Source organism: Petromyzon marinus, chromosome 75, assembly GCF_048934315.1.
Source record: "Petromyzon marinus isolate PM22_M1 ecotype Great Lakes invasive population chromosome 75, UKy_Petmar_22M1.pri1.0, whole genome shotgun sequence".
NCBI classification, from domain to species: domain Eukaryota; kingdom Metazoa; phylum Chordata; class Hyperoartia; order Petromyzontiformes; family Petromyzontidae; genus Petromyzon; species Petromyzon marinus.
Genome location: NC_133741.1, coordinates 6,999,945 through 7,119,518, shown reverse-complemented (window position 1 = coordinate 7,119,518; position 119,574 = coordinate 6,999,945). Strand labels below are relative to the sequence as shown.

Below are 119,574 nucleotides of genomic sequence, written 5' to 3'. Positions count from 1 at the left end.
GTGGTGGTGAGTAGTGGTGAGTGCTGGTGAGTAGTAGTGGTGAGTAGTGAGTGGTGAGTAGTGGTGAGTAGTGGTGGTGAGTAGTGGTGAGTGGTGGTGAGTGGTGGTGAGTAGTGGTGAGTGTAGTGGTGAGTAGTGGTGAGTGGTGGTGGTGAGTAGTGGTGAGTGGTGGTGGTGAGTAGTGGTGAGTGGTGGTGGTGGTGAGTAGTGGTGAGTGGTGGTGGTGGTGAGTAGTGGTGAGTGGTGGTGAATAGTGGTGAGTGGTGGTGAGTAGTGGTGAGTAGTGGTGAGTAGTGGTGAGTAGTGGTGGTGAGTGGTGGTGGTGAGTAGTGGTGAGTAGTGAGTGGTGAGTAGTAGTGGTGAGTAGTGGTGAGTAGTGGTGAGTAGTGAGTGGTGGTGGTGAGTAGTGGTGAGTGCTGGTGAGTAGTAGTGGTGAGTAGTGAGTGGTGAGTAGTGGTGGTGAGTAGTGAGTGGTGAGTAGTGGTGAGTAGTGGTGAGTAGTGAGTGGTGAGTAGTAGTGGTGAGTAGTGGTGAGTAGTGGTGAGTAGTAGTGGTGAGTGGTCGTGGTGGTGAGTAGTGGTGAGGAGTGGTGAGTGGTAGTGGTGAGTGGTGGTGAGTAGTGGTGAGTAGTGGTGAGTAGTGATGGTGAGTAGTGGTGAGTAGTGGTGAGTAGTGGTGAGTAGTGGTGAGGAGTGGTGAGTGTAGTGGTGAGTAGTGGTGAGTAGTAGTGGTGAGTAGTGGTGAGTAGTAGTGGTGAGTAGTGGTGAGTAGTAGTGGTGAGTGGTCGTGGTGGTGAGTAGTGGTGAGGAGTGGTGAGTGGTAGTGGTGAGTGGTGGTGAGTAGTGGTGAGTAGTGGTGAGTATTGATGGTGAGTAGTGGTGAGTAGTGGTGAGTAGTGGTGAGTGGTGGTGAGTAGTGGTGAGGAGTGGTGAGTGGTGGTGAGTAGTGGTGAGGAGTGGTGAGTGGTAGTGGTGAGTGGTGGTGAGTAGTGGTGAGTAGCGGTGAGTAGTAGTGGTGAGTAGTGCTGAGTAGTGGTGAGTAGTGGTGAGTGGTGGTGAGTAGTGGTGAGTAGCGGTGAGTAGTAGTGGTGAGTAGTGGTGAGTAGTAGTGGTGAGTAGTGGTGAGTAGTAGTGAGTAGCGGTGAGTAGTAGTGGTGAGTAGTGGTGAGTAGTAGTGAGTAGCGGTGAGTAGTAGTGGTGAGTAGTGGTGAGTAGTGGTGAGTAGTGGTGAGTGGTGGTGAGTAGTGGTGAGTAGTGGTGGTGAGTAGTGGTGAGTAGTGGTGAGTAGCGGTGAGTAGTAGTGGTGAGTAGCGGTGAGTAGTAGTGGTGAGTAGTGGTGAGTAGTAGTGGTGAGTAGTGGTGAGTAGCGGTGAGTAGTAGTGGTGAGTAGTGGTGAGTAGTGGTGAGTGGTGGTGAGTAGTGGTGAGTAGTGGTGAGTAGTAGTGGTGAGTAGTGGTGAGTAGTGGTGAGTAGTAGTGGTGAGTAGTAGTGGTGAGTAGTAGTGGTGAGTAGTGGTGAGTAGTGGTGAGTAGCGGTGAGTGGTGGTGAGCGGTAGTGGTGAGTAGTGGTGAGTAGTGGTGGTGCGGAGTGGTGAGTAGTGGTGAGTAGTAGTGGTGAGTAGTGGTGAGTAGTAGTGGTGAGTAGTGGTGAGTAGTGGTGAGTAGTAGTGGTGAGTAGTGGTGAGTAGTAGTGGTGAGTAGTGGTGAGTAGTGGTGAGTAGAAGTGGTGAGTAGTGGTGAGTGGTGGTGAGTAGTGGTGAGTAGTGGTGAGTAGCGGTGAGTAGTGGTGAGTGGTGGTGAGCGGTAGTGGTGGTGGTGAGTAGTGGTGAGTGGTGGTGGTGAGTAGTGGTGAGTAGTGGTGAGTAGTGGTGAGTGGTGGTGAGTGTAGTGGTGAGTAGTGGTGAGTAGCGGTGAGTAGTGGTGAGTGGTGGTGAGCGGTAGTGGTGGTGGTGAGTAGTGGTGAGTGGTGGTGGTGAGTAGTGGTGAGTGGTGGTGGTGAGTAGTGGTGAGTGGTGGTGAGTGGTGAGGAGTGGTGGTGAGTGGTGAGGAGTGGTGGTGAGTAGTGGTGAGTAGTAGTGGTGGTGAGTGTAGTAGTGGTGAGTAGTGGTGAGTGTAGTAGTGGTGAGGAGTGGTGAGTAGTGGTGGTGAGTAGTGGTGAGTGTAGTAGTGGTGAGTAGTGGTGAGTAGTGGTGAGTAGTAGTGGTGAGTAGTGGTGAGTAGTGGTGAGTAGTAGTGGTGAGTGGTGGTGAGTGGTGAGTAGTGAGGAGTGGTGAGTAGTGAGGAGTGGTGAGTAGTGGTGAGTGGTGGTGAGTAGTAGTGGTGAGTGGTGGTGAGTAGTGGTGAGTGGTGGTGAGTAGTGGTGAGTGGTGGTGGTGAGTAGTGGTGAGTGGTGGTGAGTAGTGGTGAGTGGTGGTGAGTGTAGTGGTGAGTAGTGGTGAGTAGCGGTGAGTAGTGGTGAGTGGTGGTGAGCAGTAGTGGTGGTGGTGAGTAGTGGTGAGTGGTGGTGGTGAGTAGTGGTGAGTGGTGAGTGGTGGTGGTGAGTAGTGGTGAGTGGTGGTGAGTGGTGAGGAGTTGTGGTGAGTGGTGAGGAGTGGTGGTGAGTAGTGGTGAGTAGTAGTGGTGGTGAGTGTAGTAGTGGTGAGTAGTGGTGAGTGTAGTAGTGGTGAGGAGTGGTGAGTAGTGGTGGTGAGTAGTGGTGGTGAGTAGTGGTGAGTGTAGTAGTGGTGAGTAGTGGTGAGTAGTGGTGAGTAGTAGTGGTGAGTAGTGGTGAGTAGTAGTGGTGAGGAGTGGTGAGTAGTGGTGAGTAGTAGTGGTGAGTGGTGGTGAGTGGTGAGTAGTGAGGAGTGGTGAGTAGTGAGGAGTGGTGAGTAGTGGTGAGTGGTGGTGAGTAGTAGTGGTGAGTGGTGGTGAGTAGTGGTGAGTAGTGGTGGTGAGTAGTGGTGAGTGGTGGTGAGTAGTGGTGAGTGATGGTGGTGAGTAGCGGTGAGTGGTGGTGAGTAGTGGTGAGTGGTGGTGAGTGGTGAGGAGTGGTGAGTAGTGAGTGACGAGTAGTGGTGAGTGGTGAGGAGTGGTGAGTGGTGAGGAGTGGTGAGTAGTGGTGAGTGTAGTAGTGGTGAGTAGGAGTGGTGAGGAGTGGTGAGTAGTGGTGAGTAGTAGTGGTGAGTAGTAGTGGTGAGTAGTAGTAGTGGTGAGGAGTGGTGAGTAGTAGTGGTGAGTAGTGGTGAGTAGTGGTGGTGAGTAGTGGTGAGTAGTAGTGGTGAGTAGTAGTGGTGAGTAGTAGTAGTGGTGAGGAGTGGTGAGTAGTAGTGCGGAGTGGTGTGAGGAGTGTTACCCGTGTAAGTGTCGGTCGTAGGGTGCCAGCGAGTGACGTCTCCGCAGCATCATCACCGGGCAGCGGTGAGTGGTGTTGGTGGGGTTACCCGTGTAAGTGTCGGTCGTAGGGTGCCAGCGAGTGAAGTCTCCGCAGCATCATCACCGGGCAGCGGTGAGCGGTGAGTAGTGGTGAGGAGTGTTGGTGAGTAGTGGTGGTGAGGGTTACCCGTGTAAGTGTCGGTCGTAGGGTGCCAGCGAGTGACGTCTCCGCAGCATCATCACCGGGCAGCGGTGAGCGGTGAGTAGTGGTGAGGAGTGTTGGTGAGTGGTGTTGGTGAGGGTTACCCGTGTAAGTGTCGGTCGTAGGGTGCCAGCGAGTGACGTCTCCGCAGCATCATCACCGGGCAGCGGTGAGTGGTAGTGGTGAGGGTTACCCGTGTAAGTGTCGGTCGTAGGGTGCCAGCGAGTGACGTCTCCGCAGCATCATCACCGGGGCAGCGGTGAGTGGTGTTGGTGAGGGTTACCCGTGTAAGTGTCGGTCGTAGGGTGCCAGCGAGTGACGTCTCCGCAGCATCATCACCGGGCAGCGGTGAGTAGTGTTGGTGAGGGTTACCCGTGTAAGTGTCGGTCGTAGGGTGCCAGCGAGTGACGTCTCCGCAGCATCATCACCGGGCAGCGGTGAGTAGTGTTGGTGAGGGTTACCCGTGTAAGGGTCGTAGGGTGCCAGCGGAGTGACGTCTCCCGCAGCATCATCACCGGGGCAGCGGTGAGTGGTGTTGGTGAGGGTTACCCGTGTAAGTGTCGGTCGTAGGGTGCCAGCGAGTGACGTCTCCGCAGCATCATCACCGGGCAGCGGTGAGTGGTGTTGGTGAGGGTTACCCGTGTAAGTGTCGGTCGTAGGGTGCCAGCGAGTGACGTCTCCGCAGCATCATCACCGGGCAGCGGTGAGTAGTGTTGGTGAGGGTTACCCGTGTAAGTGTCGGTCGTAGGGTGCCAGCGAGTGACGTCTCCGCAGCATCATCCACCGGGCAGCGGTGAGTAGTAGTGGTGAGGGTTACCCGTGTAAGTGTCGGTCGTAGGGTGCCAGCGAGTGACGTCTCCGCAGCATCATCACCGGGCAGCGGTGAGTGGTGTTGGTGAGGGTTACCCGTGTAAGTGTCGGTCGTAGGGTGCCAGCGAGTGACGTCTCCGCAGCATCATCACCGGGCAGCGGTGAGTGGTGTTGGTGAGGGTTACCCGTGTAAGTGTCGGTCGTAGGGTGCCAGCGAGTGACGTCTCCGCAGCATCATCACCGGGCAGCGGTGAGTGGTGTTGGTGAGGGTTACCCGTGTAAGTGTCGGTCGTAGGGTGCCAGCGAGTGACGTCTCCGCAGCATCATCACCGGGCAGCGGTGAGTGGTGTTGGTGAGGGTTACCCGTGTAAGTGTCGGTCGTAGGGTGCCAGCGAGTGACGTCTCCGCAGCATCATCACCGGGCAGCGGTGAGTAGTGTGGTGAGGGTTACCCGTGTAAGTGTCGGTCGTAGGGTGCCAGCGAGTGACGTCTCCGCAGCATCATCACCGGGCAGCGGTGAGTGGTGTTGGTGAGGGTTACCCGTGTAAGTGTCGGTCGTAGGGTGCCAGCGAGTGACGTCTCCGCAGCATCATCACCGGGCAGCGGTGAGTAGTAGTGGTGAGGGTTACCCGTGTAAGTGTCGGTCGTAGGGTGCCAGCGAGTGACGTCTCCGCAGCATCATCACCGGGCAGCGGTGAGTGGTGTTGGTGAGGGGTTACCCGTGTAAGTGTCGGTCGTAGGGTGCCAGCGAGTGACGTCTCCGCAGCATCATCACCGGGCAGCGGTGAGTGGTGTTGGTGAGGGTTACCCGTGTAAGTGTCGGTCGTAGGGTGCCAGCGAGTGACGTCTCCGCAGCATCATCACCGGGCAGCGGTGAGTAGTGTTGGTGAGGGTTACCCGTGTAAGTGTCGGTCGTAGGGTGCCAGCGAGTGACGTCTCCGCAGCATCATCACCGGGCAGCGGTGAGTAGTAGTGGTGAGGGTTACCCGTGTAAGTGTCGGTCGTAGGGTGCCAGCGAGTGACGTCTCCGCAGCATCATCACCGGGCAGCGGTGAGTGGTGTTGGTGAGGGTTACCCGTGTAAGTGTCGGTCGTAGGGTGCCAGCGAGTGACGTCTCCGCAGCATCATCACCGGGCAGCGGTGAGTGGTGTTGGTGAGGGTTACCCGTGTAAGTGTCGGTCGTAGGGTGCCAGCGAGTGACGTCTCCGCAGCATCATCACCGGGCAGCGGTGAGTGGTGTTGGTGAGGGTTACCCGTGTAAGTGTCGGTCGTAGGGTGCCAGCGAGTGACGTCTCCGCAGCATCATCACCGGGCAGCGGTGAGTGGTGTTGGTGAGGGTTACCCGTGTAAGTGTCGGTCGTAGGGTGCCAGCGAGTGACGTCTCCGCAGCATCATCACCGGGCAGCGGTGAGTGGTGTTGGTGAGGGTTACCCGTGTAAGTGTCGGTCGTAGGGTGCCAGCGAGTGACGTCTCCGCAGCATCATCACTGGGCAGCGGTGAGTGGTGTTGGTGAGGGTTACCCGTGTAAGTGTCGGTCGTAGGGTGCCAGCGAGTGACGTCTCCGCAGCATCATCACCGGGCAGCGGTGAGTGGTGTTGGTGAGGGTTACCCGTGTAAGTGTCGGTCGTAGGGTGCCAGCGAGTGACGTCTCCGCAGCATCATCACCGGGCAGCGGTGAGTGGTGTTGGTGAGGGTTACCCGTGTAAGTGTCGGTCGTAGGGTGCCAGCGAGTGACGTCTCCGCAGCATCATCACCGGGCAGCCTGCCGCCAGGAATCTCTCGGCGCTCCCGCCCCACGCCGGCCGCTGCTGAAGTTGTCGAGGAAGCGGACGGCCTGGCCCTCGAGCGGGACCTGGGAGACACACGGGGAGAGAGAGAGACACGCGGGGGGAGAGAGAGAGACACGGGGGGAGAGAGAGACACGGGGAGAGAGAGACACGGGGAGAGAGAGACACGGGGAGAGAGAGACACGGGGAGAGAGAGACACGGGGAGAGAGAGACACGGGGAGAGAGAGAGACACGGGGAGAGAGAGACACGGGGAGAGAGAGACACGGGGAGAGAGAGACACGGGGAGAGAGAGACACGGGGAGACAGAGACACGGGGAGAGAGAGACACGGGGAGAGAGAGACACGGGGAGAGAGAGAGACACGGGGAGAGAGAGAGACACGGGGAGAGACACAGAGAGACACGGGGAGAGAGAGAGACACGGGGAGAGAGAGAGAGACACGGGGAGACAGAGACACGGGGAGAGAGAGACACGGGGAGACACGCGGGGAGACACGGGGAGACAGAGACACGGGGAGAGACACGGGGAGACAGAGAGAGAGACACGGGGAGACACGGGGAGACACACGGGGAGACACGGGGAGAGAGAGAGACACGGGGAGACAGAGACACGGGGAGAGAGAGACACGGGGAGAGAGAGACACGGGGAGACAGAGACACGGGGAGAGAGAGAGACACGGGGAGAGAGAGAGACACGGGGAGACAGAGACACGGGGAGAGAGAGACACGGGGAGACACGCGGGGAGACACGGGGAGACAGAGACACGGGGAGAGACACGGGGAGACAGAGAGAGAGACACGGGGAGACACGGGGAGACACACGGGGAGACACGGGGAGAGAGAGAGAGACACGGGGAGACAGAGACACGGGGAGACAGAGACACGGGGAGAGAGAGACACGGGGAGACAGAGACACGGGGAGAGACACGGGGAGACACGGGGAGACAGAGACACGGGGAGAGACACGGGGAGACAGAGAGAGAGACACGGGGAGACACGCAGGGAGACACGGGGAGAGAGAGACACGGGGAGAGAGACACGGGGAGACACGGGGAGAGAGAGACACGGGGAGACAGAGACACGGGGAGAGACACGGGGAGACACGGGGAGAGAGAGACACGGGGAGACACGGGGAGACAGAGACACGGGGCGACACGGGGGGAGAGAGACACGGGGAGACAGAGACACGGGGAGACACGGGGGGAGAGAGACACGGGGAGACACGGGGAGAGACACGGGGAGAGACACGGGGAGAGAGAGACACGGGGAGACACGGGGAGACAGAGAGAGAGACACAGAGAGAGACACGGGGAGACAGAGACACGGGGAGACACGGGGAGACACGGGGAGACACACGGGGAGACAGAGACACGGAGACACACGGGGAGACAGAGACACGGGGAGACAGAGACACAGAGAGAGACACGGGGAGACACGGGGAGACACACGGGGAGACAGAGACACGGGGAGACACGGGGAGACAGAGAGAGAGACACACAGAGAGAGACACGGGGAGACAGAGACACGGGGAGACAGAGACACAGAGAGAGACACGGGGAGACACGGGGAGACACACGGGGAGACAGAGACACGGGGAGACACACGGAGCAGAGAGAGAGACACACAGAGAGAGACACGGGGAGACAGAGACACGGGGAGACACGGGGAGACACGGGGAGACAGAGACACGGGGAGACAGAGAAACGGGGAGACACGCGGGGAGACAGAGAGAGACAGAGACACAGAGAGAGAGTGAGACACAGAGAGAGACAGAGAGAGAGAGAGACACACAGAGAGACAGAGAGAGAGTGAGACACAGAGAGAGAGAGAGACAGAGAGACAGAGAGAGACAGAGAGCGAGTGAGACACTGAGAGAGACAGAGAGACACAGAGAGACACAGAGAGAGACACAAAGACCACACAGAGAGAGATCACGACCCTGATGAGATGTTTACTACCTCGCCTGGTACGCAGGAGGTCGTGGGTTCAATGCCCCCCCCACCCGTGCCACCCCCCCCCCACCCGTCCCCCCCCCCCACCCGTGCCACCCCCCCCCCCACTCGTTCCCCTCCCCCCCCACTCGTTCCCTCCCCCCCCACCCGTGCCACCCCCCCACCCGTTCCCTCCCCCCCCACTCGTTCCCTCCCCCCCACCCCGTGCCACCCCCCACCCGTGCCACCCCCCCACCCGTGCCACCCCCCCCACCCGTGCCACCCCCCCCCCCCACCCGTGCCACCCCCCCACTCGTTCCCTCCCCCCAACTCGTTCCCTCCCCCCCACTCGTTCCCTCCCCCCCACCCCGTGCCACCCCCCCCCACCCGTGCCACCCCCCACTCGTTCCCTCCCCCCCACCCGTGCCACCCCCCCACTCGTTCCCTCCCCCCCAACTCGTTCCCTCCCCCCCACTCGTTCCCTCCCCCCCACCCATGCCACCCCCCCCCCCCACCCGTGCCACCCCCCACTCGTTCCCTCCCCCCCCACCCGTGCCACCCCCCCCCCACCTTGGTGCCCCCCGATGTGACGAGCACCAAGGGACGACCCCTCCCCCCGTGCCACCGCACGAATCTCCGCATCCTGAGGGTAGCCTGGACCAGGCTGGCGGGCGCTGGCCAAGCCGACAACTCCTCCACCTCCTCCTCGTCCTCCTCCTCCACCTCCTCCTCCTCCACCTCCTCCTCCTCCACCTCCTCCTCCACCTCCTCGTCGTGGTGGTGGTGGTGGTAGTCCACCTTCATCGTCCACCGGCACGCACGGACAAACGGGGGCTGTTGGGTCAGGGGCTACCAGCCACTCATAGATACACACACACAGATACACACATACACAGAGATACACACACAGAGATACACACACAGAGATACACACATAGATACACACACATAGATAGATACACACACATAGATATATAGATACACACACATAGATACACACACACACAGAGATACACACACAGAGATACACACATAGATACACACACACACTCATAGATACACACACACAGATATACACACACAGAGATACACATAGATACACACATAGATACACACACAGAGATACACACACATAGATACACACATAGATACACACACACACAGAAATACACACACACATAGAGATACACACACACACAGAGACACACACACACACACAGAGACACACACATAGATACACACACACACAGAGACACACACACACACAGAGACACACACACACACACAGAGACACACACATAGATACACACACACACAGAGACACACACACACACAGAGACACACACACACACAGAGATACACACATAGATACACACACACAGAGATACACACACACACAGAGACACACACACACACACACAGACACACACATAGATACACACACACACAGAGACACACACACACACACACACAGATAGATACACACACATAGATACACACATAGATACACACACACACAGAGATACACACACACACAGAGACACACACACACACAGAGATACACACATAGATACACACACAGAGAGATACATAGATACACACACACAGATACACACACACAGAGATACACACACATAGATACACACATAGATACACACACACATATAGATACACACATAGATACACACACACATATAGATACACACACACACTCATAGATACACACACACACAGAGACACACACACAGAGATACACACACATAGATACACACACACACACATAGATACACACACACTTATCGATACACACATATAGATACACACATATAGATACACACACACATAGATACACACACTCATAGATCCACACATATAGATACACACACACATAGATACACACACATATAGATACACACACTCTAGATAGACACACCCATAGATGCACACACACATAGATACACACACACATAGATACACACATAGATACACACACACATAGATACACACACACATAGATACACACACATATAGATACACACACTCATAGATACACACTCTCACCCACTCACACAGCTAAAGCTCCCCTAGGTAGCACACACACAGACACACACAGACACAGCTAAAGCTCCCCCAGGTGGCCCACACACACACAGACACAGCTAAAGCTCCCCCAGGTAGCCCACACACACACACAGACACAGCTAAAGCTCTCCCAGGTAGCCCACACACAGACACAGCTAAAGTTCCCCCAGGTAGCCCACACACACATACACAGCTAAAGCTCCCCCAGGTAGCCTACACACACAGACACACACACACACAGCTAAAGCTCCCCCAGGTAGCACACACACACAGCTAAAGCTCCCCCAGGTAGCGCACACACACACAGACACAGCTAAAGCTCCCCCAGGTGGCCCACACACACACACACAGCTAAAGCTCCCCCAGGTAGCCCACACACACAGACACAGCTAAAGCTGCCCCAGGTAGCCCACACACACACACAGACACAGCTAAAGCTCCCCCAGGTAGCCCACACACACAGACACAGCTAAAGCTCCCCCAGGTAGCCCACACACACACACAGACACAGCTAAAGCTCCCCCAGGTAGCGCACACACAGACACAGACACAGCTAAAGCTCCCCCAGGTAGCGCACACACACACAGACACAGCTAAAGCTCCCCCAGGTAGCCCACACACACACAGACACAGCTAAAGCTCCCCCAGGTAGCCCACACACACACAGACACAGCTAAAGCTCCCCCAGGTAGCCCACACACAGACACAGCTAAAGCTCCCCCAGGTAGCCCACACACACACAGACACAGCTAAAGCTCCCCCAGGTAGCCCACACACACACAGACACAGCTAAAGCTCCCCCAGGTAGCTCACACACACACAGACACAGCTAAAGCTCTCCCAGGTAGCCCACACACAGACACAGCTAAAGTTCCCCCAGGTAGCCCACACACACATACACAGCTAAAGCTCCCCCAGGTAGCCTACACACACAGACACACACACACACAGCTAAAGCTCCCCCAGGTAGCCCACACACACACACAGCTAAAGCTCCCCCAGGTAGCACACACACACAAACACAGCTAAAGCTCCCCCAGGTAGCACCACACACACAGACACAGCTAAAGCTGCCCCAGGTAGCCTACACACACACACAGACACAGCTAAAGCTCCCCAGGTAGCGCACACACACACAGACAAAGCTAAAGCTCCCCCAGGTAGCCCACACACACACAGACACAGCTAAAGCTGCCCCAGGTAGCCTACACACACACACAGACACAGCTAAAGCTCCCCAGGTAGCGCACACACACACAGACAAAGCTAAAGCTCCCCCAGGTAGCCCACACACACACAGACACAGCTAAAGCTCCCCCAGGTAGCACACACACACATACACAGCTAAAGCTCCCCCAGGTAGCCCACACACACACAGCTAAAGCTCCCCCAGGTAGCCCACACACACACAGACACAGCTAAAGCTGCCCCAGGTAGCCTACACACACACACACACAGACAAAGCTAAAGCTCCCCCAGGTAGCTCTCACACACACAGACACAGCTAAAGCTCCCCCAGGTAGCCCACTGACACACACACAGACACAGCTAAAGCTCCCCCAGGTAGCGCACACACACACAGACACAGCTAAAGCTCCCCAGGTAGCACACACACAGCTAAAGCTCCCCCCAGGTAGCACACACACACACACACACAGCTAAAGCTCCCCCAGGTAGCCCACACACACACACAGCTAAAGCTCCCCAGGTAGCCCACACACAGACACAGCTAAAGCTCCCCCAGGTAGCCCACACACACACAGACACAGCTAAAGGTCCCCCAGGTAGCCCACACACACACAGCTAAAGGTCCCCCAGGTAGCCCACACACACACAGACACAGCTAAAGCTCCCCCAGGTAGCCCACACACACACACAGCTAAAGCTCCCCCAGGTAGCACACACACACACAGACACAGCTAAAGCTCCCCCAGGTAGCCCACACACACACACATAGACACAGGGCTGTAGGGGCAAGTGCTGTTAGTAGCAGCAGCACTGCCTATGAAGGTTCCACTGTGACACACACAGAGGGGGTGAGTGGCAAGCACCACTCATTCACTCACTCACTCACCCACTCAACCACTCACCCACTCACTCAACCACTCACCCACTCACTCAACCATTCACCCACTCACTCAACCACTCACCCACCCACTCACTCAACCACTCACCCACTCACTCAACCACTCACCCACTCACTCAACCACTCACTCACCCACTCACTCAACCACTCACCCACTCACTCACACACTCACTCACCCACTCATTCACTCACTCACCCACTCACTCAACCACTCACCCACTCACTCAACCACTCACCCACTCACTCAACCACTCACCCACCCACTCACTCAACCACTCACCCACTCACTCAACCACTCACCCACCCACTCACTCAACCACTCACCCACTCACTCACACACTCACTCACCCACTCATTCACTCACTCACCCACTCACTCAACCACTCACCCACTCACTCAACCACTCACCCACTCACTCAACCATTCACCCACTCACTCAACCACTCACCCACCCACTCACTCAACCACTCACCCACTCACTCAACCACTCACCCACTCACTCAACCACTCACCCACTCACTCACCCACTCACTCAACCACTCACCCATTCACCCACTCACTCAACCACTCACCCACTCATTCACCCACTCACTCAACCACTCACCCACTCACTCATTCACTCACCCACTCACTCATTCACTCACTCACCCACTCAACCACTCACCCACTCACTCAACCACTCACCCACTCACTCACCCACTCACTCACTCAACCACTCACCCACTCACTCATTCAACCACTCACCCACTCACTCACCCACTCACTCACCCACTCACTCAACCACTCCCCCCCACCTCCCCCCACCTCCCCCCCCACCCCCCACCTCGCCGTCGTCTCGCGCCCCGAGTCTCTTCCGCGTCTTCTCCGCGACCTCCACTCCGTGCGCCGCCATCGCTGTTTGGGTTCGGCGATGACGTCACGTCTCCTCGTGACGTCACGTCGCCTCGACCCCTACAATTATCGTGACGTCACGTCTCCTCTAACCACAACACCGACCTCCCGACGTCACGTCCAAACCTCCTGCCGCAACCACACACCCGCAGCGAGCCGTGGTGCCGTTACGTCACCGCCGCCTACGCCCCGGTGACGTCACGTCACCCCAGAGTCGAGTTAAGTCACAGAATGATGTCACGCCCATAGTCCAAACACTGCCCATAGACTCAACATTACCCATAGACTCAACACTGCCCATAGACTCAACACTGCACCATAGACTCAACACTGCACCATAGACTCAACACTGCACCATAGACTCAACACTGCACCATAGACTCAACACTGCCCATAGACTCAACACTGCCCATAGACTCAACATTGCACCATAGACTCAACACTACCCATAGACTCAACACTGCCCATAGACTCAACACTGCACCATAGACTCAACACTGCCCATAGACTCAACACTGCATCATAGACTCAACACTGCCCATAGACTCAACACTGCACCATAGACTCAACACTGCACCATAGACTCAACACTGCACCATAGACTCAACACTGCACCATAGACTCAACACTGCACCATAGACTCAGCACTGCACCATAGACTCAACACTGCCCATAGACTCAACACTGCACCATAGACTCAACACTGCACCATAGACTCAACACTGCCCATAGACTCAACACTGCCCATGGACTCAACACTGCCCATAGACTCAACACTGCCCATAGACTCAACACTGCACCATAGACTCAACACTGCACCATAGACTCAACACTGCCCATAGACTCAACACTGCCCATAGACTCAACACTGCCCATAGACTCAGCACTGCACCATAGACTCAACACTGCACCATAGACTCAACACTGCCCAATAGATTCAACACTGCACCATAGACTCAACACTGCCCATAGACTCAACACTGCACCATAGACACAACACTGCCCATAGACTCAACACTGCCTATAGACTCAACACTGCCCATAGACTCAACACTGCCTATAGACTCAACACTGCCCATAGACTCAACACTGCCCATAGACTCAGCACTGCCTATAGACTCAACACTGCCCATAGACTCAACTCTGCACCATAGACTCAACACTGCCCATAGACACAACACTGCCCATAGACTCAGCACTGCCCATAGACTCAACACTGCCCATAGACTCAACACTGCCCATAGACTCAACACTGCCCATAGACTCAACACTGCCCATAGACTCAACACTGCCCATAGACTCAACACTGCCCATAGACTCAACACTGCACCATAGACTCAACACTGCCCATAGACTCAACACTGCACCATAGACTCAACACTGCACCATAGACTCAACACTGCCTATAGACTCAAACACTGCACCATAGACTCAACACTGCCCATAGACTCAACACTGCACCATAGACACAACACTGCCCATAGACTCAACACTGCCTATAGACTCAACACTGCCCATAGACTCAGCACTGCCTATAGACTCAACACTGCCCATAGACTCAACACTGCCCATAGACTCAACACTGCCCAATAGATTCAACTCTGCACCATAGACTCAACACTGCCCATAGACTCAACACTGCCCATGGACTCAACACTGCCCATGGACTCAACACTGCCCCATAGACTCAACACTGCACCATAGACTCAGCACTGCACCATAGACTCAACACTGCCCATAGACTCAACACTGCCCATAGACTCAACACTGCACCATAGACTCAACACTGCACCATAGACTCAACACTGCCCATAGACTCAACACTGCCCATGGACTCAACACTGCCCCATAGACTCAACACTGCACCATAGACTCAGCACTGCACCATAGACTCAACACTGCCCATAGACTCAACACTGCCCATAGACTCAACACTGCACCATAGACTCAACACTGCACCATAGACTCAACACTGCCCATAGACTCAACACTGCCCATAGACTCAACACTGTCCATAGACTCAACACTGCCCATAGACTCAACACTGCCCATAGACTCACTCACCCACTCACCCACCCACTCACCCACTCACCCACTCACTCACTCACCCACTCACTCACTACCTCACTGACCCACTCACTCACTCACCCACTCACCCACTCACTCACTCACCCACTCACTCACTCACCCACTCACCCACCCACTCACTCGCCCACTCACTCGCTCACACACTCACCCACTCACTCACTCACCCACTCACTCACCCACTCACCCACTCACTCACTCACCCACTCACCCACCCACTCACTCGCCCACTCACTCGCTCACCCACTCACCCACCCACTCACTCACCCACTCACCCACCCACTCGCTCACCCACTCACCCACCCACTCACTCACCCACTCACCCACTCACCCACCCATCCACTCACCCACTCACCCACCCACTCACTCACCTACTCACCCATCCACTCACTCACCCACTAACCCACCCACTCACCCACTCACCCACTCACCCACCCACTCACCCACCTACTCACCCACCCACTCACCCACCCACCGCTCCCGCTCTCTCCCTACGCCGTCACCCTTTGATCTCCCCTCCCCTCCTCTTCTCCGGCTTCCTCTCTCGCCCACGTCTCTCCCTCCCACTCTTTACTTTTTAGTTTTTATGTTTTACCATCAGAGAGGAAACGGGAAGATGCTCGCTGTAGCCGGCACTTTGCTTCGTTCATCATTTCGCGTTGTTTGGTTTTCATTTTTCAATGTTTTGCTTTGTGTGCTCCACCCACACACCCACCCACTCACCCACCCACCACACACACACCCACCCACACACCCACCCACACTCCCACCACCCATCCACCCACCCAGCACCCACCCACCCAGCACCCACCCACCCACACACCACCCACCAACCACCCACCCACCCACACACCAACCACCCAGCACCCACCCACCCAGCACCCACCCACCCACTCACCACCCACCCACTCACCACCCCCTCCTGTTAAAATGAAATATTTCACGCTCTGCTCTGCTCCTTCTTACCCCATCTCTCTCTACCCCCTCCCTCCCCCTGCCCCTCTCTCTCATCTCTCTCTCACTCTCTCCCCTCTCTCTCAACTATCTCTCACTCTCATCTCTCTCATCTCTCTCTCTCATCTCTCTCTCATCTCTCTCTCATCTCTCTCATCTCTCTCTCATCTCTCTCATCTCTCTCTCATCTCTCTCATCTCTCTCTCACTCTCTCCCCTCTCTCTCAACTATCTCTCACTCTCATCTCTCTCTCATCTCTCTCATCTCTCTCATCTCTCTCTCATCTCTCTCATCTCTCTCTCACTCTCTCCCCTCTCTCTCAACTATCTCTCACTCTCATCTCTCTCTCATCTCTCTCTCATCTCTCTCATCTCTCTCTCATCTCTCTCATCTCTCTCTCACTCTCTCCCCTCTCTCTCAACTATCTCTCACTCTCATCTCTCTCTCTCTCACTCTCATCTCTCTCTCTCTCACTCTCATCTCTCTCATCTCTCTCTCCCTCTACCCCCTCCCTCCCCCCTGCCCCTCTCTCTCATCCCTCTCTCTCACTCTCATCTCTCTCTCATCTTTCTCTGCCTCTGTCTCTCTCTCATCTCTCTCATCTCTCTCTTATCTCTCTCATCTCTCTCATCTCTCTCTCATCTCTCTCTCTCGTATCTCTCTCATCTCTCTCTCATCTCTCTCTTATCTCTGTCATCTCTCTCTTATCTCTGTCATCTCTCTCTCTTATCTCTCTCTCATCTTACTCTTATCTCTCTCCTCTCTCTCTCCCCTCTCTCTCTCATCTCTCTCATCTCACTCTTATCTCTCTCTTATCTCTCTCTTATCTCTCTCCTCTCTCTCTCATCTCTCTCATTTATCTCTCTCATCTATCTCTCTTATCTCTCTCATCTCTCTCTCTCATCTCTCTCTCTCTCTCTCTCTCCCCTCTCTCTCATCTCTCTCATCTCTCTCTTATCTCTCTCCCCTCTCTCATCTCTCTTTCTCATCTCTCTCATCTCTCCCCTCTCTCTCATCTCTCTCCCCTTTCTCTCTCATATCTCTCTCTCATCTCTCTCTCATCTCTCTCTCATCTCTCTCTCACCCCTCTCATCTCTCTTTCTCCCCTCTCTCTCCCCTCTCTCTCTCATCTCTCTCTCATCTCTCTCATCTCTCTCTTATCTCTCTCTTATCTCTCTCCTCTCTCTCTCTTATCTCTCTCCCCCCCCCTCTCTCTCTCTCTCTTATCTCTGTCCCCTCTCTCATCTCTCTCTTATCTCTCTCATCTCTCTCTCTCTCTCTCTTATCTGTCTCCCCTCTCTCTCATCTCTCTCTCAACTCTCTCATCTCTCTTATCTCTCTCTTATCTCTCTCTTATCTCTCTCATCTCTCTCTCATCTCTCTCTCATCTCTCTCATCTCTCTCTTATCTCTCTCATCTCTCTCTCTCATCTCTCTTATCTCTCTCTCATCTATCTCTCATCTCTCTCTCTCATCTCTCTCTTATCTCTCTCATCTCTCTCTCTCATCTCTCTTATCTCTCTCTCATCTATCTCTCATCTCTCTCTCTCATCTCTCTCTCATCTTTCTCCTCTCTCTCTTATCTCTCTCCCCTCTCTCTCCCTCTCTCATCTCTCTCTCTCATCTCTCTCCCTCTCTCTCTTATCTCTCTCATCTCTCTCTCTCTCATCTCTCTCCTCTCTCTTATCTCTCTCTCTTATCTCTCTTATCTCTCTCTTATCTCTCTCTTATCTCTCTCTTATCTCTCTCTTATCTCTCTCTTATCTCTCTCTTATCTCTCTCATCTCTCTCTCATCTCTCTCTCATCTCTCTCATCTCTCTCTCACTCTCTCCCCTCTCTCTCAACTATCTCTCACTCTCATCTCTCTCTCATCTCTCTCTCATCTCTCTCATCTCTCTCTCATCTCTCTCATCTCTCTCTCACTCTTCTCCCTCTCTCTCAACTATCTCTCACTCTCATCTCTCTCTCTCTCACTCTCATCTCTCTCTCTCTCACTCTCATCTCTCTCATCTCTCTCTCCCTCTACCCCCTCCCTCCCCCTGCCCCTCTCTCTCATCCCTCTCTCTCACTCTCATCTCTCTCTCATCTTTCTCTGCCTCTGTCTCTCTCTCATCTCTCTCATCTCTCTCTTATCTCTCTCATCTCTCTCATCTCTCTCTCATCTCTCTCTCTCGTATCTCTCTCATCTCTCTCTCATCTCTCTCTTATCTCTGTCATCTCTCTCTTATCTGTGTCATCTCTCTCTCTTATCTCTCTCTCATCTTACTCTTATCTCTCTCCTCTCTCTCTCCCCTCTCTCTCTCATCTCTCTCATCTCACTCTTATCTCTCTCTTATCTCTCTCTTATCTCTCCCTCTCTCTCTCATCTCTCTCATTTATCTCTCTCATCTATCTCTCTTATCTCTCTCATCTCTCTCTCTCATCCTCTCTCCCCTCTCTCTCCCCTCTCTCTCATCTCTCTCATCTCTCTCTTATCTCTCTCCCCTCTCTCATCTCTCTTTCTCATCTCTCTCATCTCTCCCCTCTCTCTCATCTCTCTCCCCTTTCTCTCTCATACTCTCTCTCATCTCTCTCTCATCTCTCTCTCATCTCTCTCTCACCCCTCTCATCTCTCTTTCTCCCCTCTCTCTCCCCTCTCTCTCTCATCTCTCTCTCATCTCTCTCATCTCTCTCTTATCTCTCTCTTATCTCTCTCCTCTCTCTCTCTTATCTCTCTCCCCCCCCTCTCTCTCTCTCTCTTATCTCTGTCCCCTCTCTCATCTCTCTCTTATCTCTCTCATCTCTCTCTCTCTCTCTCTTATCTGTCTCCCCTCTCTCTCATCTCTCTCTCAACTCTCTCATCTCTCTTATCTCTCTCTTATCTCTCTCTTATCTCTCTCATCTCTCTCTCATCTCTCTCTCATCTCTCTCATCTCTCTCTTATCTCTCTCATCTCTCTCTCTCATCTCTCTTATCTCTCTCTCATCTATCTCTCATCTCTCTCTCTCTCTCTCTCTCTTATCTCTCATCTCTCTCTCTCATCTCTCTTATCTCTCTCTCATCTATCTCTCATCTCTCTCTCATCTCTCTCTCATCTTTCTCCTCTCTCTCTTATCTCTCTCCCCTCTCTCTCCCCTCTCTCATCTCTCTCTCTCATCTCTCTCCCTCTCTCTTATCTCTCTCATCTCTCTCCTCTCTCATCTCTCTCCTCTCTCTTATCTCTCTCTCTTATCTCTCTTATCTCTCTCTTATCTCTCTCTTATCTCTCTCTTATCTCTCTCTTATCTCTCTCTTATCTCTCTCTTATCTCTCTCTCATCTCTCTCTCATCTCTCTCTCATCTCTCTCATCTCTCTCTCACTCTCTCCCCTCTCTCTCAACTATCTCTCACTCTCATCTCTCTCTCATCTCTCTCTCATCTCTCTCATCTCTCTCTCATCTCTCTCATCTCTCTCTCACTCTCTCCCCTCTCTCTCAACTATCTCTCACTCTCATTCTCTCTCTCTCTCACTCTCATCTCTCTCTCTCTCACTCTCATCTCTCTCATCTCTCTCTCCCTCTACCCCCTCCCTCCCCCTGCCCCTCTCTCTCATCCCTCTCTCTCACTCTCATCTCTCTCTCATCTTTCTCTGCCTCTGTCTCTCTCTCATCTCTCTCATCTCTCTCTTATCTCTCTCATCTCTCTCATCTCTCTCTCATCTCTCTCTCTCGTATCTCTCTCATCTCTCTCTCATCTCTCTCTTATCTCTGTCATCTCTCTCTTATCTGTGTCATCTCTCTCTCTTATCTCTCTCTCATCTTACTCTTATCTCTCTCCTCTCTCTCTCCCCTCTCTCTCTCATCTCTCTCATCTCACTCTTATCTCTCTCTTATCTCTCTCTTATCTCCTCCTCTCTCTCTCATCTCTCTCATTTATCTCTCTCATCTATCTCTCTTATCTCTCTCATCTCTCTCTCTCATCTCTCTCTCCCCTCTCTCTCCCCTCTCTCTCATCTCTCTCATCTCTCTCTTATCTCTCTCCCCTCTCTCATCTCTCTTTCTCATCTCTCTCATCTCTCCCCTCTCTCTCATCTCTCTCCCCTTTCTCTCTCATATCTCTCTCTCATCTCTCTCTCATCTCTCTCTCATCTCTCTCTCACCCCTCTCATCTCTCTTTCTCCCCTCTCTCTCCCCTCTCTCTCTCTCTCTCTCTCTCATCTCTCTCATCTCTCTCTTATCTCTCTCTTATCTCTCTCCTCTCTCTCTCTTATCTCTCTCCCCCCCCTCTCTCTCTCTCTCTTATCTCTGTCCCCTCTCTCATCTCTCTCTTATCTCTCTCATCTCTCTCTCTCATCTCTCTTATCTCTCTCTCATCTATCTCTCATCTCTCTCTCTCATCTCTCTCTCATCTTTCTCCTCTCTCTCTTATCTCTCTCCCCTCTCTCTCCCCTCTCTTATCTCTCTCTCTCATCTCTCTCCTCTCTCATCTCTCTCCTCTCTCTTATCTCTCTCTCTCATCTCTCTTATCTCTCTCTTATCTCTCTCTTATCTCTCTCTTATCTCTCTCTTATCTCTCTCTTATCTCTCTCTTATCTCTCTCTTATCTCTCTCTCATCTCTCTCTTATCTCTCTCTTATCTCTCTCTTATCTCTCTCTTATCTCTCTCTTATCTCTCTCTCATCTCTCTCTTATCTCTCTCTTATCTCTCTCTCATCTCACTCTTATCTCTCTCTTATCTCTCTCTTATCTCTCTCCTCTCTCTCTCATCTCTCTCATTTATCTCTCTCATCTACCTCTCTTATCTCTCTCATCTCTCTCTCTCATCTCTCTCTCCCTCTCTCTCCCCTCTCTCTCATCTCTCTCATCTCTCTCTTATCTCTCTCCCCTCTCTCATCTCTCTTTCTCATCTCTCTCATCTCTCCCCTCTCTCTCATCTCTCTCCCCTTTCTCTCTCATATCTCTCTCTCATCTCTCTCTCATCTCTCTCTCATCTCTCTCTCACCCCTCTCATCTCTCTTTCTCCCCTCTCTCTCCCCTCTCTCTCTCATCTCTCTCTCATCTCTCTCATCTCTCTCTTATCTCTCTCTTATCTCTCTCCTCTCTCTCTCTTATCTCTCTCCCCCCCCTCTCTCTCTCTCTCTTATCTCTGTCCCCTCTCTCATCTCTCTCTTATCTCTCTCATCTCTCTCTCTCATCTCTCTTATCTCTCTCTCATCTATCTCTCATCTCTCTCTCTCATCTCTCTCTCATCTTTCTCCTCTCTCTCTTATCTCTCTCCCCTCTCTCTCCCCTCTCTTATCTCTCTCTCTCATCTCTCTCCTCTCTCATCTCTCTCCTCTCTCTTATCTCTCTCTCTCATCTCTCTTATCTCTCTCTCTTATCTCTCTCTTATCTCTCTCTTATCTCTCTCTTATCTCTCTCTTATCTCTCTCTTATCTCTCTCTTATCTCTCTCTTATCTCTCTCTCATCTCTCTCTTATCTCTCTCTTATCTCTCTCTTATCTCTCTCTTATCTCTCTCTTATCTCTCTCTTATCTCTCTCTTATCTCTCTCTCATCTCTCTCATCTCTCTCCTCTCTCATCTCTCTCTCCTCTCTCTCTTATCTCTCTCTTATCTCTCTCTTATCTCTCTCTTATCTCTCTCTTATCTCTCTCTTATCTCTCTCTTATCTCTCTCTTATCTCTCTCTCATCTCTCTCTTATCTCTCTCTTATCTCTCTCTCATCTCTCTCTTATCTCTCTCTTATCTCTCTCTTATCTCTCTCTTATCTCTCTCTTATCTCTCTCTAATCTCTCTCTTATCTCTCTCTTATCTCTCTCTTATCTCTCTCTCATCTCTCTGCAACATGAAGCGAAGAAAACGGCCACCTCGCTTCTGGTGATGGAAGTCAAATGTGAGTACACACAGACTCACACTCACTCACATAGAGACTCACACAGAGACTCACACTCAGAGACTCACACACACAGAGACTCACACAGAGACTCACACACATAAAGACTCACACAGAGACTCACATAGAGACTCACATAGAGACTCACACACATAGAGACTCACACAGAGACTCACATCATAGAGACTCACACTCACACAGAGACTCACATAGAGACTCACATCATAGAGACTCACACACATAGAGACTCACTCACTCACACAGAGACTCACTCACACAGAGACTCACACAGAGACTCACTCACACACACAGAGACTCACTCACACAGAGACTCACTCACGTAAAGAATCACTCACGTAAAGACTCACTCACGTAAAGACTCACTCACGTAAAGACTCACTCACTCACACAGAGACTCACTCACACATAGACTCACTCACATTAAGACTCACTCACATAAAGACTCACTCACATAGCGACTCACTCACACAGAGACTCACACACACAGAGACTCACACACACAGAGACTCACTCACGTAAAGACTCACTCACTCACACAGAGACTCACACACAGAGACTCACTCACGTAAAGACTCACTCACACAGAGACTCACTCACTCACACAGAGACTCACTCACGTAAAGACTCACTCACATAAAGACTCACGTAAAGACTCACTCACGTAAAGACTCACTCACGTAAAGACTCACTCATTCACACAGAGACTCACTCACACAGAGAGTCACTCACGTAAAGACTCACTCACATAAAGACTCACTCACACAGAGACTCACTCACTCACACAGAGACTCACACAGAGAATCACTCACGTAAAGACTCACTCACGTAAAGACTCACTCACGTAGAGACTCACTCACGTAAAGACTCACATAAAGACTCACTCACATAGAGACTCACTCACTCACACAGAGACTCACTCACGTAAAGACTCACTCACGTAAAGACTCACTCATGTAAAGACTCACTCACATAAAGACTCACTCACATAAAGACTCACTCACTCACGTAAAGACTCACTCACGTAAAGACTCACACAGAGACTCACTCACTCAGAGACTCACACAGAGACTCACACACATAGAGACTCACTCACACAGAGACTCACTCACACAAAGACTCACTCACGAAGAGACTCACTCACGTAAAGACTCACTCACGTAAAGACTCATTTACATAAAGACTCACTCACGTAAAGACTCACTCTCGTAAAGACTCACGTAAAGACTCACTCACATAGAGACTCACTCACTCACAAAGAGACTCACTCACGTAAAGACTCACTCACGCAAAGACTCACTCACGTAAAGACTCACTCATGTAAAGACTCACTCACATAAAGACTCACTCACATAAAGACTCACTCACTCACGTAAAGACTCACTCACGTAAAGACTCACACAGAGACTCACTCACTCAGAGACTCACACAGAGACTCACACACATAGAGACTCACTCACACAGAGACTCACTCACACAAAGACTCACTCACGAAGAGACTCACTCACGTAAAGACTCACTCACGTAAAGACTCACACACATAAATACTCACTCACGTAAAAACTCACTCACGTAAAGACTCACATAAAGACTCACTCACAGAGACTCACTCACATAAAGACTCACTCACATAGAGACTCACTCACACAGAGACTCACTCACATAAAGACTCACTCACTCACACAGAGACTCACTCACACAGAGACTCACTCACATAAAGACTCACTCACTCACACAGAGACTCACTCACGTAAAGACTCACTCACTCACACAGAGACTCAATCACATAGAGACTCACTCACTCACACAGAGACTCACACAGAGACTCACTCACTCAGAGACTCACTCACACAGAGACTCACTCACACAGAGACTCACTCACTCACACAGAGACTCACACAGAGACTCACTCACTCGGAGACTCACTCACACAGAGACTCACTCACACAGAGACTCACTCACACAGAGACTCACTCACTCACTCAGAGACTCACTCACTCAGAGACTCACTCACACAGAGACTCACTCACACAGACACTCACTCACACAGAGACTCACCACACACACAGAGACTCACTCACACAGACACTCACACAGAGACTCACTCACGCAGAGACTCACTCACTCAGAGACTCACTCACACAGAGACTCACACACACAGAGACTCACTCACACAGACTCACTCACTCTGAGACTCACTCACTCAGAGACTCACTCACTCACACAGAGACTCACTCACACAGAGACTCACTCACACAGAGACTCACCACACACACAGACACTCACTCACACAGAGACTCACACAGAGACTCACCACACACACAGAGACTCACTCACACAGAGACTCACTCACTCTGAGACTCACTCACACAGAGACTCACTCACTCTGAGACTCACTCACCCAGAGACTCACTCACACAGAGACTCACTCACACAGAGACTCACTCACACAGAGACTCACTCACTCTGAGACTCACTCACACAGAGACTCACTCACACAGAGACTCACTCACTCTGAGACTCACTCACACAGAGACTCACTCACTCTGAGACTCACTCACCCAGAGACTCACTCACACAGAGACTCACTCACACAGAGACTCACTCACTCTGAGACTCACTCACACAGAGACTCACTCACACAGAGACTCACTCACTCAGAGACTCACTCAGGACTCTGTAAGGTAGGACCCTATAAGATAGGACCACTGCTGATGATGATGATGATGACACTGCTGCTGCTGATGATGATGACTACACTGCTGATGCTGATGACGACACTGCTGCTGATGATGACGACACTGCTGATGATGATGACACTGCTGATGATGATGATGACACCGCTGCTGCTGATGATGACGACATTGATGATGCTGATGATGACACTGCTGATGATGATAACACTGCTGCTGCTAATGATGACGACACTGATGATGCTGATGACACTGCTGATGCTGCTGATAACACTGCTGATGCTGCTGATGATGACGACACTGCTGCTAATGATGACGACACTGCTGCTGCTGACACTGCTGATGATGATGATGACACTGCTGATGATGATGACACTGCTGATGATGACGACACTGCTGCTGCTGATGATGACGACACTGCTGATGCTGATGATGACACTGCTGATGCTGCTGATAACACTGCTGATGATGATGATGACACTGCTGCTGATGATGATGACACCACTACTGATGATGATGATGACACTACTGCTGATGCTGATGACGACACTGCTGCTGATGACGACACTGCTGATGATGACGACACTGCTGATGATGCTGATGATGACACTGCTGATGATGATGACACTGCTGATGATGATGACACCACTGCTGCTGATGATGATGATTACACTGCTGATGCTGATGACGACACTGCTGATGATGATGACGACACTGCTGATGATGATGACACTGCTGATGATGATGACACTGCTGCTGCTGATGATACTGATGATGATAACACTGCTGATGATGATGATGATAACACTGCTGCTGCTGATGATGATAACACTGCTGCTGATGATGATGATGATGACACCACTGCTGCTGATGATGATGATACCACTGCTGCTGATGATGACACTGCTGCTGATGATGACACTGCTGATGATGATGATGATGTCACCGCTGCTGCTGATGATGACGACACTGCTGCTGATGATGACGACACTGATGATGCTGATGATGACACTGATGATGATAACACTGCTGCTGCTGCTGATGACGACACTGATGATGCTGATAACACTGCTGATGCTGCTGATGATGACGACACTGCTGCTAATGATGACGACACTGCTGCTGCTGATGATGACACTGCTGATGATGATGATGACACTGCTGATGATGATGACACTGCTGATGATGATGACACTGCTGATGATGATGACACTGCTGATGATGATGACGACACTGCGATGATGATGATGACGACACTGATGATGATGATGACACTGCTGATGATGATGACACTGCTGATGATGATGACACTGCTGATGATGATGACACTGCTGATGATGATGATGACGACACTGATGATGATGATGACACTGCTGATGATGATAACACTGCTGATGATGATGACGACACTGCTGCTGATGACGACACTGCGATGATGATGATGACGACACTGATGATGCTGATGATGACACTGCTGATGCTGCTGATAACACTGCTGATGCTGCTGATGATGACGACACTGCTGCTGATGATGATACCACTGCTGCTGCTGCTGATGATGATGACACTGCTGCTGATGATGATGTCACCGCTGCTGCTGATGATGACGACACTGCTGCTGATGATGACGACACTGATGATGCTGATGATGACACTGATGATGATAACACTGCTGATGCTGCTAATGATGACGACACTGCTGCTGATGATGATGACACTGCTGATGCTGATGATGACACTGCTGATGATGATGACACTGCTGCTGCTGATGATGATGACACTGCTGATGATGATGACACTGCTGATGATGATGATGACGACACTGCGATGATGATGATGACGACACTGATGATGCTGATGATGACACTGCTGATGCTGCTGATAACACTGCTGATGCTGCTGATGATGACGACACTGCTGCTGATGATGATGACACTGCTGATGATGATGATACTGCTGATGATGATGACACTGCTGATGATGATGATACTGCTGATGATGATGACACTGCGATGATGATGACGACACTGCTGATGCTGATGACACTGATGATGCTGATGATGACACTGATGATGCTGATGATGACACTGATGATGATGCTGATGATGACGACACTGATGATGCTGCTGACGATGACACTGCTGATGACGATGATGACACCACTGCTGATGATGACACCGCTGATGATGCTGATGATGATGCTGATGATGCTGATGATGATGATGACCTCTGACTCTCTCTGCAGACGCGGTCCTGCTGGCCGCCGGCGCCGCCTGCCTCTGCTGCGCCCGCACCGCCAACCCCAACCCCCCCTCCCCCCGCCCCTCCCCTCCCCCCGCCCCTCTCTCACCACCACCACAGTCACCACCACCACCACCACAGTCACCACCACCACAGTCACCACCACCACCTTCACCACCACCACCACCTTCACCTCCACAGTCACCACAACCACAGTCACCACCACCACCACAGTCACCACCACCACAGTCACCACCACCACTGTCACCACCACCACCACCTTCACCTCCACCACCACCTCCACCACCACAGTCACCACCACCACCACTACAGTCACCACTACTACAGTCACCACCACCACCACCTTCACCACCACCACAGTCACCACCACAGTCACCACCACCATCATCACCACCACAGTCACCACCACCACAGTCACCACCACCACCATCATCACCACCACAGTCACCACCACCACTGTCACCACCACCACCACCACCACAGTCACCACCACAGTCACCACCACCACCATCATCACCACCACAGTCACCACCACCACTGTCACCACCACCACCACTACAGTCACCACCACAGTCACCACCAGCACCACAGTCACCACCACAGTCACCACCACCACCACCATCACCACCACAGTCACCACCACCACAGTCACCACCACCACCATCATCACCACCACAGTCACCACCACCACAGTCACCACCACCACCATCATCACCACCACAGTCACCACCACCACAGTCACCACCACCACCACAGTCACCACCACCACCACCACAGTCACCACCACCACCACAGTCACCACCACCACAGTCACCACCACCACCACCACAGTCACCACCACAGTCACCACCACCACAGTCACCACCACAGTCACCACCACCACAGTCACCACCACAGTCACCACCACCACCACAGTCACCACCACCACCACAGTCACCACCACCACCACAGTCACCACCACCATCATCACCACCACAGTCACCACCACCACCACAGTCACCACCACCACAGTCACCACCACCACCACCTCCACCACCACCAAGGAACGAGGCTGCGCGCCGCTTTGCCTGTGACGCCCGGCTACTCGCTGCCATCTTGTGCCAGGCGCGCGTGGCCGAGCACGTGGCGGTACGGGGGGGGGGGGGGGTCACGTGGGGGGGTCACGGGGGGGGGGGGTCACGGGGGGGTCACGGGGTGGTCACGGGGGGGTCACGGGGGGGTCACGGGGGGGGCACAGGGGGGTGGGGGGTTATGGAGGGTGGGGGGTGGTGACAGCAGTAAAAGCTACACCTATAGCTGTAGTGACAGCAGTGATATCTACAACTATAGCTGTAGTGACAGCAGTGATATCTACAACTACAGCTGTAGTGACAGCAGTGATATCTACAACTATAGCTGTAGTGACAGCAGTGATAGCTACAACTATAGCTGTAGTGACAGCAGTGATAGCTACAACTATAGCTGTAGTGACAACAGTGATTTCTACCAACTATAGCTGTGGTGACAGCAGTGATAGCTACAACTATAGCTGTGGTGACAGCAGTGATAGCTACAACTATAGCTGTAGTGTCACCAGTGATATCTACCAACTATAGCTGTAGTGTCACCAGTGATAGCTACAACTATAGCTGTAGTGTCACCAGTGATAGCTACAACTATAGCTGTAGTGTCACCAGTGATAGCTACAACTATAACTGTAGTGACAGCAGTGATATCTACAACTATAGCTGTAGTGACAGCAGTGATAGCTACAACTATAGCTGTAGTGACAGCAGTGATAGCTACAACTATAGCTGTAGTGACAGCAGTGATATCTACCAACTATAGCTGTAGTGTCACCAGTGATATCTACAACTTTAGCTGTGGTGACAGCAGTGATAGCTACAACTATAGCTGTAGTGACAGCAGTGATAGCTACAACTATAGCTGTAGTGACAGCAGTGATAGCTACAACTACAGCTGTAGTGTCACCAGTGATATCTACCAACTATAGCTGTGGTGACAGCAGTAATAGCTACAACTATAGCTGTGGTGTCACCAGTGATAGCTACAACTATAGCTGTAGTGACAGCAGTGATAGCTACAACTATAGCTGTAGTGACAGCAGTGATAGCTACAACTATAGCTGTAGTGACAGCAGTGATAGCTACAACTATAGCTGTACTGACAGCAGTGATAGCTACAACTATAGCTGTAGTGACAGCAGTGATAGCTACAACTATAGCTGTAGTGACAGCAGTGATAGCTACAACTATAGCTGTAGTGACAGCAGTGATATCTACAACTATAGCTGTAGTGTCACCAGTGATATCTACAACTATAGCTGTGGTGACAGCAGTGATAGCTACAACTATAGCTGTAGTGACAGCAGTGATATCTACCAACTATAGCTGTAGTGACAGCAGTGATAGCTACAACTATAGCTGTAGTGACAGCAGTGATAGCTACAACTATAGCTGTAGTGACAGCAGTGATAGTTACAACTATAACAACTATAGCTGTAGTGACAGCAGTGATTGCTACAACTATAGCTGTAGTGACAGCAATGATAGCTACAACTATAGCTGTGTCACCAGTGATAGCTACAACTATAGCTGTAGTGACAGCAGTGATAGCTACAACTATAGCTGTAGTGTCACCAGTGATAGCTACAATTATAGCTGTAGTGACAGCAATGATAGCTACAACTATAGCTGTAGTGACAGCAATGATAGCTACAACTATAGCTATAGTGACAGCAGTGATAGCTACAACTATAGCTGTAGTGACAGCAGTGATAGCTACAACTATAGCTGTAGTGACAGCAATGATAGCTACAACTATAGCTGTCGTGACAGCAGTAATAGCTCCAACTATAGCTGTAGTGACAGCAGTGATAGCTACAACTATAGCTGTGGTGACAGCAGTGATAGCTACAACTATAACAACTATAGCTGTAGTGACAGCAGTGATAGCTCCAACTATAGCTGTAGTGACAGCAGTGATAGCTACCAACTATAGCTGTGGTGACAGCAGTGATAGCTACAACTATAGCTGTAGTGACTGCAATGATAGCTACAACTATAGCTGTAGTGACACCAGTGATAGCTACCAACTTTAGCTGTAGTGACAGCAGTGATAGCTACAACTATAGCTGTGGTGACAGCAGTGATAGCTACAACTATAGCTTAGTGTCACCAGTGATAGCTACAATTATAGCTGTAGTGACAGCAGTGATAGCTACAACTACAGCTGTAGTGACAGCAGTGATAGCTACAACTATAGCTGTGGTGACAGCAGTGATAGCTACAACTATAGCTGTAGTGACAGCAGTGATAGCTATAACTAAAGCTGTAGTGACAGCAGTGATAGCTACAACTATAGCTGTAGTGACAGCAGTGATAGCTACAACTATAACAACTATAGCTGTAGTGACAGCAGTGATAGCTACAACTATAGCTGTGTCACCAGTGATAGCTACAACTATAGCTGCAGTGACAGCAGTGATAGCTACAACTATAGCTGTAGTGTCACCAGTGATAGCTACAACTATAGCTGTAGTGACAGCAATGATAGCTACAACTATAGCTGTAGTGACAGCAATGATAGCTACAACTATAGCTGTAGTGACAGCAGTGATAGCTACAACTATAGCTGTAGTGACAGCAGTGATAGCTACAACTATAGCTGTAGTGACAGCAGTGATAGCTACAACTATAACAACTATAGCTGTAGTGACCGCAGTGATAGCTACAACTATAGCTGTAGTGACAGCAATGATAGCTACAACTATAGCTGTCGAGACAGCAGTAATAGCTCCAACTATAGCTGTAGTGACAGCAGTGATAGCTACCAACTATAGCTGTGGTGACAGCAGTGATAGCTACAACTATAGCTGTGGTGACAGCAGTGATAGCTACAACTATAGCTGTAGTGACACCAGTGATAGCTCCAACTATAGCTGTAGTGACAGCAGTGATAGCTACAACTATTGCTGTAGTGACACCAGTGATAGCTACAACTATAGCTGTAGTGACACCAGTGATCGCTACAACTATAGCTGTAGTGACACCAGTGATAGCTACAACTATAGCTGTAGTGACAGCAGTGATAGCTACAACTATAGCTGTAGTGACAGCAGTGATAGCTACAACTATAGCTGTAGTGACAGCAGTGATAGCTACAACTATAGCTGTAGTGACAGCAGTGATAGCTACAACTATAGCTGTGGTGACAGCAGTGATAGCTACAACTATAGCTGTAGTGACAGCAGTGATATCTACCAACTATAGCTGTGGTGACAGCAGTGATAGCTACAACTATAGCTGTAGTGACAGCAGTGATAGCTACAACTATAGCTGTAGTGACAGCAGTGATAGCTACAACTATAGCTGTAGTGACAGCAGTGATAGCTACAACTATAGCTGTAGTGTCACCAGTGATAGCTACCAACTATAGCTGTAGTGACAGCAGTGATAGCTACAACTATAGCTGTAGTGTCACCAGTGATAGCTACCAACTATAGCTGTAGTGACAGCAGTGATAGCTACAACTACAGCTGTAGTGACACCAGTGATATCTACCAACTATAGCTGTAGTGACACCAGTGATAGCTACAACTATAGCTGTGGTGACAGCAGTGATAGCTACAACTATAACAACTATAGCTGTAGTGACAGCAGTGATAGCTACAACTATAGCTGTAGTGTCACCAGTGATAGCTACTACTATAGCTGTAGTGACAGCAGTGATAGCTACAACTATAGCTGTAGTGACAGCAGTGATATCTACAACTACAGCTGTAGTGTCACCAGTGATAGCTACCAACTATAGCTGTGGTGACAGCAGTGATAGCTACAACTATAACAACTATAGCTGTGGTGACAGCAGTGATAGCTACAACTTTAACAACTATAGCTGTAGTGACAGCAGTGATATCTACAACTACAGCTGTAGTGTCACCAGTGATATATACCAACTATAGCTGTAGTGTCACAAGTGATAGCTACCAACTATAGCTGTAGTGACAGCAGTGATAGCTACAACTATAGCTGTAGTGTCACCAGTGATAGCTACCAACTATAGCTGTAGTGACAGCAGTGATAGCTACAACTACAGCTGTAGTGACACCAGTGATATCTACCAACTATAGCTGTAGTGACACCAGTGATAGCTACAACTATAGCTGTGGTGACAGCAGTGATAGCTACAACTATAACAACTATAGCTGTAGTGACAGCAGTGATAGCTACAACTATAGCTGTAGTGTCACCAGTGATAGCTACTACTATAGCTGTAGTGACAGCAGTGATAGCTACAACTATAGCTGTAGTGACAGCAGTGATATCTACAACTACAGCTGTAGTGTCACCAGTGATAGCTACCAACTATAGCTGTGGTGACAGCAGTGATAGCTACAACTATAACAACTATAGCTGTGGTGACAGCAGTGATAGCTACAACTTTAACAACTATAGCTGTAGTGACAGCAGTGATATCTACAACTACAGCTGTAGTGTCACCAGTGATATATACCAACTATAGCTGTAGTGTCACAAGTGATAGCTACCAACTATAGCTGTAGTGACAGCAGTGATAGCTACAACTATAGCTGTAGTGTCACCAGTGATAGCTACCAACTATAGCTGTAGTGACAGCAGTGATAGCTACAACTACAGCTGTAGTGACACCAGTGATATCTACCAACTATAGCTGTAGTGACACCAGTGATAGCTACAACTATAGCTGTGGTGACAGCAGTGATAGCTACAACTATAACAACTATAGCTGTAGTGACAGCAGTGATAGCTACAACTATAGCTGTAGTGTCACCAGTGATAGCTACTACTATAGCTGTAGTGACAGCAGTGATAGCTACAACTATAGCTGTAGTGACAGCAGTGATAGCTACAACTATAGCTGTAGTGTCACCAGTGATAGCTACAACTATAGCTGTAGTGACAGCAGTGATAGCTACCAACTATAGCTGTAGTGACAGCAGTGATATCTACAAGTACAGCTGTGGTGACAGCAGTGATAGCTACAACTATAGCTGTGGTGACACCAGTGATAGCTACAACTATAGCTGTAGTGACAGCAGTGATAGCTACAACTATAGCTGTAGTGACAGCAGTGATAGCTACAACTACAGCTGTAGTGTCACCAGTGATATCTACCAACTATAGCTGTGGTGACAGCAGTAATAGCTACAACTATAGCTGTGGTGTCACCAGTGATAGCTACAACTATAGCTGTAGTGACAGCAGTGATAGCTACAACTATAGCTGTAGTGACAGCAGTGATAGCTACAACTATAGCTGTAGTGACAGCAGTGATAGCTACAACTATAGCTGTACTGACAGCAGTGATAGCTACAACTATAGCTGTAGTGACAGCAGTGATAGCTACAACTATAGCTGTAGTGACAGCAGTGATAGCTACAACTATAGCTGTAGTGACAGCAGTGATATCTACAACTATAGCTGTAGTGTCACCAGTGATATCTACAACTATAGCTGTGGTGACAGCAGTGATAGCTACAACTATAGCTGTAGTGACAGCAGTGATATCTACCAACTATAGCTGTAGTGACAGCAGTGATAGCTACAACTATAGCTGTAGTGACAGCAGTGATAGCTACAACTATAGCTGTAGTGACAGCAGTGATAGTTACAACTATAACAACTATAGCTGTAGTGACAGCAGTGATAGCTACCAACTATAGCTGTAGTGACAGCAGTGATATCTACAAGTACAGCTGTGGTGACAGCAGTGATAGCTACAACTATAGCTGTGGTGACACCAGTGATAGCTACAACTATAGCTGTAGTGACAGCAGTGATAGCTACAACTATAGCTGTAGTGACAGCAGTGATAGCTACAACTACAGCTGTAGTGTCACCAGTGATATCTACCAACTATAGCTGTGGTGACAGCAGTAATAGCTACAACTATAGCTGTGGTGTCACCAGTGATAGCTACAACTATAGCTGTAGTGACAGCAGTGATAGCTACAACTATAGCTGTAGTGACAGCAGTGATAGCTACAACTATAGCTGTAGTGACAGCAGTGATAGCTACAACTATAGCTGTACTGACAGCAGTGATAGCTACAACTATAGCTGTAGTGACAGCAGTGATAGCTACAACTATAGCTGTAGTGACAGCAGTGATAGCTACAACTATAGCTGTAGTGACAGCAGTGATATCTACAACTATAGCTGTAGTGTCACCAGTGATATCTACAACTATAGCTGTGGTGACAGCAGTGATAGCTACAACTATAGCTGTAGTGACAGCAGTGATATCTACCAACTATAGCTGTAGTGACAGCAGTGATAGCTACAACTATAGCTGTAGTGACAGCAGTGATAGCTACAACTATAGCTGTAGTGACAGCAGTGATAGTTACAACTATAACAACTATAGCTGTAGTGACAGCAGTGATAGCTACAACTATAGCTGTAGTGACAGCAATGATAGCTACAACTATAGCTGTGTCACCAGTGATAGCTACAACTATAGCTGTAGTGACAGCAGTGATAGCTACAACTATAGCTGTAGTGTCACCAGTGATAGCTACAATTATAGCTGTAGTGACAGCAATGATAGCTACAACTATAGCTGTAGTGACAGCAATGATAGCTACAACTATAGCTATAGTGACAGCAGTGATAGCTACAACTATAGCTGTAGTGACAGCAGTGATAGCTACAACTATAGCTGTAGTGACAGCAATGATAGCTACAACTATAGCTGTCGTGACAGCAGTAATAGCTCCAACTATAGCTGTAGTGACAGCAGTGATAGCTACAACTATAGCTGTGGTGACAGCAGTGATAGCTACAACTATAACAACTATAGCTGTAGTGACAGCAGTGATAGCTCCAACTATAGCTGTAGTGACAGCAGTGATAGCTACCAACTATAGCTGTGGTGACAGCAGTGATAGCTACAACTATAGCTGTAGTGACAGCAGTGATAGCTACCAACTATAGCTGTGGTGACAGCAGTGATAGCTACAACTATAGCTGTAGTGACTGCAATGATAGCTACAACTATAGCTGTAGTGACACCAGTGATAGCTACCAACTTTAGCTGTAGTGACAGCAGTGATAGCTACAACTATAGCTGTGGTGACAGCAGTGATAGCTACAACTATAGCTTAGTGTCACCAGTGATAGCTACAATTATAGCTGTAGTGACAGCAGTGATAGCTACAACTACAGCTGTAGTGACAGCAGTGATAGCTACAACTATAGCTGTGGTGACAGCAGTGATAGCTACAACTATAGCTGTAGTGACAGCAGTGATAGCTATAACTAAAGCTGTAGTGACAGCAGTGATAGCTACAACTATAGCTGTAGTGACAGCAGTGATAGCTACAACTATAACAACTATAGCTGTAGTGACAGCAGTGATAGCTACAACTATAGCTGTGTCACCAGTGATAGCTACAACTATAGCTGCAGTGACAGCAGTGATAGCTACAACTATAGCTGTAGTGTCACCAGTGATAGCTACAACTATAGCTGTAGTGACAGCAATGATAGCTACAACTATAGCTGTAGTGACAGCAATGATAGCTACAACTATAGCTGTAGTGACAGCAGTGATAGCTACAACTATAGCTGTAGTGACAGCAGTGATAGCTACAACTATAGCTGTAGTGACAGCAGTGATAGCTACAACTATAACAACTATAGCTGTAGTGACCGCAGTGATAGCTACAACTATAGCTGTAGTGACAGCAATGATAGCTACAACTATAGCTGTCGAGACAGCAGTAATAGCTACAACTATAGCTGTAGTGACAGCAGTGATAGCTACCAACTATAGCTGTGGTGACAGCAGTGATAGCTACAACTATAGCTGTGGTGACAGCAGTGATAGCTACAACTATAGCTGTAGTGACACCAGTGATAGCTCCAACTATAGCTGTAGTGACAGCAGTGATAGCTACAACTATTGCTGTAGTGACACCAGTGATAGCTACAACTATAGCTGTAGTGACACCAGTGATAGCTACAACTATAGCTGTAGTGACACCAGTGATAGCTACAACTATAGCTGTAGTGACAGCAGTGATAGCTACAACTATAGCTGTAGTGACAGCAGTGATAGCTACAACTATAGCTGTAGTGACAGCAGTGATAGCTACAACTATAGCTGTAGTGACAGCAGTGATAGCTACAACTATAGCTGTGGTGACAGCAGTGATAGCTACAACTATAGCTGTAGTGACAGCAGTGATATCTACCAACTATAGCTGTGGTGACAGCAGTGATAGCTACAACTATAGCTGTAGTGACAGCAGTGATAGCTACAACTATAGCTGTAGTGACAGCAGTGATAGCTACAACTATAGCTGTAGTGACAGCAGTGATAGCTACAACTATAGCTGTAGTGTCACCAGTGATAGCTACCAACTATAGCTGTAGTGACAGCAGTGATAGCTACAACTATAGCTGTAGTGTCACCAGTGATAGCTACCAACTATAGCTGTAGTGACAGCAGTGATAGCTACAACTACAGCTGTAGTGACACCAGTGATATCTACCAACTATAGCTGTAGTGACACCAGTGATAGCTACAACTATAGCTGTGGTGACAGCAGTGATAGCTACAACTATAACAACTATAGCTGTAGTGACAGCAGTGATAGCTACAACTATAGCTGTAGTGTCACCAGTGATAGCTACTACTATAGCTGTAGTGACAGCAGTGATAGCTACAACTATAGCTGTAGTGACAGCAGTGATATCTACAACTACAGCTGTAGTGTCACCAGTGATAGCTACCAACTATAGCTGTGGTGACAGCAGTGATAGCTACAACTATAACAACTATAGCTGTGGTGACAGCAGTGATAGCTACAACTTTAACAACTATAGCTGTAGTGACAGCAGTGATATCTACAACTACAGCTGTAGTGTCACCAGTGATATATACCAACTATAGCTGTAGTGTCACAAGTGATAGCTACCAACTATAGCTGTAGTGACAGCAGTGATAGCTACAACTATAGCTGTAGTGTCACCAGTGATAGCTACCAACTATAGCTGTAGTGACAGCAGTGATAGCTACAACTACAGCTGTAGTGACACCAGTGATATCTACCAACTATAGCTGTAGTGACACCAGTGATAGCTACAACTATAGCTGTGGTGACAGCAGTGATAGCTACAACTATAACAACTATAGCTGTAGTGACAGCAGTGATAGCTACAACTATAGCTGTAGTGTCACCAGTGATAGCTACTACTATAGCTGTAGTGACAGCAGTGATAGCTACAACTATAGCTGTAGTGACAGCAGTGATATCTACAACTACAGCTGTAGTGTCACCAGTGATAGCTACCAACTATAGCTGTGGTGACAGCAGTGATAGCTACAACTATAACAACTATAGCTGTGGTGACAGCAGTGATAGCTACAACTTTAACAACTATAGCTGTAGTGACAGCAGTGATATCTACAACTACAGCTGTAGTGTCACCAGTGATATATACCAACTATAGCTGTAGTGTCACAAGTGATAGCTACCAACTATAGCTGTAGTGACAGCAGTGATAGCTACAACTATAGCTGTAGTGTCACCAGTGATAGCTACCAACTATAGCTGTAGTGACAGCAGTGATAGCTACAACTACAGCTGTAGTGACACCAGTGATATCTACCAACTATAGCTGTAGTGACACCAGTGATAGCTACAACTATAGCTGTGGTGACAGCAGTGATAGCTACAACTATAACAACTATAGCTGTAGTGACAGCAGTGATAGCTACAACTATAGCTGTAGTGTCACCAGTGATAGCTACTACTATAGCTGTAGTGACAGCAGTGATAGCTACAACTATAGCTGTAGTGACAGCAGTGATAGCTACAACTATAGCTGTAGTGTCACCAGTGATAGCTACAACTATAGCTGTAGTGACAGCAGTGATAGCTACCAACTATAGCTGTAGTGACAGCAGTGATATCTACAACTACAGCTGTAGTGACAGCAGTGATAGCTACAACTATAGCTGTGGTGACACCAGTGATAGCTACCAACTATAGCTGTAGTGTCACAAGTGATAGCTACCAACTATGGCTGTAGTGTCAGGTTAGGAGTAGGATTTATCCCAGCTAGGCAAAATCTTGCCCATGATGTTGATGATGTTGTTGACATGCTGCTGCTTCTGCTGCTGCTGCTGGGGCTACTGCTGCTGGGGCTGCTGCTGCTGGGGCTACTGCTGCTGCTGGGGCTGGGGCTGCTGTTGGGGCTACTGCTGCTGGGGCTACTGCTGGGGCTGGGGCTACTGCTGCTGGGGCTACTGCTGCTGGGGCTACTGCTGGGGCTACTGCTGCTGGGGCTGCTGCTGGGGCTGCGGCTTTGCGGGGTGCAGAGGGAGTTCTTGAGGAGCGGAGACCGGAGCGACGTGGAGGCTGGAGCCTCCTGGAGCCTGGCGGCCTCGCAGCTGCCCGACCCGGCCATCTCGCACGTGTGGGCCCAACGGCAGGTCCGTGGGGCCCCGGGTGTCTTAGTCCATGTGTCCGTGGGTCCCCGTGGGGCCCCGGGTGTCTTAGTCCACGTGTGTGTCCGTGGGTCCCCGGGTGTCTTAGTCCACGTGTCCGTGGGTCCCCGTGGGGCCCCGGGTGTCTTAGTCCACGTGTGTGTCCGTGTGTCTTAGTCCATGTGTCCGTGTGTCTTGGTCCACGTGTGTGTCCGTGTGTCTTAGTGTCTTAGTCCGTGTGTCCCCGTGTGTCTTAGTCCACGTGACCGTGGGTCCCCGTGGGTCCCCGGGTGTCTTAGTCCACGTGTGTGTCCGTGTGTCTTAGTCCATGTGTCCGTGTGTCTTGGTCCACGTGTCCGTGGGTCCCCGTGGGGCCCCGGGTGTCTTAGTCCACGTGTGTGTCTTAGTCCACGTGTCCGTGGGTCCCCGTGGGTCCCCGGGTGTCTTAGTCCACGTGTGTGTCCGTGTGTCTTATTCCACGTGTCCGTGTGTCTTAGTCCACGTGTCCGTGGGTCCCCGTGGGGCCCCGGGTGTCTTAGTCCACGTGTGTCCGTGTGTCTGGGTCTTAGTCCGTGTGTCCCCGGGTGTCTTAGTCCACGTGTCCGTGGGTCCCCGTGGGGCCCCGGGTGTCTTAGTCCGCGTGTGTGTCCGTGTGTCTTAGTGTCTTAGTCCGTGTGTCCCCGGGTGTCTTAGTCCACGTGTCCGTGGGTCCCCGTGGGTCCCCGGGTGTCTTAGTCCACGTGTCCGTGGGTCCCCGTGGGTCCCCGGGTGTCTTAGTCCACGTGTGTGTCTTAGTCCACGTGTCCGTGGGTCCCCGTGGGTCCCCGGGTGTCTTAGTCCACGTGTGTCCGTGTGTCTTAGTCCATGTGTCCGTGGGTCCCCGTGGGGCCCCGGGTGTCTTAGTCCGCGTGTGTCCCCGGGTGTCTTAGTCCACGTGTCCGTGGGTCCCCGTGGGGCCCAGGGTGTCTTAGTCCGTGTGTGTCTTAGTCCACGTGTGCGTGTGTCTTAGTCCATGTGTCCTTGGGTCCCCGTGGGGCCCCGGGTGTCTTAGTCCACGTGTGTCCGTGTGTCTGGGTGTCTTAGTCCGTGTGTCCCCGGGTGTCTTAGTCCATGTGTCCGTGGGTCCCCGTGGGGCCCCGGGTGTCTTAGTCCACGTGTGTCCCCGGGTGTCTTAGTCCGCGTGTGTCCCCGGGTGTCTTAGTCCGCGTGTCCGTGGGTCCCCGTGGGTCCCCGGGTGTCTTAGTCCACGTGTGTCCGTGTGTCTTAGTCCACGTGTCCGTGTGTCTTAGTCCACGTGTCCGTGGGTCCCCGTGGGGCCCCGGGTGTCTTAGTCCACGTGTGTCCGTGTGTCTTAGTCCACGTGTCCGTGGGTCCCCGTGTGTCCCCGTGTGTCTTAGTCCACGTGTCCGTGGGTCCCCGTGGGGCCCCGGGTGTCTTAGTCCACGTGTGTCCCCGGGTGTCTTAGTCCGCGTGTGTCCCTGGGTGTCTTAGTCCACGTGTCCGTGGGTCCCCGTGGGGCCCCGGGTGTCTTAGTCCACGTGTGTGTCCGTGTGTCTTAGTGTCTTAGTCCGTGTGTCCCCGGGTGTCTTAGTCCACGTGTCTGTGGGTCCCCGTGGGTCCCCGGGTGTCTTAGTCCGCGTGTGTCCGTGTGTCTTAGTCCACATGTCCGTGGGTCCGTGGGTCCCCGGGTGTCTTAGTCCACGTGTGTCCGTGTGTCTGGTTGTCTTAGTCCGTGTGTCCCCGGGTGTCTTAGTCCACGTGTGTCCGTGTGTCCCCGGGTGTTCCCGGGTGTCCGTGGGTCCCCGGGTGTCTTAGTCCACGTGTGTGTCTTAGTCCACGTGTGCGTGTGTCCATGTGTCCGTGTGTCCGTGTGTCTTAGTCCACGTGTCTGGGTCCGTGTGTCCCCGGGTGTCCCCGGGTGTCTTAGTCCGTGTGTGTGTCTTAGTCCACGTGTCCGTGTGTCTTAGTCCACGTGTCTGGGTCCGTGTGTCCGTGTGTCCCCGGGTGTCTTAGTCCACGTGTGTCTTAGTCCACGTGTGTCTTAGTCCGTGTGTCCGTGTGTCCCCAGGTGTCTTAGTCCACGTTTCGTGTGTCCGTGTGTCCGTGTGTTCGGGTGTCTTAGTCCACGTGTCCGTGTCCCCGGGTGTCTTAGTCCACGTGTCTGGGTACGTGTCCCCGGGTGTCTTAGTCCACGTGTCCGTGTGTCCGTGTGTCCGTGTGTTCGGGTGTCTTAGTCCACGTGTCCGTGTGTCCGGGTGTCTTAGTCCACGTGTCTGGGTACGTGTGTCCGTGTGTCCGTGTGTCTTAGTCCACGTGTCCGTGTGTCCGTGTGTCCGGATGTCTTAGTCCACGTGTCCGTGTGTCCGTGTGTCCGGGTGTCTTAGTCCACGTGTCTGTGTGTCTTAGTCCACGTGTCTGTGTGTCCGTGTGTCTTAGTCCACGTGTCCGTGTGTCCGGGTATCTTAGTCCACGTGTCTTAGTCCACGTGTCCGTGTGTCCGAGTGTCTTAGTCCACGTGTCTGTGTGTCCGTGTGTCTTAGTCCACGTGTCCGTGTGTCCGGGTATCTTAGTCCACGTGTCTTAGTCCACGTGTCCGTGTGTCCGAGTGTCTTAGTCCACGTGTCCGTATGTCCCCGTGTATCTTAGTCCACGTGTCCGTGTGTCCGTGCGCGCTCCTCAAAGGTTGAACGGCACCCGTAGTGGTTAGTGACCCGGCTTCGATTCCCACTCATGCTCACCACCAGCCTCCAAAGTTAGTGCCTGGCCGGATTTGTTTGAGCAGTTCACAAAATCCTTGACACCCCAGCTCCGGCTTCACAGCAGAGGTCTCACCCCCGAATCAGCCGGGCAGGGGCTATCCCTTCATCGGCTGCGTAACGCCGCTGTGTGGAAGCTACCTCCCGGTCGGTCTCTCGGCACGAAGCTTCGGGCCTTCTCGGCCACGGTCACGTGCCTCCCTTCTCTGCGTTTCGGAGACGTGGACCCCCCGCCCCCCCTTAATAGAACATCTGCGCCACTTACAAACATCCTGGCGGGCCCTGCCCACCGTCCATCCTGGGTTTAACCAGCAGGCTGGACTGTGCGAGGAGCTCACAAACCTTTCCAGATTTCGATTTAAAGCTTATCGTGACTGCGAGGATTCGTCTTCTTTGGTTCTTTCGGGTAAAGTCACCACCACGTAGAATGGGAATAAAATAATAAATGTGTTGTGGCCGAAACGTCGTGAGAATTTCATCGTGTTCTTTTAAATTTTGATTTAAGGCTTTCGTGACTGCCAGTAATTCATATCCTTAGCTCTTTCGGTAAAGTCACGTTATTTTATTGTTTCCCTTCAACGTGACTTTACCGAAAGAGCTAAGATTATGTGTTATTTTATTTCATTAATTTATTAGTTTATTCTCATTCTACGTGGTGACCTTACCTGAAAGAACCAAAGAAGATGAATCTTTTCTAGATTTGAAGCTTTCGTGACTGCAAGGATCCACACTCTTTGGTTCTATTGGGTAAAGTCACCACGTAGGTAAAAAAATACAACAACAAAAAAATTCTCACGACGTTTCGGCCACAACACAAGCGGCCTTCGTCAGGTGAAGGGACCTGGCTGTCTGGAGGACAGCGCCGGAGTGGAACACAGCCCACGCTCAGACCGCGGACCTTTAAGCTGTGTGCGAGGAATCAAGGTGCCTTGACAAAGGAATTAGCACAACAAATTAGCATTTGATTGCCCTAATTAGCATAGAGGTGGTGTACATGCGGGTGAACATGCCGGTTGGCGTGGAGGGGGGGAGGGGAGTTTACCTATTGATGGAGTGAAAAGGGAATTTTTAAGAGCTGCGAAAGTTTGGGGTACCACTACTTGAAAAGATATACTGTACCATTGAAAATTAGTTTAATGTTTGGTTCGATTTAGAACATCTTTCCAATGGTAGCTTAATTTGAAACCATCCTCTCGGTTGAAATTGTGTTTGTAGATCTGAATTGCGTCGTGAACAAATCTCTGATAAAAGCCCGTGGGTTTGCAAAGATCCTTGGTATCGGAGAAAATTATATCGTGATCACCCGCAGCGTTGTAACAGTGATCAGCCACGGCAGAAGAATTCGTTTTGCCGTGTTTCAAATGCGATTTGTGCTCGCGAATTCGGTCAGAGACATGTCGCTTTGTCTCCCCGATATAGCAATCACCGCAGGTACAACTCAACTTGTAAACCCCGGGGTACTGTAAGTCAGGAATGACATCCTTCACGGATGGGATCAGATCACGAATTTTGTGTACTGTATTGAACCGGACCTGGATCTTGTGTTTGTTTAGAATTTTGGAAGTCCTTTTAGTGATGCCTGCTATATATATGGTAGTGTGATGGCTTTGACCGGAGTATCAAGTGGTTGTTTCTGTATGGAGGGAGAAACAGCTTGGCGGATGGTACGGTCAGAGTATCCATTCCTTTTGAGGGCCAGGTGTACATGTCACAGTATGTATTTTTTGTTTGCAGAAAAAACAAACTACCCTATCATCGATACGATTTGACCCAGTATGGTGAAGTTTGGTTCCATCCGCCCCCCCCCTCTCTCCCCTCCCTCTCCCCCCCCCCCAGCTGTCGTCCCTGTGGAGGGAGGTCGTGGGGGGCTCTGCTCTGCTCGTCACGGCTCTGAGCGGCGCGTCGGGGGCCCTGGGGGACCCGGCCGCGGCAGTCAGCGCCCTGGGCCACGCTCGCTCCCTGCACCACGTGCTGGCGGCCATGGTGAGTGCCCGGCCCTCTTCGTTGCTGAGACGGCTGCCACTGGGCGGTGCCCCCCACCACCACCCACCACCACCACCACCCACCCACCCCCCCACTAGGCTACAGGCTGCTCAGCATCCCACCACCCCAGCGCCCCCCCCAAAGACAAAGATAAAGATCCCCCGTATAGCCTTAACATACTGTAGGGGCAAGTGCTGTTAGCGAGCACCTATGAAGGCCGGAACGGTACACGAGGGGGTGGGTGGCCAGCACCACGCCCGACCGCCTTTGTCTCCCTAGTGGCAATGTTTACACACCGCACCAGGTACTCATTTTGAGGCTGAGTCGACCTAGGGGAGGCCCGGGACCGGTTCAGATAATCGTCACCGGTGTTGGCCGTGAGCGGGAATCGAACCCGGGTCGCCAGGTTCATAGCGCAGCGTAGCGCTAACCACTACACTACCGCTCCCCACAACACACACCACACACACATACACACACACAGACACACACACACACACACCCGCTCCCCTTTTACGGGTAGATAGTGAATCAACAGGGGTAGTCCGTCACTGAGGGGTTTCCCCTAGGGGCCAGGGGTCAGCAACCTGTGGCTCGTGGGCCAGATGTGGCTCTTTCGACGGCTGCATCCGGCTCGCAAATGAATCTCCGCCGACATTTCTGAACGTGGTAACACTCATGAGACTTGTGATCATGTGAAGAAATGCCAGCTGAGGTTTCTTTGATGGGACTTATAAGACTTACAGTCACCTTCTGTGGTTCTTTCGGTAAAGTCACCACGTAGAATGAGGATAAAGTAATAAATTAACAAAAATAAAATAACGTGAAGGCCGCTTGTGTTGTGGCCGAAACGTCGTGAGAATTAAATTGTGTTATTTTATTAATTTATTACTTTATTCTTATTCTACGTGGTGACTTTACCGAAAGAACCAAAGAAGATTTCTTAACGTGATAAGACTTCAATTTTGATTTAAAGCTTTCGTGACTGCGGTGATTCATATTCTCAGCTCTTTCGGTAAAGTCACGTTGAAGGGAAACAATAAAATTGTAAAATATATTTTATTGTTTTATATATTTTTTTAATCATTTTATTGTTTCCCTGCAACGTGACTTTTACCGAAAGAGCTAAGAATATGATAAGACTTACAAGACTTGTAATCACGTTAATAAATGTCGGCTGAGATTTATTTGCGAGCCGGATGCAGTCATCAAAAGAGCCACATCCTTCTAACGAGCCACAGCTTGCCGGCCCCTGGCCTAGGCCATAAACCACACAGCAGCAGACTCTTTGGGTCTTTCGGTAAAGTCACCACGTAGAATGAGAATAAAATAATAAATTAACACAATAAAATAACACAATGAAATTCTCACGACGTTTCGGCCACAACACAAGTGGCCTTCTTCAGGTGAAAGGAACAGAACCCGTCGGGACGACAGAGCTTCAATGAACGCTGTTAAGATTCGTAGCGTCTTTTTAAGCTGGTTTAGAGGAGTGAGGCACCTTGACAAAGGGGTTTACATATAAAACAGGAGAATTTAGCATTGAAATAGCTGAGTGATCAATGCTAAATTCTCCTGTTTTATATGTAAACCCCTTTGTCAAGGTGCCTCACTCCTCTAAACCAGCTTAAAAATACGCTACAAATCATAACAACGTTCATTGAAGCTCTGTCGTCCCGACGGGTCTGTTTCTTTCACCTGAAGAAGGCCACTTGTGTTGTGGCCGAAACGTCGTGAGAATTTTATTGTGTTATTTTATTTTATTAATGTATTATTTCATTATCTACGTGGTGACTTTACCGAAAGAACCAAAGAAGATGAATCCTCGCAGTCACGAAAGCTTTAAATCGAAACTTGTAATCATGTTAAGAAATGTCAGCTGAGATTTATTTGATGAGACTTACAAGACTTGTAATCACGTCAAGAAATGTCGGCTGAGATTTATTTGCGAGCCGGATGCAGTCACCAAAAGAGCCACATCCTTCTAACGAGCCACAGCTTGCCGGCCCCTGGCCTAGGCCATAAACCACACAGCAGCAGACTCCTCACACGCAGGGGCAGATGCCACTTTGGGTCACCCCCCAGGCTGGTACGCACAGAGGCGGTCATCGGCCCCTGACTGGCAGCACGCCGGGCGTCGCAACCTCTGATAAAACCTGGGACTTCCCACCCGACGCGATTTGTCGACCTTTCTCGTATTTGCCACAGGAAATGACGTCGGAGCCGCCGGCCGCGGCGCAGGAAGTGACGTCGCAACCGCTGGCGACGAGGCAGGAAGTGACGTCGCAAACGTGGGCCTCGAGGCAGGAAGTGATGTCGCAAACGTGGGCCTCGAGGCAGGAAGTGACGTCGCAACCGCTGGTCTCGAGGCAGGAAGTGACGTCGCAGCCACGGGCCTCGAGGCAGGAAGTGACGTCGCGGCCCCGGGGAGCGACGTCGGAGTCGCCGGCCGCGGCGCAGGAAGTGACGTCGCAGCCGCGGGCCACGAGGCGGGGAGTGACATCACAACCGCGGGCCTCGAGGCGGGGAGTGACGTCGCGGCCCCGGGGAGCGACGTCACGGAGGGCCCGTCGGCTTGGCGCGGCGGAGGTGTTTGCCGTGTCGCGGGACTATTTGCGGGGTAAAGTGGCCGTGTTCCTGCGCCTCGTCGCCATTGGCTGGTGCCCGGCCAATCAGAAGAGGCGCCGGCGGATGCTGTGCCCCAGACCATGAAAATGGGACCGAGCCGTGATCGCGCGCGCGTATCACAAAACCGCCCCGCCGACGGTATTCACCGACGTTTTATATACGCCACAGGGAAGTGGCATCACCGCCGCAGGGACACAGTGGGGCAAGCGCCGGGTGGTTTGGCGGCATCATCGCAACTTGCCGGTGGCGGGGCAGGAAGTGGCGGCGCAAGCTGAGGGTCATGCGGCAAAGTAGAAGTGACGTCGTGACCAGCAGTGGCACGGGGCAGGAAGTGACGTCACAAACGCCAGCGGCGGAGCAGGAAGCGGCGTCACAAACGCCGGGCACGGCACAGGAAGTGACATCACAAACTCCGGCCGCGGCACAGGAAGCGACGTCACAAACTCCGCCCGCGGCACAGGAAGTGACGTCACAAACGCCGCCCCGCGGCACAGGAAGTGACATCACAAAACTCCGCCCGCGGCACAGGAAGTGACGTCACAAACGCCGGCGGCGGCACAGGAAGTGACGTCACAAACTCCGCCCGCGGCACAGGAAGCGGCGTCATAGACGCCGCCCGCGGCACAGGAAGCGGCGACACAGACTCCGCCCGCGGCACAGGAAGTGACGTCACAAACGCCGCCCCCCGTGGCACAGGAAGTGACGTCACAAACGCCGGCGGCGGAATGGGACGCGGCGTCACAATCGCGCGGCTTTATATTTTTTACGTTGAAGCTATATTGGCGGTGATTGCCACGCTGCAGGACACGCCTATAAAGGAAAGTAAAGGATTTATAGTTTTTGATACAAAGTATATATATTTTTGACAGAGTAAAATTAAAACTATACCCCTAGTGTCTCTCTGGTCTCTCCCGTAAGTCTGATCGGTGGGTCGCGTCCACCCCCCCCCCCCCCCAGCCCCTGCCCCAGCCCCGGTCCCTTCCCCGATGATGATGATGATAATGATGATTGCGGTGTTGGTGGCGGTGGTGGTAGTGGTGGCGATGATGATGGTGGTGGTGGTGGTGACAATGATGATGATGGTGGTGGTGGTGGAGGTGATGGTCGTGGTTGCGTGCCCTGCCACCGCATGCCCAAGCAGCTTCTGTTTGGCCGCATAGAGGGGGCTAAGCGGGCGCGGCACGGGCTAGAGAAGAGATGGAGTGACGCGGTACGGGAGGACGTGGAGCTGAGTGGACTTGCCGAGGCTAGAGAAGAGATGGAGTGACGTAGTACAGGAGGACGTGGAGCTAGAGAAGAGATGGAGTGATGTGGTACAGGAGGCACGGGCTAGAGAAGAGATGGAGTGACGTGGTACGGGAGGACGTGGAGCTGAGTGGACTTGCCGAGGCTAGAGAAGAGATGGAGTGACGTGGTACAGGAGGACGTGGAGCTAGAGAAGAGATGGAGTGATGTGGTACAGGAGGCACGGGCTAGAGAAGAGATGGAGTGACGCGGTACGGGAGGACGTGGAGCTGAGTGGACTTGCCGATGACCGGTACCAGCGGTGTCAAGATCGGCCTCTGTGGAGGAGGCTCGTGATGGATGCTACTGGGCAGTTGGAGGCAGTCGCCCTCCAACAACAACGGAGGGCGGAGGAGCGACGCTCACAACAACGAGCGGAGCGCCGGGTGGCTAAAGCACAGCAGGTTGGCACAGTAGGGGGCACAGGTGGTGCATCAGCCAGTCATCTCAGTCAGTCATGCAATAGCACCTGCTGGGTCTGCCCCGAGACCTCCTCATCAGCGAGCCTTCGACACTTCACGTGGTAGCCTCAAAGTGCACCTAGCCTGGCACAGGCGCCGTGGTGACGTCACCGTCACTTAGTGGCGAATGGCGGCTGTTGGTATTGGTGGTGGTTGTTGTGGTGCTGGTGGTGGTTGTGGTTGTTGTGGTTGTTGTGGTGGAGGTTGTTGTGGTAGTTGTTGTTGTGGTGGTGGTTATTGTGGTAGTTGTTGTTGTGGTGGTTGTGGTGGTGGTTGTTGTGGTAGTTATTGTGGTTCTGGTTGTTGTGGTGGTGGTTGTTGTGGTAGTTGTTGTTGTGGTGGTTCTGGTGGTGGTTGTTGCGGTCGTGGTTGTGGCGGTGGTTATTGTGGTGGTGGTGGTTGTGGTAGTTGTTGTGGTGGTAGTTGTTGTGGTGGTTGTTGTGGTAGTTGTTGTTATGGTGGTGGTTGTTGTGGTGAATGGCGGGTATTGGTATTGGTTGTTGTGGTGCTGGTGGTGGTTCTGGTGGTGGTTGTTGTGGTAGTTGTTGTTGTGGTAGTGGTTGTTGTGGTGGTTGTGGTGGTTATTGTGGTGGTTGTTGTGGTAGTTGTTGTTGTGGTAGTTGTTGTTGTGGTAGTTGTGGTAGTTGTTGTTGTGGTAGTTGTGGTAGTTGTTGTTGTGGTAGTTGTTGTGGTGGTTATTGTGGTGGTTGTTGTGGTGGTGGTTGTTGTGGTAGTTGTGGTAGTTGTTGTGGTTGTTGTTGTGGTGGTGGTTGTTGTGGTAGTTGTGGTGGTTGTTGTTGTGGTGGTGGTTGTTGTGGTAGTTGTGGTAGTTGTTGTTGTGGTGGTGGTTGTTGTTGTGGTAGTTGTTGTTGTGGTGGTGAATGGCGGGTATTGTTATTGGTGGCGACGATGACGACGATGACGACGATGATGATGATGACTATAGTTATTGTCATCGGTATGACGTAGGTATACCAGGTTTGCAGTCGATACCACATTGGGAAGTCGGTAAATGACGTCACGCACCTGGGGGGGCGAGTTGAGAATTGTGACGTCACGTAAAAATGCGCAACTTTAAAGAAATATGGAATTTCGATTTAAAGCTTTCGTGACTGCAGCGATTCATATTCTTGGTTCTTTCGGTAAAGTCACCACGTAGTAGAAGGGAAACAATAAAATAATAAAAAATATAAAACAATAAAATTATCACGGCGTTTCGAGTTCAACACCAGCAATCGTCATTAGGTGTGAAAACTACAGCAAGAAAATAAATTTTGATTTAAAGCTTTCGTGACTGCAGGGATTCATATTCTTGTTTCTTTCGGTAAAGTCACCACCACGTAGATAGGGAAACAATAAAATAAAATAATAAATATAAAAAATATAGTTATTGTAAAGCAATAAAATTATTATTCTTGGTTCTTTCGGTAAAGTCACCACCACGTAGATAGGGAACCAATAAAATAAAATAATAAATATAAAACAATAAAATTATTGTAAAACAATAAAATTATTATTCTTGGTTCTTTCGGTAAAGTCACCACCACGTAGATAGGGAACCAATAAAATAATAAAAAATATAAAACAATAAAATTATTGTAAAACAATAAAATTATTATTCTTGGTTCTTTTGGTAAAGTCACCACCGCGTAGAAGGGAACCAATAAAATAATAAAAAATATAAAACAATAAAATTATTGTAAAGCAATAAAATTATTATTCTTGGTTCTTTCGGTAAAGTCACCACCACGTAGATAGGGAAACAATAAAATAATAAAAATATATAAAACAATAAAAGTTATTGTAAAACAATAAAATTATTATTCTTGGTTCTTTCGGTAAAGTCACCACCACGTAGATAGGGAAACAATAAAATAATAAAAAAATATAAAACAATAAAATTATTGTAAAACAATAAAATTATTATTCTTGGTTCTTTCGGTAAAGTCACTACCACGTAGATAGGGAAACAATAAAATAATAAAAAATATAAAACAATAAAATTATTCAGTTTAACATGTAGGCTTTCGCGACCAATATTATTCATAATAAAGGTGTTTTGGGTTAGATCACGTTATTTATAAATGTGTCGTAACCCTCCACCACCCGACACGGCCAATCAACAAAAAAAGTGTCACGTTGACAAAAGATAAATAATTCACTACTTTAGCCCACCGGTGTGTTGAAGAGTGAATCCACAACATTTACAGTTTGAGTACGACGTTTCGCTGGTAAATATGTGGCAGCTGCTACATTGGGCAGACGGGACGTAACATCAGCGTAAGACTAAAAGAACATCAGAGAAATATTAAATTATCTCCAACACAACTGTCGGCAGTGGCAGAACATGCTTGTCAACAAGGGCACTCGAATTGATTTTGACAATGTTGCAGTGGTGTGTAAAACTAATTATTACTGGCAAAGACTAATTAGAGAATCCATTGAAATTGAGAGGAACAAGAATAACTTTAATCGCTCTGACAGCTACAGGCTTAGTGCGGCCTGGAAGCGTATTATTAAATAATACACATTATATTTTGATTTAAAGAATTACTAATCTACAACTCATTACTAATCGTAACCATTGACTGATTACTAATCGATTATATAATTACAATACCCCCCACCCCCCTCCGCCTCTAATCACTGCACCTGATATGAGTTGAGTGATGACGTCACCCTGCTGCTCTATATAAAACCGGGAGCAAGCGGAGAGGGCTTTACCATTCTGGCGAATTGCCCGATGATGCTGGATGTATTTACCAGCGAAACGTCGTACTCAAACTGTAAATGTGGATTCACTCTTCAACACACCGGTGGGCTAAAGTAGTGAACGATTTGTCTTTTGTCAACGTGACACTTATTTTTGCATTAGCCGTGTCGGGTGGTGGAGGGTTACGACACATTTATAAATAAACGCGATCTAACCCAAAACCCTTTATTATGAATAAAAATATTGTAAAACAATAAAATTATTATTTTTGGTTCTTTCGGTAAAGTCACCACCACGTAGATAGGGGAAACAATAAAATAATAAAAATATAAAACAATAAAATGATTGTAAAACAATAAAATTATTATTCTTGGTTCTTTCGGTAAAGTCACCACCACGTAGATAGGGAAACAATCAAATAATTAAAAAATAAAACAATAAATTATTGTAAAACAATACAATTATTATTTTTGGTTCTTTCGGTTAAAGTCACCACCACGTAGATAGGGAAACAATCAAATAATAAAAAATAAAACAATAAAATTATTGTAAAACAATACAATTATTATTTTTGGTTCTTTCGGTTAAAGTCACCACCACGTAGATAGGGAAACAATAAAATAAAATATATATATAAAACAATAAAATTATTGTAAAACAATAAAATTATTTTTCTTGGTTCTTTCGGTAAAGTCACCACCACGTAGATAGGGAACCAATAATATAATAAAAAAATATAAAACAATAAAATTATTGTAAAACAATACAATTATTATTTTTGGTTCTTTCGGTTAAAGTCACCACCACGTAGATAGGGAAACAATAAAATAAAAAATATATAAAACAATAAAATTATTATTCTTGGTTCTTTCGGTAAAGTCACCACCACGTAGATAGGGAAAACAATAAAATAATAAAAATATAAAACAATAAAATTATTATTCTTGGTTCTTTCGGTAAAGTCACCACTACGTAGATAGGGAAAACAATAAAATAATAAAAATATAAAACAATAAAATTATTGTAAAACAATACAATTATTATTCTTGGTTCTTTCGGTTAAAGTCACCACCACGTAGATAGGGAAAACAATAAAAATATAAAACAATAAAATTAGTGTAAAACAATAAAATTATTATTCTTGGTTCTTTCGGTAAAGTCACCACCACGTAGACAGGGAAACAATAAAATAATAAAAAATATAAAACAATAAAATTATTGTAAAACAATACAATTATTATTCTTGATTCTTTCGGTTAAAGTCACCACCACGTAGATAGGGAAAACAATAAAAATATAAAACAATAAAATTAGTGTAAAACAATAAAATTATTATTCTTGGTTCTTTCGGTAAAGTCACCACCATGTAGATAGGGAAAACAATAAAATAATAAAAATATAAAACAATAAAATTATTGTAAAACAATAAAATTATTATTCTTGGTTCCTTCGGTTAAAGTCACCACCACGTAGATAGGGAAAACAATAAAATAATAAAAATATAAAACAATAAAATTAGTGTAAAACAATACAATTATTATTCTTGGTTCTTTCGGTAAAGTCAGCACCGCGTAGATAGGGGAAACAATAAAATAAAAAATATAAAAAAATTAAATTATTGTAAAACAATACAATTATTATTCTTGGTTCTTTCGGTTAAAGTCACCACCACGTAGATAGGGAAACAATAAAATAATAAAAAATATAAAACAATAAAATTATTGTAAAACAATAAAATTATTATTCTTGGTTCTTTCGGTAAAGTCACTACCACGTAGATAGGGAAACAATAAAATAATTAAAAATATAAAACAATACAATTATTGTAAAACAATAAAATTATTATTCTTGGTTCTTTCGGTAAAGTCACCACCACGTAGATAGGGAAACAATAAAATAATAAAGATATAAAACAATACAATTATTGTAAAACAATAAAATTATTATTCTTGGTTCTTTCGGTTAAAGTCACCACCACGTAGATAGGGAACCAATAATAAAATAATAAAAATATATAAAACAATAAAATTATTGTTAAACAATAACATTATTAGTCTTGGTTCTTTCGGTAAAGTCACCACCACGTAGATAGGGAACCAATAAAATAATAAAAAATATAAAACAATAAAATTATTGTAAAACAATAAAATTATAATTCTTGGTTCTTTCGGTAAAGTCACCACCGCGTAGATAGGGGAAACAATAAAATAATAATAAAAATATAAAACAATAAAATTATTGTAAAACAATAAAATTAATATTTTTGGTTCTTTCGGTTAAAGTCACCACCACGTAGACAGGGAAACAATAAAATAATAAAAAATATGAAACAATAAAATTATTGTAAAACAATAAAATTATTATTCTTGGTTCTATCGGTTAAAGTCACCACCACGTAGATAGGGAAACAATAATAAAATAAAAAAATATATAAAACAATAAATTATTGTAAAACAATAAAATTATTATTCTTGGTTCTATCGGTTAAAGTCACCACCACGTAGTAGAAGGGAAACAATAAAATAAAAAAATATAAAACAATAAAATTATTATTCTTGGTTCTTTCGGTAAAGTCACCACCACGTAGATAGGGGAAACAATAAAATAAAAAAATATAAAAAAATTAAATTATCACGGCGTTTCGACTTCAACACCAGCAATCGTCATCAGGTGTGAGAACCACAGCAAGAAAATTATTTTTTTCATCCCGCAACATCGGAGTGCACCGCCACATTAACTCCGCGCTACAATGACGATACTTTTAGTTTAAAGCAATTTGAAGCAAATAAGTTTTATTAATATATTCTTAGTTTTTTCGGTAAAGTCACCACGTTGAAGAGAAACAACAAAATAATAAAATATATAAAACAATAAAAAAAATTCTCACGACGTTTCGACCATAACTCAAACGGTCATCTTCAGGTGTGTTGGTTTGCATAAATTTATTTAAATCAAAATTTAAGTTTTATTATTTTCAAAATCCAAATGTTTATTTTAGGGGGGGGGGGCAGAGCTTTGTGACGTCATATTTGAGGGGGGGTGTGGGTAAAAAAAATCGTTTAAAATCGCGTGACGTCATTTATGGACGCCCCCCCTATAGAGTGCTACTCTCTAACAGCACTTGCCCCTACTACGGTCTCGTTGCAGGCTACACGGGCGAACTTTGTCTCTGCGTGTGGAGGAATAGGAAGAGTAGGCCTAAGGTGCAGGTCGTAACCTTTGACCTCTACGTCACGGGCAACCCCCCCCGTCTTCCCCACCACCACCACCACCACCCCACCCCCCATTGGAGGAGCGCCGCGGTGACGTCGCAGGCCGCGGCGGCCAATCGGCGCTCGGCATCGTCGGTTGCCATGGGAACGCGCTGTGGCGGCGGTTGTAGATGCAACCATTAGCAACGGGGAGAATTTGTGCACTTTGAGGGAGTTTAAAACTTCGAGTTTAAAATTGTGCGAAGAGTTTGTGGTGGTGGTAGTGGTTGTTTGTTGTGTTGTTGTTGTTAACGAGTACGAGCAGCAAGAGTGGAAGGAGTCAACAAACCTCCCACCACCACCACCCAACGCGTTGAAATTTGCTGCGCTCGGCTAAGTGAACAGGCCCGCGAAAGTAGTCCCGGCCGCCCGCCAGCCAGCCAGCCAGCCACGCACCTCAACATTTTCGTGGAAATGTTAAATTTGTTTTCGAGTGTTTAGGGATTTAAACAGCCTCCGCCGCACCTTCTACCGTCATAACTCTCGCGAAGTAGTCGCGTTTGTGGGCATAATAACAACATTGTTTTGTAGCGGATTATTTCGTTTTATATTTGCGCGTCGCGGAGGGATTCGCTGGGAGCTGTGAGTGCGCAGGTGCCCTTAACTGCAATATTTAAGAAAATTTGTAAACTTACAAATAGTTTTTTTTTAAGTCTTACAAGTGAATAGTTTTAATTTTAGTTTAGTACCCTGCTGCTGTGTGATTCGGTCCCTCTGGGATTGAGAGTTCAGACCGATTCGCATTTAAGGTAATGTATATATTTTTTTTATTTGCTTGTTACATTAATTAAAGATGACGAATCTGAGGAATTAATTTGTCATTAAATGTTTAAATGTTCATCGCGACTGACGTCTGAAAGCAGTGACGTCAAATATTAATATTATAGTAACATCATCATAGCTGCTATCAGCAGCATCAACATCACCACCACCATCGCCATCACCACCACCATCACCACTATCATCATCATCACATCAACATCACCACCACCATCATCGCCATCACCACCATCATCACCACTATCACCATCATCAACATCATCATCACATCATCACCACCATCAACATCACCACCATCATCACCACTATCACCACCATCATTACCACTGTCATCACCATCATTATCACCACCATTATCATCACCACCATCATCAACATCACCATCATCAACATCACCACCACCATCATCACCACCATCATCACCACTATCACCACGATCATTACCACTATCATCACCATCATTATCACCACCATTATCATCACCACCATCATCAACATCACCATCATCAACATTACCACCACCATCATCACCACCATCATCACCACTATCACCACCATCAACATCACCACCATCATCATCACATCATCAACATCACCACCATCATCACCACTATCACCATCATCATCATCACCACCATCATCATCACCACTATCACCACCATCAACATCACCACCATCATCACCATCATTATCACCACCATTATCACCACCATCACCACCACCATCACCATCATCACCATCATTATCACCACTATCACCACCATCAACATCACCACCATCATCACCATCATTATCACCACCATTATCACCACCACCATCATCAACATCACCACCATCATCACCATCATTATCACCACCATCATTACCACTATCATTACCACTAATCATCAACATCACCACCATCACCATCATCATCACCACTATCACCATCAACATCACCACCATCATCACATCCATCATCATCAACATCACCACCACCATCATCATCACATCATCAACATCACCACCATCACCACCATCATCACCACTATCACCACCATTAACATCATCACACAATCACCATTTTCACCACCACCATGATGACATCATCACCACCATTACCACCACCACCATCCACATCATCACCACTATCATTACCACGAATCATCAACATCACAACATCATCACCACCATTATCACCTCCACCATCATCATCCACGTAATCACCACCATCATCATCCCAAACATCACTACTATCATTACCACTAATCATCAACATCACAACATCACCACCATCATCACTACCATCTTCACCACCACCATCACCACCATCATTACCACTAATCATCAACATCACAACATTACCACCATCACTACCATTTTCACCACCACCATCATTACCACTAATTATCAACACCACCATCATCATCACTACCATCATCATCACTACCATCTTCATCACCACCATCATTACCACTAATCATCAACATCACAACATCACCACCATCATCACTACCATCTTCATCACCACCATCATTACCACTAATCATCAACATCACCACCACCATCATCACCACCATCATTACCACTAATAATTAACATCACAACATCACCACCACCACCATCATCACTACCATCTTCATCACCACCATCATTACCACTAATCATCAACATCACAACATCACCACCATCATCACTACCATCTTCATCACCACCATCATTACCACTAATCATCAACATCACCACCACCATCATCACCACCATCATTACCACTAATAATTAACATCACAACATCACCACCACCACCATCATCACTACCATCTTCATCACCACCATCATTACCACTAATCATCAACATCAGAACATCACCACCACCATCAACACCACCATCATTACCACGATTCATCAGCATCATCACCAACATCATCACTAGCATCACCACCATTATCAGCATCATCAGCAACATCACCACCATCAACTTCATCACTGCAATCATCATCACCATCAGCCTGTTTTTTTTTACATTACCATATCATTTCAAACACCAAGGTTCTCGTCACCACCACAAGCCACCAGCATCATCAGCAGTAGACGTGACGGCTACGATGTTTTCAATCTCCCCGTGCCCTATAGATCTAAGAAGATGTCATCATCATCATCATCACCATCATCGCCATCATCACCATCATCGTTTATATCCGCATATTCATCAGTACCATCATCACCACCATCATCATCAGCAGCGGCATTAGCACCATCACCATCAGCCTTAGCATCATCACCATCAGCCTTAGCACCATCAGCATTACCACCACGATCATCATCATCACCATCAGCCTTAGCACCATCAGCATTATCACCATCAGCCTTAGCACCATCACCGTCAGCCTTAGCACCATCAGCATTATCACCATCAGCCTTAGCACCATCACCGTCAGCCTTAGCACCATCAGCATTATCACCATCAGCCTTAACACCATCAGCCTTAGCACCATCAGCATTATCACCATCAGCCTTAGCACCATCAGCATTATCACCATCAGCCTTAGCACCATCACCGTCAGCCTTAGCACCATCAGCATTATCACCATCAGCCTTAGCACCATCACCATCAGCCTTATCAACATCAGCATTACCACCACCACCATCATCATCATCAGGGGCATCTCGCTGCCGCCTCAATGGGAGTCTCACAGAGATCGGATGGCTCCTGCAGCCGATGCACGCCGGATCGAGTCCCTGTCGGCCGTCGGGAGCCCCCCCTAGGACGCCCCACAGCGCCACCCTCACGGTATAAAAACAAAACTCTCTACAAGCTGGTGAATGAATAATGGCTATGAGATGTTAGCTACCTCGCCTGGTACACAGGAGGTCGTGGGTTCAACCCTGACCCTGATATGTTAACTACCTCGCCTGGTACACAGGAGGTCGTGGGTTCAACCCTGACCCTGATATGTTAACTACCTCGCCTGGTACACAGGAGGTCGTGGGTTCAACCCTGACCCTGATGAGATGTTAACTACCTCGCCTGGTACACAGGAGGTCGTGGGTTCAACTCTGACCCTGATGAGATGTTGACTACCTCGCCTGGTACACAGGAGGTCGTGGGTTCAACTCTGACCCTGATGAGATGTTGACTACCTCGCCTGGTACACAGGAGGTCGTGGGTTCAACCCTGACCCTGATATGTTAACTACCTCGCCTGGTACGCAGGAGGTCGTGGGTTCAACCCTGAGCCTGACGATGCCTGCTGCTGCTGTATATTTGGAGTCTGCGTCTCTCATCATCATCACAGTGGCTATGAGATGTTAACTACCTCGACTGGTATACAGGAGGTTGTGGGTTCAACCCTGACCCTGACGAGATGTTAACTACCTCGCCTGGTACACAGGAGGTCGTGGGTTCAACCCTGACCCTGATATGTTAACTACCTCGCCTGGTACGCAGGAGATCGTGGGTTCAACCCTGACCCTGATGAGATGTTGACTACCTCGCCTGGTACACAGGAGGTCGTGGGTTCAACCCTGACCCTGATGAGATGTTAAGTACCTCGCCCGGTACACAGGAGGTCATGGGTTCAACCCTGACCCTGACGAGATGTTAGCTGCCTCGCCTGGTACACAGGAGGTCGTGGGTTCAACCCTGACCCTGACGATGCCTGCTGCTGCTGTATATTTGGAGTCTGCGTCTCTCTCTCATCATCATCACAGTGGCTATGAGATGTTAACTACCTCGACTGGTATACAGGAGGTTGTGGGTTCAACCCTGACCCTGATGAGATGTTGACTACCTCGCCCGGTACACAGGAGGTCGTGGGTTCAACCCTGACCCTGATATGTTAACTACCTCGCCTGGTACGCAGGAGGTCGTGGGTTCAACCCTGACCCTGATGAGATGTTGACTACCTCGCCTGGTACACAGGAGGTCGTGGGTTCAACCCTGACCCTGATGAGATGTTAAGTACCTCGCCCGGTACACAGGAGGTCATGGGTTCAACCCTGACCCTGACGAGATGTTAGCTGCCTCGCCTGGTACACAGGAGGTCGTGGGTTCAACCCTGACCCTGACGATGCCTGCTGCTGCTGTATATTTGGAGTCTGCGTCTCTCTCTCATCATCATCACAGTGGCTATGAGATGTTAACTACCTCGACTGGTATACAGGAGGTTGTGGGTTCAACCCTGACCCTGACGAGATGTTAACTACCTCGCCTGGTACACAGGAGGTCGTGGGTTCAACCCTGACCCTGATATGTTAACTACCTCGCCTGGTACGCAGGAGGTCGTGGGTTCAACCCTGACCCTGATGAGATGTTGACTACCTCGCCTGGTACACAGGAGGTCGTGGGTTCAACCCTGACCCTGATGAGATGTTAAGTACCTCGCCCGGTACACAGGAGGTCATGGGTTCAACCCTGACCCTGACGAGATGTTAGCTGCCTCGCCTGGTACACAGGAGGTCGTGGGTTCAACCCTGACCCTGACGATGCCTGCTGCTGCTGTATATTTGGAGTCTGCGTCTCTCTCTCATCATCATCACAGTGGCTATGAGATGTTAACTACCTCGACTGGTATACAGGAGGTTGTGGGTTCAACCCTGACCCTGATGAGATGTTGACTACCTCGCCCGGTACACAGGAGGTCGTGGGTTCAACCCTGACCCTGATATGTTAACTACCTCGCCTGGTACGCAGGAGGTCGTGGGTTCAACCCTGACCCTGATGAGATGTTGACTACCTCGCCTGGTACACAGGAGGTCGTGGGTTCAACCCTGACCCTGATGAGATGTTAAGTACCTCGCCCGGTACACAGGAGGTCATGGGTTCAACCCTGACCCTGACGAGATGTTAGCTGCCTCGCCTGGTACACAGGAGGTCGTGGGTTCAACCCTGACCCTGACGATGCCTGCTGCTGCTGTATATTTGGAGTCTGCGTCTCTCTCTCATCATCATCACAGTGGCTATGAGATGTTAACTACCTCGACTGGTATACAGGAGGTCGTGGGTTCAACCCTGACCCTGACGAGATGTTAACTACCTCGCCTGGTACGCAGGAGGTCGTGGGTTCAACCCTGACCCTGATGAGATGTTGACTACCTCGCCTGGTACACAGGAGGTCGTGGGTTCAACCCTGACCCTGATGAGATGTTAAGTACCTCGCCCGGTACACAGGAGGTCATGGGTTCAACCCTGACCCTGACGAGATGTTAGCTGCCTCGCCTGGTACACAGGAGGTCGTGGGTTCAACCCTGACCCTGACGATGCCTGCTGCTGCTGTATATTTGGAGTCTGCGTCTCTCTCTCATCATCATCACAGTGGCTATGAGATGTTAACTACCTCGACTGGTATACAGGAGGTTGTGGGTTCAACCCTGACCCTGATGAGATGTTGACTACCTCGCCCGGTACACAGGAGGTCGTGGGTTCAATCCTGACCCTGATGAGATGTTGACTACCTCGCCTGGTACACAGGAGGTCGTGGGTTCAACCCTGACCCTGACGAGATGTTAGCTGCCTCGCCTGGTACACAGGAGGTCGTGGGTTCAACCCTGACCCTGATATGTTAACTACCTCGCCTGGTACGCAGGAGGTCGTGGGTTCAACCCTGACCCTGATGAGATGTTGACTACCTCGCCTGGTACACAGGAGGTCGTGGGTTCAACCCTGACCCTGACGAGATGTTAGCTGCCTCACCTGGTACACAGGAGGTCGTGGGTTCAACCCTGACCCTGACGATGCCTGCTGCTGCTGTATATTTGGAGTCTGCGTCTCTCTCTCATCATCATCACAGTGGCTATGAGATGTTAACTACCTCGACTGGTATACAGGAGGTTGTGGGTTCAACCCTGACCCTGATGAGATGTTGACTACCTCGCCCGGTACACAGGAGGTCGTGGGTTCAACCCTGACCCTGATATGTTAACTACCTCGCCTGGTACGCAGGAGGTCGTGGGTTCAACCCTGACCCTGATGAGATGTTAAGTACCTCGCCCGGTACACAGGAGGTCGTGGGTTCAACCCTGACCCTGACGAGATGTTAGCTGCCTCGCCTGGTACACAGGAGGTCGTGGGTTCAACCCTGACCCTGATGAGATGTTAACTACCTCGCCCGGTACACAGGAGGTCGTGGGTTCAACCCTGACCCTGATGAGATGTTAACTACCTCGCCTGGTACGCAGGAGGTCGTGGGTTCAACCCTGACCCTGACGATGCCTGCTGCTGCTGTATATTTGGAGTCTGCGTTTCTCTCTCATCATCATCACAGTGGCTATGAGATGTTAACTACCTCGACTGGTATACTTGAGGTTGTGGGTTCAACCCTGACCCTGACGCAATGTTAACTACCTCGCCTGGTACACAGGAGGTCGTCGGTTCAACCCTGACCCTGATGAGATGTTGACTACCTCGCCCGGTACACAGGAGGTCGTGGGTTCAACCCTGACCCTGATATGTTAACTACCTCGCCTGGTACGCAGGAGGTCGTGGGTTCAACCCTGACCCTGATGAGATGTTGACTACCTCGCCTGGTACACAGGAGGTCGTGGGTTCAACCCTGACCCTGACGAGATGTTAGCTGCCTCGCCTGGTACACAGGAGGTCGTGGGTTCAACCCTGACCCTGACGAGATGTTAACTACCTCGCCTGGTACGCAGGAGGTCGTGGGTTCAACCCTGACCCTGACGAGATGCTAACTACCTCGCCTGGCACACAGGAGGTCGTGGGTTCAACCCTGACCCTGATGAGATGTTAACTATCTCGCCCGGTACACAGGAGGTCGTGGGTTCAACCCTGACCCTGATGAGATGTTAACTACTTCGCCTGGTACACAGGAGGTCGTGGGTTCAACCCAGACCCTGATGAGATGTTAACTATCTCGCCCGGTACACAGGAGGTCGTGGGTTCAACCCTGACCCTGATGAGATGTTAACTATCTCGCCTGGTACACAGGAGGTCGTGGGTTCAACCCTGACCCTGACGAGATGTTAGCTGCCTCGCCTGGTACACAGGAGGTCGTGGGTTCAACCCTGACCCTGATGAGATGTTGACTACCTCGCCTGGTACACAGGAGGTCGTGGGTTCAACCCTGACCCTGACGATGCCTGCTGCTGCTGTATATTTGGAGTCTGCGTCTCTCTCTCATCATCATCACAGTGGCTATGAGATGTTAACTACCTCGACTGGTATACAGGAGGTTGTGGGTTCAACCCTGACCATGACGCAATGTTAACTACCTCGCCTGGTACACAGGAGGTCGTGGGTTCAACCCTGACCCTGATGAGATGTTGACTACCTCGCCCGGTACACAGGAGGTCGTGGGTTCAACCCTGACCCTGATATGTTAACTACCTCGCCTGGTATGCAGGAGGTCGTGGGTTCAACCCTGACCCTGATGAGATGTTGACTACCTCGCCTGGTACACAGGAGGTCGTGGGTTCAACCCTGACCCTGACGAGATGTTAACTACCTCGCCTGGTGTACAGGAGGTCGTGGGTTCAACCCTGACCCTGATGAGATGTTAACTACCTCGCCTGGTACACAGGAGGTCGTGGGTTCAACCCTGACCCTGACGAGATGTTAACTATCTCGCCCGGTACACAGGAGGTCGTGGGTTCAACCCTGACCCTGATGAGATGTTAACTACCTCGCCTGGTACGCAGGAGGTCGTGGGTTCAACCCTGACCCTGACGAGATGTTAGCTGCCTCGCCTGGTACACAGGAGGTCGTGGGTTCAACCCTGACCCTGACGATGCCTGCTGCTGCTGTATATTTGGAGTCTGCGTCTCTCTCTCATCATCATCATCACAGTGGCTATGAGATGTTAACTACCTCGCCTGGTATACAGGAGGCTGTGGGTTCAACCCTGACCCTGACGAGATGTTAACTACCTCGCCTGGTACACAGGAGGTCGTGGGTTCAACCCTGACCCTGATGAGATGTTAACTACCTCGCCTGGTACACAGGAGGTCGTGGGTTCAACCCTGACCCTGACGAGATGTTAACTACCTCGCCTGGTGCACAGGAGGTCGTGGGTTCAACTCTGACCCTGATGAGATGTTGACTACCTCGCATGGTACACAGGAGGTCGTGGGTTCTATCACGACCCTGATGAGATGTTAACTACCTCGCCTGGTACACAGGAGGTCGTGGGTTCTATCACGACCCGGATGAGATGTTAACTACCTCGCCTGGTACACAGGAGGTCGTGGGTTCGATCCCGACCCTGACGATGCCTGCTGCTGCTGTATATTATTTTTTAAACACGCTTTTATGAAATCTATTCGTAATGGTGCTAACGTTAAAAAAAATCCGCCACCTTTTTCAAATTTTCTTGCTGTGGTTTTCACACCTGATGATGATTGCTTGTGTTGCGGTCGAAACGTCGTGAGAAATGTATCGTTTTATATTTTCATTATTTTATTGTTTCCCTTCTAACGTGGCGACTTTACCGAAAGAACCAAGAATATGAATCCCTGCAAGTCACGAACCGGGGCAGTTGTTGTACCTCGTAGCCCCCCCCTAATGACCCCCCCATCACCAACCCCCCTCAATGGGACCCCACTCAGTGGCAGCAGCTGCAGCGTCAGTGCCAAACTTATTGACATTAAACTGAACCCAGTCTTAACTTGGGCAGTTGTTTTACCTCGTGGGCCCCCCTAATGACCCCCTCCATCACCAACCCCCCTCAATGGGACCCCACTCACTCAGTGGCAGCAGCTGCAGCGTCAGTGCCAAACTTATTGACATTAAACTGAGCCCAGTCTGAACTTGGGCACTTGTTGTACCTCGTGGCCCCCCCTAATGACCCCCCCCCATCACGAACCCCCCTCAATGGGACCCCACTCAGTAACAGCAGCTGCAGCGTCACTGCCAAACTTATTGACATTAAACTGAACCCAGTCTGAACTTGGGCACTTGTTGTACCTCGTAGGCCCCCCTAATGACCCCCTCCATCACCAATCCCCCTCAATGGGACCCCACTCAATGGCAGCGGCTGCAGCGTCAGTGCCAAACATTGACATTAAACTGAACCCAGTCTAAACTTGGGCACTTGTTGTACCTCGTAGGCCCCCCTAATGACCCCCCCCATCACCAACCCCCCTCAATGGGACCCCACTCACTCAGTGGCAGGAGCTGCAGCGTCAGTGCCAAACATTGACATTAAACTGAACCCAGTCTAAACTTGGGCACTTGTTGTACCTCGTAGGCCTCCCTCATGACCCCCCATCATCAACCGCCCTCAATGGGACCCCACTCACTCAGTGGCAGCAGCTGCAGCGTCACTGCCAAACTTATTGACATTATACTGAACCCAGTCTGAACTTGGGCACTTGTTGTACCTCGTGGGCCCCCCTAATGACCCCCCCATCACCCCCCTCAATGGGACCCCACTCAGTGGCAGCAGCTGCAGCGTCACTGCCAAACTTATTGACATTAAACTGAACCCAGTCTGAACTTGGGCACTTGTTGTACCTCGTGGGCCCCCCTAATGACCCCCCACCACCACCCAGCAACAACAACAACAACCGCCCTTGGCCACTAAGTGATGGGGACGTCACCACGGCGACTGTACCAGGCTAGGTGCACCTTGAGGCGACCACGTGAAGTGTGGAAGGCTCCCTGCTGCTGGCAGGAGGTCACGTGACAGACCCAGCAGGTGCCATGGGTCGACTGCCGTGCCAGGCTAGGTGCAGGAGGAGGAGGAGGTCACGTGACAGACCCAGCAGGTGCCACGGGTTGACTGCTGTGCCAGGCTAGGTGCAGGAGGAGGTCACGGGACAGACCCAGCAGGTGCCATGGGTTGACTGCGGTGCCAGGCTAGGTGCAGGAGGAGGTCACGTGACAGACCCAGCAGGTGTCATGGGTTGACTGCTGCGGTGCCAGGCTAGGTGCAGGAGGAGGTCACGTGACAGACCCAGCAGGTGCCATGGGTTGACTGCGGTGCCAGGCTAGGTGCAGGAGGAGGTCACGTGACAGACCCAGCAGGTGCCATGGGTTGACTGCTGTGCCAGGCTAGGTGCAGGAGGAGGTCACGTGACAGACCCAGCAGGTGCCATGGGTTGACTGCGGTGCCAGGCTAGGTGCAGGAGGAGGTCACGTGACAGACCCTGCAGGTGCCATGGGTTGACTGCTGCGGTGCCAGGCTAGGTGCAGGAGGAGGTCACGTGACAGACCCTGCAGGTGCCATGGGTTGACTGCTGCTGTGCCAGGCTAGGTGCAGGAGGAGGTCACGTGACAGACCCAGCAGGTGCCATGGGTTGACTGCTGCGGTGCCAGGCTAGGTGCAGGAGGAGGTCACGTGACAGACCCTGCAGGTGCCATGGGTTGACTGCTGCGGTGCCAGGCTAGGTGCAGGAGGAGGTCACGTGACAGACCCTGCAGGTGCCATGGGTTGACTGCTGCGGTGCCAGGCTAGGTGCAGGAGGAGGTCACGTGACAGACCCTGCAGGTGCCATGGGTTGACTGCTGCGGTGCCAGGCTAGGTGCAGGAGGAGGTCACGTGACAGACCCTGCAGGTGCCATGGGTTGACTGCTGCGGTGCCAGGCTAGGTGCAGGAGGAGGTCACGTGACAGACCCAGCAGGTGCCATGGGTTGACTGCTGCTGTGCCAGGCTAGGTGCAGGAGGAGGTCACGTGACAGACCCAGCAGGTGCCATGGGTTGACTGCTGCGGTGCCAGGCTAGGTGCAGGAGGAGGTCACGTGACAGACCCAGCAGGTGCCATGGGTTGACTGCTGCGGTGCCAGGCTAGGTGCAGGAGGAGGTCACGTGACAGACCCAGCAGGTGCCATGGGTTGACTGCTGCGGTGCCAGGCTAGGTGCAGGAGGAGGTCACGTGACAGACCCTGCAGGTGCCATGGGTTGACTGCTGCGGTGCCAGGCTAGGTGCAGGAGGAGGAGGTCACGTGACAGACCCAGCAGGTGCCATGGGTTGACTGCTGCGGTGCCAGGCTAGGTGCAGGAGGAGGTCACGTGACAGACCCAGCAGGTGCCATGGGTTGACTGCTGCTGTGCCAGGCTAGGTGCAGGAGGAGGTCACGTGACAGACCCTGCAGGTGCCATGGGTTGACTGCGGTGCCAGGCTAGGTGCAGGAGGAGGTCACGTGACAGACCCTGCAGGTGCCATGGGTTGACTGCGGTGCCAGGCTAGGTGCAGGAGGAGGTCACGTGACAGACCCAGCAGGTGCCATGGGTTGACTGCTGCGGTGCCAGGCTAGGTGCAGGAGGAGGTCACGTGACAGACCCAGCAGGTGCCATGGGTTGACTGCTGCGGTGCCAGGCTAGGTGCAGGAGGAGGAGGTCACGTGACAGACCCAGCAGGTGCCATGGGTTGACTGCTGCGGTGCCAGGCTAGGTGCAGGAGGAGGTCACGTGACAGACCCAGCAGGTGTCATGGGTTGACTGCTGCTGTGCCAGGCTAGGTGCAGGAGGAGGTCACGTGACAGACCCAGCAGGTGTCATGGGTTGACTGCTGCTGTGCCAGGCTAGGTGCAGGAGGAGGAGGTCACGTGACAGACCCAGCAGGTGCCATGGGTTGACTGCTGCGGTGCCAGGCTAGGTGCAGGAGGAGGAGGTCACGTGACAGACCCAGCAGGTGCCATGGGTTGACTGCTGCTGTGCCAGGCTAGGTGCAGGAGGAGGTCACGTGACAGACCCAGCAGGTGTCATGGGTTGACTGCTGCTGTGCCAGGCTAGGTGCAGGAGGAGGAGGTCACGTGACAGATCCAGCAGGTGCCATGCAGCTCCAGCGCCCCCTGCCGCAGGTTCTGCTCGCTGACGGCGCTTTGCCCGTTGCGGCCTGTTGAGGTTACTCGGTGGTGGGGGGGGGGGGGTGGGGGGGGTGGGGAGGGTGGGTGGGGAGGGTGGGTGGAGATTTTTGTGTCTTAGTGGGGAGACGAAGGCGGGCGGGCGGGAGGTTTGCCGGCCACACACCCGCCCGCCCGCTCACCCACCCGCTCACCCACTCACCCATTCACTTACCCACCCGCTCACCCACTCACCCACCCGCTCACCCACTCACCCATTCACTTACCCACCCGCTCACACACACACCCACTCGCTCACCCACCCACCCGCTCACCCACCCACTCACCCACCCGCTCACTTACCCACTCACTTGCTCGCTCACCCACTCACCCACTCACCCACCCGCTCACCCATTCACCCACTCACCCACTCACTCATCCGCTCACCCACCCGCCCACCCACCCACTCGCTCACCCACTCACCCACTCACTCACTCGCTCACCCACCCGCTCACCCACTCACCCATTCACTCACCCGCTCATCCACTCACCCATCCGCTCAGCTGACTGCTCGCTCACCCACCCGCCCACTCATCCACCCGCTCGCTCACCTATTCACTCACCCACTCTCTTACTCACCCACCCGCCCATTCACCCACCCGCCCACCCACCCAACCGCTCACCCACCCAACCGCTCACCCACCCGCTCACTTACCCACTCACCCACTCTCCCGCTCACCCACCCACTCACCCACCCGCTCATCCACTCACCCATCCGCTCAGCCGACCGCTCGCTCACCCACCCGCCCACTCACCCACCCGCTCGCTTGCCCACTCGCTTGCTCGCTCGCTCACTCACTCACCCACGCCCCCGCTCACCCACTCACTCACCCACTCGGCCGCTCACCCACCCGCTCGCTCACAGACCCACACCCACCCCGCGCGGCTCCGGCCTTGACCGTGCTGGCAACAACCCCGCGGGGGCCAGCTTCGCCACGTCCCCCTATCGCGTGCGCTGTTTGTGCGGGGCAGGCGGGCGACACGAAGCCTCCCCACAGCTACGCGACGCTCATCGCCCGCGCCATCGCCCAGTCGAGCCACGGGCGACTCCCGCTCGCCGCCATCTACCAGTGGGTGTGCGACCACCACCCCTACTATCGGCACGCCCCGCCGGGGTGGAAGGTACCGCTCGATGGATGGATCGGTGGATCGCTCGATCGCCCGCCCGCCCGCCCATCCGCTCGCCCACTCGCCCGCTCGCCCAACCGCTCGCCCGCCCAACCGCTCGCTCGCTCACCCACTCGCTCACCCGCTCAACCACCCATCCACTCACCCGCCCAACCGCTCGCCCAACCGCTCGCCCAGACGCTCGCACACCCGCTCGCTCTCTCACCCGCTCGCTCTCTCACCCGCACACTCACCCACTCACCCACCCACTCACTTACTCGCTCACCCACTCGCTCACCCGCTCAACCACGCATCCACCCACCCGCTCGCCCACCCGCTCGCCCACCCGCCCGCCCACCCGCTCGCCCACTCACTCGCCCACCCACTAACCTAGTTCACCCACCCACTCTTTCTCTCATCCACCCACTCACTCGCTCACCCACTCGCCCACCCGCTCACCCATCCACTCACACACCCACCCGCTCGCCCACCCGCTCGCCCACTCACTCCTCCACTCACTCGCCCACTCACTAGCTCACCCACTCACCCACTCAACCACTTGCTCACTTACCTACTCGCTTGCTCGCTCACCCACTCGCTCACTCACCCGCTCACCCGCCCACTCACCCACTCGCTCACCCACTCGCTCACTCACCCGCTCACCCATCCACTCACCCACTCACTCTCTCACCCGCACACTCACCCACTCGCTCACCCACTCACCCACTCACCCACCCACTCACTCTCTCGCCCGCACACTCATCCACCCACTCACTCGCTCACCCACTAGCCCACCCGCTCACCCACCCGCTCACTTACCCACTCACTTGCTCGCTCACTCACTTGCTCACTCATCTGCTCACCCGCCCACTCACCCACTCGCTCACCCACCCACTCACCCACCCGCTCACCCACCCGCTCACCCACTCCCTATTGATGTTGTTGATGTTGATCCTGTTGATGATGATTGTGATGATGTTGATGAGGATGTTGTTGATGTTTATTGTGTTGTTGATGATGATGATGATGTTGGTCATGTTGATATTGATCATTGTGTTGTTGTTGATATTGATGATGTTGTTGATGTTGATGATGATGTTGTTGATGTTGTTAATGATGTTGTTGTTGTTTGTGGTTAGAACTCAATCAGGCACAACTTGTCACTCAACAAGATATTCCGCAAAGTCCCTCGCTCACAGGAAGACCCAGGCAAGGTGAGTACTCACGGACTCACTCCCGGACTCACTCACAGACTCACGGACTCACTCACGGACTCACTCACAGACCCACGGACTCACTCACAGACCCACGGACTCACTCAGAGACCCACAGACTCACTCACAGACCCACAGACTCACTCACAGACCCACAGACTCACTTAGAGACTCATGGACTCACTCACGGACTCACTCAGAGACCCACGGACTCACTCCCGGACTCACTCACAGACCCACGGACTCACTCACGGACTCACTCAGAGACCCACAGACTCAATCAGAGACCCACAGACTCACTCATAGACCCACAGACTCACTTACAGATCCACAGACTCACTCAGAGACCCACAGACTCACTCACAGACCCACAGACTCACTCACAGACCCACAGACTCACTCACAGACCCACAGACTCACTCACAGACCCACAGACTCACTCAGAGACCCAGGGACTCACTCAGAGACCCAGAGACTCACTCAGAGACTCATGGACTCACTCACGGACTTACTCACAGACCCACGGACTCACTCAGAGACCCACGGACTCACTCACGGACTCACTCAGAGACCCACGTAGTCACTCACAGACCCACGTAGTCACTCACAGACCCACGGACTCACTCAGAGACCCACGGACTCACTCACAGACCCAGGGACTCACTCAGAGACTTACGGACTCAATCAGAGACCCACAGACTCACTCAGAGATTTATGGACTCAATCAGAGACCCACAGACTCACTCAGAGACCCACAGACTCACTTACAGACCCACAGACTCACCCAGAGACCCACAGACTCACTCACAGACCCAGGGACTCACTCAGAGACCCAGGGACTCACTCAGAGACTCATGGACTCACAGACCCACGGACTCACTCTGAGACCCACGGACTCACTCAGAGACCCACAGACTCACTCAGAGACCCACAGACTCACTCACAGACCCACAGACTCACTCAGAGACCCACAGACTCACTCAGAGACCCACAGACTCACTCACAGACCCACAGACTCACTCAGAGACCCACAGACTCACTCAGAGACCCACAGACTCACTCACAGACCCACGGACTCACTCACAGACCCACGTAGTCACTCACAGACCCACGGACTCACTCAGAGACCCACGGACTCACTCACAGACCCTGGGACTCAATCAGAGACCCACGGACTCACTCAGAGACCGACAGACTCACTCAGAGGCCCACGGACTGACGGACTCACTCAGAGACCGACAGACTCACTCAGAGACCCACGGACTGACGGACTCACTCAGAGACCCACGGACTCACTCAGAGACCCACGGATTCACTCAGTGACCCACGGACTCACTCAGAGACCCGCAGACCCACTCAGAGACCCACAGACTCACCACACAGAGACTCACAGACTCATCGCTCAAGGGACCCATTCACTTACCCACTCACTCGCTCACCCAATCACTTGCTCATCCACTCACTTGCTCATCCACTCACTCGCTCACTTACCTACTCACTCGCTCACTTACCCACTCACTCACTCACCCACTCACCCACTCATTCACTCGCTCACTTACCCACTCACTCACCCACTCACTCAGTCACCCACTCACTCACTCACCCACCCACTCACACACCCACCCACTCACCCTCTCACTCACTCACCCACTCACGCACTCATTCACCCACCCACTCACTCACCCACTCACGCACTCACCCACTCACTCACCCACCCACTCACTCACCCACCGACTCACTCACTCACCCACCCAATCACCCACTCACCCACCCACTCACTCACCCACCCACTCACTCACCCACTCACTCACCCACCAACCCACCCACTCACCCACCCACTCACTCATTCACCCACTCACTCACCCACCCACCCACCCACTCACTCACCCACTCACTCACTCACTCACCCATCCACTCAGTCACCCACTCACCCATCCACCCACTCACCCACTCACTCACTCACCCACCCACTCACTCACCCACTCACTCACCCACCCACCCACTCACTCACTCACCCACCCACTCACTCACCCACTCATTCACCCACCCACTTACTCACCCACCCACTCACTCACCCACCCACTCACTCACCCACCCACTCACTCACTCACTCACCCACCCACCCACCCACTCACCCACCCACTCACTCAGTCACCCACTCACTCACTTACCCACCCACTCACCCACCCACCCACTCACTCACCCACCCACTCACCCACCCACCCACCCACTCACTCACTCACCCACCTACCCACTCACTCATTCACTCACCCACTCACTCACTCACCCACCCACCCAATCACCGACTCACTCACTCACCCACTCACCCACTCACTCACCCATCCACTCACTCACCCACTCACTCACTCATCCAACCACCCAATCACCCACCCACCAACTCCTCTGTCGGTGGTGATGTTGATGGTGATGTTGATGACGAGGGTGATGTTGATGGTGATGTTGATGACGAGGGTGATGATGTCAGTGATGTTGTTGATGTCGATTCAGGGTTGCTACTGGGCCCTAGCATCTTCAGTGAAGCAGGAAGATGAGGTGGGGGAGGAGGAGGAGGAGGAGGGGGAGGAGGGGGGAGAGGGGGGGGAGGGAGAGGGGTGGGTGTCACGGAAGAGACCCTACCCAGACGACGAGGTGACAGCACCACCACCACACCCACCACCACCACCACAACAACTACCACTACCACCACCACAACAGCAACCACAACAACCACCACCACAACAACTACCACTACAACCACCACCACAACAACCACAACCACCACAACCACCACCACAACCAGCACTACCACCAGCACTACCACCACCACAACCACCACCACAACAACTACCACTACCACCACAACCACCACCACAACAACTACCACTACCACCACCACAACAACCACAACAACCACCACCACAACCACCACCACAACAACTACCACTTCCACCACCACAACCACCACAACCACCACCACAACCACGACAACCACCACAACAACCACCACAACAACCACCACAACCACCACAACCACCACCACAACCACCACGACAACCACGACAACCACCACAACCACCACCACTACCACCACACCCACCACCACAACAACCACTACCACGACAACCACAACCACAACACCCTCCATCAAAACCACTACTACCACTACCACCACCACCGCTACCACCACAACAACCACTACCACAACGACCACCACAACGACCACAACAACCACCACAACAACCACTACCACAACAACCACCACAACCACTACCACAACAACCACCACCACAACCACCACCACTACCACGACAACCACTACCACCACAACCACCACCACAACAACCACTAACACAACAACCACCACTACCACAACAAGCACCACAACAACCACTATCACGACAACCACAACCACCACACCCACCACCCCTACCACCACCGCTACCACCACAACAACCACTACCACAACGACCACCACAACAACGACCACAACAACCACCACCACAACCACCACCAGCACCACAACAACCACCACCAATACCAACAGCCGCCATTCACCATTAAGTGACGGTGACGTCACCACGGCGCCTGTGCCAGGCTAGGTGCACTTTGAGGCTACCACGTGAAGTGTCGAAGGATTGGTGACAAGGAGGTTACGTGACAGACCCAGCAGGTGCCACGGGTTGACTGCTGTGCCAGGCTAGGTGCAGCAGGAGGAGGTCACGTGACAGACCCAGCAGGTGCCACGGGTTGACTGCTGTGCCAGGCTAGGTGCAGGAGGAGGAGGTCCCGGGACAGACTCAGCAGGTGCCATGGGCTGGCTGACTGAGATGAGCCGTAGATGCACCACCTGTGCCCCCTACTGTGCGAACTTGCTGGATTTTATCCACCCGGCGCTCCACTCGTTGTTGTGAGCGTCGCTCCTCCGCCCTCCGTTGTTGTTGGAGGGCGACTGCCTCCAACTGCCCAGTAGCGTCCTTCACGAGCCTCCTCCACAGAGGCCGATCTTGACACCGCTGGTACCAGTCATCGGCAAGTCCACTCAGCTCTACATCCTCCCGTACCACATCACTCCATCTCTTTTCCAGCCAATGTTGTGCCCGTTTAGCCCCCTCTATGCGCCCAAACAAAAGCTGCTTGGGCGTGCGGTGGCTGGGCATGCTGGCTACATGACCCAGCCAATACAGCTTTGCCTGTCCCGATCTTTCAAGGATTTGTGAGCTCCTCACACAATCCAGACTGCTGGTTTAAACCCAGGATGGAACGTAGGTAGGCTAGCCTAAATGTTCCTAACCGGCGAAGATGTTCCATTAAGGGGGGGGTCCACGTTTCGCAAGCGTAGAGAAGGGAGGGAATGATCGTGGCCGAGAAGACCTGAAGCTTAGTGCGGAGCGACAGACCAGGTAGCTTCCACACAGCGTTACGCAACCGATGAAAAGATATTGCCGCTCGACTGATTCGGAGTGAGACCACCGCTGTCAAACCGGAGCTGGTCATGAGCACACTGCCCAGGTATGGGGGGAAACTCTCCACTCTCTCCACAACTGCCCCATCACCAATGGGGAGCTGAGGGGTGGAGTTTTGGTGGGGCTGATGGGAAGGCCCCACCTCTTAGTGGCAAACTCCAGGTTTAGCAGCAGCGCCTCCAACTCCTCCTCTGAGTGAGCAGCGATTACCAGATCATCGGCATACATAACACAACCACCACAACCACCACCACTTCCACCACTACCACAGAAACCACAACCACTACCGGCAGAACCACAACCACCAACAACCACCAACCACAACCACCACCACAACCAATACCATCACAACTACCATCACCGCCACTACCACCACAACCACCACTAACACCACTACCATCACCACCACAACCACCACTACCATCACCACCACAACAACCACAACCAATACCATCACAACTACCATCACCGCCACTACCACCACTACCACCACCACCACAACCACCACTACCACCACTACCATCACCACCACTACCACCACTACCACCACCACCACCACAACTACCACTACCACTACTACCATCACCACCACTACCACCACTACCATCACCACCACAACAACCACAACCAATACCATCACAACTACCATCACCGCCACTACCACCACTACCACCACTACCACCACAACTACCAACAACCAAAACCACTACCATCACCACCACTACCATCACTACCATCACCACCACAACAACCACAACCAATACCATCACAACTACCATCACCGCCACTACCACCACTACCACCACCACCACAACCACCACTACCACCACTACCATCACCACCACTACCACCACTACCACCACCACAACTACCACTACCACCACTACCATCACCACCACTACCACCACTACCATCACCACCACAACAACCACAACCAATACCATCACAACTACCATCACCGCCACTACCACCACTACCACCACTACCACCACAACTACCAACAACCAAAACCACTACCATCACCACCACTACCATCACTACCATCACCACCACAACAACCACAACCAATACCATCACAACTACCATCACCGCCACTACCACCACTACCACCACCACCACAACTACCAACAACCAAAACCACTACCATCACCACCACTACCACCACTACCATCACCACCACAACAACCACAACCAATACCATCACAACTACCATCACCGCCACTACCACCACTACCACCACCACCACAACCACCACTACCACCACTACCATCACCACCACTACCACCACTACCACCACCACCACAACTACCACTACCACCACTACCATCACCACCACTACCACCACTACCATCACCACCACAACAACCACAACCAATACCATCACAACTACCATCACCGCCACTACCACCACTACCACCACCACCACAACTACCACTACCACCACTACCATCACCACCACTACCACCACTACCATCACCACCACAACAACCACAACCAATACCATCACAACTACCATCACCGCCACTACCACCACTACCACCACTACCACCACAACTACCAACAACCAAAACCACTACCATCACCACCACTACCATCACTACCATCACCACCACAACAACCACAACCAATACCATCACAACTACCATCACCGCCACTACCACCACTACCACCACCACCACAACCACCACTACCACCACTACCATCACCACCACTACCACCACTACCACCACCACCACAACTACCACTACCACCACTACCATCACCACCACTACCACCACTACCATCACCACCACAACAACCACAACCAATACCATCACAACTACCATCACCGCCACTACCACCACTACCACCACTACCACCACAACTACCAACAACCAAAACCACTACCATCACCACCACTACCATCACTACCATCACCACCACAACAACCACAACCAATACCATCACAACTACCATCACCGCCACTACCACCACTACCACCACTACCACCACAACTACCAACAACCAAAACCACTACCATCACCACCACTACCATCACTACCATCACCACCACAACAACCACAACCAATACCATCACAACTACCATCACCGCCACTACCACCACTACCATCACCACCACAACAACCACAACCAATACCATCACAACTACCATCACCGCCACTACCACCACTACCACCACCACCACCACAACTACCACTACCACCACTACCATCACCACCACTACCACCACTACCATCACCACCACAACAACCACAACCAATACCATCACAACTACCATCACCGCCACTACCACCACTACCACCACCACCACAACCACCACTACCACCACTACCATCACCACCACTACCACCACTACCACCACCACCACAACTACCACTACCACCACTACCATCACCACCACTACCACCACTACCATCACCACCACAACAACCACAACCAATACCATCACAACTACCATCACCGCCACTACCACCACTACCACCACTACCACCACAACTACCAACAACCAAAACCACTACCATCACCACCACTACCATCACTACCATCACCACCACAACAACCACAACCAATACCATCACAACTACCATCACCGCCACTACCACCACTACCACCACTACCACCACAACTACCAACAACCAAAACCACTACCATCACCACCACTACCATCACTACCATCACCACCACAACAACCACAACCAATACCATCACAACTACCATCACCGCCACTACCACCACTACCATCACCACCACAACAACCACAACCAATACCATCACAACTACCATCACCGCCACTACCACCACTACCACCACTACCACCACAACTACCAACAACCAAAACCACTACCATCACCACCACTACCATCACTACCATCACCACCACAACAACCACAACCAATACCATCACAACTACCATCACCGCCACTACCACCACTACCATCACCACCACAACAACCACAACCAATACCATCACAACTACCATCACCGCCACTACCACCACTACCACCACCACCACCACAACTACCACTACCACCACTACCATCACCACCACTACCACCACTACCATCACCACCACAACAACCACAACCAATACCATCACAACTACCATCACCGCCACTACCACCACTACCATCACCACCACAACAACCACAACCAATACCATCACAACTACCATCACCGCCACTACCACCACTACCACCACCACCACCACAACTACCACTACCACCACTACCATCACCACCACTACCACCACTACCATCACCACCACAACAACCACAACCAATACCATCACAACTACCATCACCGCCACTACCACCACTACCATCACCACCACAACAACCACAACCAATACCATCACAACTACCATCACCGCCACTACCATCACTACCATCACCACCACAACAACCACAACCAATACCATCACAACTACCATCACCGCCACTACCACCACTACCACCACCACCACAACCACCACTACCACCACCACTTCCTCTACCCCTCCCCTCAGGAGGGATCACTGAGCCCGCCCCCCCCTCCTCCCCCCACCCCCACTCCCCCCACCCCCCACCCCCACTTCCCCTCCCCCCTCCACCCCCACTCCCCCCCGCCCCTCCTCCCCCCTCCTCCCTCCCCCCCACCCCACCTCCACCCCCCACCCTCACTTCCCCCCGCCCCCTTTCCCCTCCACCCCCCACCCCCCCCACCCCCCACCCCTGTGCAGCCGTGCGGCAGACTTGCTGATGAGCGTGAGGCTCCCTCACCCTCACCCACGCTCGCCTCCCTCACCCTCACCAACGTGACCGCTGTGCACAACTACGCAGCAGCGGTGAGCTCCAGCGCCGACCATCATCATCAACAGCATCATCATCAGTAGCATCATCAGCATCATCAGCAGCAGCATCATCATCAGTACCATCAGCAGCAGCAGCATCAGTATCATCAGCAGCAGCATCAGCAGCAGCAGCATCAGCAGCAGCAGCAGCATCATCAGCAGTATCATCACCAGCATCATCTTCATCATCAGTAGCAGCAGCATCAGCAGCAGCATCAGCATCATCAGTAGCAGCATGAGCAGCAGCATCTTCATCATCATTAGCAGCATCATCAGCAGCATCAGCATCATCATCAGCAGCATAAGCAGCAGCATCATCATCAACAGCAGCAACACCATCAGCACCATCAGCAGCAGCATCAACAGATGTATCCCTGCCTGTGTGTATAGCTGTGTGTAGTGGTGTGTGTGTGTGTGTGTCCGTGGTTTACGTGGTTTAGTGTTAATTTATTGAAGGTGGAGGGGTTACCAGCCCCTCGCACTCGTCCAGAGAGGCTGCCACTCCTCTGTCGGGAGCTGGACCGGTACCTCCTGGATCTCTGTGGCATTCAGGAGGTCTGGTGGACCGGTTCTGGCTCCTGCCACCATGAGGGGTGGACAGTCTTCTACTCGGGGCAGCAGACTGCCAAACAACAGGGAGTGGCTCTTCTTCTGAATAAAATAATTAAGGGGGCGTGGGAGCGTGACGGTGAGGTGTGGGAAGCTGTAAGCCCCAGGCTGCTTTGGGCTCGCCTTCCCATCAACCGGAGGCGAGGAGTGGTGGTCGTGGTTACTTATGCTCCCACCGAAGACGAACATCCGTGGAGGGATGCAGGCAAGGCCGATGAGTCAGATGCCTTCTATGACCTCCTGTCACAGGTGCTGGCTAAAGTGGCCCCTCGGGATAGAGTCATCATGTTGGGTGACTTCAATGCCCAAGTTGGTCACGATGCTGGCACCTGGTCTGGAGTGATTGGAGGGCATGGGCCAGATCAGCTCAATAACAATGGCAGGAGGCTGCTAGATTTTTGTGCAGCCCATGGGCTTGTAATTACCAACACGCTGTTCTGGCATCGGCGCATCCACACAACATCATGGATGCATGCCGGGTCCAAGCAAGAACATCTGCTGGACTACATAGTGACGGACCAGCGGATGCAAACCCATGTCCTTGACACCAGGACCTACCGTGTGAGCTGATCTGCCCTCTGACCATCGACTAGTCATCTGTAAGATGCGCCTGCCATTCTTCCGCTCCGGTGGTGGGTGTACACCCAGGACCCCATTCCAACCTAAATTGACCTGTTCTCAGTTATCTGATGAAAGTTGCAAGCGAGAATTTCATCATCGCTTGCGGCTGGGGTTGGCGTCGTCCCCCACTCCTCCTGATGTCGAGGGTAAATGGGCGAGATTTAGGACTGTGACTCATGCAGCTGCAATGGCTGCTTTGGGTACGCGGTCCAGACCTCCCCAGAGATCCTGGCTGACAGGAGGTGTTCAGGGTGGTTAAGAAAAAGCAACAGGCCCACTCTAATCGTCTACAGCATCCCACGTCAGAGAATGAGGAGGCTTACCGCAGCCTTCGCTCGGATGTTCGGAGAGCCATGAGGCGCTGCAAGGATGGGTGGTGGTCGCGGGTTGCTGAGGAGATGGAGTCTGCCTCAATGGCCCGCGATCACAAATCCCTATTTAACTCCATCAAAAAAGTAACCTGCAGCGACACACCTATTACCATCATTAGGGGAAAGAACGGTGATCCAATCTCCAACCCCCAGGAACAGGTTTGCAGATTTGCTAAGCATTTCTGTGAGGTCCTGGGGGAGGGGGAATTCCTCAGCCTGGAAAACATCGTGGCACAAAGTGGGGATGACCCTGCTGAGGCTGCGGTGCCTCAAATATTGGAGGAGGAATTCATCCCCTGTGAGTAGCTGGCTGAGGTGCCATCCGTTGAGGAAGTACTGAAGGCGATCCGGAGTCTGAGACCAGGAAAGGCACCAGGCAGAGATGATCTCCCAAGCGAAATGCTGAGGGAGGGTGGCGTTTGTGCACAGACTGCCCTATATGACATCATAACAGTCTGGGCCACTGGACGGGTTCCGCAGGATTGGAAGGATGCCCTGGTGGTCCCCCTCTTTAAGAAGGTGGACCGCACAGACTGTAACAACTACAGGGGCATCTCACTCCTCAGTGTGAGGCCGGGAAAGGTCCTGGCAAGGATTATTCAACATCGCCTTGTTAGGCATGCTGAGGAGAGGCTTGCGGTGCCCCAATGCGGTTTCAGGAAAGGGCGGTCCTGCACAGATGCCATTTTTTCTGTCTGTCTGCTACAGCAGAGGTTTAGGGAATTCCAAGAAGACCTACATCTCTGCTTTATTGACCTGGTCAAGGCCTATGATACCATCAGTAGGCCTGGGCTCTGGGTTGTTCTTCATGCTTTCGGAGTCCCTGACCCTCTGCTCACGCTCATTAAGGACCTTCATGATGGTGAGCAGGCCCGGGTAAAACTACGTGGCCGGGAGTCAGAGCCATTCCCTGTACATCTTGGGGTGCGGCAGGGATGTCCTCTGGCTCCCACATTATTTAACATCTATTTTGACCACGTAGTTTGTGAAGCCTTCAATAGCTGTACTGGGGGAATCTCCATATGGTACACATATAATGGGAGGCTAATCGATGCCCGGGTGCGGTCAAGGGATGGCTCCCTATTGCTCAACCACGTTATGTATGCTGATGATTTGGTAATAGCTGCTCAGTCAGAGGAGGAGTTGGAGATGCTGCTGCTGAGACTGGAGCGTGCCACTAAGAGGTGGGGCCTTACCATCAGCCCCACCAAAACTAAGCACCTGCCTGGGTATTTTGTACCATCGGACACTCCACCCCCACAACTCCCAATCGGTGATGGGGCAGTTGTGTAGAGAGTGGAGAGTTTCCCATACCTGGGCAGTGTGCTTATGACTGGCTCCAGTTTAACAGTATAGATCTCACTCCGAATCAGTCGAGCGGCAATATCTTTTCATCGGTTACGTAACGCTGTGTGGAAGCTACCTTGTCTGTCGCTCCGCACTAAGCTTCAGGTCTTCTCGGCCACAGTCATTCCCTCCCTTCTCTACGCTTGCGAAACGTGGACCCCCCTAATGGAACATCTTCGCCGGTTAGAAACATTTAGGCTGGCCTGCCTACGATCCATCCTGGGTTTAACCAGACTGGATTGTGTGAGGAGCTCACAAATCCTTGAAAGATCTGGGCAGGGTCCCATCGGTGAGCTCCTCCGGCAGGCAAGGCTGCGATGGCTGGGTCATGTAGCCCGCATGCCCAGCCACCGGATGCCGAAACAGCTTTTGTTTGGCCGGATTGAGGGGGCTAAGCGGGCGCGGCACGGGCTAGAGAAGAGATGGAGTGATGTGGTACAGGAGGACGTGGAGCTGAGTGGACTTGCCGATGACTGGTACCAGCGGTGTCAAGATCGGCCTCTGTGGAGGAGGCTCGTGAAGGATGCTACTGGGCAGTTGGAGGCAGTCGCCCTCCAACAACAACGGAGGGCGGAGGAGCGACGCTCAGAACAACGAGCGGAGCGCCGTGTGGCTAAAGCACAGCAGGTTGGCACAGTAGGGGGCACAGGTGGTGCATCAGCCAGTCATCTCAGTCAGTCGACCCGTGGCACCTGGGTCTGCCCCGTGACCTCCTGCCAGCGGGCGTTCGACACTTCACGTGGCCTCAGGGTGCACATAGCCTGGCACAAGCGTCGTGGTGATGTCACCGCCACTTAGTGGCGAATGGCGGTTGTTGTTGTTGTCTATGTAGTGTGTGTGTGTAGTGTGTGTGTGTCCGTGTGTGCGTGCAGTGTGTGTCTGTGTAGTGTGTGTGTAATGTGTGTGTGTGTGTCCGTGTGTGTGCGTGCCGTGTGTGTCTGTGTAGTGTGTGTGTAATGTGTGTGCGTGCAGTGTGTGTCTGTGTATTGTGTGTGTAATGTGTGTGCGTGCAGTGTGTGTCTGTGTATTGTGTGTGTAATGTGATGTTTGTCCGTGTGTGTGCGTGCAGTGTGTGTGTGTGGTGTGTGTGTGTGTGTAATGTGTGTGCGTGCAGTGTGTGTGTAGTGTGTGTGTGTAATGTGTGTGTGTGTGTCCTTGTGTGTGCGTGCAGTGTGTGTCTGTGTAGTATGTGTGTGTGTGTAATGTGTGTGTGTGTAATGTGTGTGCGTGCAGTGTGTGTGTGTAGTGTGTGTGTGTAGTGTGTGTGTGTAATGTGTGTGTGTGTAGTGTGTGTGTGTAGTGTGTGTGTGTAACGTGTGTGTGTGTAATGCGTGTGTGTGTAGTGTGTGTGTGTAATGTGTGTGTGTAATGTGTGTGTGTAATGCGTGTGTGTGTAATGTGTGTGTGTAATGTGTGTGTGTAATGTGTGTGTGTGGTGTGTGTGTGTAATGTGTATGTGTGTGTAATGTGTGTGTGTAGTGTGTGTGTGTAATGTGTGTGTGTAATGTGTGTGTGTCTGTGTAGTATGTGTGTGTGTGTAATGTGTGTGTGTCTGTGTAGTATGTGTGTGTGTGTAGTGTGTGTGTGTAATGTGTGTGTGTGTCCGTGTGTGTGTGTGTAATGTGTGTGTGTAGTGTGTGTGTGTGTAATGTGTGTGTGTGTGTTGTGTGTGTAGTGTGTGTGTGTAGTATGTGTGTGTGTGTAGTATGTGTGTGTGTGTAATGTGTGTGTGTAGTGTGTGTGTGTAATGTGTGTGTGTGTGTTGTGTGTGTAGTGTGTGTGTGTAGTATGTGTGTGTGTGTAGTATGTGTGTGTGTGTATGTAGTGTGTGTGTAGTGTGTGTGTGTAGTATGTGTGTGTGTGTAGTATGTGTGTGTGTAGTGTGTGTGTGTAATGTGTGTGTGTCCGTGTGTGTGTAATGTGTGTGTGTGTAGTGTGTGTGTGTAATGTGTGTGTGTGTAATGTGTGTAATGTGTGTGTGTAATGTGTGTGTGTGTAATGTGTGTGTAATGTGTGTGTGTGTAATGTGTGTGTGTGTAGTGTGTGTAGTGTGTAATGTGTGTGTGTGTGTAATGTGTGTGTGTGTGTAGTGTGTGTGTAATGTGTGTAGTGTGTGTGTGTGTAATGTGTGTGTGTAGTGTGTGTGTGTAATGTGTGTGTGTGTGTAGTGTGTGTGTGTAATGTGTGTGTGTAATGTGTGTGTGTCTGTGTAGTATGTGTGTGTGTGTAATGTGTGTGTGTCTGTGTAGTATGTGTGTGTGTGTAGTGTGTGTGTGTAATGTGTGTGTGTCCGTGTGTGTGTGTGTGTAATGTGTGTGTGTAGTGTGTGTGTGTAATGTGTGTGTGTGTGTGTTGTGTGTGTAGTGTGTGTGTGTAGTGTGTGTGTGTAGTGTGTGTGTGTAATGTGTGTGTGTCTGTGTAGTATGTGTGTGTGTAGTGTCTGTGTGTAATGTGTGTGTAGTGTGTGTGTGTAATGTGTGTCCTTGTGTGTGTGTAATGTGTGTGTGTGTAGTGTGTGTAGTGTGTGTGTGTAGTATGTGTGTGTGTAGTGTGTGTAGTGTGTGCGTATGTAATGTGTGTGTAGTGTGTGTGTAGTGTGTAGTGTAATGTGTGTGTCCTTGTGTGTGTGTAATGTGTGTGTGTAGTGTGTGTGTAATGTGTGTGTGTGTAATGTGTGTGTGTGTAATGTGTGTGTGTGTGTAATGTGTGTGTGTGTGTAATGTGTGTGTGTGTAATGTGTGTGTGTAATGTGTGTGTGTGTGTGTGTAATGTGTGTGTGTGTGTAATGTGTGTGTAATGTGTGTGTGTGTGTAATGTGTGTGTGTGTGTAATGTGTGTGTGTGTGTAATGTGTGTGTGTGTGTAATGTGTGTGTGTGTGTAATGTGTGTGTGTGTGTGTAATGTTTGTGTGTGTGTAATGTGTGTGTGTGTAATATGTGTGTGTGTGTAATGTGTGTGTGTGTGTGTAATGTGTGTGTGTGTAATGTGTGTGTGTGTGTGTAATGGGTGTGTGTGTGTAATGTGTGTGTGTGTGTGTGTAATGTGTGTGTGTGTGTAATGTGTGTGTGTGTAATGTGTGTGTGTGTGTAATGTGTGTGTGTGTGTGTAATGTGTGTGTGTGTGTAATGTGTGTGTGTGTGTAATGTGTGTGTGTGTGTAATGTGTGTGTGTGTAATGTGTGTGTGTGTGTAATGTGTGTGTGTGTAATGTGTGTGTGTGTGTAATGTGTGTGTGTGTGTAATGTGTGTGTGTGTGTAATGTGTGTGTGTGTAATGTGTGTGTGTGTAATGTGTGTGTGTGTAATGTGTGTGTGTGTGTAATGTGTGTGTGTATGTAATGTGTGTGTGTGTGTAATGTGTGTAATGTGTGTGTGTGTAATGTGTGTAATGTGTGTGTGTAATGTGTGTAATGTGTGTGTGTAATGTGTGTAATGTGTGTGTGTAATGTGTAATGTGTGTGTGTAATGTGTGTAATGTGTGTGTGTAATGTGTAATGTGTGTCCTTGTGTGTGCGTGCAGTGTGTGCGAGGGCAGGAGAGCGTGGAGTTTGATGATCTCAGTGCGTCCTTCCGGAGCCTCTACAACTCGGTGTTTGGCCTCAGTGGTGAGTGTCACTGTCAGTGGTGAGTGACACTCTTAGTGGTGAGTGTCACTCTCAGTGGTGAGTGACTCAGTGGTGAGTGTCACTCTCAGTGGTGAGTGTCACTCTTAGTGGTGAGTGTCACTGTCAGTGGTGAGTGTCACTCTCAGTGGTGAGTGACTCAGTGGTGAGTGTCACTCTCAGTGGTGAGTGTCACTCTCAATGGTGAGTGTCACTGTCAGTGGTGAGTGTCACTCTCAGTGGTGAGTGTCACTCTCAGTGGTGAGTGTCACTGTCAGTGGTGAGTGTCTCTCTCAGTGGTGAGTGTCACTCTCAGTGGTGAGTGTCTCTCTCAGTGGTGAGTGTCTCTCTCAGTGGTGAGTGTCTCAGTGGTGAGTGTCACTCTCAGTGGTGAGTGTCACTCTCAGTGGTGAGTGTCTCAGTGGTGAGTGTCACTGTCAGTGGTGAGTGACACTCTTAGTGGTGAGTGTCACTCTCAGTGGTGAGTGACTCAGTGGTGAGTGTCACTCTCAGTGGTGAGTGTCACTCTCAATGGTGAGTGTCACTGTCAGTGGTGAGTGTCACTCTCAGTGGTGAGTGTCACTGTCAGTGGTGAGTGTCTCTCTCAGTGGTGAGTGTCACTCTCAGTGGTGAGTGTCTCTCTCAGTGGTGAGTGTCTCTCTCAGTGGTGAGTGTCTCAGTGGTGAGTGTCACTCTCAGTGGTGAGTGTCACTCTCAGTGGTGAGTGTCTCAGTGGTGAGTGTCACTGTCAGTGGTGAGTGTCACTGTCAGTGGTGAGTGACACTCTCAGTGGTGAGTGTCACTGTCAGTGGTGAGTGTCACTGTCAGTGGTGAGTGACTCAGTGGTGAGTGACTCAGTGGTGAGTGACTCAGTGGTGAGTGTCACTCTAAGTGGTGAGTGACTCAGTGGTGAGTGTCACTCTCAATGGTGAGTGTCACTCTCAGTGGTGAGTGTCACTCTCAGTGGTGAGTGTCACTCTCAGTGGTGAGTGTCACTCTCAGTGGTGAGTGACTCAGTGGTGAGTGTCACTCTCAGTGGTGAGTGTCACTGTCAGTGGTGAGTGTCACTCTCAGTGGTGAGTGTCACTCTCAGTGGTGAGTGACTCAGTGGTGAGTGACTCAGTGGTGAGTGACTCAGTGGTGAGTGTCACTCTCAGTGGTGAGTGACTCAGTGGTGAGTGTCACTCTCAGTGGTGAGTGTCACTCTCAGTGGTGAGTGTCTCAGTGGTGAGTGTCACTCTCAGTGGTGAGTGTCGCTCTCAGTGGTGAGTGTCACTCTCAGTGGTGAGTGACTCAGTGGTGAGTGTCACTCTTAGTGGTGAGTGTCACTGTCAGTGGTGAGTGTCACTGTCAGTGGTGAGTGTCTCAGTGGTGAGTGTCTCAGTGGTGAGTGTCACTCTCAGTGGTGAGTGTCACTCTCAATGGTGAGTGTCACTCTTAGTGGTGAGTGTCTCAGTGGTGAGTGACTCAGTGGTGAGTGTCACTCTTAGTGGTGAGTGACTCAGTGGTGAGTGTCACTCTCAGTGGTGAGTGTCACTCTCAGTGGTGAGTGTCACTCTCAGTGGTGAGTGTCACTCTCAGTGGTGAGTGTCACTGTCAGTGGTGAGTGTCACTCTCAGTGGTGAGTGTCACTCTCAGTGGTGAGTGTCTCTCTCAGTGGTGAGTGTCTCAGTGGTGAGTGTCACTCTCAGTGGTGAGTGACTCAGTGGTGAGTGTCTCTCTCAGTGGTGAGTGTCACTCTCAGTGGTGAGTGTCACTGTCAGTGGTGAGTGTCACTGTCAGTGGTGAGTGTCACTCTCAGTGGTGAGTGACTCAGTGGTGAGTGTCTCTCTCAGTGGTGAGTGTCTCTCTCAGTGGTGAGTGACTCAGTGGTGAGTGTCACTGTCAGTGGTGAGTGTCTCAGTGGTGAGTGTCACTCTTAGTGGTGAGTGTCACTCTCAGTGGTGAGTGTCACTCATAGTGGTGAGTGTCACTCTCAGTGGTGAGTGTCTCAGTGGTGAGTGTCACTGTCAGTGGTGAGTGTCACTGTCAGTGGTGAGTGTCTCAGTGGTGAGTGTCACTCTCAGTGGTGAGTGTCACTCTTAGTGGTGAGTGTCACTGTCAGTTGTGAGTGTCACTCTCAGTGGTGAGTGTCACTGTCAGTGGTGAGTGTCACTCTCAGTGGTGAGTGACTCAGTGGTGAGTGTCACTCTTAGTGGTGAGTGTCACTCTCAGTGGTGAGTGTCACTCTCAGTGGTGAGTGACTCAGTGGTGAGTGTCTCTCTCAGTGGTGAGTGTCTCTCTCAGTGGTGAGTGACTCAGTGGTGAGTGTCTCAGTGGTGAGTGTCTCAGTGGTGAGTGTCACTCTCAGTGGTGAGTGTCACTCTCAGTGGTGAGTGTCACTCTCAGTGGTGAGTGACTCAGTGGTGAGTGTCACTGTCAGTGGTGAGTGTCACTCTCAGTGGTGAGTGTCACTCTCAGTGGTGAGTGTCACTCTTAGTGGTGAGTGTCACTCTCAATGGTGAGTGTCACTCTCAGTGGTGAGTGTCACTCTCAGTGGTGAGTGTCACTCTCAGTGGTGAGTGACTCAGTGGTGAGTGTCACTCTCAGTGGTGAGTGTCACTCTTAGTGGTGAGTGTCACTCTCAATGGTGAGTGTCACTCTCAGTGGTGAGTGTCACTCTCAGTGGTGAGTGACTCAGTGGTGAGTGTCACTCTCAATGGTGAGTGTCACTCTCAGTGGTGAGTGTCACTCTCAGTGGTGAGTGACTCAGTGGTGAGTGACACTCACCCACTCTCCCCCCACTCTCCCAACCACCCTCTCTCTCACCCACACTCACCCACCCACACTCTCCCTCACCCACACTCACCCACCCACACTCTCTCTCACCCACACTCTCTCTCACCCACACTCTCTCTCCCACACTCTCTCTCACCCACTCTCTCTCACCCACACTCTCTCACGCACACTCTCTCTCACCCACACTCTCTCTCACCCACACTCTCTCTCACCCACTCTCTCTCTCACCCACACTCACCCACACTCTCTCTCACCCACACTCTCTCACCCACTCTCTCTCTCACCCACACTCTCTCTCACCCACACTCTCTCTCACCCACACTCTCTCTCACCCACACTCTCTCACCCACACTCTCTCTCACCCACCCTCTCTCTCACCCACACTCTCTCTCACCCACACTCTCTCTCTCACCCACACTCTCTCTCACCCACTCTCTCTCTCACCCACACTCACCCACACTCTCTCTCTCACCCACACTCTCTCACCCACACTCTCTCACCCACACTCTCTCTCACCCACACTCTCTCTCACCCACTCTCTCTCTCACCCACACTCACCCACACTCTCTCTCACCCACACTCTCTCACCCACTCTCTCTCTCACCCACACTCTCTCTCACCCACACTCTCTCACCCACACTCTCTCTCACCCACACTCTCTCACCCACACTCTCTCTCACCCACCCTCTCTCTCACCCACACTCTCTCTCACCCACACTCTCTCTCACCCACACTCTCTCTCACCCACTCTCTCTCTCACCCACACTCACCCACACTCTCTCTCTCACCCACACTCTCTCTCACCCACACTCTCTCTCTCACCCACACTCTCTCACCCACACTCTCTCACCCACACTCTCTCACCCAGACTCTCTCTCACCCACACTCTCTCTCACCCACACTCTCTCTCACCCACACTCTCTCTCACCCACACTCTCTCTCTCACCCACACTCACCCATACTCTCTCTCACCCACACTCTCTCTCTCACCCACACTCACCCACACTCTCTCTCACCCACACTCTCTCTCACCCACACTCTCTCTCATCCACACTCTCTCACCCACACTCTCTCTCTCACCCACACTCTCTCTCACCCACACTCCCTCCCACTCTCTCACCCACACTCTCTCTCTCCCACACTCTCTCACCCACACTCTCTCTCTCACCCACACTCTCTCTCACCCACACTCCCTCCCACTCTCTCACCCACACTCTCTCTCACCCACCCTCTCTCTCACCCACACTCTCTCTCACCCACACTCTCTCTCATCCACACTCTCTCACCCACACTCTCTCTCTCACCCACACTCTCTCTCACCCACACTCACCCACACTCTCTCTCACCCACTCTCTCTCTCACCCACTCTCTCTCACCCACACTCTCTCACCCACACTCTCTCTCTCACCCACACTCTCTCACCCACACTCTCTCTCACCCACTCTCCCACCCTCTCTCTCACCCACACTCTCTCTCACCCACACTCTCTCTCACCCACACTCTCTCACCCACACTCTCTCTCTCACCCACACTCTCTCTCACCCACACTCCCTCCCACTCTCTCTCCCACACTCTCTCTCTCCCACACTCTCTCACCCACCCTCTCTCTCACCCACACTCTCTCTCACCCACACTCTCTCTCACCCACACTCTCTCTCACCCACACTCTCTCACCCACACTCTCTCACCCACACTCTCTCTCACCCACACTCTCTCACCCACACTCTCTCTCACCCACTCTCCCACCCTCTCTCTCACCCACACTCTCTCTCACCCACACTCTCTCACCCACACTCTCTCTCACCCACACTCTCTCACCCACACTCTCTCTCTTCCACACTCTCTCTCACCCACACTCTCTCTCTCCCACACTCTATCTCACCCACACTCTCTCTCACCCACACTCTCTCACCCACACTCTCTCTCTCCCACACTCTCTCTCACCCACTCTCTCTCACCCACACTCTCTCTCACCCACACTCTCTCTCACCCACTCTCTCTCTCACCCACACTCACCCACCCACACTCTCTCTCACCCACACTCTCTCACCCACACTCTCTCACCCACACTCTCTCTCACCCACACTCTCTCTCCCACACTCTCTCTCACCCACACTCTCTCTCACCCACACTCTCTCACCCACACTCTCTCACCCACACTCTCTCTCACCCACACTCTCTCACCCACACTCTCTCTCACCCACTCTCCCACCCTCTCTCTCACCCACACTCTCTCTCACCCACACTCTCTCACCCACACTCTCTCTCACCCACACTCTCTCACCCACACTCTCTCTCTCTTCCACACTCTCTCTCACCCACACTCTCTCTCTCCCACACTCTATCTCACCCACACTCTCTCTCACCCACACTCTCTCACCCACACTCTCTCTCACCCACACTCTCTCACCCACACACTCTCTCTTCCACACTCTCTCTCACCCACACTCTCTCTCTCCCACACTCTATCTCACCCACACTCTCTCTCACCCACACTCTCTCACCCACACTCTCTCTCTCCCACACTCTCTCTCACCCACTCTCTCTCACCCACACTCTCTCTCACCCACACTCTCTCTCACCCACTCTCTCTCTCACCCACACTCACCCACCCACACTCTCTCTCACCCACACTCTCTCACCCACACTCTCTCACCCACACTCTCTCTCCCACACTCTCTCTCACCCACACTCTCTCTCACCCACACTCTCTCACCCACACTCTCTCACCCACACTCTCTCTCACCCACACTCTCTCACCCACACTCTCTCTCACCCACTCTCCCACCCTCTCTCTCACCCACACTCTCTCTCACCCACACTCTCTCACCCACACTCTCTCTCACCCACACTCTCTCACCCACACTCTCTCACCCACACTCTCTCTCACCCACACTCTCTCCCACTCCTCCCCCACTCTCCCACCCACACTCTCTCTCATCCCCTGGTGTGCCCCCAGCGCTGATCGACTCCGGCACCGTCGATGCAGCAGCAGGAGCAGGAGCAGCAGCAGCAGCAGGAGCAGCAGCAGGTGGTGGTGAGTGTGGAACACGACTCTCTGTGTCTCTGTGTCTCTCTGTGTCTCTGTGTCTCACTGTGTCTCTGTGTCTCACTGTGTCTCTGTGTCTCTCTGTGTCTCTGTGTCTCACTGTGTCTCACTGTGTTACTGTGTCTCTGTGTCTCTCTGTGTCTCTGTGTCCCACTGTGTCTCTGTGCCTCTCTGTGTCTCTGTGTCTCACTGTGTCTCTGTGTCTCTCTGTGTCTCTGTGTCTCACTGTGTCTCTGTGTCTCACTGTGTCTCTGTGTCTCACTGTGTCTGTGTGTCTCACTGTGTCTCACTGTGTTACTGTGTCTCTGTGTCTCTCTGTGTCTCTGTGTCTCACTGTGTCTCTGTGTCTCACTGTGTCTCACTGTGTTGCTGTGTCTCTGTGTCTCACTGTGTCTCTGTGTCTCACTGTGTCTCTCTGTGTCTCTCTGTGTCTCTGTGTGTCTCTCTGTGTCTCTGTGTGTCTCTCTGTGTCTCTGTGTCTCTGTGTCTCACTGTGTCTCTGTGTCTCTGTGTCTCTCTGTGTCTCTGTGTCTCACTGTATCTCTGTGTCTCTCTGTGTCTCTTTGTCTCTGTGTCTCGCTGGGTCTCTGTGTCTCTCTGTGTCTCACTCTCCCTGTGTCTCTGTGTCTCTCTGTGTCTCTCTGTGTCTCACCGTGTCTCACTGTGTCTCTCTGTGTCTCTGTGTCTCTCTGTGTCTCACTCTCCCTGTGTCTCTGTGTCTCTGTGTCTCTCTGTGTCTCTCTGTGTCTCACTGTGTCTCACTGTGTCTCTCTGTGTCTCTGTGTCTCACTGTGTCTCACTGTGTTACTGTGTCTCTGTGTCTCACTGTGTCTCTGTGTCTCACTGTGTCTCTGTGTCTCTGTGTCTCTCTGTGTCTCTGTGTCTCACTGTGTCTCACTGTGTTACTGTGTCTCTGTGTCTCTCTGTGTCTCTGTGTCTCACTGTGTCTCTGTGCCTCTCTGTGTCTCTGTGTCTCACTGTGTCTCTGTGTCTCTCTGTGTCTCTGTGTCTCACTGTGTCTCTGTGTCTCACTGTGTCTCTGTGTCTCACTGTGTCTCACTGTGTTACTGTGTCTCTGTGTCTCTCTGTGTCTCTGTGTCTCACTGTGTCTCTGTGTCTCACTGTGTCTCACTGTGTTACTGTGTCTCTGTGTCTCACTGTGTCTCTGTGTCTCACTGTGTCTCTCTGTGTCTCTGTGTGTCTCTCTGTGTCTCACTGTGTCTCTGTGTCTCACTGTGTCTCTGTGTCTCTCTGTGTCTCTTTGTCTCTGTGTCTCGCTGGGTCTCTGTGTCTCTCTGTGTCTCACTCTCCCTGTGTCTCTGTGTCTCTGTGTCTCTCTGTGTCTCTCTGTGTCTCACCGTGTCTCACTGTGTCTCTCTGTGTCTCTGTGTCTCTCTGTGTCTCACTCTCCCTGTGTCTCTGTGTCTCTGTGTCTCTCTGTGTCTCTCTGTGTCTCACTGTGTCTCACTGTGTCTCTCTGTGTCTCTGTGTCTCACTGTGTCTCACTGTGTTACTGTGTCTCTGTGTCTCACTGTGTCTCTGTGTCTCACTGTGTCTCTCTGTGTCTCTCTGTGTCTGTGTGTCTCTCTGTGTCTCTCTGTGTCTCTGTGTCTCTGTGTCTCACTGTGTCTCTGTGATTCTGTGTCTCTCTGTGTCTCTGTGTCTCACTGTATCTCTGTGTCTCTCTGTGTCTCTTTGTCTCTGTGTCTCGCTGGGTCTCTGTGTCTCTCTGTGTCTCACTCTCCCTGTGTCTCTGTGTCTCTGTGTCTCTCTGTGTCTCTCTGTGTCTCACCGTGTCTCACTGTGTCTCTCTGTGTCTCTGTGTCTCTCTGTGTCTCACTCTCCCTGTGTCTCTGTGTCTCTGTGTCTCTCTGTGTCTCTCTGTGTCTCACTGTGTCTCACTGTGTCTCTCTGTGTCTCTGTGTCTCACTGTATCTCTGTGTCTCTCTGTGTCTCTTTGTCTCTGTGTCTCACTGTATCTCTGTGTCTCTCTGTGTCTCTCTGTGTCTCTGTGTCTCTCTGTGTCTCTGTGTCTCACTGTGTCTCTGTGTCTCTGTGTCTCACTGTGTCTCACTGTGTTACTGTGTCTCTCTATGTCTCTGTGTCTCACTGTGTCTCTGTGTCTCTGTGTCTCACTGTGTCTCACTGTGTTACTGTGTCTCTGTGTCTCTCTGTGTCTCTGTGTCTCACTGTGTCTCTGTGTCTCTGTGTCTCACTGTGTCTCACTGTGTTACTGTGTCTCTGTGTCTCACTGTGTCTCTGTGTCTCACTGTGTCTCTCTGTGTCTCTCTGTGTCTCTGTGTCTCTCTGTGTCTCTGTGTCTCTCTCTGTCTCTGTGTCTCTGTGTCTCACTGTGTCTCTGTGTCTCTCTGTGTCTTACTGTGTCACTGTGTCTCTGTGTCTCACTGCGTCTCTGTGTCTCTCTGTGTCTCTCTGTGTCTCTTTGTCTCTGTGTCTCACTGTGTCTCACTGTGTCCCACTGTGTCACTGTGTCTCTGTGTCTCTCTGTGTCTCTGTGTCTCTGTGTCTCTCTGTGTCTCCCTGTGTCTCTGTGTCTCTTTGTGTCTCACTCTCCCTGTGTCTCTGTGTCTCACTGTGTCTCACTGTGTCTCTCTGTGTCTCTTTGTCTCTGTGTCTCTCTGTGTCTCTGTGTCTCTCTGTGTCTCTCCTTGTCTCTGTGTCTCTGTGTCTCACTGTGTCTCTGTGTCTCTCTGTGTCTCTCTGTGTCTCTGTGTCTCTGTGTCTCTCTGTGTCTCTGTGTCTCACTGTATCTCTGTGTCTCTCTGTGTCTCTTTGTCTCTATGTCTCGCTGGGTCTCTGTGTCTCTCTGTGTCTCCCTGTGTCTCTGTGTCTCTCTGTGTCTCACTGTGTCTCTGTGTCTCTCTGTGTCTCTCTGTGTCTCTGTGTCTCTCTGTGTCTCTCTGTGTCTCTCTCTGTCTCTCTGTCTCTGTGTCTCTGTGTCTCTCTGTGTCTTACTGTGTCACTGTGTCTCTGTGTCTCACTGTGTCTCTGTGTCTCTCTGTGTCTCTCTGTGTCTCTTTGTCTCTGTGTCTCACTGTGTCTCACTGTGTCTCACTGTGTCACTGTGTCTCTGTGTCTCTCTGTGTCTCTGTGTCTCTGTGTCTCGCTGGGTCTCTGTGTCTCTCTGTGTCTCCCTGTGTCTCTGTGTCTCTCTGTGTCTCACTCTCCCTGTGTCTCTGTGTCTCTGTGTCTCACTGTGTCTCACTGTGTCTCTCTGTGTCTCTTTGTCTCTGTGTCTCTCTGTGTCTCACTGTGTCTCACTGTGTCTCAGTGTCTCACTGTCTCACTGTGTCTCACTGTGTCTCAGTGTCTCTCTGTGTCTCTGTGTCTCTGTGTCTCACTGTATCTCTGTGTCTCTCTGTGTTTCTGTGTCTCACTGTATCTCTGTGCCTCACTGTATCTCTGTGTCTCTCTGTGTCTCACCGTGTCTCACTGTGTCTATCTGTGTCTCTGTGTCTCTCTGTGTCTCACTCTCCCTGTGTCTCTGTGTCTCTGTGTCTCTCTGTGTCTCTCTGTGTCTCACTGTGTCTCACTGTGTCTCTCTGTGTCTCTGTGTCTCACTGTGTCTCACTGTGTTACTGTGTCTCTGTGTCTCACTGTGTCTCTGTGTCTCACTGTGTCTCTCTGTGTCTCTCTGTGTCTGTGTGTCTCTCTGTGTCTCTCTGTGTCTCTGTGTCTCTGTGTCTCACTGTGTCTCTGTGTTTCTGTGTCTCTCTGTGTCTCTGTGTCTCACTGTATCTCTGTGTCTCTCTGTGTCTCTTTGTCTCTGTGTCTCGCTGGGTCTCTGTGTCTCTCTGTGTCTCACTCTCCCTGTGTCTCTGTGTCTCTCTGTGTCTCTCTGTGTCTCACCGTGTCTCACTGTGTCTCTCTGTGTCTCTGTGTCTCTCTGTGTCTCACTCTCCCTGTGTCTCTGTGTCTCTCTGTGTCTCTCTGTGTCTCACTGTGTCTCACTGTGTCTCTCTGTGTCTCTGTGTCTCACTGTATCTCTGTGTCTCTCTGTGTCTCTTTGTCTCTGTGTCTCACTGTATCTCTGTGTCTCTCTGTGTCTCTCTGTGTCTCTGTGTCTCTCTGTGTCTCTGTGTCTCACTGTGTCTCTGTGTCTCTGTGTCTCACTGTGTCTCACTGTGTTACTGTGTCTCTCTATGTCTCTGTGTCTCACTGTGTCTCTGTGTCTCTGTGTCTCACTGTGTCTCACTGTGTTACTGTGTCTCTGTGTCTCTCTGTGTCTCTGTGTCTCACTGTGTCTCTGTGTCTCTGTGTCTCACTGTGTCTCACTGTGTTACTGTGTCTCTGTGTCTCACTGTGTCTCTGTGTCTCACTGTGTCTCTCTGTGTCTCTCTGTGTCTCTGTGTCTCTCTGTGTCTCTGTGTCTCTCTCTGTCTCTGTGTCTCTGTGTCTCACTGTGTCTCTGTGTCTCTCTGTGTCTTACTGTGTCACTGTGTCTCTGTGTCTCACTGCGTCTCTGTGTCTCTCTGTGTCTCTCTGTGTCTCTTTGTCTCTGTGTCTCACTGTGTCTCACTGTGTCCCACTGTGTCACTGTGTCTCTGTGTCTCTCTGTGTCTCTGTGTCTCTGTGTCTCTCTGTGTCTCCCTGTGTCTCTGTGTCTCTTTGTGTCTCACTCTCCCTGTGTCTCTGTGTCTCACTGTGTCTCACTGTGTCTCTCTGTGTCTCTTTGTCTCTGTGTCTCTCTGTGTCTCTGTGTCTCTCTGTGTCTCTCCTTGTCTCTGTGTCTCTGTGTCTCACTGTGTCTCTGTGTCTCTCTGTGTCTCTCTGTGTCTCTCTGTGTCTCTGTGTCTCTGTGTCTCTCTGTGTCTCTGTGTCTCACTGTATCTCTGTGTCTCTCTGTGTCTCTTTGTCTCTATGTCTCGCTGGGTCTCTGTGTCTCTCTGTGTCTCCCTGTGTCTCTGTGTCTCTCTGTGTCTCACTGTGTCTCTGTGTCTCTCTGTGTCTCTCTGTGTCTCTGTGTCTCTCTGTGTCTCTCTGTGTCTCTCTCTGTCTCTCTGTCTCTGTGTCTCACTGTGTCTCTGTGTCTCTCTGTGTCTTACTGTGTCACTGTGTCTCTGTGTCTCACTGTGTCTCTGTGTCTCTCTGTGTCTCTCTGTGTCTCTTTGTCTCTGTGTCTCACTGTGTCTCACTGTGTCTCACTATGTCACTGTGTCTCTGTGTCTCTCTGTGTCTCTGTGTCTCTGTGTCTCGCTGGGTCTCTGTGTCTCTCTGTGTCTCCCTGTGTCTCTGTGTCTCTCTGTGTCTCACTCTCCCTGTGTCTCTGTGTCTCTGTGTCTCACTGTGTCTCACTGTGTCTCTCTGTGTCTCTTTGTCTCTGTGTCTCTCTGTGTCTCACTGTGTCTCACTGTGTCTCAGTGTCTCACTGTCTCACTGTGTCTCACTGTGTCTCAGTGTCTCTCTGTGTCTCTGTGTCTCTGTGTCTCACTGTATCTCTGTGTCTCTCTGTGTTTCTGTGTCTCACTGTATCTCTGTGCCTCACTGTATCTCTGTGTCTCACTGTATCTCTGTGTCTCTCTGTGTCTCTTTGTCTCTGTGTCTCGCTGGGTCTCTGTGTCTCTCTGTGTCTCTTTGTCTCTGTGTCTCTCTGTGTCTCACTCTCCCTGTGTCTCTGTGTCTCTGTGTCTCTTTGTGTCTCACTGTATCTCTGTGTCTCTGTGTCTCTCTGTGTCTTTGTGTCTCACTGTATCTCTTTGTCTCTCTGTGTCTCTTTGTCTCTGTGTCTCGCTGGGTCTCTGTGTCTCTCTGTGTCTCACTCTCCCTGTGTCTCTGTGTCTCTGTGTCTCTCTGTGTCTCACTGTGTCTCTGTGTCTCTCTGTGTCTCTGTGTCTCTGTGTCTCTCTGTGTCTCTGTGTCTCACTGTGTCTCACTGTGTCTCTCTGTGTCTCTTTGTCTCTGTGTCTCTCTGTGTCTCTGTGTCTCTCTGTGTCTCTCCTTGTCTCTGTGTCTCTGTGTCTCACTGTGTCTCTGTGTCTCTCTGTGTCTCTCTGTGTCTCTGTGTCTCTGTGTCTCTCTGTGTCTCTGTGTCTCACTGTATCTCTGTGTCTCTCTGTGTCTCTTTGTCTCTATGTCTCGCTGGGTCTCTGTGTCTCTCTGTGTCTCCCTGTGTCTCTGTGTCTCTCTGTGTCTCACTGTGTCTCTGTGTCTCTCTGTGTCTCTCTGTGTCTCTGTGTCTCTCTGTGTCTCTCTGTGTCTCTCTCTGTCTCTCTGTCTCTGTGTCTCACTGTGTCTCTGTGTCTCTCTGTGTCTTACTGTGTCACTGTGTCTCTGTGTCTCACTGTGTCTCTGTGTCTCTCTGTGTCTCTCTGTGTCTCTTTGTCTCTGTGTCTCACTGTGTCTCACTGTGTCTCACTGTGTCACTGTGTCTCTGTGTCTCTCTGTGTCTCTGTGTCTCTGTGTCTCGCTGGGTCTCTGTGTCTCTCTGTGTCTCCCTGTGTCTCTGTGTCTCTCTGTGTCTCACTCTCCCTGTGTCTCTGTGTCTCTGTGTCTCACTGTGTCTCACTGTGTCTCTCTGTGTCTCTTTGTCTCTGTGTCTCTCTGTGTCTCACTGTGTCTCACTGTGTCTCAGTGTCTCACTGTCTCACTGTGTCTCACTGTGTCTCAGTGTCTCTCTGTGTCTCTGTGTCTCTGTGTCTCACTGTATCTCTGTGTCTCTCTGTGTTTCTGTGTCTCACTGTATCTCTGTGCCTCACTGTATCTCTGTGTCTCACTGTATCTCTGTGTCTCTCTGTGTCTCTTTGTCTCTGTGTCTCGCTGGGTCTCTGTGTCTCTCTGTGTCTCTTTGTCTCTGTGTCTCTCTGTGTCTCACTCTCCCTGTGTCTCTGTGTCTCTGTGTCTCTTTGTGTCTCACTGTATCTCTGTGTCTCTGTGTCTCTCTGTGTCTTTGTGTCTCACTGTATCTCTTTGTCTCTCTGTGTCTCTTTGTCTCTGTGTCTCGCTGGGTCTCTGTGTCTCTCTGTGTCTCACTCTCCCTGTGTCTCTGTGTCTCTGTGTCTCTCTGTGTCTCACTGTGTCTCTGTGTCTCTCTGTGTCTCTGTGTCTCTGTGTCTCTCTGTGTCTCTGTGTCTCACTGTATCTCTGTGTCTCTCTGTGTCTCTTTGTCTCTATGTCTCGCTGGGTCTCTGTGTCTCTCTGTGTGTCCCTGTGTCTCTGTGTCTCTCTGTGTGTCTCTGTGTCTCACTGTGTCTCTGTGTCTCTCTGTGTCTCTCTGTGTCTCTCTCTGTCTCTGTGTCTCTGTGTCTCACTGTGTCTCTGTGTCTCTCTGTGTCTCACTGTGTCACTGTGTCTCTGTGTCTCACTGTGTCTCTGTGTCTCTCTGTGTCTCTCTGTGTCTCTTTGTCTCTGTGTCTCACTGTGTCTCACTGTGTCTCACTGTGTCACTGTGTCTCTGTGTCTCTCTGTGTCTCTGTGTCTCTGTGTCTCGCTGGGTCTCTGTGTCTCTCTGTGTCTTCCTGTGTCTCTGTGTCTCTCTGTGTCTCACTCTCCCTGTGTCTCTGTCTCTCTGTGTCTCTCTGTGTCTCACTGTGTCTATGTGTCTCTCTGTGTCTCTGTGTCTCACTGTATCTCTGTGTCTCTCTGTGTCTCTGTGTCTCTGTGTCTCACTGTGTCTCACTGTGTCTCAGTGTCTCACTGTGTCTCTCTGTGTCTCTCTGTGTCTCTTTGTCTCACTGTATCTCTGTGTCTCTCTTTGTCTCACTGTATCTCTGTGTCTCTCTGTGTCTCACTGTGACTCTGTGTCTCTCTGTGTCTCTGTGTCTCACTGTGTCTCACTGTGTCTCAGTGTCTCACTGTGTCTCTCTGTGTCTCTCTGTGTCTCTCTGTCTCTGTGTCTCACTGTGTCTCTCTGTGTCTCTGTGTCTCACTGTGTCTCTCTGTGTCTCTTTGTCTCTGTGTCTCACTGTGTCACTGTGTCTCACTGTGTCTCTCTGTGTCTCTGTGTCGCTCTGTGTCTCTGTGTCTCTCTGTGTCTCTCTGTGTCTCTGTGACTCTCTGTGTATCTCACTGTGTCTCCCTGTGTCTCACTGTGTCTCCCTGTGTCTCTGTCTCACTGTGTCTCACTGTGTCTCACTGTGTCTCAGTGTCTCACTGTGTCTCACTGTCTCACTCTCTCTGTGTCTCTGTGTCTCTCTGTGTCTCTGTGACTCTCTGTGTATCTCACTGTGTCTCCCTGTGTCTCACTGTGTCTCCCTGTGTCTCTATCTCACTGTGTCTCACTGTGTCTCACTGTGTCTCAGTGTCTCACTGTGTCTCAGTGTCTCACTGTGTCTCACTCTCTATGTGTCTCTGTGTCTCACTCTCTCTTTGTCTCCGTGTCTCCGTTTCTCCGCGTCTCAGTATCTCTGCGTCTCACTGTGTCTCTCTGTGTCTCTCTGTGTCTCTCTGTCTCTGTGTCTCACTGTGTCTCTCTGTGTCTCTGTGTCTCTCTGTCTCTCTGTCTCTGTGTCTCTGTCTCTCTCTGTGCCTCTGAGTCTCACTTTCTCTGTGTCTCTGTGTCTGTCTGTGTCTCTGTGTCTCTCTGTGTCTTTCTCTGTGTGTTTGTCTGTGTCTCTGTGTCTCTACCACGATGTCTCTGTGTCTCTGTCGCTCTGTCTCAGTGTCTCTGTGTCTCAGTGTCTCTGTGTCTCACCCTCTCTGTGTCTCTGTGTCTCTGTGTCGCTCTGTCTCTGTGTCTCTCTGTCTCCGTGTCTCTCTGTGTCTCAGTGTCTCTGTGTCTCTACCACTGTCTCTCTGCGTCTCTCTGCATCTCTCTGCGTCTCTGTCTCTGTGTCTCTGTGTATCTCTGTCTCTCTGTGTCTCTGTGTCTCTCTGTGTCTTTACCACTGAGTCTCTGTGTCTCTACCACTGTCTCTCTGCGTCTCTCTGCGTCTCTGTGTCTCTGTGTATCTCTGTCTCTCTGTGTCTCTCTGTGTCTTTACCAGTGAGTCTCTGTGTCTCTGTGTCTCAGTGTCTCTGTGTCTCTGAGTCTCTGAGTCTCCGTGTATCCGTGTCTCTCTGTGTCCCAGTGTCTCAGTGTCTCAGTGTCTCTGTGTCTCTGAGTCTCTGAGTCTCCGTGTCTCTGTGTCTCCGTGTCTCTCTGTGTCTCTGTGTCTCTGTGTCTCTCTGTGTCTCTACCACTGTCTCTCTGCGTCTCTGTCTCTGTGTCTCTGTGTATCTCTGTCTCTCTGTGTCTTTGTGTCTTTGTCTCTCTGTGTCTTTACCACTGTCTCTCCGCGTCTCTCTGCGTCTCTGCGTCTCTGTGTCTCTGTGTATCTCTGTCTCTCTGTGTCTCTGTGTCTCTACCACTGTCTCTCTGCGTCTCTCTGCGTCTCTCTGCGTCTCTGTGTCTCTGTGTATCTCTGTCTCTCTGTGTCTCTCTGTGTCTTTACCACTGAGTCTCTGTGTCTCTACCACCGCCCCAGACTCCCCAGGACTTTCCTTCGACTGCCTCGAGTCATGGCCTTGCCCGGAGGCCTGGAGCCTGGCTGCCGGCAAGGCGAGCCAATCACACGACAGCACAGGTGACATACACGCAGTGCAGTACAACGTCGTCACACCATCCACAGTTACACGCGCGTACGCACACACGTACACAACAACAACAACCGCCATTCCCCACTAAGTGGCGGTGACGTCACCACGACGCTTGTGCCAGGCCACGTGCACCCTGAGGCCACGTGAAGTGTCGAACGCCCGCTGGCAGGAGGTCACGGGGCAGACCCAGCAGGTGCCACGGGTCGACTGACTGAGATGACTGGCTGATGCACCACCTGTGCCCCCTACTGTGCCAACCTGCTGTGCTTTAGCCACCCGGCGCTCCGCTCGTTGTTCTGAGCGTCGCTCCTCCGCCCTCCGTTGTTGTTGGAGGGCGACTGCCTCCAACTGCCCAGTAGCATCCTTCACGAGCCTCCTCCACAGAGGCCGATCTTGACACCGCTGGTACCGGTCATCGGCAAGTCCACTCAGCTCCACGTCCTCCTGTACCACATCACTCCATCTCTTCTCTAGCCCGTGCCGCGCCCGCTTAGCCCCCTCAATCCGGCCAAACAAAAGCTGTTTCGGCATGCGGTGGCTGGGCATGCGGGCTACATGACCCAGCCATCGCAGCCTTGCCCTGCCGGAGGAGCTCACCGATGGGACCCTGCCCAGATCTTTCAAGGATTTGTGAGCTCCTCACACAATCCAGTCTGGTTAAACCCCGGATGGATCGTAGGCAGGCTATCCTAAATGTTTCCAACCGGCGAAGATGTTCCATTAGGGGGGTCCACGTTTCGCAAGCGTAGAGAAGGGAGGGAATGACCGTGGCCGAGAACACCTGAAGCTTAGTGCGGAGCGACAGACCAGGTAGCTTCCACACAGCGTTACGCAACCGATGAAAAGATATTGCCGCTCGACTGATTCGGAGTGAGACCTCTGCTGTTAAACTGGAGCCAGTCATAAGCACACTGCCCCAGGTATGGGAAACTCTCCACTCTCTCCACAACTGCCCCATCACCGATTGGGAGTTGTGGAGAGAGTGGAGTGTCCGATGGTACAAAATGCCCAGGCGGGTGCTTAGTTTTAGTGGGGCTGATGGTAAGGCCCCACCTCTTAGTGGCACGCTCCAGTCTCAGCAGCAGCAGCGTCTCCAACTCCTCCTTTACACACACACACACAGTGTCCTCTACATGGCTGTCCCGTGTCCGAATGTCTGCAGGGCTGTCTGCTGATTGGCTGATGAACCCAAACTGGTGTGACATCGATCTGTCGCACATCCCAGGTACCACACTCAGCATTCGACGGGGTGGGTCACGGGGTGGTGAGGGCGAGGGGGAGGTGAGTGGGGAGGGTGAGGGGGAGAGGGAGGTGAGGGGGAGAGGTGAGGGGGAGGTGAGTGGGGGGTGAGGGGGAGGTGAGGTGGAGGTGAGGGGGAGAGGGAGGTGAGAGGGAGGCCAGGCCGCTTGTGACAAAGAGACACACGGTAGCTTCAATGGGGCATTAGCTGGTGAAATAAAAATAGTTTTATAGTTTAGTTTGTGATGACCAGGCCGCTTGTGACTAAGAGACACACAGTAGCTGGTGAAATAAAAAATAGTTTTATAGTTTAGTTTGTGATGACCAGGCCGCTTGTGACTAAGAGACACACAGTAGCTGGTGAAATAAAAATAGTTTTATAGTTTAATAGTTTAGTTTGTGATGACCAGGCCACTTGTGACTAAGAGACACACAGTAGCTGGTGAAATAAAAAATAGTTTTATAGTTTAATAGTTTAGTTTGTGATGACCAGGCCACTTGTGACAAAGAGACACACAGTAGCTGGTGAAATAAAAATAGTTTTATAGTTTAATAGTTTAGTTTGTGATGACCAGGCCGCTTGTGACTAAGAGACACACAGTAGCTGGTGAAATAAAAATAGTTTATAGTTTAATAGTTTAGTTTGTGATGACCAGGCCGCTTGTGACTAAGAGACACACAGTAGCTGGTGAAATAAAAAATAGTTTTATAGTTTAGTTTGTGATGACCAGGCCGCTTGTGACTAAGAGACACACAGTAGCTGGTGAAATAAAAATAGTTTAATAGTTTAGTTTGTGATGGTCAGGCCGCTTGTGACTAAGAGACACACAGTAGCTGGTGAAATAAAAAATAGTTTTATAGTTTAGTTTGTGATGACCAGGCCGCTTGTGACTAAGAGACACACAGTAGCTGGTGAAATAAAAATAGTTTTATAGTTTAATAGTTTAGTTTGTGATGACCAGGCCACTTGTGACTAAGAGACACACAGTAGCTGGTGAAATAAAAAATAGTTTTATAGTTTAATAGTTTAGTTTGTGATGACCAGGCCACTTGTGACAAAGAGACACACAGTAGCTGGTGAAATAAAAATAGTTTTATAGTTTAATAGTTTAGTTTGTGATGACCAGGCCGCTTGTGACTAAGAGACACACAGTAGCTGGTGAAATAAAAATAGTTTTATAGTTTAATAGTTTAGTTTGTGATGACCAGGCCGCTTGTGACTAAGAGACACACAGTAGCTGGTGAAATAAAAAATAGTTTTATAGTTTAGTTTGTGATGACCAGGCCGCTTGTGACTAAGAGACACACAGTAGCTGGTGAAATAAAAATAGTTTAATAGTTTAGTTTGTGATGGTCAGGCCGCTTGTGACTAAGAGACACACAGTAGCTGGTGAAATAAAAAATAGTTTTATAGTTTAGTTTGTGATGACCAGGCCGCTTGTGACTAAGAGACACACAGTAGCTGGTGAAATAAAAATAGTTTTATAGTTTAATAGTTTAGTTTGTGATGACCAGGCCGCTTGTGACTAAGAGACACACAGTAGCTAGTGAAATAAAAATAGTTTATAGTTTAATAGTTTAGTTTGTGATGGTCAGGCCGCTTGTGACTAAGAGACACACAGTAGCTGGTGAAATAAAAATAGTTTTATAGTTTAATAGTTTAGTTTGTGATGGTCAGGCCGCTTGTGACTAAGAGACACACAGTAGCTGGTGAAATAAAAATAGTTTATAGTTTAATAGTTTAGTTTGTGATGGTCAGGCCGCTTGTGACAAAGAGACACACAGTAGCTGGTGAAATAAAAATAGTTTTATAGTTTAATAGTTTAGTTTGTGATGACCAGGCCGCTTGTGACTAAGAGACACACAGTAGCTGGTGAAATAAAAATAGTTTTATAGTTTAATAGTTTAGTTTGTGATGGTCAGGCCGCTTGTGACTGAGAGACACACAGTAGCTGGTGAAATAAAAATAGTTTTATAGTTTAATAGTTTAGTTTGTGATGACCAGGCCGCTTGTGACTAAGAGACACACAGTAGCTGGTGAAATAAAAATAGTTTTATAGTTTAATAGTTTAGTTTGTGATGACCAGGCCGCTTGTGACTAAGAGACACACAGTAGCTGGTGAAATAAAAATAGTTTTATAGTTTAATAGTTTAGTTTGTGATGGTCAGGCCGCTTGTGACTAAGAGACACACAGTAGCTGGTGAAATAAAAAATAGTTTATAGTTTAATAGTTTAGTTTGTGATGGTCAGGCCGCTTGTGACTAAGAGACACACAGTAGCTGGTGAAATAAAAATAGTTTTATAGTTTAATAGTTTAGTTTGTGATGGTCAGGCCGCTTGTGACTAAGAGACACACAGTAGCTGGTGAAATAAAAATAGTTTTATAGTTTAATAGTTTAGTTTGTGATGGTCAGGCCGCTTGTGACTAAGAGACACACAGTAGCTAGTGAAATAAAAATAGTTTTATAGTTTAATAGTTTAGTTTGTGATGACCAGGCCACTTGTGACTAAGAGACACACAGTAGCTGGTGAAATAAAAATAGTTTTATAGTTTAGTTTGTGATGGCCAGGCCACTTGTGACAAAGAGACACACAGTAGCTGGTGAAATAAAAATAGTTTTATAGTTTAATAGTTTAGTTTGTGATGACCAGGCCGCTTGTGACTAAGAGACACAGTAGCTGGTGAAATAAAAATAGTTTTATAGTTTAATAGTTTAGTTTGTGATGGCCAGGCCGCTTGTGACTAAGAGACACACAGTAGCTGGTGAAATAAAAATAGTTTTATAGTTTAATAGTTTAGTTTGTGATGGTCAGGCCGCTTGTGACTAAGAGACACACAGTAGCTAGTGAAATAAAAATAGTTTTATAGTTTAATAGTTTAGTTTGTGATGACCAGGCCGCTTGTGACTAAGAGACACACAGTAGCTGGTGAAATAAAAATAGTTGTATAGTTTAGTTTGTGATGGCCAGGCCACTTGTGACTAAGAGACACACAGTAGCTGGTGAAATAAAAATAGTTTTATAGTTTAATAGTTTAGTTTGTGATGGTCAGGCCGCTTGTGACTAAGAGACACACAGTAGCTGGTGAAATAAAAATAGTTTATAGTTTAATAGTTTAGTTTGTGATGGTCAGGCCGCTTGTGACAAAGAGACACACAGTAGCTGGTGAAATAAAAATAGTTTTATAGTTTAATAGTTTAGTTTGTGATGACCAGGCCGCTTGTGACTAAGAGACACACAGTAGCTGGTGAAATAAAAATAGTTTATAGTTTAATAGTTTAGTTTGTGATGACCAGGCCGCTTGTGACTAAGAGACACACAGTAGCTGGTGAAATAAAAATAGTTTATAGTTTAATAGTTTAGTTTGTGATGACCAGGCCGCTTGTGACTAAGAGACACACAGTAGCTGGTGAAATAAAAATAGTTTTATAGTTTAATAGTTTAGTTTGTGATGACCAGGCCGCTTGTGACAGATACACAGTAGCTGGTGAAATAAAAATAGTTTTATAGTTTAGTTTGTGATGGTCAGGCCGCTTGTGACTAAGAGACACACAGTAGCTGGTGAAATAAAAATAGTTTTATAGTTTAATAGTTTAGTTTGTGATGGTCAGGCCGCTTGTGACTAAGAGACACACAGTAGCTGGTGAAATAAAAATAGTTTTATAGTTTAATAGTTTAGTTTGTGATGACCAGGCCGCTTGTGACAAAGAGACACACAGTAGCTGGTGAAATAAAAATAGTTTTATAGTTTAATAGTTTAGTTTGTGATGGTCAGGCCGCTTGTGACTAAGAGACACACAGTAGCTGGTGAAATAAAAATAGTTTTATAGTTTAATAGTTTAGTTTGTGATGGTTAGGCCGCTTGTGACTAAGAGACACACAGTAGCTGGTGAAATAAAAATAGTTTTATAGTTTAATAGTTTAGTTTGTGATGGTCAGGCCGCTTGTGACTAAGAGACACACAGTAGCTGGTGAAATAAAAATAGTTTTATAGTTTATAGTTTAGTTTGTGATGACCAGGCCGCTTGTGACTAAGAGACACACAGTAGCTGGTGAAATAAAAATAGTTTATAGTTTAATAGTTTAGTTTGTGATGACCAGGCCGCTTGTGACTAAGAGACACACAGTAGCTGGTGAAATAAAAATAGTTTATAGTTTAATAGTTTAGTTTGTGATGACCAGGCCACTTGTGACTAAGAGACACACAGTCGCTGGTGAAATAAAAATAGTTTAATAGTTTAGTTTGTGATGACCAGGCCGCTTGTGACTAAGAGACACACAGTAGCTAGTGAAATAAAAATAGTTTTATAGTTTAATAGTTTAGTTTGTGATGGTCAGGCCGCTTGTGACTAAGAGACACACAGTAGCTGGTGAAATAAAAATAGTTTTATAGTTTAATAGTTTAGTTTGTGATGACCAGGCCGCTTGTGACTAAGAGACACACAGTAGCTGGTGAAATAAAAAATAGTTTATAGTTTAATAGTTTAGTTTGTGATGACCAGGCCGCTTGTGACTAAGAGACACACAGTAGCTGGTGAAATAAAAATAGTTTATAGTTTAATAGTTTAGTTTGTGATGACCAGGCCACTTGTGACTAAGAGACACACAGTCGCTGGTGAAATAAAAATAGTTTAATAGTTTAGTTTGTGATGACCAGGCCGCTTGTGACTAAGAGACACACAGTAGCTGGTGAAATAAAAATAGTTTTATAGTTTAGTTTGTGATGGTCAGGCCGCTTGTGACTAAGAGACACACAGTAGCTGGTGAAATAAAAATAGTTTTATAGTTTAATAGTTTAGTTTGTGATGGTCAGGCCGCTTGTGACTAAGAGACACACAGTAGCTGGTGAAATAAAAATAGTTTATAGTTTAATAGTTTAGTTTGTGATGACCAGGCCGCTTGTGACTAAGAGACACACAGTAGCTGGTGAAATAAAAATAGTTTATAGTTTAATAGTTTAGTTTGTGATGACCAGGCCACTTGTGACTAAGAGACACACAGTAGCTGGTGAAATAAAAATAGTTTAATAGTTTAGTTTGTGATGACCAGGCCGCTTGTGACTAAGAGACACACAGTAGCTAGTGAAATAAAAATAGTTTTATAGTTTAATAGTTTAGTTTGTGATGACCAGGCCGCTTGTGACTAAGAGACACACAGTAGCTGGTGAAATAAAAATAGTTTTATAGTTTTATAGTTTAGTTTGTGATGACCAGGCCGCTTGTGACTAAGAGACACACAGTAGCTGGTGAAATAAAAATAGTTTTATAGTTTAATAGTTTAGTTTGTGATGGTCAGGCCGCTTGTGACTAAGAGACACACAGTAGCTGGTGAAATAAAAATAGTTTTATAGTTTAATAGTTTAGTTTGTGATGGTCAGGCCGCTTGTGACTAAGAGACACACAGTAGCTGGTGAAATAAAAAATAGTTTTATAGTTTAGTTTGTGATGACCAGGCCGCTTGTGACTAAGAGACACACAGTAGCTGGTGAAATAAAAATAGTTTTATAGTTTAGTTTGTGATGGTCAGGCCGCTTGTGACTAAGAGACACACAGTAGCTGGTGAAATAAAAATAGTTTATAGTTTAATAGTTTAGTTTGTGATGACCAGGCCGCTTGTGACTAAGAGACACACAGTAGCTGGTGAAATAAAAATAGTTTATAGTTTAATAGTTTAGTTTGTGATGACCAGGCCACTTGTGACTAAGAGACACACAGTAGCTGGTGAAATAAAAATAGTTTAATAGTTTAGTTTGTGATGACCAGGCCGCTTGTGACTAAGAGACACACAGTAGCTAGTGAAATAAAAATAGTTTTATAGTTTAATAGTTTAGTTTGTGATGACCAGGCCGCTTGTGACTAAGAGACACACAGTAGCTGGTGAAATAAAAATAGTTTTATAGTTTTATAGTTTAGTTTGTGATGACCAGGCCGCTTGTGACTAAGAGACACACAGTAGCTGGTGAAATAAAAATAGTTTTATAGTTTAATAGTTTAGTTTGTGATGGTCAGGCCGCTTGTGACTAAGAGACACACAGTAGCTGGTGAAATAAAAATAGTTTTATAGTTTTATAGTTTAGTTTGTGATGGTCAGGCCGCTTGTGACTAAGAGACACACAGTAGCTGGTGAAATAAAAATAGTTTTATAGTTTAATAGTTTAGTTTGTGATGACCAGGCCGCTTGTGACTAAGAGACACACAGTAGCTGGTGAAATAAAAATAGTTTTATAGTTTAATAGTTTAGTTTGTGATGGTCAGGCCGCTTGTGACTAAGAGACACACAGTAGCTGGTGAAATTAAAAATAGTTTTATAGTTTAGTTTGTGATGACCAGGCCGCTTGTGACTAAGAGACACACAGTAGCTGGTGAAATAAAAAATAGTTTTATAGTTTAATAGTTTAGTTTGTGGTGGTCAGGCCGCTTGTGACTAAGAGACACACAGTAGCTGGTGAAATAAAAATAGTTTTATAGTTTAGTTTGTGATGACCAGGCCGCTTGTGACAAAGAGACACACAGTAGCTGGTGAAATAAAAATAGTTTTATAGTTTAATAGTTTAGTTTGTGATGGTCAGGCCGCTTGTGACTAAGAGACACACAGTAGCTGGTGAAATAAAAATAGTTTTATAGTTTAGTTTGTGATGACCAGGCCGCTTGTGACTAAGAGACACACAGTAGCTGGTGAAATAAAAATAGTTTTATAGTTTAATAGTTTAGTTTGTGATGACCAGGCCGCTTGTGACTAAGAGACACACAGTAGCTGGTGAAATAAAAATAGTTTTATAGTTTAGTTTGTGATGACCAGGCCGCTTGTGACTAAGAGACACACAGTAGCTAGTGAAATAAAAATAGTTTTATAGTTTAATAGTTTAGTTTGTGGTGGTCAGGCCGCTTGTGACTAAGAGACACACAGTAGCTGGTGAAATAAAAATAGTTTTATAGTTTAATAGTTTAGTTTGTGGTGGTCAGGCCGCTTGTGACTAAGAGACACACAGTAGCTGGTGAAATAAAAATAGTTTTATAGTTTAATAGTTTAGTTTGTGATGGTCAGGCCGCTTGTGACAAAGAGACACACAGTAGCTGGTGAAATAAAAATAGTTTATAGTTTAATAGTTTAGTTTGTGATGGTCAGGCCGCTTGTGACTAAGAGACACACAGTAGCTGGTGAAATAAAAATAGTTTATAGTTTAATAGTTTAGTTTGTGATGGTCAGGCCGCTTGTGACTAAGAGACACACAGTAGCTGGTGAAATAAAAATAGTTTTATAGTTTAATAGTTTAGTTTGTGATGACCAGGCCGCTTGTGACTAAGAGACACACAGTAGCTGGTGAAATAAAAATAGTTTATAGTTTAATAGTTTAGTTTGTGATGGTCAGGCCGCTTGTGACTAAGAGACACACAGTAGCTAGTGAAATAAAAATAGTTTTATAGTTTAATAGTTTAGTTTGTGGTGGTCAGGCCGCTTGTGACTAAGAGACACACAGTAGCTGGTGAAATAAAAATAGTTTATAGTTTAGTAGTTTAGTTTGTGATGACCAGGCCGCTTGTGACTAAGAGACACACAGTAGCTGGTGAAATAAAAATAGTTTTATAGTTTAATAGTTTAGTTTGTGATGACCAGGCCGCTTGTGACTAAGAGACACACAGTAGCTGGTGAAATAAAAATAGTTTTATAGTTTAATAGTTTAGTTTGTGATGACCAGGCCGCTTGTGACTAAGAGACACACAGTAGCTAGTGAAATAAAAATAGTTTTATAGTTTAATAGTTTAGTTTGTGGTGGTCAGGCCGCTTGTGACTAAGAGACACACAGTAGCTGGTGAAATAAAAATAGTTTAATAGTTTAGTTTGTGATGACCCGGCCGCTTGTGACTAAGAGACACACAGTAGCTGGTGAAATAAAAATAGTTTAATAGTTTAGTTTGTGATGACCAGGCCGCTTGTGACAGATACACACGGCCGCTTCAGTGGGGCACTAGCCGCCAAAGTAAAAACGAGCCTAGAGTTTCGTTTGTTGATGCGATGCGTGTGTTGCATCCGCAGGCCCGCTTGAGGCGGACACCGCTGATGAGTCCCCAGAGTTGGACTCCCGATCCCTGGGCCGTCCGCTGGGCCTCAAGGACGCGGAGAGGGGATCAGGTGAGCTCACACACAGGGACAAAGCTCCCCCGTGTTAGCCTCCAGGAGTACTGTCGGGGGGAGGTGGCGGGTGTACAAGTGCTGTTAGTAGCAGGGCTGAACGGTTAATCGATTTGAAAACAACGCGACTAGCAAATCAGAACGGGGCCGATTTGAGAAATCCCGTCACTTTCTGATTGTGATTGTCGTCCATCCCCGTTTGCCGTCGCGGCTTTGGTTATTTGACGTAACGATCGCTCTACGTACCCTCGGCTCTTTCGGGTAAAGTCACCACGTTTGAAGGGAAGCAATAAAACAATAAAATATACACATATATATTAGACAATAAAACTAAAATAAATCCTCACGACGTTTCGACCGTAACACAAACGGTCGTCATCGGGTGTGAAAAGAAACCGACGGCAAGAAACTTTATTTTTTTCTTCCCCCACACCTGATGACGAACGTTTGCGTTACGGTCGAAACGTCGTGAGGATTTATTCTTTATTGTTTTATATATACGCGTGTTTTATTACTTTCATTGTTTCACTTCAACGTGGCGACTTTACCGAAAAGAAGCTCTGAGAGAATATGGAATCACCCGCATTGCCGAAAAGCTTTAGATCAAGATCGCTCCACGTTGCACTTGTTCTCATTCTTCGCCGAAACGGCCCGAGGGACCGTGAAATTCCTTCAAGCGGGAAAACATCTTAACGGGAACATGCGTCGGAAGCAGTCCGTACCGTTTTAGGTTCTCGTGCTTGCATTCGAATGCGTACAGCGGTGCGTATTGCGATGGTATCACGTGGTAATGGCTCCACCACGTGTTTTTAAATCCATTAGGCGGTGAACGTGGACCTGAAGATTGGCTCTTTTTTTTTTTTAAAGAAAAAAATGTAGCCGCAAATCGAATCGCAAATCGCACTGTCGGGAAAAATCGAAATGAGACGTTTTCCCCCCAAAATCGTTCAGCCCAAGTTAGCGGCGGGCAGCAGCAGCAGCAGCAGCACCAACACCAGCACCATCACCACCAGCAGCACCACCACCACCACCAGCACCACCACCAGCATCACCACCAGCAGCACCACCACCACCACCAGCACCACCAGCATCACCAGCAGCACCACCATCACCACCACCATCACCACCATCACCAGCACCACCACCACCACCATCACCAACACCACCACCACCAGCACCAGCACCACCAGCACCAGCATCACCAGCAGCACCACCATCACCATCACCAGCACTACCACCAGCACCACCATCACCAGCACTACCACCAGCACCACCAGCACCACCATCACCAACACCACCACCACCAGCACCAGCACCACCAGCACCACCATCACCACCACCAGCACCACCAGCACCACAAGCAGCACCACCACCAGCACCACCACCATCACCACCACCATCACCAGCAGCAGCAGCAGCACCACCACCAGCACCACCAGCAGCAGCACCACCAGCACCACCATCACCAGCACTACCACCACCACCAGCACCACCACCACCACCAGCACCACCACCAGCACCACCAGCACCACCACCAGCACCACCATCACCACCACCACCATCACCACCACCACCAGCACCACCAGCACCACAAGCAGCACCACCACCAGCACCACCACCATCACCACCATCAGCACCACCAGCACTACCACCAGCACCACCACCACCAGCACCACCAGCACCACCACCAGCACCACCAGCACCACCACCAGCACCACCAGCACCACCACCAGCATCACCACCAACACCACCAGCACCACCAGCACCAGCACCACGACCACCAGCACCACCACCACCTCTCCTCAGCGTGCCTAGCAAGGCGATGTTGAATAATCCTTCCCAGAACCTTTCCCGGCACACTGAGGAGTGAGATGCCCCTGTAGTTGTTACAGTCTGTGCGGTCCCCCTTCTTAAAGAGGGGGACCACCAGGGCATCCTTCCAATCCTGCGGAACCCGACCAGTGGCCCAGACTGTTATGATGTCATATAGGGCAGTCTGTGCACAAACGCCACCCTCCCTCAGCATTTCGCTTGGGAGATCATCTCTGGCCGGTGCCTTTCCTGGTCTCAGACTCCGGATCGCCTTCAGTACTTCCTCAACAGATGGCACCTCAGCCAGCTACTCACAGGGGGTGACTTCCTCCTCCAATATATGAGGCACCGCAGCCTCAGCAGGGTCATCCCCACTTTGTCCCATGATGTTTTCCAGGCTGAGGGATTCCACCTCACAGAAATGCTCAGCAAATCTGCACACACACACTCACACACACGTACACACACACACATACACGTACATACACACACACGTGCATACACACTCTCACGTACATACACACACTCACACACACACTCATTCACACACACTCACACACACGCGTACACTCACACACTTACACACACGTACACACACTCACACACACACTCACACACACACTCACACACACACTCATACACACACTCACTCATACACACACTCACACACTCACTCATACACACACTCACTCACTCATACACACACTCGCACACACCCCTACACACACCCCTACACACACACAAAGACAAAGATCCCCCATATAGCCTTAACAGACTGTAGGGGCAAGTGCTGTTAGCGAGCACCTATGAAGGCCGGTAACGGTACACGAGAGGGTGGGTGGCCAGCACCACGCCCGACCGCCTTTGTCTCCCCAGTGGCAATGTTTACACACCGCACCAGGACCTCATTTGAGGCTGAGTCGACCTAGGGGAGGCCCGGGACCGGTTCAGATAATCGTCACTGGTGTTGGCCGTGAGCGGGAATCGAACCCGGGTCGCCAGGTTCATAGCGCAGCGTAGCGCTAACCCGCTACACTACCCCTACACACACACACACACTCACACACACACCTACACACACGCCCCTACACACACACACCCCTACACACACTCACACCCCTACACACGTACACACTCACACACACTCACACATGTACACACACACCCCTACACACACACACCCCTACACACACTCACACCCCTACACACACTCACACACACTCACACATACACCTACACACACACACACCTACACACACACACCCCTACACACACACCCCTACACACACTCACACCCCTACACACGTACACACTCACACCCCTACACACACACCCCCCTACACACACACACCCCTACACACTCACACCCCTACACACACTCACACCCCTACACACACACACCCCTACACACACACACACCCCTACACACGTACACACCCACACTCACACACACACCTACACACACACCCCTACACACACACACCCCTACACACACTCACACCCCTACACACGTACACACTCACACCCCTACACACACACACCCCTACACACACTCACACCCCTACACACGTACACACTCACACCCCTACACTCACACACCCCTACACACACTCACACCCCTACACACGTAAACGCTCACACTCCTACACACACACACCCCTACACACACACACACACCCCTACACACACACACACCCCTACACACACTCACACCCCTACACACACTCACACACCCCTACACACACTCACACACCCCTACACACACTCACACCCCTACACACGTACACACTCACACCCCTACACTCACACACCCCTACACACACTCACACCCCTACACACGTACACACTCACACCCCTACACACACACACCCCTACACACACACACACCCCTACACACACTCACACACCCCTACACACACTCACACACCCCTACACACACTCATACCCCTACACACACTCACACCCCTACACACACTCACACACCCCTACACACACTCACACACCCCTACACACACTCACACCCCTACACACACTCACACCCCTACACACACTCACACACCCCTACACACACTCACACACCCCTACACACACTCACACCCCTACACACACTCACACCCCTACACACGTACACACTCACACTCACTCACTGTCACCTCTTCATTCTCTCCCCAGATCCTCCCCTCCCCAGGTTCTGTGGACCACGTGACGACGATGATGACGATGATGATGGCGGTGGCGGTGATGATGGTGACGATGATGGCGTTCATGACTCCTTCGACTGGGACCGGCTCTTGGAGGGAGACCTTGGACATTCGTCTGCGTCTTTTATTTAACTGTTCAAATGTACAATGCGTTTAGTCAGATACTGCACAGAGACCCACAGACCCACCACACAGACACCCACAGACTCACCACACAGAGACCCACAGACCCACCACACAGACACCCACAGACTCACCACACAGAGACCCACAGACTCACCACACAGAGACCCACAGACTCACCACACAGAGACCCACAGACTCACCACACAGAGACCCACGGACTCACCACGCAGAGACCCACAGACTCACCACACAGAGACCCACAGACTCACCACACAGAGACCCATAGATTCACCACACAGAGACCCATAAACTCACCACACAGAGACCCACAGACTCACCACACAGAGACCCACAGACTCACCACGCAGAGACCCACAGACTCACCACACAGAGACCCACAGACTCACCATACAGAGACCCATAGACTCACCACGCAGACACCCACAGACTCACCACACAGACACCCACAGACTCACCACACAGACACCCACAGACTCACCACACAGAGACCCACAGACTCACCACACAAAGACCCACAGACTCACCACACAGAGACCCACAGACTCACCACACAGAGACCCACAGACTCACCACACAGACACCCACAGACTCACCACACAGACACCCACAGACTCACCACACAGAGACCCACAGACTCACCACACAGAGACCCACAGACTCACCACACAGAGACCCACAGACTCATCACACAGAGACCCACAGACTCACCACACAGAGACCCACAGACTCATCACACAGAGACCCACAGACTCACCACACAGAGACCCACAGACTCACCACACAGAGACCCACAGACTCACCACACAGAGACCCACAGACTCACCACACAGAGACCCACAGACTCACCACACAGAGACCCACAGACTCACCACACAGAGACCCACAGACTCATCACACAGAGACCCACAGACTCACCACACAGAGACCCACAGACTCATCACACAGAGACCCACAGACTCACCACACAGAGACCCACAGACTCATCACACAGAGACCCACAGACTCACCACACAGAGACCCACAGTCTCACCACACAGAGACCCACAGACTCACCACACAGAGACCCACAGACTCACCACACAGAGACCCACAGACTCACCACACAGAGACCCACAGACTCACCACACAGAGACCCACAGACTCACCACACAGAGACCCACAGACTCGCCACACAGAGACCTACAGACTCACCACACAGAGACCCACAAACTCACCACACAGAGACCCATAGACTCACCACACAGAGACCCACAGACTCACCACACAGAGACCCACAGATTCACCACACAGAGACCCACAGTCTCACCACACAGAGACCCACAGACTCACCACACAGAGACCCACAGACTCACCACACAGAGACCCACAGACTCACCACACAGAGACCCACAGACTCACCACACAGAGACCCACAGACTCACCACACAGAGACCCACAGACTCACCACACAGAGACCCACAGACTCACCACACAGAGACCCACAGACTCGCCACACAGAGACCTACAGACTCACCACACAGAGACCCACAAACTCACCACACAGAGACCCATAGACTCACCACACAGAGACCCACAGACTCACCACACAGAGACCCACAGATTCACCACACAGAGACCCACAGACTCACCACACAGAGACCCACAGACTCACCACACAGAGACCCACAGACTCACCACACAGAGACCCACAGACTCACCACACAGAGACCCACAGACTCACCACACAGAGACCCACAGACTCACCACACAGAGACCCACAGACTCACCACACAGAGACCCACAGACCCACCACACAGAGACCCACAGACTCACCACACAGAGACCCACAGACTCGCCACACAGAGACCTACAGACTCGCCACACAGAGACCTACAGACTCACCACACAGAGACCCACAGACTCAACACACAGAGACCCACAGATACACCACACAGAGACCCACAGACTCACCACACAGAGACCCACAGACTCGCCACACAGAGACCTACAGACTCACCACAGAGACCCACAGACTCACCACACAGAGACCCACAGACTCGCCACACAGAGACCTACAGACTCACCACAGAGACCTACAGACTCACCACAGAGACCCACAAACTCACCTCACAAACTCTCCAGAACCGGCTCGGACATTCACCGACATGGTTGTTGGTCGCGATCGGGAATCAAACCCCCAGTGACAGCTGTCCCTGTGTGTGAGTGGTGCTGTGTGGTGCTGTAGCCCTAGGGGACACCCCCAGTAACAGCTGTCCCTGTGTGTGAGTGGTGCTGTGTGGTGCTGTAGCCTAGGGGGACACCCCCAGTGACAGCTGTCCCTGTGTGTGAGTGATGCTATAGCCTAGGGGGACACCCCCAGTGACAGCTGTCCCTGTGTGTGAGTGGTGCTATAGCCTAGGGGGACACCCCCAGTGACAGCTGTCCCTGTGTGAGTCTGCTGCTGCTGTGTGGTGCTGTAGCCTTGGGGCACCCCCAGTGACAGCTGTCCCTGTGTGCGAGTCTGCTGCTATTTGGTCCTACAGCCTAGGGGCACTCCCAGTGACAGCTGTCCCTGTGTGTGAGTCTGCTGCTGCTGTGTGGTGCTATAGCCTAGGGGGCACCCCCAGTGACAGCTGTCCCTGTGTGTGAGTGTCTGTAGCCTAGGGGCACACCCAGTGGCAGCTGTCCCTGTGTGTGAGTCTGCTGCTGTGTGGTGCTGTAGCCTAGGGGGACACCCCCAGTGACAGCTGTCTCTGTGTGTGAGTCTGTAGCCTAGGGGACACCCCCAGTGACAGCTGTCTCTGTGTGTGAGTGATGCTATAGCCTAGGGGGACACCCCCAGTGACAGCTGTCCCTGTGTGTGAGTCTGTAGCCTAGGGGACACCCCCAGTGACAGCTGTCTCTGTGTGTGAGTCTGTAGCCTAGGGGACACCCCCAGTGACAGCTGTCTCTGTGTGTGAGTCTGTAGCCTAGGGGACACCCCCAGTGACAGCTGTCCCTGTGTGTGAGTGATGCTATAGCCTAGGGGGACACCCCCAGTGACAGCTGTCCCTGTGTGTGAGTCTGCTGCTGTTTGGTCCTATAGCCTAGGGGCACCCCTAGTGACAGCTGTCCCTGTGTGTGAGTCTGATGTGTGGTGCTGTAGCCTAGGGGACACCCCCAGTGACAGCTGTCCCTGTGTGTGAGTGGTGCTGTAGCCCTAGGGGACACCCCCAGTGACAGCTGTCCCTGTGTGTGAGTGATGCTGTAGCCTAGGGGACACCCCCAGTGACAGCTGTCCCTGTGTGTGAGTCTGCTGCTGCTGTGTGGTGCTGTAGCCTAGGGGGACACCCCCAGTGACAGCTGTCCCTGTGTGTGAGTCTGCTGCTGTTTGGTCCTATAGCCTAGGGGCACCCCTAGTGACAGCTGTCCCTGTGTGTGAGTCTGATGTGTGGTGCTGTAGCCTAGGGGACACCCCCAGTGACAGCTGTCTCTGTGTGTGAGTCTGTAGCCTAGGGGACACCCCCAGTGACAGCTGTCCCTGTGTGTGAGTGATGCTATAGCCTAGGGGGACACCCCCAGTGACAGCTGTCCCTGTGTGTGAGTCTGCTGCTGCTGTGTGGTGCTGTAGCCTAGGGGGACACCCCCAGTGACAGCTGTCCCTGTGTGTGAGTCTGCTGCTGTTTGGTCCTATAGCCTAGAGGCACCCCTAGTGACAGCTGTCCCTGTGTGTGAGTCTGATGTGTGGTGCTGTAGCCTAGGGGACACCCCCAGTGACAGCTGTCCCTGTGTGTGAGTGGTGCTGTAGCCCTAGGGGACACCCCCAGTAACAGCTGTCCCTGTGTGTGAGTGATGCTGTAGCCTAGGGGACACCCCCAGTGACAGCTGTCCCTGTGTGTGAGTGGTGCTGTAGCCCTAGGGGACACCCCCAGTAACAGCTGTCCCTGTGTGTGAGTGATGCTGTAGCCTAGGGGACACCCCCAGTGACAGCTGTCCCTGTGTGTGAGTCTGTAGCCTAGGGGACACCCCCAGTGACAGCTGTCCCTGTGTGAGTCTGCTGCTGCTGTGTGGTGCTGTAGCCTTGGGGCACCCCCAGTGACAGCTGTCCCTGTGTGTGAGTCTGACGGCAGTGGGGGGGGGGGGGGGGGGTGACGATGATTCTTGCAATGGATACCAAGTTTATCATCATTCATCTGCCGTGTGATTGTGTTTTTTTTTTACGAAGGGGGGTTGGGGGGGATAGTAAGGAGAGTGAGAGGGGAGAGAGTGAGTGAGAGTAAGGAGTGAGTGAGAGGGGAGAGAGTGAGGAGTGAGAGTAAGGAGAGTGAGGGGAGAGAGTGAGTGAGAGTAAGGAGAGTGAGAGGGGAGAGAGTAAGGAGAGTTAGAGGGGAGACAGTGAGTGAGAGTAAGGAGAGAGAGGAGTGAGTGAGAGGGGAGAGAGTGAGGAGAGTGAGTGACTAAGGAGAGAGAGGAGTGAGTGAGAGGGGAGTGAGTGACTAAGGAGAGAGAGGAGTGAGTGAGAGGGGAGCGAGTGAGGAGAGTGAGTGACTAAGGAGAGAGAGGAGTGAGTGAGAGGGGAGAGAGTGAGGAGAGTGAGTGACTAAGGAGAGAGAGGAGTGAGTGAGAGGGGAGTGAGTGACTAAGGAGAGAGAGGAGTGAGTGAGAGGGGAGCGAGTGAGGAGAGTGAGTGACTAAGGAGAGAGAGGAGTGAGTGAGAGGGGAGAGAGTGAGGAGAGTGAGTGACTAAGGAGAGAGAGGAGTGAGTGACTAAGGAGAGAGAGGAGTGAGTGAGAGGGGAGCGAGTGAGGAGAGTGAGTGACTAAGGAGAGAGAGGAGTGAGTGAGAGGGGAGAGAGTGAGGAGAGTGAGTGACTAAGGAGAGAGAGGAGTGAGTGACTAAGGAGAGAGAGGAGTGAGTGAGAGGGGAGCGAGTGAGGAGAGTGAGTGACTAAGGAGAGAGAGGAGTGAGTGAGAGGGGAGAGAGTGAGGAGAGTGAGTGACTAAGGAGAGAGAGGAGTGAGTGAGAGGGGAGAGAGTGAGGAGAGTGAGTGACTAAGGAGAGTGAGAGAGAGGGGAGAGAGTGAGGAGAGTGAGTGAGAGAGCTAGTGAGAGTGAGTGAGTGAGGGGTGAGTGTGTGAGTGTGAGTAAGGTGAGTGAGAGCGAGTGGTGAGTGAGAGTGAGGGGGGAGAGTGAGTAAGGTGATTGAGTGAGGGGTGAGAGTGAGGGGTGAGTAAGTGTGAGTAAGGTGAGTGAGTGAGAGTGAGGGGTGAGAGGGTGAGTGAGTGGTGAGTGAGGGGTGAGAGTTTGAGTGAGTGGTGAGTGAGGGGAGTGAGTGGTGAGTGAGGGGAGTGAATCAGTGGTGAGTGAGTGAGAGTAAGGTGAGTGAGAGAGTGTGAGTAAGGTGAGTAAAGTGAGTGTGAGGGGTGTGAGGAGTGAGTGGTGAGTGAGGGGAGTGAGAGAATGAGTGGTGAGTGAGGGGAGTGAGTGAGAGAATGAGTGGTGAGTGAGGGGAGTGTGTGACTGAGTGTGAGTAAGGTGAGTGAGTGGGGAGTGAGAGTGAGTGGTGAGTGAGAGTGAAGTGAGTAAGGTGAGTGAGTGGTGAGGAAGGTGAGTGAGTTAGTGGTGAGTGAGTGAGGGGAGTGAGTGGTGAGTGAGTGAGGAGTGGGTGAGCGAGTGAATAGTGAGTGTGAGTGAGTGGTGAGTAACGGGAGAGAGTGCGTGGTGAGTGCGTGAGGAGTGAGTGAGTGGGTGGTGAGTGAGTGGTGAGTGAGTGGTGGGTGAGTGAAAGAGTGAATGGTGAGTGAGTGGTGGGTGAGTGAGTGAGTGGTGAGTGAGAGAGCGAGTGGTGAGTGGGTGAGTGAGTGAGTGGGTGAGTGGTGAGTGAGTGGTGAGTGAGTGGTGAGTGAGTGGGTGGGTGGGTGAGTGGTGAGTGAGTGAGTGGTGAGTGAGTGGGTGAGTGAGTGGGTGATTGAGTGGTGAGTGAGAGTGAGTGAGTGGGTGGTGAGTGAATGAGTGGTGAGGGAGTGGGTGAGTGAGTGAGTGAATGTATAAGTGAGTGAGTGAGTGGGCGAGAGAGTGAGTGAGTGGGTGAGTGAGTGGTGAGTAAGTGGTGAGTGGGATGAGTGAGTGAGTAGTGAGTGAGTGAGGAGTGAGTGGGTGAGTGAGTGAGTAGGTGAGTGAGTGAGTGCTGAGTGAGTGGTGAGTGAGTGGTGAGAGTGAGTGAGTGGTGAGTGAGTGAGTGCTGAGTGAGTGGTGAGTGAGTGAGAGTGAGTGGTGAGTGAGTGAGTGGTGAGTGAGTGAGTGGTGAGTGAGTGAGTGGTGAGTGAGTGGGTGAGTGGTGAGTGAGTGGTGAGTGAGTGAGTGACGAGTGAGTGAGTGGTGAGTGAGAGAGTGGGTGGGTGGGTGAGTGAGAGGGTCAACAACTTTTACCGCCGCCTACAGCAACGGCGCTGGAGGCAACAACAACAACACAACAAACACAACAACAACACAACAACACCACAACAAACACAACAACAACAACACAACAACAACACAACAAACACAACAACAACACAACAAACAACAACACAACAACAACAACACAATAACACAACACCACAACAACAACACAACAACACCACAACAACACAACACAACAACACAACAACAACACGAACAACACAACAACAACAATACAACAACACGAACACAACAACACAACAACAACAATACAACAACACGAACACAACAACAATAACACGAACACAACAACACAACAACAACACGAACACAATAACAACACAACAACAAAACAACAACACGAACACAACAATAAACACAACAACAATAAACACAACAACACAACAACAACGCGAACACAATAACACAACAACAACACAACAAAATCAACACAACAACAACACGAACACAATAACGACAACACAACAACACGAACACAGCAATAACGCGAACACAATAACACAACAACAACACAACAACAACACAACAACAACACAACAACACAACAACGCGAACACAATAACAACACGAACACAACAACACGAACACAACAACACAACAACAACACAAACAACAAAACAACAACACAACAACAAGAACACTAACACAACAACACAACATGTACACAACAACAACAAAACAACACAACAACACCACAACAACAACACGAACACAACAACACAACAACACAACAACAACACGAACACAACAACACAACAACGACACAACAACAACGCGAACACAATAACACAACAACAACACAACGCGAACACAATAACACAACAACAACACAACAACAACACAATAACACAACAACACGAACACAATAACACAACAACAACACAACAACACAACAACAACAGGACTACACAACAACAACACAACAACACGAACACAATAACACAACAACACAACAACACAACAACAACACAACAACACAACAACAACAC

General features: G+C 50.4%; 5 protein-coding genes across 6 annotated transcripts in view; 3 read left to right on the top strand and 2 right to left on the bottom strand.

Annotated features, from left to right (window-relative positions):
* The window catches only part of LOC142907164 (uncharacterized), a 198,912-nt gene extending 195,134 nt beyond the window's left edge, over window positions 1-3,778 (bottom strand). Inside the window, exon 1 of one of the 2 annotated variants that reach the window (XM_076056412.1) lies at window positions 3,330-3,778. In XM_076056412.1, the coding sequence (XP_075912527.1) occupies window positions 3,330-3,382 (53 nt within the window). In that variant the 5' untranslated portion in view covers window positions 3,383-3,778. The remainder of the gene's footprint in view (window positions 1-3,329) is intronic. The other variant, XM_076056411.1, reaches the window with a different exon arrangement.
* A 1,300-nt stretch (window positions 3,779-5,078) lies between these two features.
* Window positions 5,079-14,041, bottom strand: LOC142907165 (phosphopantothenate--cysteine ligase-like). The gene is given in 4 exon segments (XM_076056413.1): window positions 5,079-6,150; window positions 6,153-6,213; window positions 8,650-8,877; window positions 13,071-14,041. Coding segments are annotated over 4 exon segments (453 nt in total). The 5' UTR covers window positions 13,140-14,041; the 3' UTR covers window positions 5,079-6,055.
* Window positions 14,042-22,015: 7,974 nt separating this feature from the next.
* LOC142907202 (uncharacterized) lies at window positions 22,016-46,744 on the top strand. Its single transcript, XM_076056465.1, has 5 exons — window positions 22,016-22,028; window positions 28,106-28,129; window positions 38,372-38,485; window positions 43,072-43,218; window positions 45,427-46,744. Exons 1-5 carry the CDS (start codon window positions 22,016-22,018, stop codon window positions 45,840-45,842), a joined length of 714 nt encoding a protein of 237 aa, XP_075912580.1. The 3' UTR covers window positions 45,843-46,744.
* Window positions 46,127-67,218, top strand: LOC142907201 (uncharacterized). The gene is made up of 3 exons (XM_076056464.1): window positions 46,127-46,377; window positions 54,443-57,105; window positions 67,087-67,218. The coding sequence occupies exons 1-2, from the start codon at window positions 46,127-46,129 to the stop codon at window positions 55,413-55,415; spliced, it is 1,224 nt and encodes a 407-aa protein (XP_075912579.1). The 3' UTR covers window positions 55,416-57,105; window positions 67,087-67,218.
* On the top strand, window positions 66,697-112,456 carry LOC116938363 (uncharacterized; the record flags this gene model as incomplete). Its single annotated transcript, XM_076056463.1, has 10 exons — window positions 66,697-67,236; window positions 68,361-68,435; window positions 70,944-71,084; window positions 76,617-76,721; window positions 83,194-83,278; window positions 89,013-89,090; window positions 98,525-98,623; window positions 99,799-99,861; window positions 107,911-108,006; window positions 111,991-112,456. Coding segments are annotated over 10 exons (1,443 nt in total), but the record flags the coding sequence as incomplete, so codon positions are not given.
* Between the last annotated feature and the right edge of the window lie 7,118 nt (window positions 112,457-119,574).

Excerpts from the sequence above, each read along its gene's own strand:
- LOC142907202 (XM_076056465.1), top strand. Across the intron at positions 28,130-38,371 it reads GCGTGGCCGAGCACGTGGCG|AGGGAGTTCTTGAGGAGCGG; the intron begins GTACGGGGGGGG and ends TGCGGGGTGCAG. Across the intron at positions 43,219-45,426 it reads ACCACGTGCTGGCGGCCATG|GAAATGACGTCGGAGCCGCC; the intron begins GTGAGTGCCCGG and ends TATTTGCCACAG.
- LOC142907201 (XM_076056464.1), top strand. The coding sequence starts at position 46,127 with ATGCGGCAAAGTAGAAGTGACGTCGTGACCAGCAGTGGCACGGGGCAG. Across the intron at positions 46,378-54,442 it reads CTCCGCCCGCGGCACAGGAA|TAACATCATCATAGCTGCTA; the intron begins GTGACGTCACAA and ends TTAATATTATAG.